The sequence below is a fragment of the Labeo rohita genome, chromosome 11 (genome assembly GCF_022985175.1).
Source record: "Labeo rohita strain BAU-BD-2019 chromosome 11, IGBB_LRoh.1.0, whole genome shotgun sequence".
In the NCBI taxonomy this organism is placed as follows: Eukaryota; Metazoa; Chordata; class Actinopteri; order Cypriniformes; family Cyprinidae; genus Labeo; species Labeo rohita.
In genome coordinates, this window is record NC_066879.1 from 15282959 (window position 1) to 15427137 (window position 144179).

General features: G+C 34.8%; 2 protein-coding genes across 5 annotated transcripts in view; both read right to left on the reverse strand.

Moving 5' to 3' along the window:
* Window positions 1-6681, reverse strand: part of park7 (parkinson protein 7) — a 7049-nt gene extending 368 nt beyond the window's left edge. Inside the window, exons 1-6 of the mRNA XM_051123171.1 lie at window positions 6515-6681; window positions 4107-4208; window positions 3752-3811; window positions 3425-3494; window positions 1078-1164; window positions 1-75 (exon numbers count right to left, since the gene is read on the reverse strand). The exon at window positions 1-75 is cut by the window's left edge and continues 368 nt beyond it. Of these exons, the coding sequence (XP_050979128.1) occupies window positions 1-75; window positions 1078-1164; window positions 3425-3494; window positions 3752-3811; window positions 4107-4208; window positions 6515-6604 (484 nt within the window). The 5' untranslated portion in view covers window positions 6605-6681. The remainder of the gene's footprint in view (window positions 76-1077; window positions 1165-3424; window positions 3495-3751; window positions 3812-4106; window positions 4209-6514) is intronic.
* A 46608-nt stretch (window positions 6682-53289) lies between these two features.
* Window positions 53290-118691, reverse strand: pax7a (paired box 7a). 4 transcript variants are annotated; one of them, XM_051123224.1, is made up of 9 exons: window positions 118240-118691; window positions 116940-117175; window positions 116592-116721; window positions 116253-116381; window positions 94284-94483; window positions 84638-84803; window positions 84090-84286; window positions 58517-58766; window positions 53290-55428 (listed from the first exon to the last, which is right to left on the reverse strand). In XM_051123224.1, the coding sequence occupies exons 1-9, from the start codon at window positions 118322-118324 to the stop codon at window positions 55313-55315; spliced, it is 1509 nt and encodes a 502-aa protein (XP_050979181.1). In that variant the 5' UTR covers window positions 118325-118691; the 3' UTR covers window positions 53290-55312. The 4 variants fall into 4 exon arrangements, with proteins under 4 accessions (XP_050979181.1, XP_050979180.1, XP_050979179.1 ...); XM_051123223.1 differs by having other exon boundaries at window positions 84090-84301; XM_051123222.1 differs by having other exon boundaries at window positions 116577-116721.
* Between the last annotated feature and the right edge of the window lie 25488 nt (window positions 118692-144179).

Consider the following 144179-nt stretch of genomic DNA (forward strand, 5'->3'; position numbering starts at 1 on the left):
AGCTGGTTCCCGGCCCTCTGCTGGTGATCACGTTACCATCCTTCTGAACTCGAGCCTCTGAATATTTATAGTGATCTGGGGGAAAAATACAAAATAATTCATACGTCTAAAGATATCACTGCAGTCGAGAAGTGCAATCTTTATTTTTTGCATCCCTGCAGCGAAATGCAATGAAAACACAAGAGTTTTGTAGCTTAAGAAATACAATATACTGTAGCTTTTAGTTTGCAGAAAACATATGTAATTATGTAAATAATTAAGAAATCCCAAATGACCTATGTAATTTTTTAGAGATATGCACTACATATATATCCATTGTTTAATGAAATGAAACGCTAGAGGTCCTTTCAAACACTGCCAATACTTGACCTTAGCTGTGTTTACATGGACCCTAATAATCCAGTAGTTAAGAAGTCACACACAATTGCATCCATCCAAATTAACTGTCCATATCTGATCGAACTATATTAAAATCTGTTTGATAGGACATGTAAACACTTGATCGGATTGAAAGCTCTGCACACATGCACTGATGTAGAAATGATGTAATGACATGACGCACGGAATGAGCTGTTGTTCTTAAATCATAAGTTTCATAAACGACTGTCATTCCAAAGTGCTTCGTCTGTGAAAGTACAAATGCACCACCGGTTCTTGCTTTGGACTCTCATTCACAGATGGCTGGTTTTGGGCAGGGGAAGCTAGATTTTTACTGCTTGATAAATATAAACAGTGCAGCACAAAGCTTCATGTGCCAATCACCTAATTAGGACTGGAAATTGATAAGTATTAAGTCTGCTCTTTAAAACAAAGAACATATAAATGCGCACACCAACCCGATCATTTTATTTAGCATTCATGTAAACACTATGTTCAAATTCATCAATCGGACTGATTTAATTCCGACTGAAACAAAAGGTGTCCATGTTAACATAGCTGTTGGGCTGCTACCTACAGCACCCTCTGTTGGATGTTTATTGTGTGTTGTTTTCTATGAAATGCCTGTGAATTATGCAAGTTTCCATCAGTGACACTGACGGTTGTGAGAAAAAGTTTAGGTATATTTAGAGACATTACCACCAGCCATCATCTTGTCCTTGGCACCTGGATGGGTGGTAACTGTGCTGCCATATGCGATACCGTGAGCCAAGAGTGCCGTCGGGCCTGCAACAAGTCAGAAAAATCACTTAAAGCTAGACAATTTCACCTTATTTCTTTTAAAAGCAGAACAATTACCCCGTGATTCTTGAACTTGTTTGGTGTGCAAATTCAAACTCCAATTACATTTTCTTCAGCAAAATGTGCAAATCTAGTTATCACTAATATAAAACTCCTGCTGAAGTCAAACAGTGCATGACTCAGAAGGGGCAAAGTGACTTTTATATGGTATAAACTGTATCCCTATCAGCTGAGGATCAATATATTGTTATCTAAAATAAACTAGGTATACAATTTCCGTCTAATTCTGCAATCTGCATTGGAAGAAGGAACGGAAGAAAGTAAAAATAGAGGTCTAAAAATAACAGAGCATTTGCTGCATTATCATTGGCAGTGCCCTGGCTGTGCACTGAGCTCATCTGAACATTAATGAAAAGAGAGCTCTTAACTATTGATTGTGCACCCTGGCAGACGCCCAGTGCGGTCTAGTGATTACACTTTCTCTGGCAGGACGTTTGCGGACCGATCTAATCCTTGCATCTACTGTTACGGGTCTTGCTCGTGAACTGCTCAGTCCACAAAAGGAAATAAAAGGCAAGTATAATGAACCTTTATGCCACAATCACAGTCTTTTGTTGCAGAACATTTAACTATAACTTAGAATCTAAGTAAATTTGCCTTTGATGTTGGCATTGAATAACAATTCTCATTCCTGTTCATGTATTTTCTATTGAAACATGAAGTAAAAACATACAGTTTAAATAAACTATAAATAATGAATATTACTAAAAATAAAATCTAATAATAATAATTTATTATTATTAAATGTCTAATTGAAATAGGGCTGTTAAACCATTAATTGTGATTAATCGCATACAAAATAAAAGATTGAGCTTGCCTAATTTGTGTAGTTATTACGTATATATAAATACAAACACATTCATGTATATATTTAAGAAATATTTACAAGTATATGTATTTATTATCATTTTTATATAATAATATTATATAAAAATAAAAATATTTTGTACATACGTAACATATTTCTCTTAAATATATACATTAATATGTGAGTATTTATATATACATATTACACACTCAAACCTTTATTTTTTATGCAATTAATCACAATTAATCGTTTGACAGCACTAATTTTAAATTATATTTTTTAAATGTTTTCTGTTTTTATTTTAATTTTAGTTCGTTTTTTTTTATTATTTTTTAAGTATGTGTGTATAGTTAGTTTTCACTTTTATTTCAGTTTTAGTTAATTTAGTACATTAAGTTAAACTAAATTAAATGAGAAAAGATGCCTTTGCAACTAGCTAAAATGAAATAAGTTTATGTTTTTTATTATTATTTTAATATTAAAAATATTAAAAATATTATATTAATATTAATTTATTTTATTTTATTTCAGTTGCAGGTTTTTTTTTCATGCAACAATTTCAACTAAAACAACCCTGAATGTCATGTTTTTTATTGATTTTAAAAGGCTGCTACAAGTTTAGTTTGTCAACTTTTAGTAGTACACAAGCATACAGCTTATAAAAAGCAAATAGACATTGATCTAGATTTCAAGTTTGGCAGTGTAATTACCCGAGAAATTGCGGATCCTAATTTATTTTTGACAATCTGATCATGCTTTCCGTATCTACAGACACAGACTCGGTTTTCAAGGTATTCCACGGCACTAAAAGAAGCCATTTCCTGTTCATTAGAGATCCCTATGGGGACATCTGCCGTTTTCTGGGACGCCTTCCGCTCTCCTCTGCTCTCTACGGCCACATGGGCTCTCTGTCCTCATTCAGCACGTCCTTCACGAGCCCTTGAACGGCAAAGCTGATAGCACACATCTCTGTGTTCAATACGCCCGCAAATGAAGACGGACGTGCTTAATACCGGCAATTATTATAACTCATTATCCTCATAATTTGTATTTCCGATTTGTAGTTTTACAGATCTGCAGTCATAATTATAATCCACTGAGCCATGAGCGTCATATTGACATAGATATGCCACACATCAGAAAGAAATCTTCCAGAAATTATCCAAACGGTTCAGGTGCACAAACGGGGGCAAAGGCCCGCTGGGGGAAAAAAATTACCAAAGGCCCTCTGGGAAATTCATACTGGAGGAAAAAGGTAATATGTGACTTCTCTTGCTGACATTTTGCCTAATGGCGCAGCACTGAAAGAGTTGAAATAAATGATGTTTATCCAGGGAAAGGTTAATGTGTGCGCAGAGGTCACGATATGAAGATTACCTGCACAGATTGCAGCGATCAGACCCTTCCTGCCCTCCTGGTCCTTCAACACCTCTTTCACAGCGGGAGACTACAACACACACACATATATAATATGCCATTACTGAAATCACAGTCACACTGGCACAACACCTCTTCAATTTACATAATTATGCAATGTTTGCATTTCAACACGAGTGCATTTCTAACCTCGGCAGATGACGCAAAGATGTTTTCTATTTATTTGAGGGACACTCGCATAATGTTATGCAAGATGCGCATGGCGTGAGAGCTCTCCTATGGAATCCGTTCAACTGTAAAATGCGCATAATTAAAGCAAATTCCTACCTCAGAAAGGTTCTGAGCCCCGAGCAAACCTCCAGGCAGAAGTACAACATCATATGGACCCTGTCAGGAAACATCATGACATCTGCATTAAGCTGAAAACCAGGGATGACGATGTGCGTCATATGTATGCATCAAGGTTTTGGATGTGCTAAATTGAAAATATATTTATAGAAGTCTAGTTTAAATCGAGTTGTTTTATTTAAAAGAATTTCAAATGAATTTGAATGTTTTTTGGCAATGCTTTATTTGGCCAGTGGATGGAGACAGCACTCCATTCACCTTCAGCTTTGACTTCATTCTGTTCTAGGCAATTTTAGTAAACTTCGAACTTTTAAGGAGCCAGTTAAAGCCAAACCTGTTTGCGGGCATCGTCCAGGCTGGAGTCAGGGCAGATCATGACATCACGGCTGCACTGCACTGGCTCTTTACCTGCCAGACCGGCCACTGTAACAGCAATCTATGAGACAGAGGGAAAAAGATCAATGACAGGTGCATGCCTGCTTAGCAATTGGCATTAATTGCTTAACCGGCCAGACTTTTTTCTGGGTATTATATATATATTTTATGATGTTCTCCCCTTTTTCAATCAGTATATGTTTACATTTTGACATGGAACTGATGTGTTTTTTATATATGAGGTAATGATGCTGAAAATTCAGTTTTGCATAATAGGAATAAATTACATTTTTAGAAAAGTTATTTTTCCTCTCAAAATATTACTGTCCTTACTGTAATATTGATCAAATAAATGCAGCCTTGTGTGTGCATTTTTTTTTTCAAAATATATACACTACCAGTCAAAAGTTTTTGAAGAGATTTTTAATGTTTAAAGATGTTTCTTCTGCTCACCAAGCCTGCATTTATTTGCTCTACCAAAGTAGAGCAAAAACAGTAATTTTTTTTTTTTTTTTACTATTTAAACATTTTTTTTTTAAATGCAATTTATTCCTGTGATAAAATCTAAATGTTGAGCATCATTACTCCACTCTTCAGTGTCACGTTTTTTTTTCTTGGTAGAGAAATTATAGAAATTCATACTTTTATTTAGCAAAGATGCATTAAATTGATCAAAAGTGATGATAAAGACATTCATAATGTTACAAAGATTTCTATTTCAGATAAATGCTGTTCTTCTGAACCTTCTATTCATCAAAGAATAATAATAAATGTTTTTGAGCAGCAAATCAGAATATTAGAATGATTTCTGAAGGATCATGTGACTGGAGTAATGATGCTAAAATTTCAGCTTTGAAATCACAGGAAAAATATATATTTCAAAATATATTAAAATAGAAAACAGCTATTTTAAACAGTACAAATAATTTTAAAGCTTTACTGTTTTTGCTGTACTTTGGATCAAATAAATGCAGGCTTTGTGAGCAGAAGAGACTTCTTTAAAAAAACAATAAAATTCAAAAACTTTTGACTGGTAGTGTAAATAGGCCTATATACCAGGGTTGGGGTCAATTCAGGAATGAACTCAACAATTCCAATTCAAAGAAGGAAATGGAATTGGAATTGAACAACAATTACAGGAAACAGAGTTGGAATTGAATTGGAATTACAGGAAGTGGAATTCAATTCAGGGAAATTCCACTGAATTCCGTTTATTGCTGTTTCTGAGAATTTATTTGTGATTGCATTTAGAGACATACATTTGAACTTTATTTATGATGCTTTACAAATACCAAGTAATGTATGAAATAGAGTTGATCAAATGCAAGTAAATAAAAATGAGAACTGTACATTATGAATTAATTCATGTATTTCATTCACTTTTTATTGCATCGAATTATCATCATTTCCTGAAATTTGGCACTGCTAAGACTGCATCTCTCAGGCCTAAATATCTCAAGCGGAATTTAGTGGAATTTATTTGATTTCAATTCTGTTTCCTGACATTCCAATTCAATTCCATTTCCTGTCAGCTGCATGCAATTCCAATTCCATTCCAGGAAGTGAACTGGAATTTACCATTTATTCTCAATTCAATTCTTGAATGGCCCCAACCCTGCTATATACTGTATATTATTTACAAAAATGGGTTGGTTGCTTACCAAGGTTGCATTTATTTGATTAAAAATACAGTAAAAACACCAATATTGTAAAATATTATTACAATTTAAAATAACTGTTCTATTTAAATATATTTTAAAATGTATTTTATTTTGGTGATGCAAAGCTGAATTTTCAGCATCATTACTCCAGTCTTCAGTGTCACATGATCCTTTAGAAATCATTCTAATATGCTGATTTGAAACATTTCTGAAAACAGATGTGCCGCTTCATATTTTTGTGGATACAGTTTGTAGGAGTTTTTGATGAATACAAAGAACATTCAAAAGAACAGGACTTACTTTAAATAGAAATCTTTTACAACATTACTAATTTATTTGCTGTCACTTTTGAGCAATTTAATGCATCTTTGCTGAACAAAAAGCTTAAATTCACTCAGAAAAAAAAAAATACGTATCAAATGTTTGATTATGTAACGTCAGAGTCCAGTTGAAACTTTGGCATTTACACACGGGCAGCTCAGAGTCTGGCAGCAGTATGTGACCATATGCCGATGCACATGAGCAGTATCTATTTAACAGACACTGACCGCTGCATTCACTGTACAAAGACTGCAAAAAATCAGATAATGCATAATACGCTTGCCATACTGGTACACACAGCTAGTTGCCTACAGATATGCACACAACAGAGCTGTATTTCCATGAGGCACCACAGATGAATCTAAAAGTGCTGTAAGTTACACACCCCCGCTCTGCGCATGACATCCACCGGGATCACCGTCTCCATCTCCTCCGCGCCCTTCGCTAGAATCACCAGAGCTCTTTTACCAGCCATAACTGTGAGTCTGAGGGCCTGTGACTGTCTGCAACGCAATACAACCTGACTCACATATGACACTTTTATTATACAAGGCGTTTCCGGGTCTGGTTACTTGTGGGGAACCACCAGGCAAAATAAAAGTCCTCGTTTTGCTCCTCGTATTTAATGGAGGCGTATTGATTTATTATATTCCTATGTGTAATCCTGTACTTTGAGTCATTGTTAAAATAGAATCATGCGTATTAAATCACAAATAGAACAAAACTTTGTTTATTTTTAATTTACAACAAAAAATAATATTACAGAAAATACATCTGAGGTGTAAAAATCAATTTTATTGTAAATAGTCATCATAGAGATGAATGAAAATGTAGACCCTTTAACCCCTAAATGCATAATGTACACTACAGATTTATTTTGTTGTTATGGAAATGAAACTAGAGCAAATGCATTAATAATAACACAATCAAAGCGTCCCTTATATTATGCTTTGTAATTATATATTCTACACCTTTTTCTGTTTTTATCTGTTTGGATCTCCTAGAAAAAATTATCCATATATTACACGGTTACATGGTTACATTATTTAGTAATGGTACTACTAATTTGCAATCACAGGAAAAATATATTAAAATTGAAAACGGCTATTTTAAATAGAAAAAAATAATTTTAAAACTTTACTGTTTTTGCTATACTTTGGATCAAATAAATGCACGCTTTGTGAGCAGAAGAGACTTCTTTAAAAAAAAAAGAAAAATTCTAAAACTTTTGACTGGTAGTGTAAATAGGCCTATATACTGTATATTATTTACAAAAATTGGTTGGTTGCTCACCAAGTTTGCATTTATTTGATTAAAAATACAGTAAAAACACCAAAATTGTAAAATATTGTAACAATTTAAAATAACTGTTGTCTATTTAAATATATTTTAAAATGTAATTTATTTTGGTGATGCAAAGCTGAATTTTCAGCATCATTACTCCAGTCTTCAGTGTCACATGATTCTTCAGAAACCATTCTAATATGCTGATTTGCTGCTTAAGAAACATTTCCTATTATTATCAATGTCGTCTTGTAAGGTTTTAGGGCAGGTATTTTTGAGGAAATGCAGCTCTTCGGCCACTAGAGGACGCTACAGACCATTGAATTGCAGCTTCAAGCATAGTATTTGTAACTGTTAATGGGCCTAAAACAGCATTCAGTGTCATCATCTTTGAGGAACAGAAATGTTGACACTAGAGGCAATTTCCAGTAATTTCAAAGGAAATTTGATCATGAATGTTCTTATGAACATTAACAAATAAACTAGAGAAATCAACAAAGTACAAGTCTCAAGATGTTAGAGAAAAAGCATCTGGAGTTTCCATTCTTTGACACTTCTCTCAGGTTTGCATTGGATTCTCACAGGTAATGCATTGCAGCAGCAGACAACACACAAACAGCACAGATCCTGGCAGCGGCCTGTTTGTTGCGTGTCTGTGTGCAAATCCAGCAAGCAGCTGTGATTACCAACATATGCAGCTGGGATCAACTGAGCTCACCCTACATATATTATTTTCCTTTTATTTAATTATTTACCCCAGAAGCTTATAGTATGCCTGTGTTGTAGATGCAAAATGGCAATTAAAGTTGTTTGTAAAACAGGTAACCCTGGTAAGACTGAGGGATTAGGCTTGGAAACACTGGCGATGTGGAGTCGTCCGCTCAACCATCTGTGCACAATCCTCAACATACTCGCTGCTGGCAGCCACTCGCGCTGGTTAAGATGCACTGACACATTCTCAAGACAAAAGAGAACATCCTTGAGTTTGGACTCATCACCATTTTTCCTGTTCCTGTTGTAAATCGGACCTACCAGACTTGGTTTGTTTGTTTTCCACGTAAACAGTCAAGATTTCTTTCAGGAAAAACTCATAATTTAGTGTTCTTTACAGTTAAGACTTTGATTGGCTCCTCACAGGTTTATCATACATCAAGATGATTTTTTTTTAAGTAATTAATATTTCTATTTAGCAAGGATGCATTAAATTGATCAAAAGTGACAGTAAAGATGTTAATCATATTACAAAAGATTTTTATTTAATAAATGTTGTTTTTTTTTTTGTAATGATCAAATGTATCAAATCAGCAAATTAGAATGATTTCTAAAAAATCTGAAGACTGAAGTAATGATGCTGAAAATTCAGCTTTGATCACAGGAATAAATTACATTTTAAAATACATTCAAATAGAAAACAGTTATTTTACATTCTAAAAATATTTTACAATTTTACAGTATTTTTGATCAAATAAATGCAGTCTTGGTGTGTTTCTTTAGATTACAATTAAATAATATAATCTAGAGGGCCCACCCAATATCAAAATTATCTCTGAGTTTCCCAGTTGTGACTTGAGAAACCTTTTAGAAATTAAGAAATCTGTATTTATGATAATTCAGTTAGCACATGAAGGCAGGATAAGTCCAAGAACATGTAAGTATAGAAAAAGAACAGAGATTTCATGTTGACTTTTAGTTTAATGCCAGTAATCTGTTTAAACAACTCTGCTTTTCTCTTCTCTGATTTACAACTCAACAAGCATGACATCAGGCTGCAAAGACTCAACAGTTCAATAGACGTCTGTCATGGAGCGAAAAGGAAATGTGAGCAGATTGAAACTTCCCCATACAGTCTGTTTCCAGTTAACCACGTGTGGACTTAAGGAAGAAGCTCCACTTTCAAAATGGTGCATCGCTGGCACTCTTGGAGGCCTCGTGTCCCACAAACACAGAGCTTAAGAGCAGTAACGCAAAGCAGATTTACGGCAGAAAATCTGCACAGAACAACTGTATAACAAGGGACGAGAACAAGTGCACAGAGCCTTTCATCCGGTTTTGGCAGCAAACGCTGCTCTTCTTTCTCTTAACTTCTTCCTGACTCTGTCACTCTTTATTTCCTTCTGATTTAGTGATCTGATATGTTCGTGCTCATCTGACTGACGGATGCAGGAGCCTAAGTGCAATTTAACTACGTGCATTATTATCTGCCGCCCTCCACCGCATGCAGCCGCGCCGCTGCCAGACCCTCTGCAGACTGCAGCTTTATCTAACGCTGCACAGAGGTTCCCTCTCAAACCTGAGGGGCTTCTGGAATGTTACCACTGGGGATTCTTTAATACTGAGGATTTTTTCTTCCTTTAAAGAAGGCAACCAACAGATGCAGGAAGTCAGGGAATTCCACAAATTCTTGTTTGTCACTGAGTAATCCTGTTACCAGCCCTGTGAATATGAAACGGTGTAAACATGAAAATAAACACTTCCTTTTTTTGCTTTTTATTTATTATTTTTTTCTGGAGGGATGAGCATGTATAAGAAGGCCTCGCTTCTTTAGGTTGCAGACCTGTTGTGACATCCACATCAGATAGCATGATGTTTGCTTTACAAGGACAGATTCAAATGTTGTACTGCATAAATTGCTTGCCACCATAATAATTCATAATACATTCTAAATTGTTGCTAGGATGCTTACATAGTGGCCCAGGTCAAATTAGCCAAATCTTAAATTTAAGGAATCAGGTTCACCAAGGGCATAGAATTTGGTAGGGACCCTAGCAATAATTTTATAAGTTAATGCCAGTAGCCAAAGTGTTTAAAAAATACTTGCACAGTTCAGTTGAATGCTAATGTTTACTCTCTAAAATACTTGAATGGTATGAGATGACTGGATGCTTTCAACTGATGCTTTCTGAACTGTCACCAACTGAATTTAAGTGGTCAAATATATTTCAAATATATTGAATTCAGCTACAAACTCGATCATAATCCACAATGTTTCCATCTAACATGTATCTTGAGGTGCAGCTTGTCATATCAATGGGGTGTTTTTACTAGTTAAACTGGTTACCTCACCTGAATATGTTCATTCAATTGAGTGAGTCATTTACGCTGAAACTGCACTGATTGTTTCAGACTCAAATTTGTGACTCCAATCATTCAGTTCTAGCAAAAACCAGATCAAAAGAGCCATTCATGTTCAAATTTCAAGTCGCAAAATGATTCACTGTTTCAAAGCGCTCTAAATCGGATTGTGTATCGCAAATCGTTTGATTTAAATTGGGACTTTGAGGCAGGTTAGCAAATTTTTTTTATTTATGATCGGAACTTCAGAGCGGGTTTGTGAAATGAACGATTCACAGTCCAAGCTCTGAAGTCCCGTCTGAAATGATGATTCACAAATCATTATTCAGATTGGGACTATATGGAGCGCAGATCACAAATCATTTGATTTAGATCTGACCTTTGGAGCAGGTTCGTGAAATATTTGATTCAGATCAGAACTTTGGAGCCTGGGTCAGGAATCATTTGAACTTAAGTGCGGGTTTGTGAATCTTCTGATTCACATTGGGACTTCACATATTGCGAATCATTTGATTCAGAGTGGGACTTCAGAGCGTGCATCTCAAATTATTTGATTTAAGTCGGAGCTTCGGATCGGGATCATGAGTCTTTTGATTCAGATCGGAACTTTGGAGCCAGTTCTTGAATCAGAGTGGAACTTCGAATTGCATAATGCAAATCATTTGATTCAGAGCAGACTTCGGAGTCTGATCGCAAATCATTTGACTGAGATCAGGACTTCACCTATCGTGAATCACAAATCATTTGATTCAGACCAGGACTTCGGTGCACGAATTGCAAATCATTTGATTCAGATCGGGACTTCAGTGTGCAGGTCGTGAATCTTTTGATTCAGAACGGGACTTCAGAGCGGATTCGTGAATCTTCTGAACTTCTGAGCACGCATTGCGAATCATTTCGGGACTTCGGTGTGTGGATCATGAATCTTTTGATTCAACTTGGAACTTTGGAGCTGGTTTACAATCTAAAATGATGGTTCACAATTCATTTTTTCAAATCGGAACTACAAAACGTGGATCACAAATCATTATTCAGATTGGGACTACTGCGGATTGCAAATCATTTGATTTAGATTGGAACACTGGAACGGGTTCATAAATCATTTGATTCAGATAGGACTTCGGTGTGGGTTCGTGAATCATTTGATTCAGATCGGGACTTCGGAGTGGTTTGTGAATCTTCTGATTCTGTTTGGGACTTCACGTACCACAAATCATTTGATTCAGAGTGGGACTTCGGAGTGGGTTCATGAATCTTTTGATTCAGATTGGAACTTCGGAGCAGGTTTTTGAATCAGAGCAGAACTTCGGAGTGCATATGGGGAATCATTTGATTCAGATCGGGACTTCTGTGCATGAAACACAAATCATTTGACTCAGAGTGTGTACTGCGAATCATTTGATTCAGATTGGGACTTCGGAGTGGGTTTGTGGATCTTTTTTTGTTAATCAGTAGAAAACATCAAACCATTAAGACAGTAAACATATAAAAACAAAACAAAGGAAAAAGAAATTTAAAGAAAGAACACACAAATGTACCATATTATAATGAAAGTGTAGTAAGCAGGGTTCTTTTTTCACCTTAAGAGTATACATATATGAATACGGAGACACAGTTTTCACGGTTTAAGTATAAATACAACTTCAGATAGTTTCCATGTATGCTATGACACGTCCCTACAAATATCTAGCACCATTAAACTGTCCCAAGCAATAATTTTGATCAAACAATTAAATATCTTTTGTCTACCATCATGTCTCCACCAATGCCAGACCTACGCCCTTGCCTTATCAGACCAAGCCAGCTCAAAAAAAAGTGCATTGCATTAAGGTGGTATCACACTTGCACGTCCATCCCGTGCATATGTTAATATGCCTTTCTCACACACACATATAACATGATTTCAAATGCATTTGCCGCTTCCAGGCCATTCGGGTGCACGCAGATACGTGCGCGGCCTGTAGACTGTAATACTCCTGGTGGGATTTAAAGGTTCCACTCTCCTTTTGCTTTCATTAGATCATAATAACACACAGGGCCTATCTTCAAACACAGCGTGCTGATGACATGCAGACCTGAAGCAGGGCCCGATGGGGGCCGCCGCTCCGAGGTGGGTGTAACAAATACGGCGGGATTATTAGAGTGTCGCGCGGCTGACGGTGGTGCCCACCAGCTGGGCCGATCCTCTCGGCTTATCTTCAAAACCGTGGCCCCTCAGGTTCAGCCAGCTTGAGGTGTAGAATATGCCAGGGCTTTCACTCGAGCACCTATTTAACTGTTTAATGATTTTCTATTGATTTTTAGGGGCAATGGAGAGCGGGATAATCCACAGCTAAAGGGAGAACATGCTACTAATTGCACAAGAGTACATATCTATAAGTCGCTAGGAATATTTATCACAGTAGAAATAAAATCCTTATTAAAGCTATATGGGAAAAATCCACAGAGGAGGAAAATGCAAATGTGTTTAGTATCCCAATCACTTCTCCTCAGCAAAATTAATTAAATGAGTATAACGGAGAGCAACGGATCCTCTGCAGTGAATGGGTGCCGTCAGAGAAATGATGAGCGTCCAAATAGCTGATAAAAACACAATTATCTACAAGTAATCCACACTACTCCAATCTGTCGTTTAACATCTTGTAAAGCAAAAAACTGTTTGCAAAAAACAAACACACAATTAAAGGAGAAGTCCACTTCCAAAACAAAGATTCACATATAATGTACTCACCCCCTTGTCATCCAAGATGTCTTTCTTTCTTAATTTGTAAAGAAATTATGTTGTTTGAGGAAAACATTTCAGGATTTTTCTCTAGTGAAACATTACATACAAAATACAATTTAAATACTTTTTAATCTCAAACGCTCATCTTGTCTTTCTCTCCCTGAGCTCTGTGTATTCTGGCTCAAGACAGTTAGGGTATGTTAAAAAACTCCAATCGTATTTTCTCCCTCAACTTCAAAAGTCATTTCAAAGTCATCCTACGTCACTGCAGAAGTACCGACCCAGTCTTTGCAAAGTAAACATTCAAAGAAGATCAAACACCCTTAACAAAAAAAGTAAAACGACGATAAAGGGCGATTTTAAAGTTGAGGGAGAACATGAGATGGGAGTTTTTCGACATACCCTAACTGTCATAAACCAGGAAAAAAACAGTCGAGGCAGAGTTAGACAAGGTGAGCGTTTGACATCAAAAAGTATATAAATTGTATTATTTTTATGAAAATAACCGATCATTTTGCTAGATAAGACCCTTCTTTCTCGGCTGGGATAAAGTTTAAAACCGCATTTGGGATTATTTGAAGCCGTATTGAAAAAAGTTCAAAATCGGGGCACCATATCAGTCCACTATATGGAGAAAAATCCTGAAATGTTTTCCTCAAAAACCATAATTTCTTTACGATTAAAGAAAGAAAGACAAGAACATCTTGGATGACAAGGTCATGTGAATCTTTGTTTTGGAAGTGGACTTCTCCTTTAAGATGTTTTAAACTTCAAACCACTGCTTCCAGCTAAAATATGAGTCGTGTATCCTTTAAGTTTTAATTAAATTAAACTTCCAATTTATACAGCAACCTGCACCGTATGTGTTCCAACATGCTGTGCTGTGGTGCTCATGCAGGTTTGAGTCTGGCGTGTGTTGGTGTCAACCCGCTCTCTGAACAATAAAAGTGGCGTAAGGCCAGAAAGAAAGAGCGGCAGGTTTTGATGTGTTTTTGGATGGCGGTTGGAGACAGCTGTGTACGGGATGTGGCAGGTGAGGCGAGCAGCTGCCGCCCCCATTGTCCTAAAACGAAGTGCGTGACAGATCGTGACATCAGCCTCCCACGCACAGACGCCCATCACACGGTAGCTGTCCTGATCCATGTAACGTGCTGGCTCCTCTTGCTTCATGTTGTGCTAAGACTAATATCATTTACTGTAAAACTCCAACCTAAACACATATGGTGTGCATCAGCAGCCACTGGGTCAACATAGTGCTTCTTTTTGACTTCAAACTGTTGGTGTTTTCAGTCACACTAGTGCTGGTTTGATGGGGCGAGAGATGAGAAGACGGACAGAAATCATTCTGTTAATACTTGGCTACTTTTACATGTTCATTTATAGCTAATTGTATGGTACAGAGACTATTGTTTCATCCACTTAATTATATTAAAGAGATAGTTCATCTAAAGATTAAAATTCTGTCACTCACTCTCAAGTTGTTCCAAACCTTTTTCTTTCTTCTGATGAGCTCAAAAGATATTTTGAAGAATGTAGGTAACCAAACAGTTGATGATAGCCATTGAATTCCATAGAATTTATTTAAATATCCAAACTACAGTCAGTGTGGAAATTCATACAGGTTTGCAAGTAGGTGATGACAAAATTTTGGGGTAAACTATCCCTTTAATATTACTGTTGCTATGGTTTAAGTGTGTACAGAAAGAACAAATAAATTGCATATGTAAAAACACTAAATCCGACCTATATTTCAGCTATATTCTCAGCCTTTTGACTCAAAAGCCTTTTGTTGTTCAACAAAATATTCAAAGTCAATGTCCATATGCACAGATATTTCCAGTGTTTCTGCTGTAATTATGACAAAGTTGATTATTTTGAAACTTGAAATTGATATCATAACTTTTGATATTGATATAGTAAATTTAACATAGTTAAATAATGTAATGCATTAAATCAACCATGATTCATTTTGTGATTCTTTGGGTTATGTTCTGTATTCCAGAAATGTGATTTTAGACTACATCAAAAGTTTTTTTTTTTTTGGAATTTTTTTATTAAACCATTTTTTGTATTTTTGAATTTTTAAAAAAGCATTTTAATGTTTATTTTTAGTAATTTAATAATCAAGGTAAAGAATTTTTTTCATAACAAATGTTTAACATATATTGAATACAATGTAATATATAATGTAATTAAATAATAATTAAATGTATTTGTTACACTGGTATTAATTATATTAATTATCCCAGAATTCTATATTTATACTAATAAATATTATATTATTATAGCATAGAATTTAAGATAAATAATTTAATATATTAAATTAACCACAATTCATTCTGTGATTCCTTAAGTTGTTTTGTATTCCAGGACTGCATGTTCTTCAATAAAGACAGTAGTTATTAAAAGAAAATAAAAATAAATGTGATTTTAGATTACAACTAGATTTTTTTTTTTTCATTTTTTTTTAATCAAATCATTTTTTGTTTTTTGCATTTTAATGTTTACTTTAAATAATTTTGTAATTTAGTTAATGAATTTTTCATAATTAATTCAAATGTAACAAATAAATGTCTGATATAAATATATAAATAAATTTATTTGTTACATTGGTATTAATGATAATATTAATTATCTCAGAATTCTATATATTATACTAATTAATAAAAATGTATTAATTTAAATATTAATATTAATTTAAAAGTCATCCTGAGGTCCCCTGTTTGAAAAACCTGGTCAAAATATTTAAATTACACTAACAAAGATGTATCATAATATCATGTTTTGTCTTTCTGTTTTTTGTGTTTTTTTTTTAAGTTTTAATTTTTTTTGTGGTAAACACATATGGTAAAACAACGTTTAATATGTGACCCTGGACCACAAAACCAGTCATAAGGGTCAGTTTTTTTTTTTTTTTTTTTTTTTTTTTAAATTGAGTTTATACATCATCTGAAAGCTGAATAAATAAGCTTTTGTTAGGATATGACAATATTTGGCCGAGATACAACTATTTGAAAATCTGGAATTGGAGGGTGCAAAAAAATCTAAATATTGAGAAAATCAACTTGAAAGTTGTCCAAATTAAGTTCTTAGCAATGCATATTACTAAGCAAAAATTTGATATATCAAAAGTTTTGATATATTTACAGTAGGAGATTTATTTAATATCCTAATGATAAAAGAAAATAATGATCATTTTGACCCATACATTGTATTTTTGGCTATTGCTATAAATATACCCGTGCTACTTAAGACTGGTTTTGTGGTCCAGGGTCACATATGTTAAATTCAATGCACTATGTTGCATTCTATTTACAAAACTGCACATATGCACAAAGATGTTCATATTGCACCATATTGTCACCACAATGAACGTTTAATGAAACAGTATGCTATAAAATCCTCAACTTCTAATTCCCCTTATCCTCTACTTCTAATCTGAATGCTTTTAACTCCCTTGTAATGTATGTAGGTCTATAATTAATGCTTCAGGGCTAAAACTTATCATCCACAGGACAAACTTTAGGCCTGGGGTATTAAATATTCCCTCGATCGCATAAATATGCACACACGATCTTAATTATGTCTTCAAAAGTAGAAAAGAAGAAAGCAAAACTACTCTATATTTGGATTTCCACTTTAAAGACGTGGACGATACAAGCGGCCGATTGGAAATTTTCAATGCGGTGACAGAAGCTGCTCCACTGTCTTGAGCAGATAAGAGACCAAGCATCAGAAGGAAAAAATAAACTCAGATGATCAGTGTCCTCCTCGAGCACGCAGTGGGAGTGGATCAGAAACAAATGGAAGTCTTTGAATCGCGCCTGCTTTAATATCTCCCGCACTGTAACATCAGTAAGGTGACATTTCAGCGGCGCCATCAAGATCCAACACCGGCCACGGCGCTTCGCCAATCAATTCTCCATGCGTAATAGCCTGCTAGTGTGTACGACATGAATCAGCCGCGACCGGCCCTCCTCTACACCCTCCTTTTTAAGAGGAGGACATCATTTATTCTGGAAAAAAGAAAAGGTCTGATAAGGCAGAACGCAGGGAACTTAAGGTAAAGAGGGGACAGACATCAAAACTCCTTCATTTACATACAAAAATACTACAGATCACTAACAAACAATAACATTCAAAAGTTTCTGGGTTAAGAAAGCTAATACTTTTATTTTGGAAAGATGCATTCGACTGATCAAAAGTGAAAGTAAAGACATTTACAATGTTACAAAAATGTAATGTATATTTCTAATAAATACTTCATATTCCTCAAATACTCATGAAAAAGAAAACGTATCACAGTTTTCACAAAAATGTTAAGTTGCACAACTGTTTTAAATAATGAAAATGATAAGAAAATTTCTTGAGAACATTAAAGATCCAGTGAATTAATAGTTAACACATTTTTGTTACTTGAAATAAAATAAACTGAAATAAAGATACTTAAAACCGTTTGAACCATTATTTAAATAAAATAAAAAAAAAATAAATAAATAAATAAAATGTATTAATGTATTACATTAATGTATCAAAACTAGTGCTGCCAAGCGATTTATTGCAATTAATTACATCCAAAATAAAAGTTTTTGTTTACATAACACGTATACACTGTAAAAATAAAAAAACACAATTTGTTGAGTCAGCTTAAAATAATTTGTTACCCTGCTGCCTTAAAATTTTAAGTTCAATCAACTAAAATAAGTTTAGTCAACTTGAAATGTTAAGTTGTACTAAGTAACAACTTAGATATTTGTGTTTGCTAAACTTAACAGATGGGTAAGTAACCCAGCTGCCTCGAAATTTTAAGTTGATTCAAATCAAATATCTAAGTTGTCACTTAGTATAATTTAACATTTCAAGTTGAATACACTTTTTTGAGTTGACTGAACTTAAAATTAAGGCAGCTAGGTTACAAATTATTTTAAGTTGACTCAACAAATTGTTTTTTACAGTGTACACTGTGTATATTTATTATGTATATTTTTAAGAAAAACATGTTAATACATGTAAATATTTTCAAAATATATACTGTATGTGTGTGTGTATTATATATACATAATAAATATACACACACTGTTAAAAGGTTTTACCAGTTTCAACTTAAAAACTTCAACTTAAGTTTAGCAGCTGCCTTAAAATTTTAAGTTAAATCAACTTAAAAGTACAAGTCATTTAAACTTATTTTATTGCAGTGAGTTAAAATGACTTGTACTTTTAAGTTGATTTAACTTAAAATTTTAAGGCAGCTGCTGAACTTAAGTTTTTTTAAGTTGAAACTGGTGAAAATTTTTACAGTGCAGTAAACATATATTAGGTAAACAAAAACGTTTATTTTGGATGCGATTACAAAATTATCTACACTTTTACTAAAATGAAAGTGAAAACAGAAAATAAAAACTATAATCATATTTCAATTAAATATCATTCACTCTCAGAAAAAAGGTTCAAAAGCTGTCACTGTGGGGGTATCTATTTCAAAAGGTACATTTTTGTACCTTTTAAAAACTATTATGTATACTTTAGGCATTAATATGTACCTTTAAGGTACCAATATGTACTTTTTTAGGTACAAAAGTCTACCTTCTGAAGAGGTACTGCAGTAGTGACAGCTTTTGTACCTTTTTTTTTTCTGAGAGTGCTGGAAGGATCATGTGACACTGAAGACTGATGCTGAAAATTCAGCTTTGCATTTGTGTTTTTTTATTTTAAAAATGCAGCCCTGATGAGCATGAAAGACTTTTTCAAAAACATTTTTAAATAAAAATGTTTGAATAATAGGGTTGAAAATTAAAATAAATATCAAAAATCTCGATTTATGTTTGACCTGAAATCAGATCCTGAATCTGTGTACTTTAAACTGTCTAAACGCTTCCTTCTATGTTTGTATTTCTCCTACTCTTGACCTCCCGGTCAGGTGAATTATGTCAAGGAGCGGCGAATGCCAAGCATCTATCAGCGGCATGTTTAACAAACAGAGGCACTCTTTCTCCTTATTTCCATCTGTATACTATCACAGGGCTGTCAGCACACGGATTGGCCTGCGGTTCAGCGGATGAAAGGAGAAAGATCCTGTTGAGTGAATAATCTCGGCAGTTTACAGAGAGAGGAGCTGGTGTCAGCTTGACAGAGTCGGGTTGCACACAGGTTTGAGGATTCACACACAATCCCATCGCCTCTTTAAGTTTGGACGGGTGAATGTGAAATCAATGGTACATCCATGTCAGAGATTGTTTGTGTGGGACTCACTGGCTCAGAAATGGAATAAAACTCACATTTCTCGCCTTAAAGAAAACAGAATGCGATAAAGTGCGCCTCTACTTGCTGTTTTTAGTACAAACTTACAGCATGGATCGCTGTATTGATTTGACATTTCTCAAGTTGAACAGATGTCAAACAGCTATAGGAATACAGCAAAGAATGCAAAACAATGATTATTAATAGCACTTTAAGTGAACTTTCAACATTTTTCAGAAAAAAAAATATTATAATTATAATAGACACATAATTACACAAACTAATTAGAGTGAAATACATGGATTGACCTGTAGGTGGCACAGTAATCTTATCACAGTAATCTTTGGTAAAAGAGAATTACATGGATAAAATTTTAACATTACATTTTGTACTAACAAAAATCACTTTAAGAGAACAATTCCAGTACAATCTGATGTTAATAAAAATACAAAAATAAAATAATATAAATACAAATTAATTATATGAACTAAAATTAAAATACAAATTAATTATATGAATAAATTAAAATGAAAACCAATGCAAAATAATAACTATAAAATAATACTATACTGCTACTACTACTACAACTATATATATATAGTTAACAGTATAATATAGTATAACACTGGAAGAATCATGTGACAGATAATAAATAATAACCGTAAAATATAAAATACAGTAAAATAATTATAAAAAATAATAATTCTATAATAATAATAGTGAATATATAAATATATATAAATATAAATATAAATAATGTACATTGTTTTATTTATATAAATGTATATATAAAATTTTATATATTTTTGGTAATATATATATACATACATATATACATATATATATATATATATATATATATATAAATAATTGTATATTTTTTATTTTTATATATATATATATATATATATATAATTTTTATATAAATAAAAAAAAAATAATATAAATACAAATTAATTATACAAACAAATTTAAATAAAAACAGAAAATCTTAAATGAAAACCAATGCAAAATAATAAATAACTCAAAAACTACTATAACTAAAAAAAAACTACTACTATCTACTATGAATAATAACATATAATAAAATTAATAGTGTGTGTGTATATATATATATATATATATATATATATATATATATACACACACTGGAAGAATGAAGCTACTGAAAATTCAGCTTTGCATCACAAAAAATAAATTAAATTTACTATATACTGTCAAATAATAAAACATAAATAAAAAAGCAATAAAATAAAAATTAATTATTTAAAGATTATTTGCAAAATCTATAGCATTACCTCAAAAGTGTCCTTCATTTAGAATGAAACTCCTCAGTTAGATACGCTTGTCACAAATAATTAAATGGGTAAATTTAATAAAATAATTACATTTTAAGATTACATTTGAACATTTGATTTAAATGACAAAAATTTCAAAATACATTAATTTTAATTAAACTGAACTTTTTTATTTTTTAATTAATACCATGACTAGAATAAATGCATTAAATAAAATGAAATGCATAAAAAATAACAATAATAAAAAAAGTAAAAATAAAGTATAATATTAAAATAAAATTCTAATCAATTATATTAAATCAGTTATTGAAAGAATTCTTGGCCAAAAGCTGCAGGAGTACCTCAAACGTCCTCTATTTCTAATGAAACTTCTCAGTTAGGCACGCTTGTCACACGTATTGCACAATGGTCTCTATCTCGGCAGTGTTTCGGTGTGTGTTGTAAGTCTATTGCCACCCCAGCGTGTGAAGGCAAAGTTGCAGAAGAGCTCAGAGCATCTCTGTCTCAGTAGGGTAGCAGTTTAAGCTTGGCTTCTCTCTAGCCTGCCTCCACTTCATATGCAAAGGAGAGAGAAAAGCGCTCCGGTCTTTGGCTAAAGCACTTTCCTCTTCAAATAACCTAAAGTGACAACAGCGGCAGGATCACGGCCAAGTGCGTGGTGCCACTCGGTAATGTATAATGCATTTAGCCTCTTCTGTGGCCTTGATTGTGCGCATTACGGGGGGAAACGAACAGGCGGCAAAACAAATGTTACTTTTCATTCTGTTTTACATACAAGAAAACACACAAGTCTTTCAAGTTGCCTCTCTCTCTTTCCTTCTGTATGTCTGTCTATCTCTCTTTCCCCGTTCACAGAGAGGAGATTAAACCTGCTAAACACAAAACAAACTGAATATAGTGGCCCTAAAATGCCTTCAGACACTTTAGCCTGGGTTAGTATTGTTGGCTAAAACTATTCAAAACAGTTTTGTTAACTGAAATAAAGAGGAATAAAAAGCGATTTATAAGATCAAAACGCAGACGTGTGTGCGCATGTGTGTATTGAAATTACTAACATCAAATAAATTAAAACTTAAACTGAACTATCTAAAAATAATGAGAAGAATAGTAGAAACCTAAATAGTAATATAAAAAAAAAGTCAAAATCACAGTCCTATCACACAAAATTACTAAATGTAACTGAAAACATAAAAAAATAAAAGATAAATAATACTATAAATAATACTAAAATAACACTGTCTTAAAATCTTAAAAACATTAATAAAACCTATAGAATATTGTATAAAGAATACAAAAATATCAATGATGTAAGCAAAAAAAAAGTTAAAAACTAGAAATATTAAAAGCACAATTTATTATTATTATTATTATTTTTTACTAAAAATGTAACTTAAAAAAATAAATAAATAAAAGCTAATTCAAAATATTAATAAAACCTATAATAGCATATAAATAATACTAAAATAACACTATCTCAGGCAAAAAATAAATAAAAATAAAATAATAAAAAGCACAAAAATAAATTACAAACTCAATTACTAAACTAAAGAGACAAAAAAGGCTAGTTTAAAACATAAATAAAACATAACAGTATATAAATAATACTATAATAACACTTGTCTTATAGGCAAAATAAATAAATAAATAAATAAAAGCTTAAAAAGCTTTACAAAAAAAAAAATCGAAAGCACAAAAAATAAATTACAATTAAACTAAATTAAACTAAAGACACAAACAGGGTAAGCAAAAAAAAAAAAAAAAAAAAAAAAAAAAAAAAAAAAGAGGAAAACTTAGAAGTATTAAAAACACAATAAAAAAAAATGAAACTAAATTAAACTGAAGACAAAAAAATAAAGGCTACTTTAAAACAATAAAACCTAAAACCTATAATAGTATATATAAAAATACTAGAATAACACCATCTTAGGCAAAAGAAATAAATAAAAAAAAGCTTAAAAAACTTCAAAAGCACAAAAATTAAACTGAAGACACAACAAATAAAGGCTAGTTTAAAACATTGATAAAACCTATATAAATAATCCTAAAATGTCACTTACTTAACACTGACTTTATAAATTAATAAAACTGATAATAGTTTAGAAATAATAGTAAAATAACACCTAAGCTGTACTGAAAAATCATGTACATCATGGGATTAGATAAAAAAATATTAAACAAATGGTTATATTTTTGTCTTTTTTTTTTTTTTACCACTTCAAACTTTTTTTTTCACTTATGTTTGTGCATAAACATCCATCTTTACAATAAATGATATTTGCTTTGACTTTTTGTTATCTAATGCAATGAAATCAGACACTTTAAAGTGTGATTTAAATGTCAAAATAGCTTTTGGGCCACCATGTACATATATATCTTTGAACTAATGAGATGAATCATTTCTTACGTCATTCCCTCACTAGTGCACCAGAAGTGTCCCTCAGGCTTCGCCCTCGGCAGCGTCTCTTATTAAATAAGCACGGCTGAAGGGCCGCAGGTAGCTCCGAGGCCCATGTGAAATTATGGCCTGTTTGGTTTGAGTCCTTTTTATTAGAGTGGATCGAGACTTAAGCTCCATAACGGTGCCGTAGCGATTCTCCCAGACAGAGGCCCCCGTCCCCCCACAGGACCGCCTGTATCAAAACACGGGCCCCTTTGAAACCTACAGCAAAGCTTTCTCGCCCTCTCTCTTTCTCTGGCCTCATCCCACTATAGAAACCTAATATCTTGGAATACAGTCTTTTTTTTATTTAGTTCTTGCTGAACCAACTAGATTATTATTATGTTTATAAAATGTGGATATATTTTAGGGCGTTCTGGGACTGGGTCTCTATCTTATTGCCTTTTTCAAGTCTATGGGATTATATTATATTTAGGGAAAAACAGAGTTATCATTTAGAAATGTTTTAGGGGGTAATTTTCATTTATTTATTCATATATTTTTCATTCATTAAACTTTTTTTTTGAAAGAAGTCTCTTCTGCTCACCAAGGATGCATTATTTTTTTGTAAAATTGTGAAATATTATTACAATTTTAAATGACCATTTTCTATGTGAATACATCGTAAAACATAATTTATTTCTGTGATGCAAAGCTGAATTTTAAGCATCATTACTCCAGTCTTCAGTGTCACATGATCCTTCAGAAATCGTTCTAATATGCTGATTTGCTGCTCAAGAAACATTTCTGATTATCATCATATATTTTAATAGTATTTTTGTGCAAGCTGTGATAATTTTTTCAGCATTATTTGATGAATAGAAAGTTAGAAAGAACAACTTTTATTTGAAATATATATATATATTTTTATTATATTATTCATGCTTTACTATGGAAGCCAGTTTCCACCATGGGATTCAAAAAAAAAAAAAAAAAAAAAAAGAAATGAAAATTTTTTATTTTTTATTTTTTTTTTTTTACATTTTTTATATTATTGGGATTTATACGAATATAAAATGTGTCATATATTTACCATTCAAAAGTTTGGGGTTGGTTAGTTTTTTTTTTTTTTTAAGAAATCTCTCACCACGGTTGCATTTATTTGATCAATAAAAGTGAAATATTATTACAATTTAAAACAATTGTTTTCTATTTGAATATATATTAAAATGTAATTTATTCCTGTGATCAAAGCTGAATTTTCAGCATCATTACTCCAGTCTTTAGTGTCACATGATCCTTCAGAAATCATTCTAATATAATGATTTGTTGATAAGAAACATTTCTGATTATCATCATATCTTTTTACAGCATTTTTGTGCAAGTTGTGATCATTTTTTTCTGGATTCTTTGATGAATAGAAAGTTAAAAAGAACAGCTTTTATTTGAAATATATGTTTTTTATTATATTATTGGAATAAAAAAAAGGAAAGAAAAGAAAAGAAAAATGCAAAGAAAAAAAGTCAGATTTCTAAGTTTATATCTCGCAATTTTGACTTTTTTTCTCTTAATTGTGAGAAAAAAGTCCCAATTGTGCAATAAAAGATAATTACAGAATGATCTTCCATACTTTATTGTCACTTTTGATCAATTTAATGTGTCCTTGTTGTATGAAAAGATTTCATTAATTTCCAAAAATGGTACTATATCAAACGAATAGCAAATTATGAGTAATAATAACAGTAATGCTCAAATTTGCACTAATAATCATTACAGCGAAAACATTTTAGCACGGACTCTGTCTCTCTCAACACACACACACACACACAGTGTGTTGACCACACTTACTTAAGGAGGAATGTGCAATAACATGCCTATGATTCGGGCCACGGGAGCTCATTGGGAACGGGCGGTGTTCCAGAAAGATCCGTGTGGCCGCCCACTTCTTACATCACTGAACCATTCTCATCACACTCACTAATGCTCTCAGCTGCCCCTCTATGACATCATTTCTTGCCCCAGCTGGGTCTGTGTGTGACATCAACCTACAGCAGAACTCTCTGATAGCTTTGGATCAGACTTTTATGGCAGAAATGGCAGGTTGTGGGAAAACACAACATGCTGGCATTGGATGCGCAGATGCAGATCCAGCTGTTAGATTTAAAGCATCATGGGAAAATGCTAGTCCTCTCTTGATTTTCATGTCACTGTAATTTTACAGATTCCAAATATAAAGTCCACAATAAATTTCAGATTCATATAATCTGTTACGTCATTGTTAGTGTAGTTGTGATTAAACAGTCTGATCAGTCAGCATCTGCTGGCAGATGCTGGAACTACAACATCTGGATCCAAAAAGCCAGTTATTAGTCAGTGTTTATTCTGACTAATCAAATGTACAATATGCAAAAAAAAACAAACAAACAAAAAAAAAACTATCACTAAAAATACTATCATTAGCAGTGACACCAAAAATAAAATTTCTTTGAAACAAATTGGAAACTGCTAAAATATATATTTATTTTTTTTTATTTACACTTTTATATTATTGGGATTTATACAAATGTAAAATGTGTTATATAAACTACCACTTAAAAGTACCGAGATCAGTAAGACTTCTGTTTTTTTAAAAAGTCTTTTATGCTCATCAAGGCTGCATTTATTTGATCAAAAATACATTAAAAACAGTAAAAAAGTGAAATATTATTACAATTTGAAACATCTATTTTCTATTTGCATATATATAAAAATGTAATTTATTCCTGTGATCAAAGCTGAATTTTCATCAGTCTTAAGTGTCACATGATCCTTCAGAAATAATTCTAATATGCTGACTGATTATCAATGTTGGAAACAGTTGTGCTGTTTAATATTTCTTGGAACCTGTGATACTTTTTTCAGGATTTATTGATCAATAAAAGGTTAAAAAGAACTGCAACGGTTTTTTAACAATATACACTACTGTTCAAAAGTCTGAGGTCAGTAATTTTTTATTCTTTCTTTTTTGAAAGAAATTAATACTTTTATTCACCAAGGATGTGTTAAATTAATAAAAAGTGATAGCATAGATTTACATTGTTATATTTTAAATAAATACCATTATTTTTAACTTTGTTATTCATCAAAGAATTCTGAAAAAAAAAAAAAAAAAAAAAGAATCACAGGTTCCAAAAAATATTTGGCAGCACAACTGTTTGCAACATTGATAATTCTAATAAATCAGCATTAGAATGATTTCTGAACGATCATAATGAAAATTCAGCTTTGCATCACATGAATAAATTATATTTTAAAGTATATTAAAATAAAAAAAAAAAACTTATTTTATATTGTAATAAAATTTTCTGTATTTTTGATCAAATAAATGCAGTCTTGATGAGCATAAGAGACTACTTTAAAAAACATTACAAGTCATTGGTTATTTTTTTTTCTGTATGTTTTTAAAAGAAATTTCTCACCAAGTCTGCATTTATTTGATCAAAAATACATTAAAAACTGTAAAAATGTGAACTATTATTACAATTTAAAACAACTATTTGAATATATATTAAAATGTAATTTATTCCTGTGATCAAAGCTGAATTTTGAGTATCACTGCTCCAGTCTTCAGTGTCACATGATCCTTCAGAAATCATTCTAATATGCTGATTCGCTGCTCAAGAAACATTTCTGATTAATATCAATGTTGAAAACAGTGCTGCTTCATATTTTTGTGAAAACTGTGATACATTTGTTTTCAAGATACTTTGATGAATATAAAGTTCAAAAGAATTACTGACTGCTCTTTCCAGTCAGTATTATATGAGAAAGAGAATATGAGAAATTTTGAATGAAGGAATCAGAGTCTGAAGTCTCCTCTTTCCTTTCCAAACAAATATTTATCTTTCATATTTGGAGTCGCTTTACTTTGAGACGGCATCTATAACACATTCTCATCTCAAGCGTGTTATGCAGCTCAGATAAACTAGTTGCCTCTTGATAGAACACAATTACCATCCAAGGCAGACAAGTCGGCCACTTCTCCCGAAGTTAGTAAACTTCACAATTTCCTTATTGTTCCACGGCATGAAAATAACTCGCTAACAGCCATACGTTTTCATTCTCCTGGCTCTGCGGAGGACTCAAAAATGAGACTTTATGTTTCATACACGCCGCATCTCAGTGGCTTCAATAATCCTGCAAATGAAATCGATTCTCTCTCTCCCTCTCACCAATTCAGATCCCAGCTGGGTTTCCCATATGTGGCCGTAATGAGGAACGGCAAAGTCAATCCCTTATATCGGCATACCTGCTAAAGCTCGCCTCAGCAGAACATCCAATCCTTCTGTAATTACCCATAATGCAAACAGACGCACTGTGTCAGCCCCGTATTTTTTTTCCCCGAATAACGTTGTCTGTATTTCCATAAATATTGACGCATGGATTTAATGCAGTTCATTATATGCTTCTCAGAGGTGTGCTGCGTTATTCAGAAAAGAAAAGAAGTCGTGAATCCAAACAGTGCAGAAAGTAAACACGTTTGTTGCTCGTGTGCGTAAATTATTTGTTTCATCTCAAACTCCTAGGTGTAAATCTCAAGATACAGCCAATAATGATTCTCCCAGAATACCAACAACATTTTAAATTGTTAATGCTCCTCCGTTGCTTTCTGAATTGGAAAAGAAACTGATTTTCCTCACAATTATCTGCGAGGTCTGCTGCGCTTTTCCCAGAAATGGCTCGTTTCATGTGTATTCCGCCAATTGTGAACGTCTGTGTCATTTTTTGGCCGCTCCGGACACACAAATTAGATTATGCCGGACAACCCACACTACAGCATCTCTACAGGTTTAAACTTTGCATGAAAACCACTTCCTACTGATTCATGTTCTCATTTCCTGTGTTTTATGCAAGCGCACACGGTCAAATGCTCTGAAACAAAGCTGTTTTTTGTTATATACTGTTGAAGTTTACATACACCTTGTAGAATCTGCAAAATGTTCATTATTTTACCACAAAGAGGGATCATACAAAATGCATGTTAGTTTTTATTTAGCACTGACCTGATCAGATACTTCACATAAAAGACGTTTACATAAGAGAAAATAATAGTTGAAATTATAAAAATGACCCCGTTTAAAAGTTTACATATGCTTGATTCTTAATACTGTGTCGTTACCTGAATGATCCACAGCCTTTTTTGTTTTTCTTTGTTTAAACTACCTGCTGTTCTTCAGAAAAATCCTCCAGGTCTCACAAATTTTTTGTTTTTTCAGCACTTTTGTGTATTTGAACTCTTTCCAACAATGACTGTATGATTTTGAGATCCATCTTTTCACTGAAAAGGACAACTGAAGGACTCATATACAACTATTACAGAAGGTTTAAACGCTCACTGATGCTTCAGAAGGAAAAAAACATGCATTAAGAGCCGAGGTGTGAAAACTTTTGAACAGTATGTAAACTTTTGACTTCAACTGTATATATATTGAAATTACTTTTCTGTTTTGCTAATGGTTAAAATATTACTTCAGTTTATAGTATAGTCCAATTAATGTTAGTTAATGAATTAACTAATATTAACAATAAACAATACATTCATGTAATCACGTGACAACTTATGCAAACAAGATTTGGGGCGGGAGTGGTACATTTGATTTAATTCATTATTTACTTATTTGTTGTTTTACAAAATAACAATTTAAACTGTATTAAAATAACTATATCATATGCATGTTTACATATTTTTACACCTTAGCAACTGCAATGCATTATTGTGCCAATTTTGCATGATCAAACATTTTGGAACATATTTTCTTTGGAAAAAAGGTAAAACACTTCAGGCAAAACTATTGTTTTTTCATGCACTCAAATGTTGCAATTTTTGGATTATTTTGCTTCCATAACATGACTTTTTCAGGCTAGTGTAAAAGAATACATCCAAAACACACTTTAAAGTGTTTATTTTATTACGCTATACCAATTTATGTCTCCAGATTTGAATTACAATTCATAAAGGTAATTTTCTCAAAATAAGTTTTTTCTCCTGCACTTCAGCAGCACTTGCGCCAGACTTTACAATTTTTTTTCCTGTCTAGATTCTTTAGTTATTTGTTTGTTCATATCAAATGCCTGATGTAAAGGACATTTCATTCTTTAAAATATGGTGAAAATGTATTTAATTTATTGTCTGTTGACAGTATTTTGTGATATATAGAGTGATAAAAAGTCATATCCAAAGTCCCCTCTGTAAAAACCATTTTGTGCCAGAAATGAATGCACTCGAGTGCATATTTAATTAGATAATACATCCTTTGCATATTGAAACAGGACAGTTTAGAAAACAATGTTAAAACTTAATGCACTGCAGTTAATCAACTGGGAAAGTATGGCGACGTGTACATAAAAATTATGTTTATCAATTGCTTGCATCAGCTAAACTCTTTCTATTGAAAATGGCATGATGTGAAAGGTGAATAAGGTGAGATGTGTGTGTTTATTGGCATTCAGTCACCTCAGAGGTCTCAGGTGTTTGTTATCTCTGCGATCGTCCTCACCAGTCATCCCGTGCCGTTCTACCCTTGCAAAATGGCTAAGCGGCCCTGCGCTGGATTCTGCACTGAGATGAAAAATCAATTATTCGACCCCCTGTACATTTCACAGCTCATTTTAAACACGACGGGGTGAATTAAAGACCACTCTATATGCATTTCCCACGATGACCGGCATCGTGCTGCAACACTAACTACCGCTTTTTCCCTTTTCAGCACTAAAGACGCTAATGTGCTTCTCGGTGACAGGGTGAACATTCCCTGTCCACTGCAGCCGGCGTCCTGACAGCGAGGATGTGACAGCCCTAATGGAAGCTGATTACCGGGAGGCATCTATTAATTTACCCCTAATCACAACAAAGAGAGAGGCAGCACTTAACAGCTGTGAAATGGCAGGCGCTGTTCGGAAATGAAGCCTGGGGAAAAGGCCGAGGACGCCGGTGCTGTTATTACCTGCCGCTATTGTGCTGATCGTCAGCCCGGCTTAGCCGCCGGTAACTCTATAGGCTACATTTGCCATCCACTTTACGTGGGAGCTCTCAGCAAGCGGTGGGAAAAAAAGAACATAAAGGCGATTGGTTTGCGCGTAGAGTGCCAGAGAGATTGTGATCCAGGTGAGAAGCTGACAGTAACAGGTTTAAGCTCTCCGGCTTTATTTGTGGAGGAGAGGGGATTGTCGCTCTGACCCGATTGCGAGTGGTTGACTTCCTATCTGCTTTGTTTGAGAACAAAGTGTCCAGATGACCTTTGCCTAGCGAGGCTCAAGAGAAGAAAATACTGTTAACAAGCACATGCCAAGCCTCCTCTGCTCATGCTCTTTATATGAGTTTCACAGTGAGGACAGCACCAGATTGGACCTATTTAAAGGGATAGTTCAACTACAAATAGAAATGTGGTCATCATTTACTCACCCGCACTCATCCACACCACATTTCTTCTGTGAAACACAAAAGAGAAGTTTTTGTTGCTATTTTCCACGCCACAGATGCATACAATGATGCAAGCTTCTATAAGAACAACAAAGCACAAGTATTACCATAACAGCCAGTGCTGGGGACATAGTAAAAAACGCTAGGATAAAAACAGCCGAGCATTGGGTGAAATAGGGACAAATCCAGCGAATAGGGTTTAAAAAAAGATTTTTTTTTTTTTTTTTAATTTCTATATTTCTAGCTTAAATGGAACCCAAAATAGGTTAGAAATAAACATTTACGAATATGTTCAATAAATGAACATTCATTAATAGGTTGAATAAACAATAATTAAACAATTTACATTTTTTTAATTGCATATTAATAAACGTTCACCTTTTGATTACTGCTGATGCCTCTAGTAAATATGTGTCTTATTTTTCATTTCCAACCTATTTTGGGTTCGTTTTAAGCCAGCCTTGTGGTAATTTTTAAGCAATAGCTGGGTTAAATAAAACTACCCAGAAGGTTGGGTTAAACATTTAACTCGCTGAGTTTGTTCATATTTAACCCAGCATTTTTTAGAGTGTAGCAACATATTTACATAATAACATTTTAAAGTACTCATAATCAGATTACAGTTACTTTTTTATAGATTACATGATTACAAATTATTTACATAATGGCAGTGAATTGTTCATAATGCACTGATTTTCCCTAATTCTTTTTTTTCTCTTAAAATTCCCTTCCCTAAAAATCCTACTGCTTATATACATTTGGAAAGACACACCAGCCATGATTTTATTCATTTTTAGCTTTTCAACACCTCATGAGCTCTCTGCAGTTCTTCGAGGAACCCCAGTTAGGGAAACAAACTGGCGTGTTGAAATGTTTAATGCACTTCATGATGTTCATAAAGAATGAAAAATATTTTAGTTAGGTCAAAAGAAATCTAAAAGTAATACATTACCTAATATGTGTAATCCAACAGATTACATTACTAACTACAATTTCTGTTATGTAATTTGCAATAAGTACTGGACTACAATTTTAAATAATTCCATCACTGATAACATTATTGCATATGATTTCTACACTATATTTCTATTTATATAGTAGCTTTGTGTGATGAAATTATATAATAGTTAAGATGCAATGCACAATGTTTTATATTAACATTTCACATTTGCAACTTGCATTGCATTTAATGCATATCCCTTGGAATCCAACCTATATTCTTGGCATTGCTATCGCCTTACTCTAAATTTATTGATAATTTGGCCAGATATGGACATTATTATTACTAAATATGTAACCCTGGACCACAAAACCAGTCATAAGCAGCACATTTGTAGCAATAGCCAAAAATACATTGTTTGGGTCAAAGGACAACTTTAAAGAAATTTTCTCAATATTTTGATTTTTTTGCATCCTCAGATTCCAGATTTTCAAATATCTCAGCTAAATATTGTCCTATCCTAACAAACCTATACATCGATGGAAAGCTTATTTATTCAGCTTTTCAGATGATGTATAAATTTCACTTTCAAAAAATTGATTCTTATGACTGGTTTTGTGTTCCAGGGTCACACACTTGTAATCCGGTATATTACATTACAAACTATAATTTCCATTGTGCAATTTTTATTTAATAACAAATGACAATTTCTAAGTAAAAGTCAACCCAGCACTAGTTATTCAACCTATATTTATGCTGAAGAAAATAAATATCACAAAACCAAGCCATCTAATTTCTTTTTTTTTTTTTTATTTCATGCAAATTTTCTGGAGTGGGAAAAATGTGTGGTTGTGTATATGCTTTTCAACTACCAAATGATTAAAACATACTAAACAACCTCTACTGAACCTTGAGGACGTGCAAGGAAGTGTTGAGGAACATCAAGCCAAGTTTGAGGTTATTAGCATGGCGTGATGTTTGTGGTGCCAATGTCGCCTGTACTCCAGCCCTCCCCTAAAGGACTCTTAGACAATTCCGGATCACAGGACATCTCTGCCGCTGTGTTTGTCGCTGTTAGAGTGGCTAATAGGTTTTACTGGGCCTTTGGGAGCCCCCTTGTGCCAGCTATTGTGGAAGTCATGAGTTATGTGATTTTACAATTATACATATACACAAGGCGGATTTCCCTTTCTCCTAATTATCTTCCTATTGTGTGCCGCTTGGCCAAGGAGGGGCACTGATGCTGTAAGCTGGAGGAAGAGACAGAGGCAGAGAGAGAGAGAGACATCCATAGCCAGATTTGGCTAGTTGGCAGCGGCTTCCAGCCAGAGCACAGTTACCTTTTATTACAGTCATAATTAGAAACTCACGCTGCCAGCATCATGAAAAGAGGCTTTTGAAGTCATGCGCTCACAGGGTGTCGGGTGGAACCAACCGGAGGCCCAGAAAGTGTTCAATTAACGGAGGGAGGCAGAGCTCTGGGCCGCCGTAATATGACAAACAAGCCAGAACATTCCGTTTGGCGTCATATGAATTAATCAGTCAAACAGCGGTGGACATGTTGGGCTTACAGACGTTTGATTCATTCCTGGGGACTGATGAGGCCCGTGATTAAATTAGGGAGCTCTTAAGCAGCACGTCTGAGGGGGGCAACAGAGAGGTTTTTGAAAGAGTTGAATGCAGGCTGACAGGCAGATCGTTTGGAGGGGCTCAGACCCCACTCATAAGCGCACTAATTACCTAATTACTGACACACACACAACAGCTGCAACTGCTTGACCACACACACTCCCAGGAAGGTAAACGCAGAGGTGTTGGCAATATTTGAATCTCGTTTGGTCATGCATTTAAAGGGGCAGTTCTCCCAAAAATGACAATTCTGTCATCAATTACTCCCTCAAGTTGTTCCTAATCTGTAAGAGTTTCTTTCTTTTGTTGAACATAAAAGAAGATATTTTGAAGAATGTGAGTAATCAAACAGTTGCTGGTCCCCTAACCCATAGGGGTCCCCTCCCCACTTTAGTTTGGGGAGCAATTCTCACTATTAACTAACTATTAACTATGAATTTTGCCTCAATAAAATCCTGATTTGCTGCAGTAGTTTAGGTAGGGCCATGTCAAATATGGTCATGCAGAATAAGGCACTGTGCTTTATAAGTACTAATAAACAGCCACCATGCTAGTAATATGCATGCTAATAAGTTATTCATACGTGAATTATTCCTTGATCCGATTCTTTTCAATGAATCGGTTTGAAACGAATAGCAAGTAAAATAAATACGAGATAGCAATGTCTAATTTATAAGTGAATCATTTGTTGATCTGATTCTTTTTAATGAATCGGTTAAAACAATTTGCAAGTAAAATAAAGACGCCATAACGATGTCTGATTCATAAGCGAATCATTCGTTGATCCGATTCTTTTCAATGATTTGGTTGAAACGATTTGCAAGTAAAATAAAAACGAGATAGCGATGTCTAATTCATAAGTGAATCATTCGTTGATCCGATACTTTTTAATGAAATGGCTGAAACGATTTGCAAGAAAAGACGAGAAAACAAAGTCCGATTCATTTGCAAATCATTCGATGATCCGATTCTTTTAAATGAATCTGTTAAAACGACTCACAATCACAATAAAGACGAGATAAAGATGCTTGATTCATTACCGAATCATTCGTTGATCCGAATCTTTTTAATGATTCGGTTGAAACGATTTGCATGTAAAATAAGAAAGACACTATATAGCGATGTCTGATTCATACGTGACTCATTCGTTGATCCGATTCTTTTCAATGAATCGGTTGAAACAATTCGTTTTAAAATGATTCGCAACTCGCGTCAAATGATTCATTTGTGAATTTGACTAATCCGACTGTAGCAAGAGCAAATGACTCTGATTCATTCATCTAGTCAGAGCGAGTCTCAAGTTACAGATCATTGCTTACAGTCAGATTTAAACTAAGCTCCTTTTTGGAAATTTGCGCAAAACATGAACATGAATGATTCCTCAAATCATGTGGAAAAGGTATGCTGTTACTTTACTATTTGATCATACTGTTAATTAAATTCAAGAAAATTTGATTACTTATCAATAACTGAAGTAACCTGCACCAGAAATAATGAATATTTTTATTATTATTATTATTATTTATTTATTTAGCACAGGAAACCAATTTGAACTTTTCCATCTTGACTAACCAGGGTTATTATTATGACCTATATTAAACACATTTTTTTTAAAATACATGTTTAATAAATTAAATGAACCTGAAACAAAATTAAATACAAATAATACCTGAAAACCAAAAGAAAATTAAGTACTAAAATGACTGTAAACAAATAACTAAAAAAAAAAAAAAAAAAAAAAAAAAAAAAAAAAAAAAACTGGAATAAAACAAATTAAACATAAGAAGCAATATTTAAAAAGAACAAATGGCAAAGCCCATAAAATTACTAAAAATGTACATAAAATGAAAACTGAAAATAAAAAAGATTAATAAATCTACAATAGTAGTAGTCACTGAAATAACACTGACTAACAGTGTAATTCTGACAAAAAATCCTGAATTATATATATAGAGATCCCTTGAGAAACTTTCCCCCTACAAATCACTGATCCTGATGTAAACACAAGTAATATGTTTCGTTACCCAACATAAATCAATAAATGAGAAAAAGTGATCTTGGTTTAAATATTGGCTGCTCTCGGTCCAAAGGGCAAGTTCATTATTCAGCTCATTTACATTAATTATGCCCGTTTCATTCAGCATTGGGCTCAATTATGATTCTAAACATCACTGGTGTCATTTTGGAATAATTTTACCCGACCGTATCTAATTTTGTAACATCAGGGATCAATATTAAGCAAAAATTACAACCCTTAACAATATGGAATGTGTCAGTAGATTCACTGTATATTTCTAATGTTTGTCCCAATGGATGACATGATCCAATAAAACTACACCCATAAAATGAAAATACAGTCTTCATATATTAATCAAAATATCAAACACTAATACCTTAAATACATGAAAGTTTTTTTAAGGCATTATTAAAGACTGTAATTTCAGCTCTTAAGATGAGAATATATTCACAATATAAATACATATTTAAATATGACATAATGGTGCATAATAGTCTTAAACATTTAGTGTGATAAATCTTGTGTACACACTATTTATTTACAATGCCATTCTTGCAGATCTGCATACAAACACACTTTTGCCATCTCTAATTGAACTCTGGCGAATTTAAATAATAATTAATGCAATGATTTTTGCAGTTGGAGGGCCTTTTGCAGCCGTCACACACACTTGGGCGCTCACAAACACACACATAGTGATTTACCTTCGCGTGACGCTTCAAGCTCACTTGAGCGACCAATAAGCCACTTAAGCCTGGTTTCCATAGCAACCGCACACAGGCTTTTAACAGGCTGTTGCTTCGCCATCCGTGTCTACTGTATTAATGAGATAATTACACGAGCATACATCCCGACTGCTGTTTAGAAACACTGGATAACGATGCCTATTTACATAAGTTAATTACGACAAACTGAGAAGTCAATGCCTCAGTTTGTTTGTGCCTTTGTAAAGCGCTCAACCTGAGTGAAGCCGAGAATCCTGAATATTGAATAGCTGCTGCATTTAATGCACCTCTGATGAAGAAGTGTTAAGCATCTAAATGGGAAATTTGCCCTTTAAAATTGTCATTTAAATACTGCTTTTTTTTAGAATTATAAAATGGGGAGTTTCAGTTCTAAACTTTGATTGAATACAGCATGTCGGTCATTATGACACTATTAATAAAATGATAAAACATTCCATAGACTAGATAAAAGTCTGGAATGATTAAGATTTGTTTTTGTTTTTGAAATAAGTCTCCTTTGCTCACCAAGGCTGCATTTTTTGCATCAAAACTTACAGTAATGTTGCAAAATATTATTACGGTTTAAAATAGCTGTTTTTTTTATATAAATTTACTTTAGAATGTAATTTTTTCCTGTGATGAAAAGCTGAATTTTTAGCGTCATTACATTACAAATTACAATTTTCAGTGTTATATGATCCTTCAGAAATCATTCTGAATATGCTGATTTGCTTGTAGAAATTTTGTGGAAATCATGATACACTAGAAGTCTTGAGAAATGAACATTTTTTATGTAGCCAGGATGCATTAAATCAAACAAAAGTGACAGTGAAGACATTTATAATGTTATTAATTTTTTTTTTAAATAAATGCTGCTCTTTGGAACTTTCTATTCATCAAAAAATTCTGAAAAAAGTATCAGCTCTGCCATGACAAAAATAAATCACATTTTAAAATATATACAGAAAACCTTTACTGTACAATATAAAATAAAACTGTAATTGAATATATATACTGTATATATATGGGTCAAAGATGAAAAAGGGTTTAAGCATAAAAACAATAAGTGTAATACAGCTTTAAATTGTTGTTTTTCCCAAAAAATATTCAAAAGTTTTCTGTTTAATTTAATTGCATTTTTGTGTTTGTTTTTCAGAGCAAAAAATAAATATCATACATTTTTTCCCTAATTTACAGAAGACACCCACTAAAATGTAATTTAGTGTAACAATCTTGTGAGGAATATTCACAACATAAATCAATTTATCACATCTTAAAAGATGAATTACTTTCACCCCAAATACGAATTAGTTGTAATTCTACATTTTTAAAATTTGCCACCATCCTAGGCTTTGCCCATTTGTCAGTAAGAATTTTGTACTCATTTAAAACACAATAAAATTTCATAGGCTCCCTTATTCTTTTATATATTGTAATCTCCAAACACTTATTTGAAACCATAAAAGTAGACACTTTACTTATATTTTCTATGGACATAAAATCACTATTTGTAAATGTCTTTTGACATGGACATCTTAACGTCTTTGACGACATAAATTCACAAATGTATTAAACACTGGTGTTTATGATATGACAGCAATAAGCCACTATGTTGCATGTCATCATGTGTCTTATTTGTTTTTCAAATGCATAATTGTATATTCTTTACTAGAAGTTTTTTCCCAGGTATAGAGCAGATCAATTCCCTCTATGTCAGATAAACAAAAACCGACACCTCTACAGAGCAAGGAGTTGGCCAGGGGGTCGAGGAACCTTCCCATGATGCCCCCATGCTGTGCACCCAAGCATTGCATCCACGGCGGTGAGAGACGCTCCCCTGCTAAGTTTGAAAAGACCAATTTTCAGCTAATATGGAGGTCGTGACAGCGGCATAAAGGGCCTGGTAGGACATTATAGCGGCGGAATTGTAAATATTGGTTAGAGACAGACACAAATGGAGGGGCAGGCTGTGGGAAATTTCCATACAGCGTGCTGCGGCACCACTGGTGGCCCACCGCGGCGGAATAGATTTTCCATTCTACTGTGTCACATTAGATTTTCGGAGGTGCTGGGTGGCAGGTACATATCATTAGTAACACTTTAGCGTGGTAATGAACCTTTTTATTTATCCTCCACTCTCCTCATGAATGCATAAGGAGTCTCTCTGCGGCTTCCCCCCCAGAGAGAGAGTGACAGAGAGAGACAGACAGCACTCATGGCCTTTTGAATGACTGGTTATGGTGACCTGAATGCAGGGGACGCTAAAAAACTGTAAGAAAGCAACTGAAGAGTTGCTAAAACATACAAATAAAGAAAACACACATCTCGGCTTTCATGGATATAACACTAAGGATTAAAGGTTAAGGATTTGTCAAAAATCAAATCAATAACAGATTTGGAGAAAAGTAGCATTACATCAGTTGCTCACCTCTGCAGTGAATGGGTGCCGTCAGAATGAGAGTCCAAACAGCTGATAAAAACATCACAATAATCCACAAGTATTCCACACCAGAAGCTGCGTGTTTGTAAAAGAAAACTGTAAATGTTGTTTGATCTGTGCAGGTTTCTCTCCTGATTCAGGTGGGACAACTTTTGAAGCGTTGTGGTGTGTGCCAGTGATGCCGGGAAGCCTGAATATTGAATAGCTGCTACATTTAATGCTGCTTTGATGAAGAAGAGTTAAGCATTTAAATGGGAAATTCGTATAAAATGCGAAGTTTCAGTTCTAAACTCTGATTGAATAAGACATGCCAGTCATTTAGCATTATTACTAAAAACGAAAAAACATCCTATAGACTAGACATAGTATATGATGTTTTTGGAAGAAGTCTCTTTTGCTCACCAAGGCTGCATTTATTGGATCAAAAATTACAGTATAAACTGTGAAATTTTATTATGATTTAAAATAGCTGTTTCGTGTTTGAATATTTTTTAATACATAATTTATTCCTGTGATGCAAAGCTGGAGCATCATTACTCCAGTCTTCAGTGTCACATGATCCTTCAGAAATCATTGTAATATGCTGATTTGCTGCTCAAGAAACGTTTCTTTTGTTTTTCTTCTTAATATTTTTAAAGGTAAATAAATGAGTATTAATTAAGAAATGTATTTTTACAAAGCAAGAATGCATTGAATTGAACAAAAATGACAGTGAATACATTTATAATGTTATTAAAATGTAAAAAATTCAAATAAATGCTGCTTTTTGGAACTTTATATTTATTAGAAAATCCTAAAAAAAAAAAAAAAAAAAAAAAACAGTATCAGCTTTGCCACCACAAAAATAAATATATTAAAATAGATAACACTAATTGTAAAAATGTTATATTTTAACTATATATATATATATATATATATATAAAATTACAGTAAATACATTTATAATGTTTTAAAAAAAAATAAAAAATAATAAATAAATAAAAAAAAATTAAAATTGATGCTGCTTTTTGGAACTTTATATTCATTAGAAAATCCTGAAAAAAAAGTATCAGCTTTGCCACCATAAAAATTAATATATTAAAATAGAAAACACTAATTGTAATATTTATAAGTTGTAAAAATTGTACATTTCAATATATCTAAAGCAAACTGAATTATTTGCGCAAGTAAAGTACATACAAAATCAATGTAAAGATGCATATATATGCACATTTGCTCCGGGTGACACAAATGATGTGAATTGGACGACGCATTTGTCACGAGTGTGGCAAAATTGCTGCACGAGCCAATGAGCAAAGAGCTTATTGACACTTACAATTTGACACATCGCGCTGTATCAGAACATGTTTTTTTTTAATTGTCTTTATTCGCCCGAGTGATGCGAAAAACATCCCGCAAGTAACCTAGAGCGAGTAACACGATGCAAATATTTGCTTCGCCTTTGCCAAATGAAGATTATGGACTTGTGTTTTAGCTGGAAACTATAGTTTGAAATTAAAAAGTCTTAATGATGGATTTGTTTCTTAAATGGACTGGAGTGGTGTGGATTACTTGTGGATTCATTGTGATGTTTTTATCAGCTGTTTGGACTCTCATTCTGACGGCACCCATTCACTGCTAAGGATATATTAAAGGTTCTACATGAAATCATTAATGCCAGTAAAGAGTGTAGGTCATTTTTGATCTCTGATTTTTGTTTTGATGTGGACTTAAGAGTTGCTTGGTAAGCTATAATTTTAAAGTAGCTCCCCAACACTGTTAACAACTACTGCAGCAATTTCACAAGCTTTAAATCTAGTAAAAATACCCCAAAACAACCCAGCCACAAGCAATCAACTGACCTCATTGTTGTGGGCAGATCACGAGCTAAATGCCCCCTGACAGCGCTCAGGAGGGCTGATGACCCCCTCCGTGTGGCTTTAAACGTGTGAATAGATCCCCTGCCTCAGCATCTCTGGAGAATCAGGCATATCACAGGCGTTACATGAGAGTCTGCTAACAACTCCACCTGACCATTTACACACACAACACACACTATTTAAAGACAGTTTTTATAAGTGACAATAAAACAAATGTATATAAAAATAACATATATAACATGAAAGGATATGTCTATACTTGAATGATGTCTTTTTAATGTGTTTGTTTAAATCAGAACAAGGATCATATTATTTGCACTAGGCTTTTTATGATGAGGTTAAAGGTCTAAACTGATAATTAAAAGGTTAATGGTTCCAGTTCTCACAAAAAGTGAACCACAAATTATCACTAATGTTTCCATGAGTATTTAGACAATGCATGGCAAGAAAATGTGTGAGACTGACAGCTTATAATCAACTTTATGTTAATTTGGATATATCGGCCTATTTTATTACTATCTTTTGCAATTGTGATGTCATCAAAGCAATTCTGTACATATGTATCAAGCAGGATGGAATGTTTAAGTGATACAAACTAACACCACAAAACAACACAGAATACATCATTTCAATTGCTGATACTTACTGTCTTGTTTGTGTGGTTGTTTTCCCTCCAAAGTGGTGTCACTTCCTGGATGAAGATGTCAATAAGGAACTGACTTTTGTTAAAGGAATACTACCGATGTTTTCTCTCTCTCCTTTTTTTTCAGAATATGTAACTTAATATGTTAACATTGCATTTTTAAAATAATCTGTACTTCTCAGATATTAACAAACAATTTGCTTGTAACTTTCAACTGAAGAAAACGACCAGAGATTTAAAGGACTGAAAGTGAACTAATGGAAAGAAAACTAATCAAATTATGTTGTTATTTTTATACAAAACAAATACATCAATTAGCAATTTTTAAATAAAAGGTTTTGTTTAAAACATATGGAACCATATGCCACAAAATGTATATATATATATATATTTTTTAGCTAAAAAAAAGACTTATTGTCTGAATTCTGAGTTTACTCACAAAAAAAGGTCAAAACTTTTTCTTTCTTTTTTTTTTTTTGCAATTGCAAGTTTATATCTCACAGTTCTGACATTACTTCTAGGATTGCAAGGAAAAAAGTCAGGATTGAAAGATAAAAAGTTGCAACTATCCTTTATATTTGTATTTTTTTATTCTGTGGTGGAAAACCTGGCATATGTCATGATTTTATATGAATTGATTAACAATTTTTAAATAAAAGGTCTTGTTTGAAACATGCGGAAACATATGCCTCAAAATATACTTATTTTAAGCTCAGTTCTGACTTTTCCCTCTGAATTCTGAGTTTACTCACAATTTTCTTTTTTTTTTTTTTGTTTGTTTGTTTGTTTCAACCAATAAAAAAGGTAATTGCTACTAAGGTTTTTTTCTTTTTTGCAATTGCAATTGCAAGTTTATATCTCACAGTTCTGATGTTACTTCTAAGAATTGCAAGGAAAAAAGTCAGCATTGAAAGATAAAAAGTTCCAACTATCCTTTATATTTTTTTTTTCATTCTATGGTGGAAAACCTGGCATTCTAGTATCATTTTGGATTAGTAAAAGTATAGGAGTATGGAAATATGAAAACACGCCTGAAGTATTTCTTAATAAATTGTGTGCTTTTCATTTTTGAAGAACAGCACCTAATGACACGACAAAAATGACAACATCCATTCACCTCTGCGATATTGTGAGTGACTTACATTGCATTTAAATGACACATTACACACTGGGAATCAAGCCCATGACCTGGCCATTGCTAACACTGTGCACTACTGTTTGAGCTACAGGAAAGCTGTATGACATGTGATACGGACTTGAAAATGTAATACATTGTAGTAGAACCTTTAGTTAGTTATTTCTCAGCACCATTTAAGTTCAGTTCAGCAGTAAAGCTGTTTCTCACCGTACTGAGGTTTGCTCCCCTGCTGTGGCTCTCAAAAGCCCATCAGTTGCTCTCTTCTGTCCTGATGTTAGCATCATGGAGGTCAGAACCCCTTCGCCCCTCCATCCTCAGTTCTGAGTGCACTGGAGCGGCTCGGACTGCACTTCTCCGCCTGGTCAGGGCCTCTCGGTCACCCCGGCGTCCTGCCTGTTCATTTCCCTTTCATCTTCAGTGTGAAATTGTTGCCGGTGCGGCGCTGACCCCGGGCATTAAGAGGTCAGCTATTGAAATCTGATGTGCACCCTCTGAACGACAGAATCTCCTTCACGAGGAGAAGAGAAAAGAGGAGGGAGGGAGCAGATCGGAATTTAATGGGCCCACTGTCCACATCACTGTCAGAGCTTTAGTCGATTTTGTCCAAGCATGTGATAAGGAAGAGGAGGAGAAGAGATAGAAACAGCTCCTGGAGATTCTGCAATGAATGAAGAAGAAATCTACTTCAGCATGTTTATTTTTTAAATATAACAAATTAAAATAAAGACTCAATAAATGCACAAGCTTTAAAGATGAATCGCCTATGCTCTTGTTGCAGAGGAACACAAAATGAAATACTAGCCTGAATGTTTTATGCCACAGCTATGAAATTTCATTTCATTTCAGCATTGTGTTAACCTAGTGTGATGTGATGTGATTAGTTACAAGACCTGAAAATTAAAGGGTCATGCTTTGGCTGGTTAGTATGACCTAGTTAGCCCCTGCTGGTAGATTCTTGTAACTACATCATCTGACTGCAAAAAGCACATTTTTCCATTGATACCTATTTAAAAATATCTGTCCATGTAAAAAGAAATTTACAAAAGTGTCCACTTTTAAGGTTTCAGATAAGTTTTTGGAGAATAAAATGTCAAAATAATATTATATTGTCATTCAGTGTAACACAATATTTATGTGAAAATTCAAACAACATGTTTATTCTGACTTGTACATATTAAATTATATAAGGGAGCATATTAAATTTGACTGTGTTGTAAATTAGTAAAAAATTCTTACTGGCAAATGGGCAAAACCTAGGATAGTGGCAATTTTTAAAATTGTAGAATTACAGCTAATTAGTATTTGGGGTGAAAGTAATTCATCTTTTAATATGTCATATATTGATTTTTGTTGTAAATATACCTGACAAGACTGTTACACTAAATGAGGTTTTAGAGATCTTCTGTAAATTAGGGAAAAATGTATACTATTTATTTTTTGCTCAGAAAAACAAAACCAAAAATGCCATTAAATTAAACAGAAAACTTTTAAATATTTTTTTGGAAAAACAACAATTTAAATCAGTATTACACTTATTGTTTTTATGCTTAAACCCTTTCCCCCCCCTGTGTATTCTGAGTAAAACTCTTTTTTTTTTTGTAAGTAATATTTAAATTACCATTATATTTTATTTACGTTCTTATTTTTGTGGTTTATTTTCATTTAATTCCATGTCTGCTGCAAGGAGATGAAATATTGTTAGAATTCATGTCTGTTTTTAACAAAGCGCTATTGCATGGCTTTAAATACCTTGTAATATGTTATATATTCAGTTTATGGAAAAGAGCAGCGTGAACATTTTACCTAATATCTACTTTTGTTTTCCACAAAAGAAACAAAGACATATGGGTTTGAAATGACTGGGGCGAGTACATGATGACAGAACGGTTTGGAGTTATTTCTATAAAATCCACCCCATTTTCTGTGAATGTGCAAGACTAAATAACTAGACGAGCAACAAAGTGCAGTAAGCCGTAAATCTATTTGTGACCCTGGACAACAAAACCAGTCATAAGGGTCAGTTTTTTCGATTTGAGATTTATGCATCATCTGAAAGCTAATAAATAAGCTTTCCATTGATGAATGGTTTGTTAGGATAGGACAACATTTGGCCGAGATACAACTATTTGAAAATCTGGAATCTAAGGGTGCAAAAAAATCAAAATATTGAGAAGATCACCTTTAAAGTTGTCCAAACGAAGATTTTAGCAATGCATTTTACTAATCAAAAATTAAGTTTTGATGTATTTACGGTAGGAAATTTACAAAATATCTTCATGGAACATGATCTTTACTTAATATCCTTATTTTTTTAGGCATAAAAACAAAAAAACAAAAACAAAACCTGTTTGCAATATCAAGCAGCATAACATACTGTTTTCTGTACAAGAAAAATAACCGCACACATTCAAGTTACAAATAATGGCCGTAACAAATAAAACAAATATTATTTATAACATATTTCGTTCATAGTTTTTTAAAAACATTAACTTAAGATAAAAAACAAACATGAAGCATACACTAACAAATAAAAGAAAACGAGGCAGAAAGAAAGACTATTGTGATTTTGGCCCCGTTACTCTATAGATCTGCCTCGAGCACACAGAAACTTATCAGCCGTCATCTGAAAGAACCTCTAAAGTTCAAAATCCAGAGAAAAGTCTGGCTCTCCTCCACAATTATTTATTTTCCAAAGGCTGTCCCTAATCACAAATAAATAAGTGCTCAGACAGAAACGTTGAGAGAGAATGAGATATCGGGAGGAGAGGGTGTCTATCATAGCGCCAGATAACTGCTAGATATGATTGCCTTGATAAGAAACCATAATTTGGCTTTTAGAGATAGCCACAGGGGTTGCAGAGACCGATTCAGTGTGTGTGTGTGTGTGTTTGCCTTCCTCCACTTCTACACATTTTATCTTCCCCGTTGAAGAGCGTTTTATCTCTGATGATTTTCTCTTCTTTTTTATGTGTTTTTTTCTCCGCCAGAAGGTAAGATCACATAGCCACAGAAGCCAAGAGTGGCATGTTTTAAAGCGATGGACAAAATACAAATATTTGAAAATGTATTTCATGGCAATTATGTCAAGTTTCATGGCCCTGGCGCTGCACTGAGCCACAGCCTGGATGCCTTAATTTGTATAGAAATTGTAATCATTTGTTCATTTCAAGGTGAAAATTGCATTTTTTAATTTAAATTGTATCCTGCGTGATAGGCTATTATCTAGAAAAATTGTCTCTGTGTATTGCGCTCTATGCCCAGGCGTTACGGCTGTTAGCAGGCCTCTTACGTTCAGAAGAGGCTTATGTGTGAATCCCGAACAAAACCCCGGTTTGTTCTACCGTACGGGCCTCCTCTGTCTGAGCTCATTTGCATTTTAGTTATTAATATTAATTAGTCTGCGAGCCAAGCGCGCGAGCGCAGATTTTTATATGTAAATCGGAACCTGGCTTCACAGCGGCGTTATCGCGCCGAACCATCTCTCAGATTCCCAACTTCAGTGGCGCTTTATTCTCACGCTAACCGCTTATCTACAGAGGAGAGAGGTGTGCGAGCGCGCGTGCTCGTGTGATGCCATCCGTGTGAAGAACAGAATGGGAAAAATCAACAATTCCGACGTGCGCACGCGATACGTGCCGTGCTGAACTCGAGGTGGAGAACTTCTTCAGGCTCTGCTTTAGAACTTGAAGATGCACTCGACTTCAACGAGGGGACAAAGTAAGGCGGCGGCCGTTCTCCCGAAGACTTATCCCGAGATGACAATGACACATTCAAAACGAATCGACTTGAAATATCTTCATTCGACTTGCTTTTGCAAATTTAAGGCCTTACATAAAAAAGCAATATTGGAAGATGTTCTTTAGGAGATCTCCCGCTGCCAAAGATGAGACTGAAATCCCAGCTTACAGAGGCCTCTGTCTGTGCAAAGCCGGAGTCAAAGTAGGCCGTCAGACGGGCCGCGGCGCAGGTACATTATGTATCGCGGAATAATTACGGGATTTAGAGAATTACGGGTCTCCGTAAGTGCTTTCACTGTGACAGCCATGACAGTCGGAAACAGCGCAGCTCTCTTAAGACACATAAGCCTCAGAGAAGAACACCTCCGGTGTAATCTGCCAGGATCAGGTCCTCTGTGGCTCTTTAAACCCTCATTTTCTTACATATGTATGTAGATATAAAGAGACATGCACGGCCGTGATGGTGTTCAAATAAAATCATGCTGATTTGTTGTTTGGTTTGCAACCTATAGGGAAAAAAACAATCACAAATGAATCTCACTGGTATCATAATTGTAGTCTAAACAGCAATGAGGTTAAATGAAGAGCATATATAAGAAAATATCGCGAGCTGTGCTCAGATTCACCAAGCTGAAGGGTAAAAATACTGTCAAAAAGGCAGCTATTTACATTATGTTGTAATCAACTAATTTGTGACCAGTTGAGTGCAAACACCATTTGTCATTTAAACACTGCAAATACTCCATACTAAATCAATCGAAAAAGCTCCAATAAATGCAAAAGTTCACACAAATGAGTAGGAATAGCAATAGTTGACAATGTTATTTTCAATAAACACATCAAACAACTTATGACAGTCATAGATCACTCTAATAATGCCTATCAGAAAGATATTTTAAAGCAGACTTTTACCTTTCCTTAACCGACTGTAAGCACAAGCTTCACTTTTCATCCTAACAGTAAACCATCTTGCTCAAAAAGCACGTCATTTCATCGTTTACTCTCCCAATCCAGTTCTATTGACAAAATGTTCAATAACTGTTTTGCATTTGGTCATTTAAATGTAGGTGAATCATTTTTGTTGACAACTGAAACTGGACCACAGATTATTTCATTCCCAGCATTGGATTTAGTGAGTAAATGTTGGAATTTAATTTAATGGGTTCTTAGACTTTCTGATATATATACCATAGTAAAAAAGTAGACTTTAAAGTAAACATAACAGATTTAAAATGCATTTATTTTAATACTAAGTATAGTTCAAGTCTATTAACATATTTACTGACATATTGCTTGAGACTGATATAAAATAATAATAAAAAAATGTTGTAATTAAACTTCATTTGGAGTACTAGTGCACAATGTGCATTTCTTAATATTAAACCTTAAATATGTTTTAATGTCACTGTTGAAGATTGTATGATCTTTAAATAATATCAGTCTTTAAATGCTAAATATTTAAGGTGTACCTAAAGTATAATTTCAATAGTTCCACTTTAGCACAGTCAAATATACTTAAGTATATCTTTAGTTGGACTTCAGAACTATTTTTAGACAAGCAAAGTGCATTAAGTACAAAATTAGTTCCAATTTAGCAGACTTTTAATATACCAGTTTAGTATATTAAAAGTACAATTGCAGGGTATTTTTATTAAGTACATAATATGTAAATGTATTTATAATAGACTTAGCAAGAAATAAGTGTATTTTGAAAAGTAATGCATTACAATATTGCGTTACTCCCTAAAAAAATAACTAATTAGTTACTTTTTTAATGGAAAGTAATGCATTACGTTACTTTTTAGCGTTTCTTTTTTCTAAAATCTTTCTAAAATAGGTTTAAAAAACGAAAGGATATTTAAGGATATAAAATGTAATTTTGCAGGTTTGCATCATATTCTAAGTTTGCATTTCACAGTTTTTATTTATTTTGAGGTATACTGAATCTTGAATTTTGTGCAAGTGAGATGAGTAAATGCACGTTCACATTTGTGACCCTGGACCACAAAACCAGTCATAAGTAGCATAAGCATATTTGTAGCAACAGCCAATAATACACTGTATGGGTCAAAATGATCAGTGTTTCTTTTTGGCCAAAAATCATTAGGATATTAAGTAAAGATCATGTTACATGAAGATATTTTGTACATTTCCTACCCTAAATATATCAAAACTGAATTTTTGGTTAGTAATATGCATTGCTAAGTACTTCATTTGGTCCAAATTTAAAGGTGATTTTCTCAATCTTTTGATTTTTTGACACCCTCAGATTCCAGTTTATCAAATAGTTGTATCTCTGCAAAATATTGTTCTATGCTAACAAGCTTATTTATTCAGCTTTCAGGTGATGTATAAACCTCAGTTTGAAAAAATGGACCATTATGGCTGGTTTTGTGGTCCTTTCGTTTGAATAAACTTGTACTCGTCTTGTTGTACAAGTCTAAATGAAATATGGAAAACTGATTTCAAAATGAGCTAAAAAACAAGAATTTTAGGAGAAACATCTGAGACAAAGTTCATACTTAAATGAAACATAACAGAGAACTCCAAGTTTCCTCAAGACATCTGAGCAATGAAATTTAGTAAAGTCTGTAATCAAAAGTCTGTGAAGTAAACTTTTTTCGCAAGTAAACTTTTAAATGTTTTATTGTTGTTGTTATATTTCAGTGGTTCTTTTTCTCTGGGGTGTCTTGGAAGTCTGAAAGTGGGGCAATAATGGCTTCATTAAACTGTCCTTCACTCTGTTTGTTGGCTCTCGCTGGGCCAGGTCCATCAACCTCCTCATTCTCCATGCCTGTCTGGTCCTGCTTCCTCAGCGCTATTTCTCTTAAATGAGATCGGAATCTATCAGCCCTCCTCTCGCGCGGCCAGCTCAGTCTATGCAGATGCCTCTCGCCGTGAGGCCTGCCTCCTGGGAGATAGGAGTCCACCGGCATCCTCCTCTCCGCGGCTCAAGAGTTTCATTTCCATCCCTCTGATCTAAACAAGCCCATTACCGGCAGGACACAAGCCCGGGCCCCTGGAGAAAGCTCGCGGCTAAGCCACCGTGGCTCATAGCTACCTTCAATGGCCATACGTCTGGTGTAGGGACCACATATACGGCCCGCCACTTTATCAGAACCTCTCCAGAGAAGCGAGGGGAATTGGCTCTTGTGGGTCTCGTCGAATCCTCCTCCTGTAGTCAATCAATTACGGGATCAAAAGGCGAGAGAGGAGAGGGTAACAAAGACGAGGACACACGGTTGACTGGGCGGTGCCTCGTGGAGCGAGAGAGCTGAAGAAAGAGCGGTGACGGAGGTGGAGGCCCGAGGATCGGACAGCCAGAACATGTGCTTTAGCTTAATCCAGAAGAGACTTGAAACATCTCACACATGCATCGAAGAGAGGCTGACGACGAAAACACAAAGCGTATAGGATAAAGAGCACATTGTAAAGTATAAATATCTTAACGCAATCATATGAGGCTGTCAAGAGGATAAAATATCAGCTCACCCTATAGATTTATGCTCCGCAAAACCAAATGAATCAAAGAGGATTGACATTCTAGAAGGTACTTCAGAGATATGTTAATATATATGACTGCAGCAGCTACAAATATACTAAGAATATGGGTTTATGCGAAGGATAGAAAAATGTGTTTTGTGCAGTGAATTATTGGTTACTGAGAGGAAACCATCGAAAGTTGCGTCATGCTTCATGTCATGTCATCATTTTTGCAGAGTAAAAAATAATACGCTACCAGTTTTTTATGTTTTTAAAGAGTTCTTGTCTGCTCACCAAGCCTGCAGTTATTCGATCCGAAATACAGCGAAAGCAGTAATATTGTGAACTATTTTTACTATTTAAAATAGTTGCTTTCTATTTGAATATATTTTAAAATGTAATTTATTCCTCTGATCAAAGCTGAATTTTCAGCATCATTAGTGTCAGCAATCTTCAGTGTCACATGATCCTTCAGAAATCATTCTAAGATTCTGATTTGCTGTTCAATAAACATGGTTTACTATTATTATTATTATTATTATTATTATTATTAGCAAAATTTATAAACAGTTGAGTACATTTTTTCAGGACTCTTTAAAGAATAGAAAGATCCAAAAATCAGCAATCTATTTTTTTATTTAAAAAAGAAGAAATTCTACTCAGCTGTTTTTAACATAATTATAATACATGTTTTTAGCAGCAAATCAGAATATTAGAATAATTTCTGAAGGATCATGTGATTGGAGTAATGATGCTAAAACCTAAATTTTAAAATCACAGGAATAAATTACATTTTAAAATATATTCAAACAGAAAACAGTAATTTTAAATTGTAAAAACATTGCAAAATTTTACTGGTTTTGCTGTACTTTGGGTCAAATAAATGCAGGCTTGGTGAACAGAAGAGACTTCTTTTAAAAAATTAAAAATCTTACTGTTCAGAAACTTTTGACTGGTAGTGTATATCTTAAAAATGTTGTATTTTATGCACATTTTGGTTTGATTTTGGTTTGTGCTCTCATGCATGAGTCAGAAAAAAGTATTATATAATCTAGAATCTGTACTTGCCATTTTTGTAAATACAGAAAAACTGGACGTCATACACTTATGGACGAAGGATACTAACAGACTTTTGAAGTCATTCTGAACACAACAAAAACACGAGAAATGACAAATAAAATCAATATATATTCTAATATTTTGAATTTGATTTTTGAAAGTTTGATAAACAATTTTGGTCTGCTCCAACTAGTAGAAATCAAGGTCTGAAGCTCAGAAAATCAGAGTCTGTGCCCATCATACCCAATGCAATTTTCTTTGAAATCTGAAACTCCGACTACCCCAAATTGTTGTTTTTGGCTCTGACTTTCAACATATAGTGTCAGTTCATCAACATTGTAAATTGGGGCAAAAACTTGTGTGAAAGTTAGAGAGGCACTACTGTATCATGTGAAACTCTGCCTGTGTGGTGATGAATAAAAATTCAATGCATAATTTTTCATGATCAGAAAGCAACAATGGTTGCATTGAGTTATCATCAGCATGAGCAATTGAAATCACCTACAGTATGTATTAAATGTCCAGCATGTCGGTGTTGGAACAGCGGCAGCTGGTTCTGGTATCATGTAGTTTGGAATCTCCGGCGATGCCATCAGCATACCAGCAGTTCCTGTGTGACAGCGTCTGCCACATGAGTCTTGGCCAAAGCAGACAGACAGTGAGGAGGAATGTCATAGCTAGACAGTGGCAGAATGAATGACCTCCCACAGCTGTACATACTGTGCTATGTGTTACACTAACTCACGTTCCAGAGTCTTTTCACGTTTTAAAGATACCTTCTTTTCACCAATTCTACACACTTAAATATAAAGGCTCTTTATTGGCATCAGTGGTTCCACAAGGAACATTTAACTTCCATGTAATCTTTCCATTGCACAGAAAGTTCTTTATAGTAAAAAAAAAGGCTCTTGAAATTATTAATCTGCTCTTTACACAAGGGTTCACATGCTGAAAGTTTTTTCGGGAAACCAAACTACTTCTTTTATGGCATCACTACAAAAAAAATGTTTGATATAGACCAACTTTTGACATATTTTGATATCGAACCTTTGATCAAACAATTAAATATGTGTATGTAACCACTGTTGTGGCAATCTAAAATAGATCATTACCTGAGAAATTAACGTAAATATGCTAGAAAACTGCATGCTTTTAAGGACTTATATTATTGGCGGAGTAAGAACATAAAGGTAGCTGATGTGTTTATAATATATGTGCACAGTTTAGGTGAATTATTTATGTTGTTATACTGTTTTATATTTATCTGTTTCTTCCATTTGCTCTTTTTACATTGACTATAATTCTATATAGTCTAATACAATCAGATACAACAATATCTCAAATATTTATTATAATACTGATAAATTGAACATTCAGTGGATGCTTTCTGCTGATTTCCTATTGAACTGTAAACAACTTAACATCACTGCTCAGACTATTTAAAATATATTGAATTAAGCTACAAACTCGATCATAATGCACAATGTTTCCATCTAACATGTATTTTGAGGTGCAGCTCGTCGTATTAATGGAGTGTTTCATAAATTAGCACTAAACCGGTTAGCTCACCTGAATATGTTCGTAGACTTGTGTTGAACTTTATCTTGGAACAAAAAAAGATATTTCATTTGTAAACACTATACTGTTTTCTCTTATTTCAGTTAAAGTTATAAAACTAGCCAGCTAAGCCAGTAATAGTACTAGTACAGAGCCATTCATTTTTGAATTTCAAAATCACTTGTAATGATTTTAAAAAACATGTACAGTGATGGCTAAAACTGAGCTTCCGAAACTCTGAATCAGTTAAACAATTTCGAAGCGCTCTAATCGGTTTGCGTATTGCGAATCATTTGATTCAGATCGGGACTTCGGAGCGGGTTCGTGAATCTTTTGATTCAGTTTGAAATCGGAGTGCAAATCTTTTGCTTAACTAACCATAGTTTAACCATGGTATTTATAGTAAAACTGTGGTTACACACACACACACATAAAAACTTTTAATATTATAAAACCATAGTTATTTTTTTCTTAAGGGGTTTGTACTGTCTTAATGGTTTGGTGTTTTGTAGGCTACAGTTTAATAGAGCCAGATTTTTGTTAATGTATGTGAAATTTAGCTAGCAGGAAACAAATTAATGAAGTTATATTTCTCTTATATTATATTATTCTCTTTTGAGCAATCAAACAATATAAAGAAAACATCTTTAAAACTTAAATGTCAAACCTTTCATCATTTTATCAAACAAAAAGTACTTTGAAATGAAAGACAAACTCTGGAAACTGGACGTTTGATCCTTATGTCAGTTTTAGATCTTTAATTGATAACATTTACGCCAGTGTTACAGTAAAGACACCAACAGGCTGAAGGTAGTAAATACCAAATACAAGGTTCCCACTAAAGCTACTACTTCATACAGCAGAATAAATTATACCATGGTAACGTACACACATGCTGAAAGGAAATGGGAGGAAAGCATAAACACAAATGCTAACGAAAGCAGGTGCCCAGTCTGACGTCCCGGAGGGGCATGATGGGTAATATTTTTAATATCCAAATGTTGATTAACAAAGGTGTTAGCCGTGGATGTTCTATGCTAGAAGTCTTTTTCATTGCTTGTTTGATGAAGATATCGACAGTTGAACGGGAAGAGGGCGGGGTTTGGGTCAGGTGGTTTCTTTAAAAGTTCTTTTCGCCTTAAATGCACCCAGGAAAACGTTCGCTCAAAGAAGAATTCATTGAGTCAGAAGCAGTCATTTAGCACCAAACACTGCTGTGTTTCCCACAGTCTGTTAAATGAGCCATCGGTCACTTCGATCGCAGCTTCCAAATACAAATGTCAATATTTCATCTTCATTACGGATCCACAAATGTGTTCTTAAGCAGAGCAAAGCAAAATGATTCACCTTCCATTCAGTTTTAAGTGCGACTGTCTTTTATCGAGAGCTTCTCACATTGAATCCTAAGAAAAATGATGCATAACTATCAAAAGCAAAGAAACAAAAGCAGTAAATATAAACACAAAATTACAATATAAGACTTACACATATCCCCTGCTTCATCTACCACACAACACCTTTGCTGTTTTAGTATAAAACATATTCTTTATAAACAAACAATAAACGATCTGCTTCATCTACTGTACAGTTCCATTTATGTGTCAAAATGTCACCTGCGAGTGCTACACAAATGTCGAAATTTCACAACTTTTTTTGTACAAACTTGTGAATGCATGAGATCTTAATTACAGGAGCCCTGGTGTGTGTTTTTGTATCGGCTTGTAATATAAAAAAGAGAAAATGAAAACCAGAGAGAAAGTAAGAAAGAGGTCGAAACAGATTATTTGACTGGTCATGGGCACACTGTAAAAAGTTTTCACCAGTTTCAACTTAAAGTTCAGCAGCTGCCTTAAATATTTAAGTTAAATCAACTTAAAACTAGTCATTTTAACTCATTACAATAAAATTAGTTAAAATGACTTTTAAGTTGTTTTAACTTGTGAGTTAAAATGACTTGTGCTTTTTAGTTGATTTAACTTAAAAATTTAAGGCAGCTGCTAAAGTTTTTAAGTTAAAACTGGTAAAATCTTTTTACAGTGAAATTGATGGAATGTTATTGAAATTATCAAAACTTGTCAAAAGTATGGGGTCAGTTTAATTTTTTCAATACAAGTCGATCATTTTATTCAGATGCAATAAACTGATTAAAAATTGACAGTAAAGACATGATGTTATGAAAGATTTCTAATGCTGTTTTATACAGATTTTTCTGTTCATCAAAGAATCTTGAATGAAATGTATCACTGTTTCTACTAAAATATAAAGCAGCAAAAGTGTTTTCAACACTGATAAAATTTAAAAATGTTTCTTGAGCAGCGAATCAGCATATTAGAATGATTTTTGAAGGATCATGTGACACTGAAGACTGGAGTAATGATGCTGAAAATTCAGCTTTGCATCACAGAAATAAATTATATTTTAAAACATATTCAGATGGAAAACACTTATTTTAAATTGTAATAATATTTACTATTTTTACTCCATTTTTTATCAAAAATATTTGAAAAATCATTCTGACCCCAGACTTTTAAACACTTTGTATTTGGTCTAAAATCCACGTGTGCGTTTTAACCATTTTACTTAGATGATAAAAGCAAACTGTATTATTCATATGGATGGTAAAAATGTTTGCATTGCTTAAATCAAAATCATAATATGAATGTTTGAAACTATTAGTTTTAGTCTTTTAGTTTGAGGGCAAATTGTTGTTTCTTTCAAGAAAATTAAAGAATAAAATTCACAGCTTTCTATATTCTGTATCCAAACAATGACGTTTTCTTTTCCCCAGATCATCTCTGAGGACAAAACGAGCATTTGAGCGAGGGAAAAGTCGCTGGCCCTTTAAAAGCGCTGCTAATTCCCAGCAGAAAGCCAGACTTCCCACAGAGTGGCCAAGTTTGCATGGAATGTCAAGTGAAATATGAAGGCAGAGAAGGTCAAATCGCTCAGGAACGTTACAGCTCGAAAGTGAAAAACCAGCAGTCACACATTCAACACACACACATACACTCGATCCCCCATTTGTTTTAGCCCACTGCTAGCATTCCACGTAAAAAACTTGGGGTTTGAATTAGTAAAAAATGCTACGTGTGGATCCTGAAACAACGAAACGAAACAATAGTTACGATAATCATAATTACAACAACTGTAAGGGCAATCGTAATAACAATATCGATAGAAAACAAGCGAGATTATCCGTTGTAATGACACTGAGATTCATACACGACTATGCACAGCGAGGTGAAAGTACGTTTTGGAAATGGCTCGGAATGCGTTCTTGCTGTACGCGGCGTCCGTCGACGTGCCTGCAGCCATTGCATGGTCCCCTTGTCAGAGCCCAGAATCACAAGAAGGTCACGTCAGATGGAATGGCAAGAGTTTCTTGTCTTGAAAATCAGAGAAAACCCTCTCACGCTCGTGCCGGCTGATGCAGGAGCTCCATCTGGTCGAAGGAGGTGTTTGTGCATCTGAGAGCGTGTGAAGGTGTGCCTGCAGTGGTTGGACTCAGTAAGCCTGTCCCGTCTCCACCTGCAGAAGTCCCAGCACCGCCGAATGATCGCCCAGCTTCATCCTTCTCTGAGTCGACAGACTCACGTTCTTGGCCAGATAGTCCACAGCGGCTGAAGGAAATGACACACAAACACATTCTCATGAGTAGGACGTTCCACATAAAAGCAATCTCACACCAATTTATGCATTAATAAAACACTGCTAGCATACGGAAGGCCTTCATTTTGGTTCGTTCAGATGGTTTGTTTCAATGAACCGGTTCAAAACAGATTCAAATGCACATGCATTGCACTTTTTGTTGTTTATTTACTGGTGTTTTATAAAATGGAACTACTGGTCCAAAAAACTGTGCGGTCAATATGGCTTTTAGGTGTATTATTAGTTATACTGGTTGTATTTATGGTTAAAAACTGATCTAATTGCGATTTTAAAGAGCAGTTCCATAAAAAATAGCATTAAAAATCAATGTTATTTATGGATTCAACATGGTTTACTCCTTAACACAGTTTTCCATAGACTACCAATCAAACATTTTTGAACAGTAAGATTTATAATGCTTTATATATATATATATATATATATATTAAAATAGAAAGCAGTTATTTTAAATAGTACAATTATTTATTTATAATTTTTTAAAAAACATTAAAAATCTTAATGTTCCAAAACCTTTTACTCTGTGTGTGTGTGTGTGTATATATATATATATATATATATCATTTATTATATATTTATACATTTAAAATATTTATATATTTAGTTTTAGTAATTTTAATGCTTAAACTTTAATTTAATATTTATAATTTTACTAAACGTATACTAATATGTTTATATATATATAAATCTTTATATTTTATTTCAGCTTAAATCTTCAATAGCCAAAAACATTTTTTTTTAGCTTTAACCAAAATTTTAGTTTTGGATAATAGTGACAACACTGATTTAGTTGAATCATTAAACTGAACTGGACACTGAACTGACTCACAGATCCGACTCAATGAATGATTAATTTGTGGTTCGAACATTACTACATACTACTGACACAATCCACCACACATGTAGCACAGTATTACACTATTAATACAGTCACCAGTCACTTCTTTAAACTTCTGACCGAAGTATTCAACTAATTACACAAATTCAGATTAATAGCAGATAATATATAGGCTAAAATGGGCATTTAGTTATTCAAGGGCCAGAGAGATGAGAACGCCTGGTGTCATTCATTCAGCTCTGTGAGTATGTGTGCGTGTGTGTGTGTGTACGTGCCAGTCTTTATTACTCTGAGCGTTTGAGATTTCATGCTTCATACTTGCCTCAATTTCAGCAGCTCTCTCGTCTGACTCATTAAACAGATCAGTCCTCTCAATCTCACTCATAATTAACCTGACATTCGCTCGTCAGATCTCTTCAATCAACCCTCCTGCACCTTCTGATGGACCTGACACTACTTCACACTCCCACACACACACGTTTACCTACAGTACCCATCTCACTGGAGACAAACCATAGACCTCTTGTTTTTATACTGTTTTCATATAAAGCCTATAACAATGACCCAAACCTCAAACCTATATGTTAAAAGAAAACATTTTTGTAAAAAAAAAAAATACATTTTGAATCATTTTTACCTTTGAAGACATCCTCAAAGAGAGTTTTTTGTTAGATTTAGATAACCTCCAGGAAACAATTTTATCCCCAGGCTACTATTTAAAAGTTTACACACAATATCTCAAGGATTGTAAGATGTATACATCACAAAACGCACATGTAGATAGAAGTCAGTGACTTCTGTGACAACATCAGCCTCTGATTATGTTAATTCAATCAATCAATTCTTTCCTGCCCTGAAGCTTGTGTGTGTGCATGTGTGTGTGTGTGTGAGGTGACTAAAAGGACATTAGGACCCTTAGGGTGTTAAAGTGGGCTTTGAAGTGCCCGTTTCCCAGTTGAGGGAAGAGTACTGTGACTAACAGAGGAGCCTGGGGCCGGTGCTAAGGTCTTTATCAGGAGCATATGTCTGCCCTGCTCTAATGGGCAGAGGGGTCAGAGCATCCTGCGATGGTCAGCGACGGGCACGGCTCACCCTCAGAGAGGAAATGAACTATAACTGCCAATATGCACAGGGCATCAGTGTGACTAAACTATAATGGCTAATAGCTTCCCTACTGAAAAGATCAGCATGTGTTGTGCTGGCTCACCAAGGCTGCATTTATTTGATGAAAAATGTAAAAATTGTTAAATAGTATTACAATTTAAAATAACTGTTTTTTATTTCAGTAGATTTTAAAATATAATTTATTTCTGTGATGCAAGGCTGAATTTTCAGTATCATTATTCCAGACGTGTCACACATGATCCTTTAGAAATCATTCTAATATGCTGATTTGCTGCTGAATTATTATCAGTTTTTACTGGTGCTCACTTAATAATAACTGTTCTCATTAAATTAAAAAATCATTAAATTAAAAAATCCTGCTTTTCAGGATTTTTTTAAAAAATAAAAAGTTCAGAAAAACAGCATTTATTTGAAATAGAAATCTTTTGTAACATTTACGGTCACTTTTGATCAATTTAATGCATCTTTGCTGAATAAAAGTATTAATTTCTTTAAAAATAAAAAATCACTGACCACAAACAGTTTATGGAATACAATTTAATTGACTAATTTGAGCTGAATGGCTTTTGCACCAAATGCAAGCTATAAACAAAAACTTACCATATCGCAAAAATATTGGACCACAAAAACGCCTTGACATGTTTAAAAGTTTGGGTTCAGTAAGATTTTTATTTATTTTTTAATATTAACACTTTTATTCGGCAAAGGTTGTATTAAATTGATTAAAAAGTTGAATAATCAGTAATGATAAACATTTATAATATCAAATAGTCCAATATATTAATATGTTTGCCATTTTTATTAGGCAGCACAACTGTTTTCATCATTTATAATAATCAGAAATCTATCTTGAGCAACAAATCAGCCTATTAAAATGATTTCTGAAGGATCATGTGACACTGAAGACTGGATTAATGATGCTGAAAATTCAGCTTTGCATCATAGAAATAAATTACATCTTAAAATATATTCAAAAAGAAAACAGTAATGTGAAATTGTATATTATTTACTGTTTTTACTGCACCCTTAGGGAGACATGTAGACATATACAGAGTGTATAATGGAAGGATGGTACATACTCTGGCCATACTGGCTGTACTGGTATCCAGCAGTGACGGGGTCCACGCTGTAGCTGGTCGCGCTGTATGTCGGGGGACAGTAGGACTGAGAGGAGGCCAGACTGTCCACGCTCTTGATGGGGTCTGAACGCTGGCTGCAGCTCGCTGAGATGGGGTTAGACGCCTCCAGACTGCCGTGGAGAGGAGAGATGGAGAAATCGTGCTGAGGCTGGGACGGGACGGCACTGGGGTTACTCAAAATACTCATCACCTAGAGACAGACAAAAATAGCAGGTGTTTAGTAAGCTGTTTAGTATAATCCTGACCAAGAATAACCAACTCGCACGTAAAATGACCAATAAAGCACAGTTTGCCTTTTACACAAACAAATCTTGTAAATACACTGTCCTGCGTCATATTAGATGAATGACATCCAACACTTGTTTCTTACTATTTTTAGATTCCGACTTCATTTTATGCCTAATTCTGATTTAGTAGTATTTAGTACTGACCTGAATAAGATATTTCACATAAAAGATGTTTACATATAGTCCACAAGATAAAATAATAGTTGAATTTATAAAAACGACTCAAAAAGTTTACATACACTTGATTCTTAATACTGTTTTGTTACCTGAATGATTCACAGCTGTGTTTTTTTGTTTAGTGATAGCTGTTCATGAGTCCCTTGTTCGTCCTGAACAATTAAACTGTCTGCTGTTCTTCAGAAAAATCCTTCAGGTCCCACAAATTCTTTGGTTTCCCAGCATTTTTGTGTATTTGAACCCTTTCCAACAGTGACTGTATGATTTTGAGATCCATCTTTTCACACTGAGGACAATTGAGGGACTCATATGCAACTATTCCAGAAGGTTCAAACACTCACTGATGCTCCAGAAGGAAAAAACATGCATTAAGAGTGGGGGGTGAAAACTTTTGGAATTTTAAGATCAGGGTAAATTTAACTTATTTTGTCTTCTGGGAAACATGTAACCATCTTCTGTAGCCTCTGAAGGGCATAACTAAATAAAAAATAAAAAACTGGATATTTAGACAAAGTAAGAAAAATGTACACATCTCCTTTTTGTGCAAAAGTTTTCACCCCCTGCTCTTAATGCATTGTTTTCCCTTCTAGAACATCAGTCAGCATTTGAACCCACTGTAATAGTTGCAAACGGCTGTGATTTTTTTTTTTAAGAGTAGCATAGTATGAATTAATGTATACAAAAATGTAACTTTTAACTCTTACGCAGATTTAATGCTTTGGGTTATCAATCAGTACAATAGCAAGAGTTCTTCTCACACAGCAGGTCATTCTCAGTCCAAAGCGGAGGGAAGGGACAGAGAGTGAATTTGTGCCAGGCACAGAGCGCAGCCAGCGTCCCAGAGTGATTAGCAGCGGCCAGAGAGAGTGATACAGCAAAAGAAAGAGACAGGGGAGCGAGGCCAGACCCATCAGACCCCAGCGGCAGTGCCAAACAGACCCCTGTCCCGAGGCCTCCAGCACAACAAGCACTGAGGGAGAAGATAATCCCGCCCCCAGGCCCCAGAAACACCCCCACGCTCATGAATAATAATGAGCAGCGCCCCGAACAGAGCCAAGTACGTGATCTCCCATCCTTAACACACAGGCCCGGCTCTTAAACTAACATTAATGTGAGCACAAGCTGCTTGTTTATCTGTTTGTGCATTGAGAAGCAAAAGATGGTTGAGTTCTGCATTATTTGTGGCAACTCAATTAATGACTGTTCGAATGCTTGCATACTACTCATCCTACTTTTGCAGCATAAATACATATACTGTGCCCTCAATGACCTACTAAATTCAGAGTACACTGCACAATGTTGTATCCCACAATGCAGTGCACTTGATTTGACCCTCCATTCCTAGTTTGAGGAAAGAAACTTACAGACTTACAAAAGGCAAATAGACCAAGTAAGGTCATGTGACAATAATGTAGCATACTACTATTTGAAACATTTACTGTATGCTATTTCACACATTGGACAGCATGCATTAGACACAAGCTGCATTTTGTGTTAACGGTCCATAAAATCATTCCTTATATAAATTGCTGCAGCAATTTGAACATGACAACTTACACAGGAATGGTTTTATGACAAGATTTCACATAAGAACCCTATAAACAAATAGAAATACATTAAAAATGAATCCAATTTTTAATGTTTTCAAGAGAAATTATCATATAAATAAATAAATAAATATTTAAATATTTAATTTAAAACAATTGTTTTAGGATTTTATGACCAATTATCACATAATAACCTTAGAAGTAAATTAAAAATTACATTTAATTTTGAATACTTGCATGACAAATTATCACATAAATAAATAAATATTTTGTCTTATGTTTCTATGATCAATTATTTTAAATGAAAAATATTACATATTAACTGTGAAAATAAATATATAATATATAATAAATAAAAAATTGAAATATTCAATTAAAACATTTTAAAAATATTAAATAAATGCAAATATTTATAGTATTTACAAAAAATATATTATGATCTACAATATAAACATTTATAATTAAAATAACTAAAAGTGTAAAAAAGTATGCTGCATAAATATTAAAATATTTAAAAAATAATCTGCTTTAGCATTTTATGACCAATTATCACATAATCACCCCTTAAAAACAAACAAACAAACAAACAAACAAATAAATAAATGTTTTGTTTTAGGTTTCTATGACCAATTATTTTAAATGAAAAATATTATAAATAAATAAATAAATAAATAAGCCTTGTTTTTTATTAAACAAGGACCAGAAATTGTATATATTCCAATATTTTGGGCCTTGTTTAATATATATATATATATATATGTATATATATATATTAAGTGTGTGTAAATGTATATATTTCATGGATAATTTATAATCTAAACATTTATAATTAAAATATTTAAAAATGTAAAAATAGTATGTTGCCTACACTATACACTAGTAATGCAAACAGATCAATTTCAATTACATTCAAGCTTAAAAAATAAACAACAGGATTTTACACTCTTTAAACAACATGGAGCAGGAGGTCTGGCAAAAAGGTCAAACCACAGGAAAACAGATTAAGAAACGAAAAAGAGCGAAAGAAGAAATAGTGTTTGGGGCTGGAGAAGAGTTTTCCAGGAAGCCCTACACATGGTCTTCCCTCTCGGTCGACAGAAAGCATCCTTCCCAGCATCAGGTTCACGTTGCGTCTCGACACGCTACGCTGCCCTTTGACTCCCTTTGGCTGCTAAACCAATTAGACCATCCAGAGCTGCTTAAACACACACAGACGTGACACACAAACTCATATCCGTGTGAGTTTAAACACAGTTCACATGGCGACGTCGGCACAAACCGCCAAAACAACGAGAGGCGCGCACAAGCGGACGGGGAAAATTAATCATATTATGATTAATATTCCCTAAATGTCTCGCAGGAAATATGGAACACTTGAGGCGCATCAGACACATAACGCTGGTTTGCGGTTTCCTCATGCTAATTCTATCAGTATGGAAGGCCGTTCTGCGCACATGTGACACGCATCCGCATAAGTGGGAGATTCATTGCCGTGTCTTTATAAGAGACACATGTGATGTGACCATATGGCTGAAAGATTCATACGTTTCCTGATTATAGCAGATTAGCGAACGGAAAGCACAAGTAGCCCTTGTTGGTGGCCACACGAGGGGGCCGTGGGGTGGGATGGGGGCGGACGGCAGCTGCAGGGGTGGGAGAGATTTAGTCATCGGTTAATTGAAGCTTGATTACACTGCTTCCTTCTTTATATGCACATTAAATTAAAGCGGCAGACAATCAGGACTGACTCTTCTATCAGCGCTTCTAATTATAAAGCGCCAAATTCCAGCAGCGCTTTCCTCAACAGAGCTGCGTTGACCTCCTTTGGAGAGCGAACGAGGGGAAATCTCTGGACCTTTTCTAATGTTACACTCCTGCTTTCCTTAAGATGAAAGTCACACTGTAGAAACCATTCACATCTCAACTAACTGGCTCATAATACAAATGGGCGCACATTTCACATCAACAATAATGTACAGAAACGACATGCTTTCTCAATAAAAGTATTGGTTTCTAGTTAAATTGGTTTTACAGTAAAACTACACTTTTAAGCACTAGACTTCAAATAATGCATCTATGTATCAGTATTTTACAAAAAACGGTAGGCTACTTGTAGATAACATACTATTATGAAATAAAAGGCTATTAAAATGTACTTCAAGTTATGACTATGTTTCTTACCACACTTAAATGCACACTTAAGTGTACACTGGGCATGACATCTTAAGCATATGCGACTTTGGACCACAAAACCAGTCTTAAATAGCACGGGTATATTTGTAGAAATAGCCAAAAATGCATTGTATGGGTCAAAATGATCGATTTTTCTTTTATGCCAAAAATCATTAGGATATTAAGTAAAGATCATGTTCCATAAAGATATTTTGTAATTTTCCTACCATTTATCTATCAAAACTTAATTTTTGATTAATAATATACATTGCTAAGAACTTTAAAGTATTTTGATTTACTTTATTTTATTTTTTGCACCCTCAGATTGTCAAATAGTTGAATCCCGGCCAAATATTGTCCTATTCTAATTAACCATGCATCAATGGAAAGCATATTTATTCATTTTTCAGATGATGTATAAATCTCAATTTCAAAAACTGACCCTTATGACTGGTTTTGTGGTCCAGGGTCATATATTTCAAAGACAGTAGAAGAAATTGTGAAAATTTATATAAAAATCTCTTTTTAAATTTGTCAAAAAGCACTCTTAAGCTCAACTAACTGCATTAATATATTTTTAAACATATACATTTAATATCGTACATGCAATTAAGTGTCTAAAAAAAAAATAATACAATTTGCAATTACATATATTCTTTTAAATGTGACCCTGGACTGAAGTAGCACGGGTATATAGCCAATAATACATTGTATGGGTCAAAATCATTAGGATATTAAGTAAAGATCATGTTCAATGAAGATATTTTGTCAATTTCCTACCTTAAATATATCAAAAAATCATTTTTGATTAGTAATATGCATTTCTAAGAACTTCATTTGGTCCACTTTAAAGGCAATTTTCTCAATATTTTGATTTTTTGGTACCCTCAGATTCCACATTTTCAAATAGTTGTATCTCAGCAAGCTCAGCTTTCAAAAAATGACCCTTATGACTGGTTTTGTGGCCCAGGGTCACAAATCATATTATTTTTGCAATCCTTTTAAAAGTATGTGTACTGCTTTTACACAAGGGTTCAACGACAGGCTTTGTCTGCCAACACATGATTTCTTGATCCAGTTAACCTTAAATTTGATATATTTGAAATATTGCGAACCATACATAGTTGACAGCCAAACAATATACTCCCTGACAACAGTTTATTATAGATAAAATATTGAAAAAAGGTTCTTTTATATTCAAAATGTCCACCACAAAAGAAAATAACATCATATGATGCTGGTGGTGTTATGATGGATATGAACATTTGCAGACAAAAATAAGATGTTTTCTGTATTTAAAGAAATCTTAATAAATAAATAAATATTTTTGATTTTAGAAAAAAAAAAAATAACAAATGACTTTTTAATTTAATTATATTTTATTATTATATTATTTTAAACTCAAGACTCACTTGAAAAACAGACACTGCTAAAACTGTACTTTAAATAACATCAAGCAAACTGAAACAGGTTGCACAAACTATTTATTGTAAGATAATAGGCTTCTCTTAATGGATAAAACCAACCATTAATGGACATAAAATGTGTCCTAAATTCTAGAAAGAATCAATAACAAGTAAACACAGAACAGTAAACTCCACTACTTGATTCCAAAGGAGTTTAACATTAGCATGTTGCTAAGCTACATTAACACAGCACACCCTAAACAAAACATTTCTAATAACTTTAAACCTCATTTCTAATTAATATCTTTTGGAATATTAACCTTTTGAACTTTTTCCTCAACTGTAATGACTGAAGATGCTGTCTAGGTAGGATTTGCAACAGAGCTAATGACTCGTTTTGTGTGCAATATCTGTGACAACATGTGAGAACATTTATGATATGTTACACTAAAAACAACTGCGAGAAGTAATTTTTTTAGCATTGTTTTTACAACTAAGCTATGCATTTCATAAATGGAGAGGGTTGTGCGTTATTATATTTTAAAAATGTTACTGACAAATCTTTAAAGAGTCTTCTTTAGTCAAAAACATTTGAACAGACATCAATAAAAGGGATAGTTTACCCAAAAATGGAAAGAATTTACTCTCAGGAAATTGGGAACCAAACAGTTGGTGGAAGCCATTGACTTCCATAGAATAGAAAAAAATACAATGGAAAAAAAATACAATGGAAGTGAATCTCATTTTTGGGTGAACTGTCTCTTTAAGAAAGGTATACTTATGGCCAAGTTTTGAACTCTAGGATTCACTTTACAAACATCCTGAAGTGTAAACTGACTGATTTTATAATGGATGTGTTATTAAACTGATAAGTGACAGTTTGTGTTGTTCTGTGTTCAACAGCTTGTTAAACTCTTATAGTTACGCATCATTCAGGAGAATCGTGACCTTGACGCACCTTGACCAAAAGTGGCGTAACCGCTGAACTTCGCCGCAGGGGAAAGATTAAGCTCGGCTGAGATTGTATTACAAATCTAGCCACCCAGAACATTAACGCAGCTAAATAAACAAAAATCAATATCATTCAGACTATTAATCTGATAGGGGAGTGTGTGACATATCTGCGCAAAACAAGCACCTCCGGCGAACGCCGGCTGATAATGCACTTCACAAACCTTCATTTCACATACTTGAATTCTCTTCCCCCCCAAGTAGGCTATACATTTCTTTCCTTTGTTTCGACTATATCTTCCGCAGTGCTTTTCTCGTTTGTTGTGCGTCGTGTGTGCGGCAGATAATGGAAGTCAGGGCTCCAGTGTTTAAAGGACACAGCCCACAGGCGATGCCTTCCTCTCTCCAAATAGATTACTCCATAAATAATAATAAAAAACTAATTAATTCTCCAACTTCTGAGACCCTCCAGCCTGAGGCGGCACAAACCCAGAATTGTAAATTGATACAATGTGCATCCTTTCAGATAAACAAATAGTGCATGTGCAACACACTAAAAGGGATTCTTTCATACCGCTCTAATTTCCTTAACAGTCAAATTATATATTTTTTTTGTCTGCTCAAATGTACGACGAGTCCTTTCGTATTTAGTCAAGCTCTGGAGAAACAGCTCGACAACTGCGGAGCTAAAAGGAATCTGTCGGGTGCAGATGACAACATTTCAAGAGGCAATTTTCCCAAAAGCCAAACATTAAGCTCATGCTACAACTGCACATGCACTCAATTTTACATGTTCACTAGGAGAAAAAAATTAAATAGTATTGGAAATGAATTTGTGTTGGAAAATGGAACAGCAAGCAACTCTTACGTCCTCTATATTAAGCATTAAAAATAATGTTATAGCTATTCCGTGCAAATTATAAATGGTTTAACCACTGATTGTTGCAATAAATCACTGCTACTTTTTACTTGGTGTTTGACCAATGCATTTTCAAAACTACAACTAAAATCATAAAAAAAAGCTTTTTTTTTTATATTTCAAAACTACTAAAACTACTAAAATGGCAAGAAACACAACTTCAGCTAAAATTGGGAAATGGAAAATATAAAATTCAATTCAGATTCAAATTTAAATTCAAAATATTAAAACTAAAACCATTAAAAACAAATCTGCCATTTGAAATAAAATACAAGTTACATGAATAAAATATAATAAACTTTTTTTTTAATTTTAGCTACCAAGTCAAAAGTTCTCCTAATTTAGTTTAACTTGAATAAAATAAAAAACTAAAAACTAAAATGAGACTATATTAAGATAAACAAAAACTACAAAAGTGGCAAAAACACAACAAAATTACTGAAACTTTAACTAAAATTGAGAAAATACAAGTTAAATGAATAAAACACAATAAACGTATTACTTTTTTTTTATTTTAGCTGCCAAGTCAAAAGTTCTCATTCTAATTTAGTTAAACTTGAATAAAATGAAACTAAATAACTAAAACTACATCTAAAATGAGACTATATATAGATAAACAGAAACTACTAAAATGGCAAAAAAAAAAAAAAAAAAAAAAAAAAAAAAAACACAAGAAAATTACTCAAAATTCAACTCAAATTGGGAAATGGAAAATACAAAATCCAATTCAGATTCAAATTCAGAATCAAAATATTGAAACTAAAACCATTAAATTTTTTTTGCTATTTGAAATAAAATACAAGTTAAATAAATAAAATATAATAAACTTTTTAAAATGTTAGCTGCCAAGTCAAAAGTTCTCATTCTAATTTAGTTTAACTTACAAAAAATAAATAAAACTAAAATGATACTATATATACATTAACAGAAACTAGTAAAATGACAAGAAACACAACAAAATTACTCAAAATTCAACTAAAAATGGGAAATGGAAAATACAAAATCCAATTCAGATTCAAAAATATAATAATAAACTTAATAATAATATGTAACAAACTTAAAAAAAATTTAGCTGCCAAGTCAAAAGGTCTCATTTTTATTTAGTTTAACTTGAATAAACTAAAACTAAAATGAGACTATATATAGATGAAAACTACTAAAATGGCAAAAACACAAGAAAATGACTCAAAATTCAACTCAAATTGGGAAATATCCAAAACGTCCAATTTAGATTCAAATTCAGATTCAAAATCTTAAAACATGTTTTGCTATTTAAAATAAAATAAAAGTTAAATGATAATAATATAATATATATAATATATATATATATATATATATATATATATATATATTTTTTAGCAGCAAAGTCAAAAGCTCTCATTCTAAGTTGGTTTAACCTGAATAAAAAATGAGACTATATAAACAAAAACTACAAAATGGCAAAAACACAGCAAAATTACTTTAACTCAAACTTTAACTAAAATTGGGAAATGAAAAAATATAATATTCAATTTAGATTTAAATTCAGATTCAAAATATTAAAACTAAAACCATTAAAAACATTTTTGCTATTTGAATTAAAATACAAGTTAAATAAATATATATATTTTAGCTGCCAAGTCAAAAGTTCTCATTTTAATTTAGTTTAACTTGAATAAAATAAAACGGAAATGAGACTATAACTAGATAAAACTACAAAAATGGCAAAAACACAACAAAATTGCTCAAACTTTAACTAAAAGTAGAAAATGGATAATATCAGTAAATCAGGAAAATAAAAGTTCAGATTTAAAATATGAATAAAAATGAGTTCTTCTATTAAATTCAATATTTTTTTTTGACTTAAAGATTGACACTTGAGAATCCTCCATTTATTTATTTAAATTTTTTTTTTTTTGGATCGGACCAGATCAGATTTTTTTACAGTATTTAAAAATACATAAATATCAACTTTCAGTCTCTTTCTGACCCCTATTGTCATGCTCATATTGTCATGCAAGTTTATTATTATAAATAATATGCTTTTTCAAGAGCTTGTTAAACATAGCATCTATTTCGACCTAAGTCTATTTACGTCTAAACACAGAGCTAATAAAACATATGAACAACATTTCAAACTGAAACAAACGACATATACTAAAGATAAATGAAGAACGCAGCAGATTCAAAGAGTGCAATGCAGGGATGGCAGACAGATCGAGAGGATTTGAGGAGGGGTTTCGGGTGCGGAGAGAGCGAGACGGGGGGCTCTTAAGAGTACAAAGACTCCAGCAGGACTGAGTTTGCCTTCGGGCCAGCCTGCCAACAGAGCAGATAGCACAGGCCTCTGCACCCTCGCCAGGCTCTCGGCCAACACGCACACTACTCTTAATCTAGCCCAGAGTGGATTAGACAGTTCCTCTCACCACTAACTCCCCCCTACCCTAATGCCCTCCAGTGCTACCTTCAAGTTTAGTGCAGGTCAGAAGGGCAGACGGAGGGGAATCAGCCCACTCGGTGTGTGCGAGTTATCTGAGAGCCACAGAATATCATCTCTTCCCTTCGCTGATCTGCGCGGTTGATAGTCGCCTCTACTGGAAATTGTGAGCGCTTTTTCACACTCCTGCTGTCGATTGTTTGTCTGCGTTTCAAAGGACAGTCCTGGGGCCAAGATTACGGCAAATAACGCTTGCTGTAATTCATCAACCCCTTCGATTGACGCCCAGTCAGGATTACTGCAGAGTAGAGAACCTTGAAAATACTGCAGCAATCAATAGAGTAGAATAATGAAAAATATTTTGGATATATATAGGCATTTCGTTTTAATACTGCAATTGTTCTAGACTGATATATTGTCAATATGACTATCTATCTATCTATATATACATATATAATATGTCTAATAATCCACACAGATTGGCTGGTAATCAGATGCTTTTTAAACAGGACTATGGATTAACGGCTCTCCTCCACTTCCCATAGTGGTGCTCATCTGAGACAAAATGACTATTTAAAAATAACAGTGGTTGCATAAATTCAATTAGAGGCTTTTGGTCACGGTGGAAGGGGAGCGCGGGCCAATTAACCAGCCTGGGAGCTTCAGCCAGCCTGACTGCTGACACAGAACAGATGACGGGGGCCGCTCGCTGTGTCACAGCCGTAATTGGCCAAAGCACATTAATCAAAACTGAAAAGAGGCTTCCGAATAGAAAAGAGAAGGAGAGAGAGACGAGGAAGAGAAAAGGCCGACACAAATGGGGGAGTGGGGGTGAAAGTGAAATGAGTAAATGGACACAGACACAGAAAGACAGACAGAGAGAGGTGAGAAAATGAAGGAGAAGAATACAGATGGAGCTCTTGGGAGGACATTGAGGAGCGATGCAATGCAGTGCAACTAGAACTACAGTAGCTCTGTTCTGTTATAATGCAACATAATCACAATGACACAACACAAGTGACTGATTTCGAACCCTCTTCATAGACAATTACGAATAATTTCAATGTGTTTCACATAAGCATTTTTCTAAGCTAATGATAGATAGTTCACATTTGTAAAATACTGGAGTATTTTTACAAGAAAATACTATTTCAGCCTTCCCAGTTTAAAAACAAACAAACAAACAATGTGTTACTTGCTGTTTCTTTATAATGGTGAAATTTTACTAGCAATTTCTGAGTGAAAATTGTATATGGCAATTTTTTTTTGTGTACTTTAAAAAAGCTTATTTCCACCACAGGAATTAAATAAATAAATAAGTAAATACAAAAGGTAATTAAATATTTTTTTTTTCTTGCAATTGCAAGTTTATATCTAATAATTCTGGAATCGAATCTAATAAGTCGCAGTTTTTTTGAAGCTTTAAATAAAACAAAAATTATAATTTTACAATAAAATATTATTATTAAGTATAATAATTATAAGTATGGAAGTTTATTTCTGCTATGCAAAATATTAAAAAAGTAATTGCAACTTTTTATTTCACAATTAAGACTTGTTCTCTTGCAATTGTGAGTTTAAATATAACAATTCAAACATTTCCTCTCAGAATTGCACATTTCGATCAAATTGTAACACACTGTTTCAACTTAAAAACTTACGTTTAGCAGCTGCCTTAAAATTTTAAGTTAAATCACCTTATTTCAACTCATAAGTTAAATCAACTTAAAAGTCATTTTAATGTAGTGAGTTGAAATAACTTGTACTTTTAAGTTGATTTAACTTAAAATTTTAAGGCAGCTGCTGAAGTTTTTAAGTGCATAATTTAATAATTTAAGTGCAAAAATTAAAAGATTTTTTTTTTTTTTTTTTTTTTTTTTTACAGTGCATAAAAAAATAAATAAATTCAGAATTGCAAGAAAAAAGTAAGAATTGTGAGACAAAAAATTGCAAAAAGTATGGAAGCTTATTTCTGCCATGGAATAAAAGATGAAAAATAAATTAAAAAGGTAATTGCAACTTTTCATCTCACAATTTAGACTTTTATTTCTCGCAGAGAAATAACTCACAATTTGGATTTCTTAGAATTGCGAGTTTATATCTCACATTTGTGAATTATAAACTTTCAAATGGACTGTCAACATCTTGCATCTTACATTCTGACTTTTTCCACAGAACTGGAAGTTAATTTTTCGCTATTCTGAGTTTACATCTAGCAATACTAAATAAAGGCAGAGTTGTAATACAAAAAGTACCAATTACCAGTGGTGGAAATAAGCTTCCATAAATAAGCATAGAAACCCTAGTAAAAAAGTAATATATTTAAAATGCATTTTATACTAAGTATAGTTCAAGTCTATTAACATATTTACTGACATATCACTTGAGACTTATTGATATAAAAACTATTTTTAAAAAGTTGTGTGGAGTACTACTTGTGCACAATGCACATTTCTTAATATTAAGCCTAAAATATGTTTTAATGCCACTATTGATGAGGATTGTGTAATCTTTAAGTAATATCAGTCTTTAAATGCAAATTATTTGAAGTGTACCTACAGTATACTTGCAATAGTTCCACTTTAGCACAATCAAATATACTATAGTATATCTTTAGGTGAACTTCAACACTACATCCTCACAATTAAAGTGCATTAAGTATAAAATTAGTTGTTCCAATTTAGCAGACTTTAATTATATCAGTTCAGCATACTAAAAGTACAAATGCAGAGCATTTTTATTAAGTACATAATATGTAAATGTATTTGTAGTATACTTGAAATAAATGTATTTTAAATACATTTTAGTATATTTATTTTTCACTAGGGAACAGCACACACAAAATAGCCTGTTTTAAATCGGAGTGGCCTGTTTTATTCATAACACCTTGATGCATTTTCCACAGTGCATTCTGGGATTGTCACCTTTGAATTTGCCTATGCCGCCTACAATGCTGTCTAGGTAGGGAGTTCGCTAGGTTGGAACAGAGCTAGTTTTTCAGCGGGGCAGTAGTAGGTGCTCTGGAGGAGAAGGGAGCGTGTGATAATCGTGCTCAATTACATTCTGATTGACACTGACAGAATCTGGGCACTGACATACAGGACACAGATGAAAGCCATTATCAGCTGCTAAAACAAGCTGTCACTCCTCAGAGGATGTTTACTGTACTAAATAGTGTGCATATGCTCTCTACCTCTCTCCTCTGGTCAGTCACACCTCATGTCAGCAAGCACACTGACAGCTGCGGACAAATGCTGCTCAAAAAGGCATCTAATGTAGGCAGGGACAGTAACCACCAGGATTACTGTTTTAAATTCATTATGGATGCAAAATAAAGACTTTTCAGTTCAGTCAGTACACTGTTTTATATCTAAACATATAAGCATGGACATTTTTTCATAATAATGTGCATTATTATATTTTGATGCCTGCAGGCAAATTCTAGATTGGATCTTCAGTGTGAATACTCAGACTAAACAATATAAGTTTGTACAGTACTACGGCCATGATTTTTATTGGTTATCATAGCATAACAGTAATCAGTATTTCTCCAAATGTCTATATTTCTGTATTGGTGCATCTTTGATCTGTCGGATTATAATAACAATGTAATAATTATAATACAATAACCAATCATTTAATAACTGAATGTCATACTGGCAGACTTTTACACTTATAATAGTGGTTAAAATAAAATAAAATAAAATAATCTTCTGTTTTTCATGTATTTCTACAGTGGTGCATCTTTTAACATCTATTAACATTGGCCAAACTAAACTAAACTAAAATAATACAATAAAATAAAATAAAAGAATCTTCTTTTTCTCATTTTCATATTTCTGTATTTCTACAGTGGTGCCTTAAGTGTTTTTTCTCATATATAGTACATTTAATGACTGACTAAGAATGTCAGAACCAGAAACTTTTATATTTATAATATTACCTAAAATAATAATAATAATAACAATAATGCATATTGTATCACTTAAAATTTTACTTTGAGTGCATTTGTAATAAAATCAGTGTAGTGTTTTTTTTTTTTTAATATTAAGCATAAACAGGTGGTTTTGTATTGTAGAACTGGCTGGTGAAATTCACATTCATTTATATTAGTGATTGCATTATCCTTCTTAAATATTCCCACAGATCTTGGCCACAGTCTGTCAGCTAAACGAAGGTTAATATGCCTTCTGTTTGGTTGCATTTGAAGAACGTGTGGAGGCACAATCGTCTATTCTCCTCCACTGATATGCTTGAGTGAGTATGGGATGGATTCAGCCACCAGAAACAAGCAAAACTCAAACCACACACACACACACACACACACACACAGGAACACACAGCAAAGCTCCTCTCACTTTGCATTGGTGCCTCAACTGAGAGAGAGCGAGAGAGAGAGAGAGAGAGAGTGAGAGAGAGGGGTGGAGGGCGGAGGTTTGTTTGCTAAAATCAGCAGGGGATCAGCACAGTGAAAAATGTCAGGTCAAATTGTTCTTGACAGTGTTAATATCTGCACCTCACAGCAATAATTACATGTAAATAAATAGCGAAATAGTGCTCAGCTGGAGCCTAAGAGGAAGAAACTGCTTGTGTGAGATAGCCAGCTGAGACTCCAACCGCTTACACAGGCTCATTTTACAGAAAGTGAATGAACGAGACAGAAAAACAGAGAAACTCAGCTCATTTTGTGGTTTGCTAAGACAAGGATCACTATTATTATTGCTTATATTCAGAGTTAGTGATCTGAACAAACCCCAAAATACCCCAATATTTGTGACCCTGGACCACAAAACCAGTCATAAGGATTTTTTTAAATTGAGATATATACATTGTCTGAAAGCTGAATGAATAAGCTTTCAATTAATTTATGGATTTATTAGGATAGGGCAATATTTGGTCAAGATACAGCTATTTGAAAATCTGGAATCTGAGGGTGCAGCAAAAAAAAAAAAAAAAAAAAAAAATCTCAATATTGACAAAATCGCCTTTAAAGCTGAATGAAGTTCTTAGCAATGCATATCACTAATCAAAAATTAACTTTTGATATATTTACGCTAAGAAATTTACAAAATATCTTCATGGAACATGATCTTTACTTAATATCCTAATGATTTTTGGCATAATAGAAAAATCTATAATTTTCACCCCCTCAGTCAACAATGTATTGCATTTCATTTTAAAACTACAGATCTTTGATCACAAAACTAAGCATTTAAATATCTTACTAACATGTATTATTGCAAGACATAGAGACAACTGATATTTATATCATTTTATGTAAGTAGTCTGTCATACTGTTAGAAAGATCTCATTGATTTACATTACAAGATATCAGAACTTCAGCATTTGCACCTATTTGCATATTTTGCAATTTGATCCATATTCTCGCTCTATATGCATCAAATATGACACTCAGCATAAAACACATATGCATTTTTTAAAATATTTTGTCTAAAAGTTCAATAAATTGTTCAGTTTGAAAAAAAAATTTTTGGCCCTGGATCACAAAATCAGTCATAAGGGTCAATTTTTTGAAACTGAGATTTATACATCATCTGAAAGCTGACTAAATAAGCTTCCACTGATGTATGGTTTGTTAGGACAATATTTGGCTGAGATACATTTGAAAATCTGGAATCTGAGGGTTCAAAAAAATCTAAATATTGAGAAAATCGACTTTCAAGTTGTCCAGATGAGGTTGTTAGCAATGCATATTACTAATCAGAAATTACGGTGGGAAATTTGATCTTTACTTAATATCCTAATGATACCCATACAGTGTATTTTTGGCTATTGCTACAAAAATACCCTTGCTACTTACAACTGGTTTTGTGGTCCAGAGTCACATTTTCCAGACTATTATTTCATGTATCAGGCTGTTTGTGCTACATGCATGAATTATACTTCTTCCCAGATCACTTTTCTCAACCACACTGGCAACTTTTATCTGGCGGATGATAAAACGTGTGAAAAATAACTAACATTGAGTGAGTGAAACCAGAAGATGAGACAGAGAAGACAGCTGTCCCATGATGCTGCATTTACACTGGCTCAGCCAGAGTGGGTTGGTCTGAAGACAACCCGAGACATCAGACAGCAGGTTGCTGGTGTTCGGCTGTAGATGTGTGTTATTGGGGGCTTGAGTTGGGTAAAGTTAGAGCAGCGCTGCTCATTGGAGTATTAATCACAACGGTGCACCTGTCAGAGTGGCATGTGGAACTAACAGGACACACATTTCACAAAGACGACATCCAAAAAGCCAACGGCAACCAAAGAGGCTTATCGATGACTGTTTGACCCCACAGTGACCTTGCAAACCCTTAACCTGTGAACTCATGATTATGAGGGACTAGGTTACCTGGAAAAATGCCTTCACCTGCTAATAGGTGTTAAAAATCTACTTTTACGACAGCGACAATAAATTGTAGCGGCAACAGTCAAAAAGAAACTGAAAATGCCTCTGAACCCAATACGCCTAAGCATGAGTTTTCCTAAATAATGTTTTAACGTGAAGCTACAAAAATATTCAAAACATCATCCAACAAAGACACTTGATTTGACACTTTATCTAATGCAATGACATTTAAAAGCCTAAGCATGATTTATTTTACTTTTAAAATGTCGAAATATCATTGCATTAAATACCAGTTTCTTTGTTATTGTCATTTTTCTTCATCATTTTTGCACAATGTCTTTGAATCAGCTGTTTTGGTGATTTTTAGTGGATGTGAAGTTGATATTTGCTCTAATGTAACCAAACTTTTTATAAATAATATTTTGTTTGCAGCTACATTTGGACACTTAAGACACACTAAAATGTCTCGCATTAATATTGAAGTATGTTGCAGGATCTTTTCTCATTATTGTTGCTTTTCTTAATCATTTTTGCACAATGTCTTTAAAAAGCTGTGATTTTACTGGATGTAATTCATGTTTTTTCAATGCATTGCATTCTTTGCATTAGATAAAAGGCTAAGCATGATTTTGCATTTAATACACCAAAGCATGATTTTTCATAAATATATTCTTTTAAATTTGACCCTGGACTTAAGTAGCATGGGTATATTTGTAGCAATAGCCAAAAATACATTGTTTGGGTTAAAATTATCGCTTTTTCTTTTATGCCAAAAATCATTAGGATATTAGATCATGTTCCACAAAGATATTTTGTAAATTTTCTACCATAAACATATCAAAACTTAATTTTTAATTAGCAGTATGCATTGGTAAGAACTTAATTTGGACAACTTTAAAGGTGATTTTCTCAATATTTTGATTTTTTTGCACCCTCAGATTCCAGAATTTCAAATAATCTCAAACAAAAACGGTCCTATCCTTGGATTATTAATCCTAAAATTATTTATTCAGATTTCAGATGATGTATAAATCTCATTTTCAAAAAATTGACCTTTATGACTGGTTTTGTGGTCCAGGGTCACAAATAATGTTTTACTTATTTTCGGTGGATGAAATCAGGTGTAGTTCATCATTAACTATCAAACAAGCAAAAATAAAAGACACTTAGTTTGATATTTTATCTAATGTAATTACATTCTGATATTCAAGTGAGACTTTAGTGTTCAAATACCTCTTTGAATCACTATATGAAAAAAAAAATGCAACTAATAAATCTGTTTTAATAGAAAAGTTCAATTACACTACATAAAATCTATCAGATTTGGCCTGCGGTAAAACAATAAATAAGTCGTCCAGCATGTTGTGGCCTCTAAGTAACTGACATACAAGATACAATCAATGTGTGTGCGCGTATATGTGGCTATACGCTCACCATTCTCCATATTATAGGCATTTCCAGTTGCGTGGGACACACGGCATATGAATTGGTCTCAGTCGTTCCCTCCTTTAAATCCCTATCTCCTAGGATTTGCTGAAATTTATATTGGCTGCCTGTGCAAGATAAATGTAAATCGCATTCCCTTATATTTGCTATTTATCAGGATGCGGCAGCTCACTTTCGGCAGGGGAAAATATCTCTCACCCGCATACAAACAGCCTTGCATTTAAATAGCATTTTTATTGTCCGCCGTAGCCTTTCATCTGAACGGCGGGAAAAGCATCTTCCTCTCCAGGGGAAGGAAAGGAGAGGGAGGGAGCAAAAGAGAGACCAGCACACAGTCGGTTGAGGAGGAAAAAAGTGCAGCGAAATAAATAAATAAACCTCTTTTTCTTTGAGATGAGAGAGGACGTCGCTATTGGACTCGACGGGTGACTGCTGGGAAGCCAAAGATGGAGGTTAAAGAACACAGACAGGCGTGGAGCATCCATGACCTGATCTCATGAGACTGACCACCTCTGAAAACACCTGACGCTCTCTGGTGTGTGTTGCATCATACAAAGTCTTCTTTTCTGAACTAGAATCTTGAATTAGATCCCAGTGCTGGACCTTTATAATCTGAAAGTTCTTTGTACTTGCAAAGGAAATGTTTGTCTGTGCAAAACCCACCGTCACAATGCTAGAGTTTTGTGAGAGGCTGCCAGGGCATTGCTATGATGTTCTGAATGGTTTCTTTCTGTTTCAACTCAAGAGTCCAACCTGAAGTCTCTAAGATATTCAAGAAGATCTAATATATTTTTTATTGTCCACCATGCAAAAAATTAATGATTAGAAACTGATTAGAAAAGTAGCGGCACACCTCTCCTCAACCAGACAATGATTTCAGCATCTTTTATGTTTACAATTTTGGGATTTCTTTTAAGTCTCTTATGCTCACAAAAGCTGCATTTATTTGATCAAAAATACAGTAGAAACTGTAAATATTATTACAATATAAAATAGCTGTTTTTCATTTGAATATATTTTTTAAATATAATTTATTCCTGTGATACAAAGCTGAATTTTCAGCATCATTACTCCAGTCTTCAGTGTCACATGATCCTTCAGAAATAATTCTAATATGTAACCCTGGACCACAAAACCAGTCATAAGTGTCCATTTTTTGAAACTGAGATTTATCAGAACATCTGAAAGCTGAATAAATAAGCTTTCCACTGATGCATGGTTTGTTTGTATATGACAATATTTGGCTGAGTTACTATTTGATAATCTGGAATCTGAGGGTGCAAAAATATTAAAATATTGAGAAAATCACCTTTAAAGTTGTTCAAATGAAGTTCTTAGCAATGCAAATACTGAAAATGGTTATGTTGCTTAACATTTTTGTGCTGCTTTTTCTTTTCAGGATTCTTTGATTAATATAAAGTTTAAAACAAGAGCATTTATTTGAAATATAAATCTTTTGTATACAAAATTTTGTATAATATGAAAGTATTTACTGTCACTTTTAATCCGTTTTATGCATCACTGCTGAATAAAAGTATTTAATAAAATCCTGACCCCAAACTTTTGAACAGTAGTGCTTGTGCCAAAGTTTAATACTTAATAAATTAATGATATGAACAAACCCCTAATGCTAAGGATGAGAATCAGTAATACTGACCCTAATCTTAATATAAGCAGTTCTAGTTCCAGCTATTTATATAATTGGAACAGAGTTATCTCATTGGAGAGCTTTTTTATATTCCTCAAAATCTTAATTGTCTAGTTCTTTAAAGAAAAACACAGTTATAGAAAACAACATACTGACCTGAATAAGCTATAGACTAATAAAACATTAACAATTTACTACATTCTTAAACATTAAGATTCCAAAAGAACATTTTAAAAAACTAAAGATTCTTTTTTCCATCATAAAGAACATTTTGCACCATGGAAAAGTTCTGTGGATGTCAAAGGTACTTTATAGAACCATCAATGTCAATAAAGAGCCTTTAATTTTTAACTGTATAAAAAAAAAGTAGTGTCCAAAAAAAAGGTTTCAGAAGATATTAGCCTTCAGTCAGGTAGGTTTGACATTGGCACAATCACTTTCCATTGTCATCAGGCCTAAGACTAATGTTATACACTCAAACCGTAAGGCTTATACCAAAACTCCAGTTTATTTTTTTTTGCCCGTGGCGATGATTTTGGCTGTCTGATGTTCTTGGCAGCTGCCAAGCAGGTCTTGTTTTTTGGAAAGCCTCTTATAGGTCTTTTCCATTACTGCCAAATATAAACAGTATCTGTTTTAATATGGCTTCTAATTATTAAGTATCAATTCCCCCTCTCGCGGCGCGAGCGCACGGGGTACGGATGAATGCGGCGCGCTCATCCGCTTTGATTCGTTCGTCGGGAGAGCGTGCCAGCTGACACGGTGCCCAGTCTGCGGCTTAATGCACAAGTTTTTAATAATGTGTGGGACTACATGAGTCTCCGCGGCTCATTGATATTCACGTGCCTAATGTCTTGTCAAAACTGCGAGGCGAGGGAGACGGCAAGAGAAGCGAGCACTTGAAATTTCGGAGGTAGGTTTCTTTCCTTTTTAGTCGACGCCAGCACAGGGTTCTTAAACGTAATTCATCCCCTTTTTTCCGAGAAGGACTAATGGAAGAGGGAGAGGGTTGAAGCTTCTCCGCGCTTATCTCTGTCTGACAGTCGCGAGCAGCGGTTGGCGAGGGCTGGTGTTAGCGCGCTATGCTGTGCGGTACGGTGCAGGCGAGCAGGCCCGGGGACAGGGATCAAAGGGAGGCTCGGGTGAGCGCCGTTTTTCTCTCTGATCCCTCCGGTGGCGAGACCCAACCCCGCTCGTGCGCTGCCTTACGCACTCATCCATCAGTCCGTCAGTGAGGAAAGCCTCATTCCACAGCACAAACACACTCCCACGGCTCACTTTCACACACACATTAACCACTTCTGCATCCTGCTCTAGATTCACAAGTGTTATATTTATCATTTAATCGCGTTCAGATTTCTCTTTGCAACTGGTAAAAGTAATACTACTTTGATGTAAACACCATGGTATAGCCTGTTCTACAATCCTGGTAATTATATGTCAAAGTATCATGATATTTCAATTCTATACTGTACCATAGTATCCCATAGTAAAAAGTAATATATTTAAAATACATTTGTTTCATAGTAAGTACTGACATATTGCTTGAGACTGATGTAAATTATAATTAAATTTCATTTGAAGCACTATTTGTGCACAATGCACATTCTTAACATTAAGCCTAAAGTGTGTTTTAAAGTCACTGTTGATGAGGATTGTATAATCTCTGTGTAATGTGAGTCTATAAATGCAAGATATTTAAAGTGTAAATAAACAGTTCCACGTTAGCACAGTGAAGTATACTTCTGCACAATTAAAGTGCATTAAGTACAAAGTTAGTTGTTATAATTTAGCACACTTTAAGTATACCAGTTTAATGTACCAGTAAAAACAATTGTATTTTTATTAAGTACAGTAATATATTACATTATTTATTCTAAATGTCCTCAGTGTACTTTCAACCAAAATGTTTTTTAATCTATTATATACATATTTACCAAAAAAGTACAGTAATATATTACATTATTTATTAAGTGTAGTTTTAATCTATTAACATATTTACCAACATATTGCTCAAAACTTAATAATATAAAAAATATAATTCAACTTTATTTGAAAGACTATTTGTACACAATGTACATTTTTAAAATATTAAGCCTAAAATGTGTTTAATGTCGCTCTTTAAATGCAAAATATTTAAAGTGTATTTAAAGTATACTTGCAATAGTTTAACTTTAGCACAATTAAATATACTTTAGTATATTTTTAGTTGGCCTTCAGCACTACTTCTGCACAATTAAAGTGCATTAAGTGCAAAATTAGTTGTTCCAATTTAGCAGACTTTAAGTATACCGGTTTAGTATAGCAAAAGTACAATTGCAGGGTATTTTTAGTAAGTGCACAAATATGTAAATGTATTTGTACTTAGCATAAAATAAACGTATTTCAAGTTAATTTTAGTGTATTTATGTTTCACTAGGGTATACATGATAAAATTACCATGGCATTCCTTTTACAGTAGGCCAGTGGATGGAATTAAATGAACAAACTAACTGAAAAAATAAAATTATATTCATTAGGAAAGCTGTCTGTGGTTCTTGCAGAGCCATGTTGTTTTCCTTTCTCTCCCAGCAGGTGTCCCTGTCAGGCAGAGCAGTGGAATCCACCTCAAACGCCTCTGCCAAGAACAAATTTCCCAGGACCACTCTTAAAACCCCATTTAGACAGTCATAATAGCCAGCATGAGCACCTTTAGTGTAGTCGAGCTGCTCTTGCTCCATCTCTGGCGCTGATATTCTCTCTATATTCCCATCTGCACAGAAACAGGAAACTTCTGCCTTCTTTTCTCTAGATAACATCAATTAGAGATTTTCTGCTTGGTTATGGGACATTGAGGGATATTAGCTATCTCAGTATGGATATTTGACGGGTCATCGGGAGAAAATATATAATTATGTAACTTATTCACAAAATAAACACAGCTTGTGTCTTCAAAAATGTCTTCTATCTAAGGGAAGGAAAGAAAAAAAGAGCGTTTTCCCCGACAGCTCCTAGAGTACACGTCCTTATCCATCACCTGCTGTGCGACAAAATGAAATAGGGCGATACGGCTCACCTCAACCCAAAAACATACCTGCAGACCAGCTGAGCAATGCCTAATAGACCCCATCTGACACCACATCACTCCTCAGCCTAAACTTATAATCAAGGACTACGACAACAACAACCGCTGGTGGATGGCTTTTCTACTGGCCTGTAATGGGAAAATGCGCTCTGTCTGGATGGGTTACACCAACACCTGTGCTGAGATCAGCAGGAGTCCATTACCGCCCGCCACTCGGCCACCACAACCCATTTACAGACACATTTTGGTCAATCTTTACCAGCGACCAGTAGCCCATCAAAAGCAGACGTTTGGAGAAATAGGTCTTTCGTCCGAACACATGCGCCTATCTCCTCTAGACAGGTGTTGTCTGCGAATTTCCAATATAAAGGAGTTATCTTTGATCTAAAAAATAAGAAACGCAGTTTTTGCCCGTGTCACAGGAGGCAGGGTGACATCTGATGTTTTGGAAAGATGTTTCTTTGCACTGAACAGCCTTCTTTTACTAAACAACTACTGGCATACAACTTCAAGTGCCTGCTTTTAAAAAACTGGCAAAATGGTAATAGATGGCAATAAAAGTTACATTTAATATTAATATTAAATAAAAAGAATAAATAATTCTATCACATAATATAGTTTATTAGACGAGGTGTAAGCTGGGAATGAATCGGAGTTGGGGTCGGGTTAACTGATGTCTGATACGACCTCAGCAGATGCTCTTGCACCTTGTGAAACAGAGATGAGGATTTTCCGTGTGAAACCTGCTGTGGTTGAGCAGACAGTTTGAGTTGTGACTGAACTCTGTCTCTCCTGTCAGAAAATGCATTTATCTCCTCACAATGACTCTCCCATATGGACAAAAGAAACATGGAAAGATAGAGGTACTATTTTGAAAAATTATGAAAATAAAAATGCAGTTCTCTTCTGTCAAAGGCCTTGATAAGCATGTACAAATGTTGAAAAATATTATAATATATACTACCAGTCAAATTTTTTAATTTTTGACACATTCTTAATTATAATCTGATATTCTGTCGGTTATTGTGATCAACACTATTCCCAATATTAAAAATCCCAAATATAAAAAAATAAAAACATAGATTTTTTTGTGTGGGTAATAATAATAATAATAATAGTAAATATGGTTATTGATTAATAATATACATTATTATTTTAATAATTATTTATTATTATTATTATTATTTATTTATTTTATAATACTCATAATCTGACATTCTAGCAGCTATTGTGATCAAAACAACTATTACCAATATTAAAAATCCCAAATCTAAAAAAAATAAAAGCACAGATTTTTTTGTGTGTGGGTAATAATAATAATAATAAATATGGTTATTGATTAATTTATTAATTTATTGATTAAATTGTTTATTTATTTATTTTATTTTAATTTTACATTTTACACTATTCCTAATATATATATATATATATAAACAAACACATTTTGTGTGGCTAGTAATAATAATAATAATAATAATAATAATAATAATAATAATAATAATAATGATGAATATTGTTATTGATTAATTATATAAATTTTAGATATTTGATAAGATATTTATCATTATTATTATTTTATTGTTTTTATTAAAATTATTGATTAATTATATAATACAATTATTGTTAATTATATAATAAAACTATTATAACATAAAAATATAATAATAATAATAATAATAATAATATAAAATACTACATTATGGTATATTATTATAGCTCTTGTAGCTAAAAGATAACACAAACAGGTGCAATCTGGCATGCTTTTTAAACAGTATTGAAATGTATTTTGCATTCTTGTCTTTCACTATCAACTCAAACCCAAACATATATATATATATATCTTTTTTTATATATATATTAAATATATAAAAATATTATCACTTTTGTAAAGAAATCCATATGTAGCCCCAATTTATATTAATCTACAAAAGTATCAAACTATTAAAACAAGCATTTATACTAAACTGAGTGGCAATATACAGAAATACAGTGTTTAAAAAATCAAAACGTAGCATTTATCTGCCCAATTTAAAGCCTGCAGACCCGATCCACAGCATTAGACAAAAAAAAAACATTTATTATTTATTAGGAGAAAGTGTTTAAGCAAGAGGCAGCGCCTCCATCTCCACTGTTAAACGCTCCCATTAATAGAAAAAAGACCTCCATGTCTGCTGGTATTTACGGAGGTTTGGAGCGAAGGCATTAGTGCTCAAAGCCCCTGTGCCACGATTAACAATCTCTCTCACTGTAAGACGCCCATGTTATCCTTCCGACGTTGTAGTTACGAGGGGAAAAGCTCTTTTTTGTCACCAAATCCTTAATTCTTTCTTCTCTAGAAAAAAAAGAGGGTAATACCGAGAATGTTTCTCAATCTGCTTTGAGAGAGCAGGGGAGAGAAAAGGAAACCCCCAATAAAACATGTGTGAACGAAAGGGTAATTGTGGACAAATGCAGCATTGAAATTCATTTTCAACTCTTTACACACCATTTCAATCTTATTTTATGCTTGTTAGCCACATCTTGTTGGTGAGGGTCGGCAAGACTGCCCAGTATTGATGGATAATTGTGTATAATTCACTCCTTACATGCGATTTGCATCAATACGCATTATTTTTTAATGCTGGGTATTTAACACAGAACCGTTTCTGGAGAAAGTCACCCTAAATGCTCATTAACGGAGACCGAAGAGGATAACTGGGAATTTTTTTTGCAAAAACACAACCACAGCAACACAAATCCAGAAACAAGAAATCCACATAATAAGAAATGAGTGCAAAACAAAGCAACTCCTACTTACTCACAAAGAAATATTATGCAATGCTTTACTCTAACATCAATGACCAAAGCAACATAAATTTCACTTTTCTCACTGATTATCTGCTTTTATTCTGAAATATGTCACATTAAAGTAAAGTGATGGTTTGGGAATCATTCTAATGTTTTCAGACTAGGAAAAACTAAGCAAACACTTTCATCCCTCCATATTAGTGCAAAAATGATCTGTTTCCACACAAGCAGCGGATGCAAGCTTAACTCGGCGGCGTTCTTGATCTCTGAACCATGCTGCCGTTCATTCAGCATGCCTTTCATCGTTCTGACATTGGAAAAAAGGCCTCTGCACTAACCTGTGGCGAGAGGCCGTTGCTCACGGGATTCATGTGGTTGCTTGAAGCTGATGGGCTCATAAAAGTTTCTGAATAGCTGGAGAAGGTGTGGCGGTTGGATGAGAGGCCGTAGGCGGAGCTACTGTCAGCCGAGAGCCCGCCCTGGTGCATGGAGGAAGGCGGCAGAGGCTGCGGCCGGTGCAACGTACTCGTGCCATCTGAAACACATGAGACTATTTTATTTCTGTGATGTAAAGTTGAATTTTCAGCAGTCTTCACTGTCACATGATCCTTCGAAAATCATTCAAATATCCTAACATTTGTTACTGTATGAACAGTTGTGCTGCATTGCATTTTTGTTGAAAGAATGATACATTTTCTTTTCAGGATTCTTTTATAAACACAATTTTTAAAAGAACAGCATTTATTAGAAGTAGAAATCTTTTAGACCATTATAAATGTCTTTACTGTCATTTTTGATCTATGCATACTTGGAAACAAACAAACAAACAACCTTTTCAATGTTAGTGTGTATCTATAGAAGTTTATGTATTATTATTGTACACTACCTTGAGACAGAGTGGTGCTGGGATACGTCGACTCTGGAAGCTGATAGGTGGGTAAGGTCGGCATGCCTGTTGGTGGAAACCCTCCGGGCAACAAGTGGTTGAATGCTGCCAGCTGATTTGCTCCTGCTTGTTTGCGCCACCTTGCTCTTCGGTTGCTAAACCAGACCTAATAAAAAACAAAAATGCATTTTTTTTTTTAAATACCCATTGCTGCAGTCGATAGCAATCAGTAGTCTTCCAGACAGGTTCATGGGCATGTGTGTGGCGGAGAGTGCGTCCTCATGGGAAACTGCCTCTTAGCACATGCTGAGGTCCCTGTTGTTCTAGTTAAGTGGCTAAAGCTGTGATCTGTATAAACAGGCCGCTCTGAGCTGCCATCAGAGACGAGAGGTCGTAAACAGGTCAGAGGTAGCCCACACATCTCACCACAGACATCTTGAGTATGTTTATCTACCTGTCGGACACTTTAAAGAGAGTCCAGAGGACTTTTACTGCAGTGGTGTTGTCTGAAACACACACACACAGACATCTGTCACATCTTTAACATAATGCTTAATAGCTAGCTATAATACTTGAATAAACTGTTTGGCTTTAGTAAATTAATGCATAGCTGTTGTTTTGAGTTTAAAATGCACTTTATGGACAAAAACTGTGTGCGGGTCACTTTGACCCACATATAAACTACTTCAAATTAAACTATTTGATTGTACTTGAAAATTTGACTTTTTTTCATTTAGGGTCATGAATGTGTATGGGAAGTTCTGACATATATGTGTTTTGGAAAGGCTGTACAAATTTTGAGCACACCACTGGTTTCCATGCAATTCACCAAAAATCAACATGATAAATGATGCAAAAACAGAAAAACTATATTACACTGTATATGCATTATATCCAAATTTATTCACACGCATACTCATTTAAACCTGTATATAATTCTATATGGCAAATCTCAGATGCCTGTTTTTGCAGAAAATAATTATATTACCATCCAGCTCTTTATATAAAGTTTGATTTATAAGCATTTCCAACTTTACCTGCCAACGTACGGTATACTTGCATATAGTTAAATATACTATTTGTGACCATGGACCACAAAATCAGTCATAAGGGTCAATTTTTTAAAAATGGAGATTTATTCATCAAGCTGAATAAATAAGCTTTCATTGATAATATTTGGCTGAGATGCAATTTGAAAATAGGGAATCTGAGGGTGCAAAAAAAATCTAAATATTGGCAAAAAAGTTGTCCAAATGAAGTTCTTAACCATGCATATTACTAATCAAAATTTAAGTTTTGATATATTTACAGAAGGAAATTTACAAAATATCTCAACGGAACATGATCTTTACTTAAAATCCTAATGATTTTTGGCATAAAAGAAAAATCAGTCATTTTGATTTTCAATGTATTGTTGACTATTGCCAGAAAGTACCCATGCTACTTATGGTTTTGTGGTCCAGGGTCACAAATATGAAGTATATATTTTAGAATTTAGGGTCAATATAACATCTTACACAACTGGAGAAACTATTTTATTAAAACAGCAGGATTAAAAGTAAAGCGTGTCGTTTTTCTACCACTAGAGGCATTAAAATGGCAAAAAAGCATTTGTTTCTTAAAGGCAAAATGTGTTAAAATAGTTTTTTTTTTTTGTTTACGTCTGACCAAAATAACGTCCATTCAAACCAGACTGACTTCAGACAGTCGTCTCAAGATGAGGACAATTTGCACATTTTAAAGGGAAGCCTCTCCTCCATCAAAACATGAATATAATTAGCGTCTCTGAAAGCAGCCCGCTCTATTTCACAGGAACAAGACCGGAGCCCTGCGTATGTGAAAGGTTGGAGGACATTGATCTATGCCATGCACTGGCAATTCATCCGCGTTTAATACACTGTCAGGGCAGTTCATCTACCGTTGTGTTTAAAACGGGCCGGACCATTGTGCGTCCAGATGAAAGGTGGAGACAAAGGCCTCTCAATACACCAGGCTGAAAAGTGTCCACAAAGAGTGGGCGTCCCTTTTTAAACGTGCCTTTAAGAGCTCCACTTTCATGGTACGCACACAAGGACACACTCTATTCTGATGCAACGACACCGCAGACACACTCTACAAAACACACACGCACACACACACTCGCTGGCTCTTTCTTACAAAGCGTTGCTTACATTGTCCATGTGCAAAACTGTCAGGCCACTAACAGCTAGCATCTCATTCAGATGACTTCAATGGCTCGCCAATGTTTGATGCGACTAAAGATGACTCTTACCCATCTGTCAAGCGTCGGATTCGAATCTTTCTTTCTTACGCTCTCAGAAAGTGAAACCCCCACCCGACCATCATCCTCTCAAAGGGTTTAGGAGGAGACGCTTCACCCCCTCTGCCTGTCTTGAGCCTAAACCTGGTGTCGCAGATAGATAAAGGATGGTCTCGCGTCCTGAAGAAGCTAGGGAAATGTGCTGGGATTCGAACGGATCCCCTACTGGGAATCAGACAAACAGGTTATGAAGAATGGAAGAAGGTTGTGTCCTTCCCCCACCAACCCAAAAGTGTCCCACTTCACTGTGCCTCCTGACCTTTGACCTCTGAACCCACCCCTTCATCCTTTCATCCTGACGGCCTCCACCTTCTTTCTTCTGCTGCAAAATGCAGATACTTACTTATGAGACATCAGCGAGGAACGTTTTGTAGATTTTTGTAGTTTTTCATGAACTGGTCAATTTTGACGTTTGCTTCCATAATATGTCGTCTTTCAGACTAGTGGAAAGTAAACACCCATTTTTAAGTGTTTAGTATCTATTTCATCTGTAGATTTCGATCACAATACATATCTTTAATGTTTGTTCATATAATAAGTTTTTTTCACAGAGAGAATTTTGAATTTTTACATTTTAAACTGAATTTTTTAATTTATTTTTAATTTGTGCATTTCTGAATTTTGAACTTTCGAATTTTTGAATTTAGAATTTTTATCACTCAATGTTTTTAGGAATGAAAATGCAATACAAATAAAATTACAAATGAACAAACACTTCTGTAAAAACCTTCAGAATTCACACTGGAATAAAACTAAAGTTTGGTCTACATGGAGATTTCTGGACAAAAAGAGTGTGCAGGAGAAAAAAAACTAATTTTGAAAACTAATTTCGTTTGTAATTTTTCTACAGCCACATGTCAAAGCAAACTTTTATCACTTCAAATACCGCTTTTTTTCTTTTTTGGCTTTATGCTTGATCTCTCATCCTCACACGTAAACTAATCTTTGCACATGCATTACCACACAATCTGTAAGATGCATAATGCTATGACAATTCATAAAAAGATTTGGGATACATCAATCTCAGCGAGCCGCCTGTATCCCTGTGGTCAGAGCACCTACGACGCAGCCAGCAGATCTTGTGGCTTTACCATGTGCTCGGCAAAGACTCCCGTCTGCCTTAATCACACCAGCAGCCTGTGCAGCATATCTGTCTAAGTGAATTTGCTGCTTTTGAAAGCAACGTGGCGTCACAGAGGTGCACGAGTTGACTCTATCAAGTTAAACGTTAAGCCCAATATGCCTAAATCAATACAGTTCTGTTTTATAGCACAGAGGGATGCGTCATCATAGCGCCTTGCTCAGATTATGTATATGTGTGTGTGTTTTCTGGGTCGCTCCAGTCGTACCCTCTGAGCTGGATTTGGAACCCAATCACAAAGTCACCTTGAACAGTCCCAGATTCCCCCCCTCGCTGTCTGCAATCCAGCCTAATTCCTCCACTGAGACGGTTTTCATCCGGCCCACACCAAAACCACATGAGGAAGAACTTCAACACCGTCCACTGACAGCAGTTCTTAGGGAGAATGCTGAAACAATGGGGCCGACACAGGATAAACACTTTGAAATAATGAAAAATGCAACTTAAAAGTAAAGAAGTTGGGTTAATTCTAAATGTTGCATTTGAATACAAGAGGCAATTCACCCCAAAAAGAAAATCATGCATTTAGCACCTATACGACTTTCATTCTGTGAACACAAAAAAGATTTTGAAATAATGTCTATTTATATTGATATACTTTTTAACCTCAAACGCTTGTCTTGTCTAGGTCTGCGTGAACTCAGGTTCAAGACAGTTAGGGTATATCGAAAAACTCCCATCTCATTTTCACATGCAACTTCAAAATAATCCATCGCTGTTTTACCTTTTTTTTGTAAAGGGCGTTTGACCTTCTTTTTATGTTCACTTTGTAAATGCTGCGTCGGTATTTCTGCAGTGATTTTGGACAATTTTGACGTTGGAGGAGAAAACAAGATGGGAGTTTTCCGACATACCCTAACTGTCTTGAACCTGAGTTCACGCAGACCTAGACAAGATGAGGATTTGAGGTTAAAAAGTATATAAATTGTACATTTTTTAAGAAAATAAATGATCGTTTTGCTAGATAAGACCCCTATTCCTCCTTTAGAGCCTGTTGAAGCTGCTTTTAACCTGCATTATGGAAGTTCAAACTCAGGGGCACCATAGAAGTCCACTATATGGAGAGTAATCCTGAAATGTTTTCCTCAAAAAACATAATTTCTTAACGACTGAAGAACGAAAGACATGAACATCTTGGATGACAAGGGGGTGAGTACATTATCTGTAAATCTTTGTTCTGGAAATGAACTACTTCTTTAATATAAATTGTCTTTTAAATACCAATGTCAGTGAAAGTCAATGGGGTCCAATCTTGTTCTTTTGGCGTAATGGCGAGTAAATTTTTATTTTTGAGTGCATAACCCCATTTTAATCAATCAAAGTTCAATAATTAGCTTCTGCACAGCTCAGATCGTGAAGTGTGTGAGAAACTGTGTGTTTGGCTGATCGTGCGCGCATTGTTTTAATCATTACGGACTATAAACCCAAAGACAGAGCATCGTCTGGCCTCAGCGCTGTCCCTGTGTCCAATGCAGGAATCTATGGAGATTTGTGTTTACTGCACACACCTGTCACGGATAAACAGGATCAACCTGTGTGCACATGCACAATGTTTCTTATTCCTGTCTTTTACGGCATGTTTCCTGCACCGCAAGTCCCTTGTTTGTGAGACCACTGTGTACACCAAAACACTTTCACACGTGTACACTCAATAACTCACTGCAAACAGTCGCCCGTAAATCCAAGACAGTGTTGGATACAACAACAGTCTCCACTGAAACCCATTTGTTCTTAACGAAAATGTTGTTAAGGGATGCTTTTAAAAGGTTTCAGGCCATTCACCTCGTGTTTCAAAGAAATGAACATTAAACAAGGGCGACATCTGTTTTTATACCAACAAATGCGATTTAACCAACTTCAGTCTAACAAGCAATGTGTTGACTACATCAAACAATCGTTTTTTTCTCTTTCTTCCACAGCCCGCTTGAATTCTCTCGCTCTCTTTCTCTCTGTCTGGCGCTATGCTAATTAACATTACTGGGAACGCGAATTGCAAAAAGGAGACTGGGATTACTTAGATAAGAATCAACCAACACAAAGCGGCTAAAAGAAAGTCATTTAAATTCTAATAATGCGAAACTGTTAGAACATTCTCACTGATGCATTGCAACAATTTTGCTCTCTACAGTCTTCATAAATCCTATTTATTCTTTTATGGTGCACAAGCTAAGACTCTCAGGAACAGAGTTGCCTGTTGGGCTGGATGGGATTTCTCGGGGTGCAAGGAATTGCTGGAATATTATATGGAATATTGGCACAGAAATGCATATAAGTATTATAAACAGTGTAGGGAAATCATAAAGCGACAACAAAGTCTTTAGAAATGGCATTAATAGTCTACACACTTCATATGTTAAATATCTTCAGCTATATCTTGACCTACACAACCTCTCCTTTATAAAACCGCACAACTCCCAGGTAGAGAAAAGCTAACTTCCAGCCAAATTGATTTCTACGCTTCATAAAAGGGAAATATTTACACCTTATTAGATTCTGCTAACTATAATAGCCGCATGCAAAATGCGCAGTGCTTGTGAAAGGGGATCTATGTCAGAAAGGAGGAACACGAGTCAGCAGCGCGGCTCTCTTATGACTGTTAACTGAAGTGGAGCCTGCCGTAACCTCTTAAAAACTTCAGACTGAATAAGAACAGAATGCAATTCACTTCATTGTGGGTGATTTATAACAACCACCAGCCTTTCTGACGCTCTACACTTGGCTGAAATTTCTCCCTTTGTTTCACCTAGCTAACACTTAGAGCGGCCTGCAAACGTTTGCCGTAACAGTAATGGACTGAGTAGTGGCTCGACTTCTTCAGATGTCACATGGCATTTATGTGGTGCTCATTCACCGTGTGGAAGTAAAGCAGCAGGACTGTGAAGCCACTGGGAGAAAGCCTCTGGTAGGGTACATAACCCTGTCACAACTCTTTAACATCCCCGCTACCATCAAACTGAACTGAAACCGGTCTAAGAAGATATGGATTGGGGTGCATGATTTGTCAGATAGAACTGCAGTAGATCTGAGGAAGGATAAACCAACTAGATGCGTTGAATGCATGTCCGTATATTTTTAATATATTGTCATCAATATAAAACCCCAATGCTTAATTTTGTAGTACACAATTATATTTTTCCCAATCACACTACTATATGCTGATTAGGTTATCAAGACATTTAGGTGTGTGCTTCAGAAATAATAAGTGTTTATTGTGATATAACTTGTTTTATTTGTGTCTGAAAAACCATTGTCAACTAAGTTACCCACTGGAAAACCCCTCCTCAAAAAGGAATGGTTTGTCCCATTCTCACATAATTTGCATGGTATGATGATATTTCCTCTAGAAGCACATGGATGAAACACTAAAAGTGATGTTCCCCTCTCTTTCCCCTAACATTGGTTAAACTAGCAATCCTGTGTGGATTTACTGACTGTCAACAGTGTTACACAAGTATTATTCCTGCAGATTTTAATGGGACAATTTAACTAAAACTTATGTTTGTTCATGAAAATATATTTCTAAACATACCATATGCTCAGTAGTTCTAGGCTTCCATGTTGAGTATAGGCTCAAAAATGTCAACTAAGTTACCTGTCAACTGTGTTACCCAGTAAAGGTAACATGGTGGACAGTAGCAAACATAGATGGTATTTTATGCACGTTCCTACAGATCACCTTATAGCACTTTATTCATGAGTGTGGATTTACACTGATTTGGCCACACCCCACAGGACGTCTAATTAGAATTACAGGAAAAGAAATTTATAAAATTTTCGTTGTAAAAAACTGATCACATATAGATCTATCTAATATAAACTCTGAAACACTTAAATACTTCTGATTCTAATTTCAAATTCAGAATCCTGTTTGCTCCCTCAGTTCAAATTCAAATCAAATTCTGCAAATTAAAAAGCATTCTAAGCTCAATTCTGAATGGTGCACCACCCTACTCTCCATTTTACTTGCCATGCATATCGTTGCCCCTAGACTGCAGAAGGAGGGCTGTCTAACACGTTCTGGAGTTGATGTTCCAGGGGTGGAGAGGCCCCTCTTTTGGCCCCTGTCTCACCCCAGTGCCCTCTTCTCTGCTCCCCACTAAACTGACATCTGCCAGATGAGTCTGCACAGCTGTGGCGGAGCAGGTCACCAACCGGGCCAAAGGTCTGATCTCGCTCTGGCCTGGGAGGAATCTCTATACAGAAACCTGCCGACATACCCAAAGCCAAACCAGTGGAAACCTCTAATGGTAACTGCATGAAGAAGACCTGCATTCTTGCCATGAAACAACATGTCATATTTTATTAGAACACTCGAAAAGTCTCTGCCAATGCAGCTGCCATAAATTGGCACGTTTGAGCCGTGGAATGTCTTGTTGGGTCTCGTGCCAAACTCGGACACCTTGTTGAATTAGTGTTTTGGGTGGGTTAAACGCATTATCAAGTACTCTTTAATGTCAGTCCAATGGGAGGTCAAAGTGTGAGCTATGATGAACTGCACTTTTTATGAGCAAATCTATATGAGTACTATACCAGACTGACTCCTTTAGCGGTTAAAAAAAGTCAATGGCAAAACCACACATGAAATACCCATTTGGGGGGGGGGGGGGGGGGCTGCTTTGGGGAGGGGAAGGACTTTCACAATAGACTCTACAGAGAAATGCCACAATCCCCTCCTTAGCACTAGACTGAGCAGCGAACAACAATGAAGACCTCCGGCCAATATTTACTGTGCTTAACCAAAGTCACTTTCTTACGGTGACCTTTTTGGAAGATTCAGTTTGAGTTGACCTTTGGAGATTTTCAAAGTGTTCCAGAATTAGATTATGAGAAAAATTGCATTAACAAATTATATCCATGACTCGAATACCTCAGCTTTTCACATGATATCCCTTTAGCCCTATTATGCGAGAGGGGGGAAAGATGTGTCCTTTTGGTTATCCGGCCTTGTTCAAGGTTTCTCTTCTGGTCCTATCTCTTGTCATTTACATCAGTCACCATAAATACTCCAAGCACCCGCAGGGGATTCTTGCGGGCCAAGAAATGCACAATTGACCTACAAATGTGGCTCTCTGGTTGCCATAACATGCTGGAACAGAAGACGCTTGTGTTTGACAACCATGTTGCTTTTTATTGAACAATTAGAGGTTTGTTTTCACACCCGTGGTCTTATGCTCATTATTATCACAGCTAATATGTACGGTAGAGTTGTAGTAGTTTAACTCGGGGCTTTCCCTTTCTCCCTTTTGAAATTCCCAAGACACCTCTATCTTTTGTAATGCTGTTTAAGTAATAATGAATGCTTTCACATACACCAGAGCTTAGCAGACATAAACCTAAAATCAATGCAAATCAGTCCCCTAAACACATCATGTGTGAAATATTGCGAGAAAACAAGCATAAATCTCTCAAAATTCTCCCAAGAGTGTGGAAGCAACCATTTAGACACATACGTCTTCTTCCTTGAATGCTCCGAGACAGACAAAGACATATGTTAAATCAGTTACCCTGTTGATGTGTACGTTCTGGTGAGGAACCTAATCGTAGGTACCCGGGATCTACGGAGGACGACATGAGGATGAGAGTTTGGAGAAACCTAGATCCCCTTACCCCCGCCTTGTCGAGTCTTTTACAAGCGCTTGATTGATTAATGTTGTTGTCAGGGAACAGAGTCCCCAGAGAGACCCAGAGGGATCCTTTCTGATATGTAGAGGGATTTACAAGTAGCGGCCAGCTTTCAAGTGCTGGGAAGCGATCGCCAGCCAAGGGAAGAGATGAGAAATCCATCAGGAATGCATTTTGTCTGTTCTCCTTTCTTCCCTTCTCTTTTTCCCCCATCCCTCTTTTCGTCTCCCACTAGCTCAGAGTGCAGCTGCTGCTATAATTCTACTGTATTTGCTTTGCGATGTTACATAAAACTACAGGGTTCACAAACTGTCAGGAAGCGTCCCAAAGACTAGGGGTGAAAGTAATAGGGCAGGGCTCCAACTGTCATCTGACTGAGAGTGATATGCTCCCAAAGGGGAGGGGAGGTCAAACAATTAGTCTCCGCTGAATAAATAAATATAACAAACACCAGCAATAAACAGAGGCGTCGGGTTGACGAGAAGAAACAACTCTGAAAGGAGGTCTAAAAGCCAGTCGGACAGATTCAAGGTCAATTGCGATTGCAAGTGAGCGTGTCCCACCTGTACACGAGCCTCGGTCAGTTTGGTCCTCTGTGCGAGCTCCTCTCTAGTGTAGATGTCGGGGTAGTGTGTCCTCTCAAAGGCCTTCTCGAGCTCCTCCAGCTGCTCCGCCGTGAAGGTGGTACGGCTGCGTCTCTGTTTCCTTTTCAGGGGCAGATCTGGCTCCGACTCCACATCAGAACCTTCATCCGTACGGTTACCTGCATACACAGTTTGGAAATAAGTCTTTGAGATGCTTTGAACATCAGCACCAAGGGTTGGATGCTTTAAAAAATGACAAGTTATTTTTGAAAATTTGATGTGTACATCAATTGAAAATCTCAGCTGTCGCCAGTACAGCGGCATACCACAAATTTGTCAACGGAAAACGATCCTGAAAGCCGAGACGGGCTATCACGGCGATATTAATGCTTCCGTTATCTCGACGTGTCAATGGAGCCCTAGATACCGTTTTATTGGGTCTTATTCATATGTGAGAAGTCTTCAGACACATAATCCTGCCACTGAGCCCTGGAGAGGCCTGGGGGACGTAACTGCGAGGGTTAGGGTAATCTACACCAGACACCTTGCTCTAGCACGTCCGCCTTATTCTCTCTGTAGCGGCCCGGGGCTAGCTCCTAAGAGCAAGTGTTTGAAATAAGAATGTATGAGACTTCTGGGCCATTGAATCCCTCTCTTTGTGTTTCAAGCTAGTGTTCGAAATATATTACAACATATTTTACATTACTTTTTTTCAGGCATGCAGTCAAAGACAAGTGCAGATCGCAGTTGGCAGTTTGCATTTTAGCCAGAGGAGTATTTCCCCGGCACAAAGACGAACACTACTACGAGCGAGCCAAGAGAAGCGTTTGTAAGGAGAGATATGGAGTGCGTTAAGATATATTACTGAAATACATTACCATGATAATTGATTCTAAAATTGCATCATACTTTATTTGTGAGCCACCTCTGTATATCTATTCATGGCAGCAGAAAGCTCGTGAAAGGTCCTGTCACAAAAATCACACTTTTACATTTGCTTTCTTAAAACGCATGAGTGCTAACAAGCAGCGTAGCGTGAGTCTTGCTCCAGGCCCTTTGGTCTTGCATCATCCACGGGGGAAAGACAGAAAGAAGGGCTTCGAGCTCCTTCCCCCGCAACGCCACAGCTGCCACGGCGGAGACAAATCTCCTTTGAGCCATCGTGCGCGCTCTCTGCCCACTGCTGATCAGCAGGTTCCTGCACCCTGGACCACTTCACACGAGTTTTCCTGCATCTCCGTTTTCTTTTGCCAGACCGGAGCCTGATCATCTCTCTCAAACCCCCATCTGCCAGGCCTCTTCTATGGCTGATAGGCTGCCAGCAAAAGAGGTTACAAAAAGGCCTGTGGGAGTGTGCAAGTGTGTGTATATTAGTATGTGCGTGGGCGTGCGAGTATGTCCGTGCGTATCGGCCAATGCATTCTTCTTGGTGCATGTGCAAGTATTGGGTGCACTTGAAACTGACAATGGGGGAAAAACAACCCTCAAGCGTAATGCAACCACAAACAACAAAAAGAACCAAACTGCAGGCGGACGTGTTTATGTATCCATATACGCAGTCTTCTTGGTGCATGTCAATTTTGGTGCACAACAGAAGATATATCAATAAAAAGAACCAAACTCTGGGCATGCAAGTACGTTGGGTATCAACAAATGCATTCTTCTTGGTGCATGTGGAACTCCGTGGAAAAGCTAGACAACCTATGGTCTTGAGTATTTACGCATACATTCTTCCGAATGCTTGCACAATAGACGAAAAAACTGTAAATTACCCATAAAAAGAACCAACATGTGGGCATGCAAGTATCTTTGCGTATCCAATAATGCGTTCTTCTTGGTGCATGTCAATTTTGGTGCACCAAATACTTGCACAATAGAAGAAATGAAATGGCAAATTATTAATAAAAAGAACCAAACTCTGGGCATGCAAGTTGGGTATCAACAAATGCATTTTTCTTGGTGCATTTGGAAGTCCATGGAAAAGACAAAACTATGGTCTTACGTATTTACGCATGCATTCTCCCTGGTGCATGTCAATTCTGGTGCACCAAATACTCACAATAGATGAAAAAACAATAAATTACCCACAAAAAGAATCAAACTGCGCACATCCAAGTATGTGCATGTTTGTGTATCCATTCAAGCATTCTTCTTGGTTCATGTCAATTTAGGTGCACTAAATACTTGCACAACAGAAGAAATGAAATTGCAAATTATCAAAAAAAAAAAAAAAAAAAACCCTTACTTTGGGCATGTAAGTTGAGTGTCAACAAATGCATTCTTCTTGGTGCATGTGAAATTCCATAATAAAGACAAAATAAAATATCATCTTATGCATTTATGTATTCTTCCTGGTGCATGTCAATCCTGGTGCACTAAAACTGCACCAAAAAACTGCAAATTAGCAATTAAAAGAACCAAAATCCAGAGGTGCAAGTATACACTTGAATATCAACAATGCATTCTTCTTGGTGTATGTGGAATAACAAGGAAAGTACAAAACAAACTAGGGTCTTATTTATTTACACATGCATTCTTCTTGGCACACGTGCAAGTATTTGGCACAACTACATCAACAATAGAAGAAAAAAACCCTTCTGCAATGCCACCGCTTCAAGACGAACCAAACTGCTGCAGTCTCCAGACCAGCTCTGGAGTTTAATTAAACAAGGAATTAGCGGATTATATGGAGACTATCATTACAGACCACTCGAGCAGTCTTCACAGAATGTCTTTTTGTCTCCCCAAGCTCTGGCTCAATGATTCTCAATGGATTACATGCGACCGCAGGACATGAGTTCGCATTCATTAAATCAATTCCTCCATCTTTCCCCTTTTAATAAAGATTGATTTTTTTCAGAACACTGCCTGGCACTCCAGCACACGAACAAAATCTTGAATATACAAAGTTGAATATGTACATATCCTGGATATCCCTTTGTTGGTTTTCATGAGGATGCGCCAGAGCGATTTGTTGCTAACACACCATGACAACACTTGAGACTGGCGCAGTGGTCTACGGATCACTTTCCAAAGTCACCTCGGCGTCCTGAGGGGGAGGGAAAGACGTGCCGCTGTGATTTTTGTTTCATTGCACAGTTTCGCTACATGATTCATGAGGCAAGATTCTGTCAGCGTATCCTGCCCTCTCGTCTCTTTGCTTTTTTTCCCCCTGTCCACACGTTTGACGCATCAAAGCCTTTTTGTTTTTAATTACAAACGTACTGTAACCATATCAAATCCTGCCGCATGTCTTTTGTATTGAAATATTTCACAAAACACACGTAATCAATGGGCAAAACTCGGAAACAAAACTCAGGTTGTTGTTGCCGTCTCACAAGCTCTAGCTCAGCCGTCTTGCGAGCCCAAGACTGAAGGTCAACAGGCCCCCTGACAACAGCAAAGGATTATGGTAATGAAACAGATGCTGGCAGAGATAGAGCAGTGAGAGGGGCACGATACAAGCCTCGTCTCTGTCCCGAAGAGATCCACTGATTGGGATGCTAGCTTTTATCAAGCGAACAGAAGCCCCTAATGGGTTCAGATAGGTTATGGCAGACACGTAATATGCTACGAGCATACGGTCCCTGCTAGCTGCTAATGTGAGCATGGAGTGACTTAGCCGACTGTTTAAGCGCAAAATGACATGGCTAAAAGTATACGAAATTGCTCTCATTCCTTATTTAAAATGCACTACATTTAACCACAGTAATCAGGGGACCAAAGCAGCAGTTCATTTGCACTTTAAACACAATTAAGCCCAAGAAGATGTGAGGTCAATTCACAAGAACTCTTCCCTGTTTTAAAACAATAAGGTACATCCTGACTAATCCGCCTCACAATAACCGAGCTGTAATTCTATTTGAGGGTTCTGGGGATATTGATAAAGTCCTCTGCTCACTTATCAGCCAATTAAAGCCTAATTACGTTCCATTCATTCTGTGCTACAGCCTGAATGTTTTTTCCTCCAGGGCCCGACGTGATCTTTAACGAAATGTTGACTTTGTGCCGAGTATTTAATTTGCAACAAAATCAGGTGTGTACAGAATGCTCAGATCGTATTTCATTTTAGAAGCAAACCCTTACGGAGCAGAGGGCTAGAAGCAGATAAACCGTCATGAGTAGGTTCTCTGCTGCTTGGATGCATGATTCACTAAAGCCAAATCTTATCCATTTAGAGCCCATTATCTGAGAGAGTTAAGCCAACATACACATTTAGCTCAATTTAGCAATCGTTTACGTTAGCTTACGTTGGCTTAAAGGGATAGTTACCCCAAAATGAAGATTGTGTCATCATTTACTCATCCTCAGGATGTTCCAAACTTGTATGACTTTGTTTCTTCTGCAGCACACAGATATTTTAAAGAACGCTGAGCTCCAAACAACATTGAACCCAATTGACTTCATTGTATGGAAAAATCCACACTGTAAAAAATGACCATGAATTTAACGGTAAAAAAAACTGTAAAAATGCTACAGTAAAAACCTGTTAAATGGTTAACGGTAAAATACTGTGAAAGTTACAGTAAATAACCGTAATTTGACATTCCCAAAATTCATTAAAAAAAATTGATGTTTTTTTGTTTAAATAACTCTTTCTTCTTAGTTTTTTTTTAGCAGTCTTGTACATTAGGGTTGTTTGTTACATCTAATGTTGTTAAGTTACTGTTTAATGCATTATTTCAGTTTCATGTGTGTTACCATGATGGTGTTTAGTGTTTGTGTGAATGACACTGTGCACCTTCTATATTTGTCATGAGCTTTGGTTGATCATGTGATTTCCTCATTGCCACCTGCTTTTGGTGGTTATCAGTGTATTACAAAGGTACAAAACAGATTTTAGTACTTCAATAGGTTGGTACATTAACATAATATCAGTTAATGAAATGATGGTATTTACCTGTAAATTTAAGTGAAAACCGTAAACCGTAAAACACTGCTATTGTATTTTTTACAGTAAAATTCTGGCAACCACAGCTGCTGTTTTTTTACCATGTATATTCAAAATATCCTCTTTTGTGCCTGATTAAAAAAAAACATTTTTGGGTAAACTTTTTATTTAACGAAAGCTTGTCATTGGGTTCCTCAAAGATCTGTTTAGTGAAAAGTTCTTAAAAGAACATTTTCAAAAAAAAACATTTTCACTAAAAAGAACATTTTGTCCAATCAATTTCACTGATGTTAAAGTTCTAGAACTTTTATTTGTAAGACACAGCAATTTAAGACATCTTTTTTCTTCTCCAAGGGCTTTAAACAAAGTATGTTGAGTATGTTAAGTATGTCATATGGCTATGTAAAAAAAAATATAAACACCTTGGGTGTCCTTAAAAAAGAAATGACACTAATAAAATAATTTAGTCTGATGCTATCACTGTGCCATGCTATACACCACAGTAGCTTTTTGTATGTGGAACACATTCAAATAATGGTAAATAACTAACTGCTTAAAATCCCAGCTAAAAACAGTTTCTTTGTCGGCCTGATCTATCTTTATCATTTTAATTATATCACCCAGCAGCATCAAAAGTGATTTGCGTAGCTCGTCTGAAAATAGAGTTCGATATATCATTACCAAACCTAAGAGCCTAAAAGGATGTCAAAGATCCTTAGAAAAAAAAAGACAATTGAAAAGCACGATTGAGCCAGAATTCAAAGTGCAGCTTTTGACATCATCAGAATCCCAGGAATTAGTCAGGGATGGTGGATAATAAAAAGCCTCTATGACACAGTGAGAAGGAGGTAGAGGCGTCTCCAGCCTCATCTGCTAAGATTGCCTTTGAATCAGTATTAGCTCAACATTACGGCAAAATTCAATGCAGCCTTTTTTTTAATACCGTAACCAATGTCCTCAATATCAGCTGTACCTTGCAAACTACCCAAGACAGAGTGACAAAAACAGACAGGGCTTTTTGCAGTGCGGCATTAGCTCATAATGGCTCATTTTGAAAAGCATATTAGTTCCAGCATAATTACAATCAAGTCTTACGCTTGCTATTTTACAGGCATTCAATAGGACCAGCCTCGGAGCTGCAAATGACACCAGTTGAGTGTAACTGACAACACATCTTTCTCTTTTTTTCCCTCCTTCGGCATCTTCCTAAACCCCCCCACATTCCCACAGGACAAAAATAACAGCGTCCCTGCTTAATTTTTGTTTACATGTTTATTTTGTACATGCCTTTGTGAGAGTCACTGGAGCAATTATACTTTTTGTCACTCTTGGAGGAGGAGAGGGGAATCATAATGCCGAACAGCCCGTAATGAGTCGAGTTTGCGCCGTGCGATCTGATTTGATATCTCTGACATCCATCTGCCTCTCTTTGCTATCTCTCTGGCTCGCGGCCTGAATATAAAACTCAGCGTGTTTCCTCAGGTCTGTTTAGGGATTGAACCTTTGATACTGGTGTGGCTACGGTGGGAGAGGGAGGTGGAGAATCGGGGGGGTTTACAGCAGGATCAAATAAATGACAGAAAAATTTGCATTGTTGAAGATGGAGCTTGAACGTACTTTTCCGGTCCTGCCCCCACAGGGTTAAGCCAATCTGACGAAACAGCAACATTTAAAAAAAAAAACTCCATGAAAAGCCTTGGATTAACAATTACATATGCGTATATATACACACAACTATGATGCAATATTGCATGTTGACAATAAAAAAAGCATCTGGAGGAAGGCTGCTCATTTGTTTCATTTAAAGTTTCCCCTAAAAATCAATGCAAGTTACACAGGCAGTGATCGGCCTTAAAAAGTTAATAAAAAATGTTTATGTTGTGATCTCTGACCTTTAATTGCAGACAATGGCATTTTGGAAAATCTGAGCAGCATTGTTAAGATCTCTTTTGAAACGCCAATTACAAGACACTTTTCTTCAGGAGAAGCTTCTGAGAAGCAGAAGATGTTCATAAAAGTCTGCATTTGCTCTCCAGACAACACTGCAGAGAAACAAGTGCGTTTACATGCACTTTCAGTTGGACTAAAGCAATACAGTCTTTGAAAATGTTGTGTAAATGCATCAGACTGCAATCAATGCAAGTCAGACTTACAGACCTGGATAATGTAGGTCAGCCTAATCCAGCATACATACACCTCAATGCTGCGTGCTTGCTTAAGATGTGACCCTGGACCACAAAACCAGTCTTAAGTAGCACGGGTATATTTGTAGCATTAGCAACAATATGGGTTAAAATTATACATTTTTCTTTTTTGCCAAAAATCATTAGGATATGAATGTTCCATGAAGATATTTTGTACATTTTTTGCACCCTCAGATTCCAGATTTTCAAATTGTTGTATCTCAGCCAAATATTGTCCTATCATTCAAATGAAAGCTTATTTTTTCAGCTTTCAGATGATGCATAAATCTCAATTTAAAAAAAATTGACCCTTACGACTGGTCCAGGCTCACAAATATTTGACTACTCAAAAACTTGAAAACACACTATGTTGCTCTGAAAAATAACCAAATGCTAACATACTGTAACTCATTGCTCAGCATGCTTTTTCATGCTGTCAAAAGTAGCAAATAAAGTATATATTTATGCAAAGTAACCAATGGAAGTCAGCGATTCTACTTTGAGCTTTAGTTGAACAGTCTCTTGTGTCTCATTGCCATTGTCAAAAGCAGTCTCGCAGGATCGTTCCTCTTTTGCTTCCCTTTTCACAACATTCGGGATAAAAATCACATCCTTTAGAAATGACGAAAGCGGCAGAGAGAAAGACGAGCCCAAAGAAAACAGACGAAAAGAAAAAAGAGCTAAAGGAGGGGAGGGTCTATAATCTTTGGCTCCCACAACAAACAATTAGACCTTTTTCTTTCAAGAAGAGGTTGAAAAAAGCGGTTTAAGAGAGGGGCAGAAGAAGCAGCTAAGGCGTTGGTCTTTTATAGCTCTTGTCATGTGCGTGAAGGCGCAGGGCGGCCATAGGAACACACGCCTAACGTCCAACAACAGGCTGGGCCCCGGGCCTCTTTGCGCTTTCAGCCTGCATAGACGCTGCACCTCAGGGGGCCATTAGAGCCTGAATAGGGCCCTGACAACCCCGCGTAGCTCAGTGGGGTATCGATAAATGCTGACATATTGACTCCCTATGCCCCAGCGCCAGGGGACAGGCGTGCCGAAATATGAGAGCGTGAAGGACTTGAATAGCGGGATTTTATACATAAACATCGATACAAATATACAGAAAGTGCTCAAAAGTCTGATTGAGACCAAAAATGCAACTCTTTTACATTTATTTTTTCATTGCAGTTCATATTTTAATGAGAAGTGATCAATTTTACTGACTTTTGATTACATTTGATTAGTGACTTTACATTGAATGTTGTTCTTTATTTTAAGTTACAATGTGTTTTTGTTTTAAAAATGTCATATTCTATCCTTCATTTCTAAACTGTGAAAAAAAAAAAGTTTGGAGTGTTTTACAAGAAAACTATTTAATTCATTTGAAGTTCTACAAAATTAACTCAATGTGGATTCTTTCTAATTATTTGCAAAATTTACTAGCAGTTGTTTATAGTGTATGCATGTATTTTTTATATAAACATTGTGTTTAAAAGTCAGATTGAGACCAATAAAAAAATTATTTTACATTTTTTTTATTGCAGTTCATACTATGAAAATTACATGACAATTTTGTTTATTTGTTTTAAAAATGTAAAAATCTTAAAAGTCTAATCAATTATTTTAGAAGTTATAAAAAATTATTGGAGTGTTACAAGGACACTATTTTAGTTGCTTGAAGTTCTACAGAATTTCATGTTTAATTCAATGTGCCTTTTGCTGATTCTTTGTAATTATTCGCAAAATTCACTAGCAATTGTTTACTGTAAAAAAATTGTTGAGTCAACTTAAAATAATTTGTTACCTGGCTGCCTTAAAAATTTAAGTTCAGTCAACTTGAAATGTTACGTTGTACTAAGTGACAACTTAGATATTTGAGTTGATTCAACTTAAAATTTTAAGGCAGCGGTGTAACTTACCCAGCTATTAAGTTTAATAAACCAAAGTTGTCACTTTGGTTTATTAGTTGTATTTTAGTACAACTTAACATTTCAAGTTGACTAAACTTATTTGAGTTGACTGCAGTTTAACAAATTATTTTAAGTTGACTCAACAAATTGTTTTTTTTATTCTTTACAGTGTAAGTTCAAACAATAAGTGTAAGGCTTTTTGATTCCCTTCAATAAATTCTTGCAAATATAGCATTAACGTCCACCTTACTTTAGCAGTTGACGTTAAAATTGCATTTTGATTTTGATCAATCCTTTGGGGGAAAAATTTTAAGAACGGAAGCCAATTATCATTCTATACACATGCAGCTTCCAAGCAGGAGCATTTAGAACAGAATCCTTTTGAATTCCTCTCACCATAGGGAGCAAGAAAAATGAGAAATGGAGGATGCCTCCCTGAGCCGTTTTCTTGAGGGTCACCCTACCTACCTCTGTTCCAAGGGAGCGGGGCTTAGTTTTATACAACCTTCCTTTTTTTGCCAAAATGGGATTTCGTTTCCTGAGGTTGGGTCCCTGCTAATTAAGGTCACAGCTAAAGTAATGAAATTAAGAAAGACCACAAAGCAGAAAGGGAACCCAAGGGGTCCACGCCAATAGTGCAGAAGCCCCTTCAGAAGGCTTGAAAGGAAAAAGCAATGCAGGAAATCAAATACTAACTCTGAGCTCTGGGAAGCGCCTGTTTATTTTATCCAGAATGTAAAAGGATGGAGTTTAGGTATATAGGAGACGGAATGCTCTCAAGGATTGAGATATGTGCCTGAAGGACGGCTCCGGAGTCAAGGCATATAATTCTTTCATCATAAAGTGGTTATATAGTACAGACAAAACTCAGTGTGAGGTTATTCTGGAGGTGGGATATTGCCATACTTTTTTGGCCAGAATTCTGGATGCTAATTTCGGAACCAACCGCTGGTTTATCCTGATCAAATGATGCTATTTGTGGCTTATCAGAGTACCAGAAGGTATACAAAACTTGTATGGATGACCCATAGCTTGCTCTTTCAAAGCTCAGGAGATGTACTGGAGATCTACCGGAGATGCGTTTCATCTACATTCTTAAAAAAGTTTCTAAATTCCATTCTGAACAGTTCTTAAAAGAACATTTGAAAATTCTAAAGTGCCGTTTTCGACTATAAAGAAGCTTTTGTGCATTGAATAAGTTTCATGGATGTTAAAGGTTCTTTGTGGATCTATCAATGCCAATGAAAAACATTTATGAGAGTGTATGTGCCCTAAAATTCTTCCTATCCCTCCTGAAATTCTACAAAAATCAGATTGAAATTAGACAGAATGAATTATAAAGAATTGAATGAGAAATGTTTTTATTGAGATCTGTGACCCTGGACCACAAAATCAGTCATAAGGGTTAATTTTTCAGAATTCATCATCTAAAAGCTGAATAAATAAGCTTTCCATTGATGTATATTTGTTAGGATAGAATAATACTTGGCTGAGATACAACTATTTGAAAATCTGGAACCTGAGGGTGCAAAAAAATCTAAATACTGAGAAAATCGCCTATAAAGTTGTCCAAATGAAGTTTTTAGCAATTGATATTACTAATCAAAAATTAAGTTTTGACACATTTACGGAAGGTAATTTACAAAATATCTTCATGGAACATGATCTTTATTTAATACCCTAATATTTTTTGGCATAGAAGAAAAATCGATAATTTTGACCCATACAGTGTATTGTTGGCTATTGCTACAAATATACCTGTGTGACTTAAGACTGATTTTGTGGTCCAGGGTCACATCTGATTGCAGAATTTGCAGTCTTTTTCATAGCAGAACCATTTAAAAGGCAGCAAAATCTAATTTTTGTCTCTTTTCTGTCTAGGTTATATTATTAAGATATTGAAGAGGTCTCATTTGCCAGAAACATAGATTGAAAACTAGTTGAAAAGACATCAGACCCATAGTTATACCGTCATACTTTGCTGCTCTTGATTCAGTGGACACCACATGAAATTAAAAGGAGGTCTTTAATATCTCCTGTTTTCTGAGTTTACATCAGCTTGTGCTCACAGCAGCTGATGGTAAAGTCAGAGATCAGCACTCTATATTGTGTCTTTGGACCGTAAGGGCATTTCAAAATGAGAGTGTACATCCCCTTAGGGAGGGTCCGACAGGGGACGCCTTAAATAAACCCATTAGTTAAAAATGGAAGGCTTGGCTTTTTCCTTTGAAGTTGCAGAGATTGCTCGCTTTCCAGCAGTCGCAGTCTCTCTAAGCTCACCGGTCAACGCCTGCGTAGTTTTTAACTTGGTGGAAAGACGAAACACATTTCTGATTTGTAACACTCTGTGAACGGGTTTATTGTCTTCCGGTACAGCCTTAAAAATGAGCGGCGACACGTTACATACACGAAAATAATGAAGAATCCATTTGCAAAGCAGGTCAAAAGCATAAAATGGGCGATGTTATGGCCGTAAGTAGCATGGGCTAATGGTGATTTTAAAGCAGTCGAGCATGGTGTGAATGGCTCTAATTCATCAGCTCTCCGACTGGGCACACGGCTCTAAACTTAATTAGTGTTGCACATTATGTGGGGCATTTTCTCCATTGTAATAAAATTAGTGAGAATGCTTGCTGTACTTTCTAACACGCCTTGGTGTAACGGGGGATGACAATAATCCGCCGGTGTCCGTGCCAACTGTCAAAAACTTTGACATCTATGGCAGGCGGTAAGAAACGTAAGGGGGGGGGACATTTAGACATTTTTTAGACATTTAGCTCTATTATGATGCTGAATCCCTTCTGATTTATCATTCAAGGAATCACGCTGAATGTTTTCCTAAGCAGTGGTTAAATATAAATATACCACAAATATAATAGACCACACAGATCTTAGGAGACACCAGATCCAATCAAAACAAAGCCAAACAAGCTGATCTTTAAATATGCTGCTTTGTTTATAATGGTAAAAATGATATGATGTTGACAGATGGAAGATGGGTGAAAAGATGTTTAGATGTTCTAGCTTTATCTTAGTTGCTACAAAAAATGGCAAATTACATAAATGCTGTTTACTATTTAGACAAGGATTTTTCAGTGATTGTAGGAAGTTAATTCATAAAATGCTGGACTGTGATACATCTATGGCACATTTTACCAATTTTGCTCTTTGTACAGACTGAGTAAAATGGACCAAGCTTTCACTGATGTTTCTGTTTTAACAATGCAGCACATTTAAAGACTTTGCACTGAAATTATGCAATGAGTGAAATTATAAGATCCACAATGTACATGAAGTCATGTTTTTACTAAATGATAAACAGACTACAGAAGCCTATTACAAAGCAAAGACTAAATAGAAAAATGTCTATTTTTCTCATCCAGAGAAAACAAAGACTAAATGTGAATGGGTTCATCTATTGAAATGAATATTTAAAGCTTCGCTTTCAGTAACATCATATGCAGCAAGAAACATTTTTTCTTTTTTAAAGCCAGACAATTCAATCAAAATCCTCACTTTGGACGATGTGCTTCACATAAAACCCTGGAGAAAACAAGAGACACTTTTCCTTTCTATTTGTTTTCGGAGAGCTATCCTGAGTGTGTGACAAGAAAGGAGTCTAAAACAACCAATTAAAGCAAAATTGCCTTCGCTCTAGGAAAAACACTGAGTCAAAGCCCCATGGGAACTACTATGGAGCGCTGAGCACTCTTGTCCTTTCCAATGGCACGGTCAAGATCTACCAGACGAGCACAGATAGAAAGATAGATAAATGACTTTTGGAAACCTTGTTTTTCTTGTCAACACAAGCACTTACATGAGAATGCAACCCTGATGTCAACCCATTCCTTTACCAATATCTCCTCCTGCTTTGGAGTAAAAACTTTGTCAAATGAAAGGAAAGACCTGCCGACACTGTCTTGACACCGACCGTGACCGATTACCGCCTGTGATTACAGAATCTGTCCAATCTTAAAGTTTTCAAAAAGTCATGAGCTGCAGAAAAAGGCGTTGCAGTAGGGTGAATATATAACAGAAAAGAAAAATATGAGATCTCTTTAAAATCTCAGTTGTTAAGCCTAGGCATCTCTGAAAGATTTTAAACAATTTATTCACCCCTACATGTGTCATGAATGCACATTCAACACGCAGAGCGTGTTCAAATAATCAGCTGAAAAAAACGCCTCTTATGATTTGTGCCCAAATTGGATTGCCAATACCTATAATATCAAGAAACACATCTCTAAGAAGAATGAAAAAAATAATAATAATACAAAAGAAAAAATGGGTACTTGAGATCCATCATGACTTAGCCTAGAAAACTAACACATTATTGATCTTTTCTTGGGTTTCTTTCTCTCTGCTGTTTGTTTAGAAAAGCCTCATCCCTGCTAATAGCTGTCTCAAAGCATAATCTCCCTCCTCCCCTCCACAACCTCTTCATGGTCCTCTTTTCATGGCATCTCACACAGTTAAAGTTAGCCGTCTCGCTGCGGTGAGGCTCCAAGAGCCAATTGTGTTGCTAATGTTGACACCTGCCAGAGCGGAGCCAAGCGAGGGTTGTTTGTGCCCGCTGCACCCTGATGCAGATCGCCTCGAAAAACTGGGATCTCTTCAGGATGATTACAAGTACTTAATGGGCACCAACCTGACACTTTAATTTAATATTTGATAGAAAAAGAAAAAATTAGAAAGAAAAAAAGAGTTGGGCGGCTGTATTGTATCCATCTTTCATATTGCAGGCTTGCAAACCTGACAAAGTTATTTGACATCAGTGAACAGCAAAAAATCTGAGACCATGTTTAAATGCTGGTTTCACTTAAACCTAGATATGCATAGGATGTAAAATGAAGAACATTTAAGTTTCTGCACTGTTTATAAGTCTTTAATCTAATAAGCAAATGAGTGACATGTGACTTTGTATACATGCTCCGCTTTTCTTTTATTAAAACAAGTTGCTCTTTGGAACATCTCAAATCAGGCTGGAGAACATAACTATCAGGTTTTGTCATGATGTGCATACTGTTATAGCGAATACTAAGCCATTCTGCAACATAAACCTTAGAAAACGTGTAAAAATATATGCATATTAAATTGTGGATGCATTTTCACTTTGCAGTGTCATGTTTATGTTCAACTATAAAAGCTTACAAAGTTTTAGAATCACTTAATATATTATGATTGAGGGATTTGTACTTATTTGCTCTTTTGATCATCTGGTTTTGTCATATAGCAAACACTAAGAAATTCTGCATTATAAACATAAAGAATGTATAATTAAAATAGAAAATACTGCGAAATGGATGCATTTTCACTAGTAGCCTCAGACTTTTTGACCTCACCTCATGTATAACTTTCACATGTTTATGCAACCATAAAAGATTACAATCTCTTAAAATCTCTGAATATATTATTGATGAGGAATTTGTATTTATTTGTTCTGTTTTTCATGATCATCAAAATGCATAAATAAAATGCAAAATAGATGCACTTCCACTAGTAGTCTCAGATCCCACCTCATGTATAACGTTCTGTTTAGTGTCATCAACATTCATTCACATGCATTTTCGCAAAAAGCATCTATGACTCTTAAGACGGCTGATTTGACTCTCCTAAGTAAACCTAAAGGTAGCACAGCAATTCCCAAAGGGACGGAGGCAAAAGCAGCTCTCGCTGGCTTTGAATGTGGCGTTTCCATCTCAGTGTGTTGAAGTGGGGATTCACCCCCAGTCCCTACAGATGTACATTAATGCAGACAACACACTGAGCCCGTCTCTTCCTCAAGCCCTCTTCACTAAACAGGCTGCTGTCCAGCCCCATCGTGTCAGTTTGAAGCCCCCATTCAAAAGTATTCATGCATCTGCCTTCGAGGCACAATGGCCGCTAGTTTATAAACTGTCTGCCCGCGAGCCCAAAGGCTTTAGTCCACATTGTTTTCATACCCTTAATAAACTTTTTGAAGGAGTTCATCAACTGGCCTGAATAGCCTGTGCACTGAATCTCAAGACAGAAAATAACAGAGTTCTTTTTTCTTCTGCTCTTTTCTTTCTTTTTTTTCCTTTTTAGGAGCAGTTTCTCTTGACAATGGGGAGAGAAGGCTGTTAGACTTCAGAGGAGTCTTAGGCCCAACACAAGAAAAAAAGGCAGCATTCAATTAAAAGAACAAAATGCTTTCAATAAAGGGGAAGGAGACAATTGATTTCTCCTCCATTCAAAAGTGAGAGGATGATCCGAGCATCACTTCATATCTTATTCCAAAAGAGAAAAACACACATTCAAACGCACACAAAGTGTGAGGATGCAGACAGAGAGTAAATATGTTCACAATGCACAAAGAGCATCACTGCAAATCAACCTATAGGATATTTGGATAGAGATCATTTCAAATTTCATTAGCCTACAAAAATATAAAAAGCATCCATAAACCATCACCTGCTGCATTCATTTATGGCTGCGTGCGCTTTAAATATATTACGCTTGAGGAATCTGTATTTATTTGTTCATTTTTCTAAGTGCTTCCTGTGACACCCGTTAGACAGGCAGGACAAATTTCAAAGAGGCAATAAATTTCAGTATTGGCTATAAGCCATTAATCCATTCTCATACCTTTAAAATGTGTGGAAAACTTAAAGGTCTTAAATGGATGTCTTCTCTAATGAATTTCATCCCCAATTAGAACGGATCGCCACAGTCCAAGCTGCGTCTCGCCTTTTCGCCTGTGGGGTCCGGAACGACTCCAAAAAATTCACAAACTTGCTAAATTAACAGGGCGCACACCCATGAAATACAAGGCGCAAAACGGCTCTCTGCTCCGCCTTTCGTCCTCCGATTGTAAAATACAGAATAATATTTATTAATAATAATATCTAATATTAAAAATATTATTAAATGCATTTAATAAAATTTAAATGTACGTCTAAAGATCCATATATAAATATAAATAAAATATCAGATTTAACTATCTATATTTATTAACAAAAACTATTACTACTACTAATAATAAAACAGGAGAGAAACACTCAGATACATAACAGTTTGTGTCTGTGTGCGAAGGAAGCGTTTAATTAGATTTGACAAGTTCAACGCGTTCGTTTCGGTCTCTGAAAGCCTGGTCAAGTTTTGAGTTCCGAGTCAAACACAATGTACCGCACTCAGTTTATTAAAAAATAATATAATAATAATACATAAAACATACTACAATATAATTTATAATTAACGGGAAAAGGTTACATAATAGAGTTAACTGCAATAATTATTATAATTATTATTTTTTCTTTGTTTTGTTTTCGTTCGATTAATATTTCATAATATTGCATTTAAGCGTAGCCTATAGCAATTATTCAATAGCAGTAATTTCAGCAAATGTTCATCAGTCAGGGCGATTTGAGTTTCGGATATAGAATTCTATAAATTCGGCGTATCACTTGTTGCTGAGATGACTTTCTCAGCTCTATAAGATGTGCTTAGTGAAGCGCGATGACCTGCCCGAGTGTGAGAGAGGTTACCGGTCACTGCCATTTACCGCATCCCGGGATTCTCTATTGTTCCTTAAAAGCCACTTGAACGGATCTCTAAAACACCGACCAACGGGACTGAAACGCTCCATTAGTTAAATCCACACGCCAGGGCTGAAAAAGAGTGCGTGAGGATTGAAAACAAATGCGTAAAGTATAACGGAACAGATAGCTAATTCTGCAATATGAACAATCCAGCCTTAAAATAATGAAGGAACAATTACTGCGCCTTTTTATATTTTCGATGGCATAAATATAAATTACAGTTTGGATTATAATCCTAAATCTAAGCATACGGTTCTTACATTATAATCTCAATACAACAGGCATGTCTTCTGACACACTATTTGGCGTAAACACCTCGGTTTCTATCACATAAATTAGAATTTTTACACTGCACTTAAGAATGTTGCGCACTGATTTTGGAACGCAGAACTATTGTGTGTTTTGAAGCACAATCCGTCTGTCATATCGTCATATCTATGTGTTACTGGCAACAATTCAGCTGTAACAAAATAAAATATTTTAGCAAATAAAAGCACAGATTTTAATGTTTCATCTGTTCAAAAAACAGCACATTTGTGCACTATGCATTGGATGCATTTTCAGACCCCCTCCCCAAACACACACACACACACAGTTTAATGAGGCCTGTATCACAGCTTGTGTGTGTCAAGTGTGACCCGCCCTCACAAATCAAATGGCTAAAACGGAAATGACAATTTACATGTCAGAATCAATTGTGTATTTAAGCCCCCATTACAAACATTAACCAGATACGAACGCACCAAATACAATATCCATTGCTTGTACGGAGAGGGAATTACGCACAAAGAACCCAGCACACATCTACGCAGATATATTATGCGTGATTCATGTATTACATTTGGTTTCCAAAGCCCTTGAAAAGTTGAAAAATGAAATCCTCTCTGGTTATTAGCGGGAGCAGATAATAAAACAGCGTTTATGTGCGTAAAAGTCTGCTGCGCACTCGGTTAACAGCTGGGGAGTGAAAACCGCACTATTACAAGAATTCTCTCAGATATAAGAGAACGATATTCTCCATAACATCTGCGCAGAGATTTACACTGTCCCAGATGGCAAACCGCATTTAATGAACAGTCAAGCAGTAATATGAAGTCGCTTTGTACTGCAGTCGTCTCAAGTGTTTTTGATAAGAAAAAGACATCCACGGATCAAAGACCATAAGCTTCCCAATTTCTCTTAACTGTCTGAGCCCTCATTCACATCATCCTTACCCGTTTTGGTTATTTTTAAACGCAACAAAGTTCGCATCTTGACAAATTCTGGCCCTGTCTCGGTTCACAGGTCGTCTGCGGTCTAAAAACGGCATTGTAAACTAGTCTCTAATCCCCGTATGGAGACCAATTAAGCATTACAGCGGAGTCAATGAAAGCTATTAAAGTACCAGGCCATGTTTTAATATTTCCATTCAACAGCAGCTAATATAAGCTGGATCATAAATATTGTTCATTTCCTCACCTGTCGTTAAATTTACAGTCGTGCTATGGGAGCTTGTAACAGTTACCTTAATTCCCAAATACTATCCTATCAAGCTACCAAAGACAATGATTTTACACAAGCAGAGACACCAGATAAAAAAAAAATAAGCTATAGTTTTACAGAATAGAAATTAATAGTAAATAAATAAATAAATGCACTGGAAAAAATACAATTATTAAGTTGTTCTGGCTTTGAAAAAAATGTCACCATCACCAATGCTTGAATGCAAATCATGGTCAATTGCATCTGGTTCGGTAAATTTGATTGGTTCCAGGAATTAGAACTGCCTTTATCTGGATTTTAAGTAACTAGCACTGCAATGGCGAAATGGACGCAAGCGTCCATAATCAGAAGCTGCAGTGTAATATTATTATGAGCTTATATCCGTTCAACTTATTATCCCTGTCAACAAAAATGGTTAATACCAGAGCATAAAAAGAAAAATTAGAAATAATAATAATAATAATAAAAAAAAAAAAAATATATATGTAACATTTATACAATATACAATATATATATATAGTGCATATTGTTGTTACTGTAGTATTCATTTATGGATAAAACCCTGGACTCTATACACTAAAGAAAATCCCTCGCCAGTCAAATTCTCCAGTTGTGTAGAGACAGGGTGACGGCAGAGAAGAGGTTAATCCGTGTTTAATGCAGTGATGGTCCACACTCTGATGGTTATGTTATCTCTACCCAACATTTGGGTCTCCCACAATTTCAGCCCAGCCAAAATAGCTGCAAGAAAGTGCAGATGGAGTCACTCTCGACGCCTGAGGAGAAAAAATATTAATAGCTAAATAACTTCCCCTTACTTTCACTTAATCTTCTTCTCTCTCTCTCTCTGTGTGTCCCTGTAACATATTCTATTCCAGATGGATTTGTTTAAAATGTCTCCCTATGCTTCTCTTTCAGTGCGGCTTTAGGCTCGAAAGTATATCTGCTTTATTTTCATATAAATGTGAAGGAAGAGAGAAATGCCCTGCTGGTGCGCGTCTAGGGCGACAAAACTATACGTAACTGCTCTATTCTAGAATATCCTCTTCGTGGTCTTTCATAGGGAGAAATGTTACATTATAGAAGTATACTTTCGTTTTCTCCTAAAATATCATTACGCTCCTGTGTACAGTAAAACCGAGTCTGCGCATCGCTCACATCCGTCTCGCCTGGAGGTTTTTTATCACTATTATCCCATAACAACACTCTTAAACCCCTGTTTGATTAGTCTGAAAAGCTCAGGTAATCCACAGATTTGCTGAAGTGTCCAGTGCCACTCTCACAAATGGACGCGTGGTCGCGTTTAACTGATGCTCCTCCAGACAAAAAAGAGCACCAGGTGAGCTGTCAGACGCGGGGCTGGAACCCATTAAAGACTAATTAAGTTTGGCAGGTTTGTGCTAACTCTGCTGTCGCTCATCATATTTTTTATTTCCGTAACGAGGATGGCAGGTGCACAAGATTATTATTATTGTAATGGCCACTAAACCAAACGTGGAAGTCATTGTTAAGGCTATTAAGGTTAGGCACTTGGAGATCTGCTCAGGGCGCAGGAAACACAGACAACGTTGATGTCGTTTGTTTTTAAAACGTTTAACATTATGTCAGTCAGTAATAAATAAATAAATAAATTCTGAGTAATCAGTCGACCCAATAAACCAATTCTACTAAATAAATAAATAAATAAATAAATAATGCAGAAAGCTTACAAATTATTCATATGTTAAATACAAAATAAAATATAAAAATATAAAAATAGTATATTAGTTTAAAAATTATATGGATTTTTAAAAAATATGAAGTCTATCATATATTTTAAGACCTAAACAAAAAGCCAAAGCAGGTCAACCAAATTTGTGGTCTGACTTTTATTTTTGATTAACTAGATAGTTTACTGTGTAATCAAATTAACACCTTATAAACACGCAATCAATCAACCAATAAATAAATCTGTAAGTCAATAAAAATCTGAGGTCTGTCTTTTTTGATTAATTGGATAGTAATCATATTAACACCTTATAAACACATGCAATAACAAATGAATAAATGACGCATTTCGTACACCCCATAAATCTAAATAAATAAATAAATAAATAAATAAATAAATAAATAAAGATCATATAAAATAAACTCCAAATCTCATGAATTTACGCCCTGGGCTAGTCACTGTGAGCCGTTTAGAGATGAAAGTGAAAAGAAATAAAGGGGCTCAGTTTAATCAGGGCTTAAAAGCTCTTCTACATTACGTTTGTGCGCGAAACCCCGGCGTTAGAGCTGCTGGAGGATCAGTGTGTTTCTTACCGGTGCCTCCGAGCTATTACACTCCTCAGCAACACAGACGCCCATTCAACACACAGCAGCTCTAATAAGTCTTAACATTATTAAATGTTATCCGGATGGTAAACTTAAAGAATCCCTTCAAAGAATTTAACAGTGAATTCAGTGTTGTGCAGAAGATGAGACACTATCAGTGACAGATTTATGGAATAATTAACCCAGAGATGACGCACTCACAACATTCCCAACAAATTAACAACCACAACCAGTGGACAGCAACAAAAAGATTGTTTTTCATGCATCTGTTTAATAACGAATATCAGTTTTGGCCTGTGTATAAATATGCATGTAAAATTAATTATGAGGGAGGTAATCTGATGCGTAATTTAGGTCAGACAATTTGGAGAAAACAGAAATAGCGTTATAAGTATTTTTATTTAACATACTGATTGATTCATCTCTAAATATCATTATCATTTTAGACCAATTCTATTAAATAAACTCAGTCTAAATGTAAAAGCTTTACTTTGTCTTAAACCAACCGCGCAGTTACGCACAACTAAACCCGCACAAAGACGCCGTTTTGCACCATGAAATGTTGAGCTTAAAATTGTAAACGCTCCTTCATATTACAAAACTATCTAGCAGCAGGGAGCACTGAATAATTTATCTGCCTTTCTTTTTTTTACTACCCTTTGTACAAAGTTTTCCCCTCTTTTCTGGGATCTTTGAATGGGGTCACCGGTCCACTTACTCTTTTTGCTGCCCGGCTCCAGAGCCTTTTCTCTTTTGTATTTCAGTCTAAAGGTTACAAAGGCTTAAAACGAGATTGTTCATAACCACGTTTGGAAAAAGGCAAAAACGCATGGTGACCCGCTATAAATCTAAAATACAAAATATATAACGCATTATTGAAAGAATACAAATAAGATCGTTCCGAATTATAATAGTTCGCTATAATGTTTAATTACAGGCTTTTATATATAATATAAATATATTAAATATATGACCTAAAATAACTTAGAAATAATTATATAAAGCCTATAATATATTTTCTGATTGCTATTGTATTACAGTTAATATTTTCTAATGATAATTTAGTTCACAATATTATAAAGAACATAATAATAATAATAATAATAATAATAATAATTCGCATAAATGTTGCCAAAGCAAGTCACCTCCACGGGGTCCACATGTCTGGTATAATGTAGTTGCTTAAACTGACATGGATTCTCAAATGGGTCAAACTGTCAGCTGTCGTTTAGGGGGTCGTTAAAACGCGAGGGAAATGGAATGTGCCACACAAATTAATTTACCCGGCTAAATACCTGACGTCAGGGCTCACATAAATAATTGAGTAAGTACCGAACAGCTAGCAGCATGAATAATGAGAGCTATTTGTGCCATTTTTGCCAAGGGGGCGCACAGATTCCCCCTGGCGAGAATGAAGGACTGCAGCATCTGTCCCTTTCAAATAACTACCTAATGAAATATCAATTGCAACAACAGCAGCAATTATAGCACCAGTCCATCACGATCTGTCAGTACAACCGATCCACACCTCAAAAAAACGTCTTCCATGAGAGTTGCACAACTTTTACGCACAACGTTTCCTCGCATCTATTCTCACACAATGACAAAATGTAACGGCCTCTGACCTTTATCCCCGAGAATCCCATCGATGCTGTGCTTGGTTTTCTTTTCTCCGTCTTCATCTTTTTTATCACACTCGTCATCGTCATCTTTCTTGCCAAAACGAGCTCTCAAAACCCGACTAATGGAGCTAACTATAAAGAGAAATAATAATCACTGTAACGCCCAATATAACAATGAAAACAATATACATTTCTAACGTGATTGTGAAATTAATATTTTATAGATATATAAAGATTCATTTACATTTGATTTTTTTCCATTTTTAATCAGAAGCTGTGAAGCGCGTAAAGTCTTCTCTATGTCAATAAGAAAGAAATGGTGCTTACCGGAAGAGGCCTCACCTGAAGGAACCGTGCCTCTGTCACACACCCCGTCCTTCAGCAACTTATCCCGGATTTCCCAGCTGAACATCCCTGGATTCTCGCGTTTGTATTCCTCGATTCTCTTTTCAACATCGGGTGTTGCAACTTGCTTTAGTGTAGAACAAAAATGTGTAGGGGAAAAAAAGCACAAGACATGCGCAATCTGTTTAGCTACTATACATTTCAGATCGATTTGATAATTGCTTTTTTATACTAAAAATATATTTAATAATTCATAATATTTATTCACAAACTCCCCGTTATGATTTATATATATATAAACATGCTTTTTATTTCGATAGCGCACAGCTGAAATGGTTCACTCACCCTCGGTTTGCTTCCACCTATCGCTCCCGGACGAATGGAACCGGTCTCCTGGTACCGACAGAGGATTTTGGACACACAGCCGTGTGAGACCCGCAGTTGTCTGGAGATCACACAAGGCCGAATACCGTGATGGGCCATTTCCACTATTTTGTGTCGAATATGATTTGGCAGTGGTCTTCCGTTGATGAAAACTCCACCGAGCTGATTCACTCGACCTTGACCCAGAGGCGTCGAAACTGTGTAAAAATATTCAGGCCAAAAAAGAAAGTTTGAACAAAGGAAACAATATCATGCCAGATAAAGACTGTGCCACTTTACAACACCACAGTGTAGGCACTTCGTGATATTAATTTTGTTAAACACCCTGTTTTTACGCATGTAAAATGATACATAATATAAACTGCATTTTACTTGCGTTTAATTGAGTTTGAGAGGTAAATTCTGTAAGTGAGTCCTCCGGGCTTTGCACAGGATTTATCACAAAAATCTGCATGCTGTCATTCTGATTAATCATATCAGATCATATCATTTATCACGTGATATGTAGAGAAGATTTTAAAACTATTCACGCTGAAGGTTTTGTGTTTATCGGAAGATACGAATAATGATTAATCAAAGCCTGGAAGGAAAATTAATCCAAAAATCTCATCCTCACACATTTTCTTTCCTGAAAGAATCCTTCTATACTATCGGTCTATCTGAGAGGATGTAACACTTGAGGACACTAATTGCCATTCAAGAGGCACTAAAGACGTGCCACTTTAAACCTCGATTATTCCCAGTCATGCAACACAAATATTAGTGTGATGCTTTGAGCCAGCTCTCAGCTGTGTGTTTTATTTCCCTTCACTGCTTCGAGATACTTCAGCAAATCCCACAGATTGCAAGATTCGTGGTTTGGTAGGGTTTCGTCAAACTGCTCTTAAGCACGAATTCACTCGATCTAGGAAAGAGTTTCCCATTTAATGCGCGAACGGCGCATGCATATAACATTTTACCCAGGACGCTGCAGGATTATAAAAGAATGTTTATTATCATTTGTTACAGCAACTGATTCCATAACTATAATCTCTGCTATTTTTAAAAGTTTTTGTTCGGTCATATAAACTACTTATTAAATTGCATTTAAGCCGAAAATTCTTTTTTTAACTATCGCCATTGCGCGAAAGTGTGTTTGACATACCATATCCAAAAGGATTTTTTTTTTTTTTTTTTTTAATTACAATTAGAAATACGTGATAAAAAATATTCTTACGAATAAGAATATTAATAATAATAAGAAAAGCATACGTTTTCGTACCTTCTAATGGGAATCCGGTTCGTGGGTAGTTCTGGCCTGGTGCTGGCCGCATCATTCGAGGAACAGTTCCTGGTAAAGTAGCCATTCCAGCTACTCCCAAACAATTTAAACTCTCGCTAATAAATGAAAGAAATCAATCACACAGAAATCTCCAGTGGTTTTTTTTTTTGCGCCGTGGAAACAGTAGCAGGTCCCAAAAAAATTTAAAACGAAATCCAAACACACATACACACGCACCAGTGGACAATGCCCAGTGTGCAGAAGAAAAAAGTTCTTAGAGTGGATACCAAAAACCAACAGCACGGTGAGCAGAGTAAAGCATGAAATGTGCTCTGAAGCAACTGTGAGTAAATATTAGTGAGAGGTTCTGCTAGTTTTGATTACAGCTCCTGTTTGCTGCCTGAGAGGAGTTTAAGTGGCCAACTTTGGCGCACATAGTGGGAGGAGGAAGCGTGCGTAACGATAGGCTCTCCAGCACTCTTTTATTCATCATGGAGAGAAAGGGTAATGCCCAAGACCTGCCGTCCAATCCGGAGGAACTTTGCAGAAAACACACACACAGAGACAGATACACCACCCTCCCACTCTCTCTCTAAGTCAACACAGGAAATGTTACAAAGAGTTTTCATTCATCTCTTATTTGAACTGAAACGTCAGTTTAATGCTTTGGACTCTCTGGACTGGGGAGACACAACATTATAATTTCTCTCTGACACATAATATAATAATAATAATGTAATATAATATAATAGACAAAAAGCTCTAGGAATTAAAAAAAAATGTTTTTATACGCCATTGCAGTGGGAAATTTGTGTGACCCTAAAATGTTCTCTAGAAATATTTTTGTAGTCATTTCGTTTTTTTTTTTTTTTTTTGTTTAGTGGTGTGGCGTTGCTTATCACCATTAAATAACTGAAAGGGATTTCTGTGTGCATAAATAGAGAAACTTGACAATATCAATCAATTTACAGTGTTGATGCATAAAGAACATTAATGACCTTGATTATGCTATTTTTGTGTGAAGAAAGAACAGAAGAAACAAGAGTGTATCCAAAACTGCACACCTATCTGAGACTGAGGTCAAAGAGGGTCATGATGATGCACAAAACCTGAGGAAGATATAGAGCTTTTGGCTGAAACTTTTGACATATTCAATGTGGAAATCAATCATCAACACAACGTCATAGGGTTTAATTAAAGAAAATTTCATATTAGCATTAATAATAACACGCAGGTTTTTGAATGGTTCTTTTTAGAAACTTAGATTTAACAAAGTACCCTCTTCCTAGCAGGAATGTATAGAGTTTTTGAGCTGAATATATGGTTCCATAGAGATTCAGAAAGATGATGTTTAAGAAGCTATTCAGATTAGTATTTTAGTTTCTAGGTACTTTGAAAACACCAGAACATTATGGTGATGTTCTTTATGGTCGGAAAACCCTTGTGATTGTAATTAAAACTACATTTTAGGAGTGTAAGTGACTTCACCTGTTTTTCTGTGAGATCTGTGAGTCGCATAACAGCACATATGATCAAAATCCTCCAGATTCTTTAGGCTGAATGGCTGTGCGTGTGTTCAGCTCTGTGGGACCGCCGTGCGCTGAGATTGTGTGGAAATTGCCGTGGCGAACACTCCTGGTGGAAAGCAATTTCACAAATAATTTTTACAACAATTAGGGAGTGTGGCGGGGTGAAATGGCGATTTCACATGCAGATGCGCCGGTAGGGAAGGACCTGGTGCCTGGCAGCGGAGCTCTGACCCTCAATGTCCGGGTCTGGTGAGCTGCGCACGGGTCAGAGACCCACTGCTGATTAGGTGCAGCATACTGATAACTATCAGTTAAAAATAAAACAAACCTAACTAAACTTTAGGATTTAGTCAGATAAAAATAAACAATTTTTAACAAATTACACAACTACTTAACTGGCATTTCTCTCCTCTTGCATGCTTTTGTCAGAGGCTATTTGTCTCTCCAAAGCGCACAAGTCATCTCTTGAGACCATATAACGAAATATAGTCTTAAAATAAAGATTCTTGAGATTGTTAGAAAGCACCTCGGTTTTTAGCTGCAATGTTTTGCTATCTATGCAGATCTAATGTTAGTTCGTTTTAGAATCCAAAAAGTAACAGCAATGACATGCCGGTAAAAATGCTCAGATTTCTTTCGAGATTTCTTTCAAGTGATGTCATGGATAATGTTATGAAAACATGAAACTTTAAAGTTAATATCCGGTTGAGTTGAGCGTGGATAATTTATAGGTAACCCTTGAGTCGCTTATTTAGAGAATATATTTTAGCTTTATGTCTGTTATTTATTTAAACATATCTAACTAGCATTCCGGAATATTGTCTAAAATGATTCGTTTAAAGTTTACAAAACAGCACAAAGATTTTTGTAATAATCTGAACATTTTAAGAACAAGGAGCGGATAAACTGGTTCTAAAAGATTACTATCACGTAAAATGAAAAGATAATTAAAATAGGCCCAAAGAATCTAAAATATTCTTAATAACCTTAATAACCATAATATAACAATATATATATATATATATAAATATATTTATAGTATGCAACTCATGACAATCGAATAGCCACCTAAACCAACGAAATAAAGCTTTTAAACAATTGTGGATTATTTATGCGTTTTGATTTTTCCAAATGCAAAAATAAAGAAAAAACACACGCGCGATCTTCTTTGACCATGTTACTGGATTGAAGAGAAATTCACCTCATGATGTGTAAATGAATATGTCCACTAGCAGGCGATATAGGCTAACTATGTCAGAAAATATGCTGCAAATCGATTTTACATCCTGCTTGGGACTTTTTCTAAGAACAGCACTTAAAGAATCATATTTTTTCACCTGGTTACTTGCACTAGATGTTCCTTGACTTGATTAAGAAGCACCTTTCTTAAAAGCAATGGGGTAAAGCGAAAGAAATGCATCTGATATTTAGATTCTTCCACTTGCTTCTTTTAGTCCTGAAATAAAACCGGAACAGGCGATTATGTATCTGTGTTTTCTCAACTCCAGGAACCTTCAGTCTTTCTTCAAGTCGTCGAGTGACCTGTGCTGGATCTGTGGCGAGTGTGTATATAGACACTGGACGAGCTCCAGACTTTGCTGCCAGGTTTGAGAAGTGTTGGGGAACCCGGTACACAACCGCAGCCTGTTAGGCCTCTTCCTCTTTCCTTCACGCTGTCCACGCTCCCCACAGACTCTTGTTAACTTGCTAAGGCATGCTCACATCTGCTGAGAATTATCACAATGTGTTATTGCTTCCCAAGCAGAATTATTTTATCAGACGAAGAGAGCGAAAGTGTGTTAAGAGTTGTGTGTGTGGACAGGGTCGCTGCTTGTTTAACTTCACAGTTTCTCTCTCTGTGAGGAACGAGACACATGAAATGCACAGATCACACACACGAGGAAATATCTAAGTCTTAAAGATGCAAGATAGCTATAACTCAAACTTAACTTTTCATGGCCTCCCAGTCCAGTGTTTTAAATAAAGCTATTTCTACATGCTTTGAATTTAATACTGTAGATTTACTGTTAATTCCAATGTTGACCAGGGTTATTAGTTAATTAAAACTATTAAAAGACACATTTTCATTAGTTGAAATAAAATAAACGTTGACTGAAAAAAAAAAAATCATATTTTGACAAGGCAATGTTTCTCATTTTGATTTAGTTTAATTTGGTAACTAAAACTGAAATAAAAATGAATAAAATCTTTATAGACATATCAAAAAATAGAAAAGCTAAAAAAAGCTAAAAAAAAAAAAACCCAAACAATTTATTTAAATAAATTAAAATGGAAAATATATATAAAAAACTGATTAAAAGAAAAACTAACACTTGTTGACAAACACAATACATTTCTGCAATATAACTTTTTTTTTTTTTTTTGCATTTTGCATTTTGTCACTTTTACTATATAGCAAAGCAAAAAAGCAAAATAGAATATGAAGGGACAAAAAAGTATGTTAAACTACAGTATAAACCCTAAAATTGGTTTAGCTGATACTGGATAATCTAAAAATCTAATTCAAGTGTGTTTTACATTTTATGTAAAGATGAGTGGTCTATGCAAAACCTTTTCCCAAAATGGTCATTTATGGCTCATTAATTTGACATTTTCATGCATTTGGCAGATGCTTTTATCTGAAGTGCCTTAGATTACATTCAAGGTACTAATTTTTATTAATAACTTTTCATGGCTTTGGTAACTAAAACTCTCTAGATTTTTTTTTTCTAAAAAAAAATCTATATAGACGTATCAAAAATAGAAAAACCGCTAAAAAATAAACACAAAATGTAAATAAATTCAAATGGAAAAAATATTTAAAAACTGATTATAATAAAAACAATAACTAATATCATTTTAATGATTCAATAACATTTTTGTTGACATTTTGCATTTTGTCATTTTTACTATAAAGCAAAGCAAATAAGCAAAATAGAATAAAAAGAGACAAAAAAGTATGTTGAACTACAGTATAAAGCCTAAAAAAATTGCTTTAGCTGATACTGGATAATCTAAAAATCTAATGCAAGTGTGTTTTACATTTTCTGTAAAAATGAATGGTGTTTGTCTATGCAAAACTTTTTCCCAAAATGGTAATTTTTTAATTTATTAATTTGACATTTTCATGCATTTGGCAGATGCTTTTATCTGAGGTGCCTTAGATTACATTCAAGGTACTAATTTTTATTACAGATTTCAGTTCAGTTCAGTTCAGTTAAAGAAGCAAGATGAGTCGATAGCTATATCAAAACGTAAATCAAAAACTCAAACCGAACTTTTCATAGCCACCAGTGTTTCAAATAAAGCTATTTACTAGCTCTTCTTTACATTTCATAGTGTAAATTTATGGATAGTACCAATGTTGACCAGGGTTATTACAATTAAATTAAACCATGAAAAAAATTAGCTTACACCATGGAAACAAAATAAACATTGCGTGAAATAAAATAATAAAATAAAATAAAATAAAATAAAATACACCATTAAATATAAATATTAAATATAATTAAAAAAACCCTTCATATTTTGCCAAGGCAGCATTTTTTATTGTCATTTAGTTTAATTTGGTAACTAAAACTGATATAAAAATTTACAAAATCTACAAAGACATTTTTGCATTTTGTCAATTTTACTATATAGGAAAGCAAAATAGAACAAGGAGGGACAGAAAAAGTATGTTAAACTGCAGAATAAAAAAAACAAAAACATACTGGATAATCTAAGAATCAAATTTAAGTGCATTTTACATTTTCTGTAAAAATGAGTCGTGTTTGTCTATGCAAAACCTTTTGCCAAAATGCTCATTTATGGCTTATAAATTTTACATTTTCATGCATTTGGCAAATGCTTTTATCCAAAGTGACTTAGATTGCATTAAAGGTACTAAGGTGCTAGCACCATGCTCTAATGTTTGAACTATAGAATGTCTAATTCAGTACAAGTCTCTCAGATTTTTTTAAACCATGTTTCTTAATCCAGCATGAACTTGGACCAATCTCCAAGTGCGATCACTCAGAAAAGTATTGCAAACTTCTCGGTGAAAGTGAAGCCACTGCCATGTTGCAACATGCATAATATCTCATGCTCACATTGTTTTGAAGTTTAACTTCTCCCATGTGCAGTTTTAAAAAGAAGATGTTGCAATTCCTAAGCAAACAGAGTTTATATTTGAAGGCACAAGTATATACTCACATGCCTAGAAGCGCATGCAGCTGGAGACTCCCCCTCTGACAGGCTTTAGAGGAGGCGCAGTAGGAGGCCTGCTGGATTGCAGAGATGGATTGAAGTAGTTGAGAAGAACCCCTTGTGTTTGAGGGGACTCCTTAAGGAGAGCAGGAATGTGGGGGCCGATCAAGGCGAGCTGCAGACGTCTTAGACACTTATTGGTAAACAGCAGTTGAAAAGATAGTCCTCCGCAGTGCCAAAATGCCTTATCACCTAAAAGCAGACTTGTCACCTGTCTTTGTCATTTAAATACAAAGATATTTCAAATGAATCTTGCTTTAATATGTATAAATCTATATGGAATGTCAGGGTGCTTCTTTAGACCGTGATTAGAGTGAGCAATTGAAAAGTACCACCCATTTCCTATAAGTGATTGTAGAGAATCTAATACATCTTAAAAAGTCAGAAATGCAATGCCCTGCACTAATAATGTGCAAAGACATGAAGCGCAGACATTGACCTATTGGCCCATAGCAACATTAAACTCCATCAAAAGCAACTTCCATTACCAGAAGTGTCTAATAGCAGAACAATCCAGCTTTGTCTGGTAGCTTCATTTTAACCTTTTTTAGTTATAGAATTTTTAAATAATATTAAAATTAACCCAAACGCATGTTTTCATTGCAACATGCTCATGAATATTTTAATTGCATTTTATCTTGCAAATTAAGTGGCAATTGTGAATTCTGTCCAACACATATTCTAGTGCCGGAAAGAACCTAACAATATGCAAAAAAAAAATTGTTTTATCTGTTTAGGGGGCGTTGTTGGCCTCAGTGTAATAACAAAAAAAGTAAAAATCACAAATAATATTAAGATTGTGTTTCTGATTAAATAGAGCACCAACTGATGTCATACAATCACAAGTATGTTTTATGTGTAAATGTATGCTATAGCAATTAAAATTAAATATTTTTATTTAAGATTTATTTATTAATGCAATATATATATATATATATATATATACAGACACACACACACACACACACATTTTTTGTTCAAACCGATTATGAAAACACAAAAACAAATACAAGCTCTAAACTTTATTGCTTTAAACCATCTACAAATGTTAATTAATCTTTAAATAAAATGTTAAGGTTACCACTGCATCTGTCTGAAAAATAGATGGATAGATAGATAGATAGATAGATAGACAGACAGATAAAGCAGTGATTGATTTATAGTCATTTTGAAAACTTTATGTACTCCCATTATAAAAGACCTTCATTATTGTTTATTTAAATCTATAACAAGCATTTTTTGCTTAAACCTAACCAAAATGAATATATATATATATATATATATATATTAATCATTGCACAGTAGAGACTTGGTGTTGTTTCTAAACAAAAAGGAAATATATTGGTATCAGCATCGGCTATCATCCAAAATGAGTTGAACAATATCAGCATATTGCAGACATATATAAAGTTGCAAATAGTTTTTAAATACAGCAAGACCTATAAATCTTTCTGAAGTTGCTTTTTAAGGTAGCAAAAATGTATTAGCAGGCAAAGCCTTAGTAAAGGAGTCATTGCTCTGCACAGAACACCATGGAAATTAAACTGATATCAAGATTTATTGACCCAAATTAAGATCCTGCTGGGTTCCTGATTACCCCTTTTGACATCCTTGTGGTGGGATAAAATTGCAATTTTCTTAAAAATGAACCCATTCTATTCAGTTCTTTTCTTTTTAAAAAAAAAAAAAAAAAAAAATCTAATAAGAATACTATCTTGTCATATTCAAATCTGAGATTCAAAATTTGAACATGGAAATAAACAGTTTTATTTTGAAATAAGAAATGATGAGTGACATTTAATTAGGTTACTATTAAAAAAAGCTTGATAAAGTAGCAAAATATGAGCATTTTTACTAAGCAGACTCCTACTTTTCAACACACACATAGACGCTCTTTTCAGCTTTTTCTCATGGTAGATTATTTGTCGTTTAAATTTAAAGAACGCCTCAAACGTACTGCACTCCATTCACTAGATTTATGTGTGTTTTTGAAGAATACGACCTTGGTTTTCTACAAAACTGTCTTTGTGATCTCATGGAAACTTCAGACGAACAGACAGGCTCGGGCCGGATCCTTTTGCGTCCTGCAAACAGGAGTCTGACCTCTTGAACTTGCCCGTTCAAACAGGGTCTGGACACTCCAGAGTGTGATCAGGTCACGACCCAGCAGGGAGGTCACAGTGAGTTAAGTATCCTTCTTAAACGTAGGGGTGAGAGCTCTTATCTTTAATGAAGTGTGACTATCCTATGCTGCCACTGTCTGGCCTGACCGCCCCTCTCAGCTAAAGGCACATTATGAAGAGGAGCGGAGAGCTCATCTAATCTGCCCAACTCAAAAAAAGCCTTTTACATTCATAAAGCCCTTTAAAGTCAAAGAGAATGATTTGTTTCCACCATCCTCCAGGACAAATCTATGTATATAAGGCCATTTACACTGATCTGATCGTGGTGTCTCTGGAATCTTTCCCTTCTTTTTATAATTGTAACACTTATGGATGTCACATTTGCATGCAAATTGCTTGATATAGGGTATTTACTAAATGTATATCAAGATTAACGTACGGTTACATCAAGAAAAACAGTGGTAAGTAAGTGAAAGTCGCAGTGTTACAAATCTAAAGATTTTCAAGTATGTTTTAGTAGTCTTAGTAGGCTTTTTTAAATTAATCATTAATTAAATAATTCAATTAATAAATTAATATTTAATGTTTATAATTTATGCACATAATATACATGTTACTCACAACGGACCACACCAGATATAAAATTTTGAAACATTTTTACTATTTAAAACAACTGTTTTCTATTTGAATATATTTTAAAATGTAATTTATTTCTGCGAACAAAGCTAAATTTCCAACATCATTACTCCAGTCTTCAGTGTCACATGGTCCTTCAAAAATCATGCTAATATGCTATGATTTTTTTATTATAATTATTAGCAATATTTAAAACTGTTGAGCACTTTTTTTCAGGATTCTTTGATCAAGACTTTTATTTAGCAAGGATGCTTTAAGACATTTATAATGTTACAAAAGATTTATATTTCGGATAAATGCTGTTCTTCTGAACTTTCTATTCATCAAAGAAATCTGAATAAATAAATAAATAAATAAGTAAATGTTTTCTGAGTAGCAAATCAGAATATTATTCTGAAATAAGAATGATTTCTGAAGGATCATGTTACTGGAGTACTGATGCTAAAAAATCAGATTGAAATCACAGGAATAAATTACATTTTAAAATATATTCAAATAGAAAACAGTTAATTTAAATAGTAAAAAGGCAATAAAATGTGTCTAAAGGTTTAATCAATCAAAATTCATTTAAGACATTTTTGCCATGTGGGTCAAATAAAAAGAGTTTTTTAAATAATCACAAATATTTAACAATTTATTTGATTGTCAGCAGTGGTTCTTGAGGCAAAGTTTTTCAGATAACATAAGATATGTATATTTTGTGTATGTATGATACCTTGCATGATGTTTAGAGTCTAAAACGTGATAGCGCCACCCAGTGGCCGTTTTCTTTCAAACTTCGCACAGACCTCTAAGGCCACGAATCGAACAAGTTTACCGAGTTTCGTTCATTAACCTGGTCTAATAGGTGCTCAACTTTCATTGGCTGATGACGGCCATATTTTTCAAGATATACGAATGTCCTTATAAATCATCAAGGCAACTTGGACAAAGACACGCCATGCCAAATTTCAAGTCAATCAGACTAGCGGTTGCATAGTTATAGCTGTTTTTATCGTATTATAGCGCCATCAAATGGTAAATCGCTGCAGTTTTTTTTTGTGTGTGACCACTGAATGACCTCGTACATGAGTACAACAGGTTTGGTGGAAATATTTCATTGCGTTCAAGAGTTCATTTTAGTGAAAGTGGCCTCGCCTACTTTGAACATTTTGGCATCCTGTCACAAGCATGAATCACTGATCAAAATTATTTTGATAAGTTTTTGCCTTTAAAGTCTCGATGCATGTTAAGATTTGAGTAAATCGGACAAAAATGAGCCTTTGAGGAGTTCAAAAAATTAGTTTTTTTTTTTTTTTTTTTTTTTTTTTTTTTTTTTTTTTTGAAAATCCAAGATAGCAAAAAACTTACAACAAACAATTTTGGAGTTATGAGCGATTTGGCATTTTCGTTCACTGTAGCGCCCTCTATTGGCCGATTGGGGCAAGTCTTTGGGTCTGATAAGCGAAGTGAGCAGTAGTACTACCATCTGACCAAGATATATGTCTCATTTAAGATTTAAAACTTACGGTTTGATCTTTACAATCAGTTTTATGGCAGAAGAATAGCTTTTTCAAGGATGTTGCCATTACTACGAATAATACAGCAACAGTCTGATTAGCTACTTTTTTTTCTCTAGATTAATTTAAGAATTTACTTAATAGTTACAATAAGTCTATATGGTTTGACACTGGTTTGATAAAGTAAAAGAGAATGATTTATTTCCATCATTCTCCAGGACAAATCTATGTATATAAGGCCACTTGCGCTGATCTAAAAGCGGCGTTGCATGATTTTTAAAAAAAAAAAAAAAAAAATTATTATGTGTTACGTAAGTGTTCATGTGTAATGCACAAAATGCCGTATTAAAGTAGTTTTCTGTTCACATCCTCTGATATAGAAGTGTAGACCCCATCTGTGATGTCTGTAAAAACAAAAAATGTTACAATCATTGAAGTCTAAGCTTATATTTTGCTCTCACATAAAACAGTCATGAGACTCTTACAAACCTTAATGACATGTGATAAACATACCGACACGTTTAATCAGTTAAGACAACCCTCTTTTCACCAGAATGAAGGAAACTCTCTGTTTACCCATGATGAAAGTGGCAGGATTCATTTTGCATGCAGTCTGAATTAGTTTCAGTGAATCCGTCCACAACCCCATGACAGATAAAACGGATCATTTGATCCATGACGTGAAGTTACAACTCTGTCTTCACCCTACATGAGATAAATCACACATGCAAACGCACGCACGCACACTTGAAAGAGACAAATCTGCGAACAGACAGATAATGCAGGTATATAACAGTTATTATCAGTTATGGTCACAGTTATAATCAAAAGTTTACATAACTCTTTGTGTAAGCCATAAAAGCAAACAGGCGTCACAACAGGTTCTTACTGTGCCTTCAAGGCCTCTTGGTCAGTTTCGCATTTAGTTGGAAAGCCACTTTGATATAGGCTACCAAATGTAGTGTTTCTAAAAAAAAAAAAAAAAGAAAATCAGCAAGATTTTTTTTTAAATTCTATACTTCAACAAAATGAACCCTTTTCACACTTTAAAGCTCTTCAGAATCCTAAATTCTGAAAAGTTTTGTATATTTTCATTTTTCAAAAATATTTATAACATTTATAACGCTATAGGCTACTTTGTATTATATTTGCATCAAATTACAAAAAAAACCTAGTTGCCTCTGCTCTGAGGGTGTTCATAAGGCAGTTGTGGGATTGTTTTCTTTTCTGACTGTTATAAATCAGTCTCTCTCTATTTTTTCTCTCTTTTTTTTTTTAAATACATGGAAACACTTACATGGAGTTTTTCTTCTGCAATGTGAAGAAATACAAACACGAAAAACTATGAAAAAGCTGTTAACCAACTTCCAACTATGATGAGTAGGCAATCTGGAAATTGGAAAGGTAAAGTGTTTCTCTTTATTTTATAGTTTCCCCATATTTTAAATCAACTGTATGTATATTTTTGATGGTTTTTTTTTTTTTTTTTTTTTTTTTTTCCCTGAAATATCAGTTTTAAAATCATTGTTACACTTACTTGTAAAAAAGTTCAGATTGCTTGAAGGCAGCAACAAATGCACCGCTATCTACTCTAAATATGACAGTGATGTATTTACAACAGTGAATTCCTGAATACTGTAGGGGGCTCCAAAGTCAAAGTTCAGCACTACTTCCACACAAAATGCATTAAGTGCGAAGTGAGTTTGTTGCAGGGTATGTTTATAAAGTACATAATATGCAAATGTATTTGTAGTATACTTAGCATAAAATAAATGTATTTAAAATGCATTTTAGTATATTTATTTTTTACTAGGGTACAAGCAGATTTCGCATGTATGCTTGTTTTATGTATAAGTTTCCATCTCTGCTCGGGTATCATTAGTAAATAACGTTTAGCATGATCATATATATATTTTTTATCCTTAATTACATTAATTACATAGCATCTAAATAATCTGACACTGGTTCAGGACAGTCACAGATGATTATGGCTGTAAAAGCTTGTCTTATGGTCCACAGGAGCATGAGATCTTCACAAAAGCATCAGCCAACAACTGAAAAGAATGGGAGTTTTCAGCTCAACTTTCTCTGCTGATTCACCATACAAGATGCATTTGGTTTGCCCCTAATCAAAGCACCATGATGTGTCTGTTCATCCTACTGTTTATTCATTTATTTACTTATTTAAACTTTCCTGGGCACGTTTAAAGATTATAACCTTTAATCCTTACAAAACAGTGATGTTGCAGTAATATATTAGAGTAAAATGGTAATATCATCATAAAACGTTGGTGTAGAGAGGCATGAGTTTCCATACTCACCTTGGCTGGTTTGATGCTAATAAAGCTGTTGGACCAACAGATAGGAAAGTGTGAAAATGATATACATAGGAATAAAAACTAACAAACCAACAAAACCGCCACCTAGTGGCTGTTTTAATGAAGAAGTACGTTGTTTTCTCCGAATGTCCGAGACTTCCGCTTCATCAGTGTAGAGAAATAACGAGAAGAATAACAAAGTGACGTAAACGGTAAAACTGTTTGTGCTACAACCCATTTTAAGACAACATTAATATAATAATATGGTAAGACTAAACACCAGTTTGCAATATCAAGCAGAAAACGAGCTGCTTTGTACAGCTTAAAATTGCTGGATCGGATGACACCGAAAGCTAGAGGCATTACATTTACAAATGGTAAATTTAAGGTGGAAACAAAAATATGGTGGATTACACATACTGTTGTCGCGTAGCAACACGAATGTTAATTTATAAATAACGTTAAAGCTGCTAGAACGTATAGTAACATGTACTTAATATTCATGAACCAACCCTTCACCATAGTAGGATCGATACACACTCTTCCGGTGCAGCAGGAAACGATGTCTGCGACCTTGCGAATGTCACGTTGTGGTCTGCCTGTAGATAGTTCTGTGTGTTTAAGCGCTATTACAAAAAAGTTAAACTTACACTACCGTTCAAAAGTTTGGGGTCAGTACATTTTTATTGTTTCTTTCTTTTTTCTTTTCTTTTTTTTTTTTTTTTCTTAAGAAATTAATACTTTTATTCACCAAGGATGTATTAAGTTAATAATTAAACGTTTATTAAAAGTTAATGATAAATAATTTACATTATTATAAAATATTTATATTTTGAATAAACACTGTACTTTTTAAACTTGTTATTCATGAAAGAATCCTGAAAAAAAAAATCACAGGTTCCAAAAAATATTTGGCAGCACAACTGTTGATATTATCGAACATTGATCATTCTAATAATAAATCCACATATTAGAATGATTTCTGAAGGATCATGTGACACTTAAGACTGGAGTAACAGCTGATAAAAATTCAGCTTTTCATCACAGGAATAAATTCTATTTTAAAGTATGTTAAAATAAAAAAAACATTATTTTATATTGTAAAAACATTTTGCAATATTACTGTTTTTTTTTTCTATATTTTTAATCAAATAAATGCAGCCTTGATGAGCATAAGAGACCTCTTTAAAGACTATTACAAGTCTTACTGACCCCAAACTTTTGAACGGTAGTGTATATTAATTTTACAAGTGTATCTACATTAAATTACCAGATTTATAAGGCATGTTTTTTTTGTTTTTACACGAAATGTGGTTAATATTACCTTAAATGCCCAACTTTTGTAAATTGTCTTTCATTTGATAAAGATTTGTCTTAGGATATTGAACATTTATTTTTCTATTGCCTTTTTCTTTCTTTCTGGGTTGACTTCAAAATAGACATTAAAAAATAAATAAATAAATAAAGACTTCAATTTAGAACCTCATGGCATTTTACTTTGTTTTCATAATATAATATATAACAATATAATCTGTTAATTATCCTTATATCCCTAAGTCAAAAATAATTCAAAAGAAACCAAACATTACCTACCTTTTATAAAACTGATCTTAAAATATATCTTGAAACCCTTTCTAATATGAGATCACAAAATAAGGAGCTGATAAAAACAATAAAAATTCTGAACCTTTTCAAATTTATGTAACTGCCCTAATGTTATATGGTACTTTTTATCCTGATATTTGTTATTTATTTGATTTATTTTTTATGTTAATGTTAATTTTTGTTGTTGTTATTGTTTTACATGCTTTACACTGTACGACATTGCCTTATATTTATGCAAAATAAAGTGTTCATGATTTATCTGCATCTCAGTAGTGATAATGTGGCATTGCACTTTTTAAAAAATACACATATATTAAGTGCTTTGGCAATAAGTTTCAGCATGGGTTGAAACTGACATTGCTTGGTTACCATTTCCTTATTACTCAATACAATAGAGCACAGTTTGAAAGATGAATGAGGGCATATAGACCCTGGAAGTGAATTCTGTAATCATTAAATCTGTTGTAAACACATTTTATCTGGATCTATTGGTCACTGAGAACCAATGATCGGCTAACAAAAGAATTAATAAATGATCTGGCCTGAGGAACCTACACTGAGACTTGAAGTAAAAAGTCTTCCTTGTTTCCTTTCAGGTCAACTGATCAGAAGCTATAAATGTTGACACAAAATTGTATAACGCCTTTACAGCAAGCAATGCACTGATGTATCCTACTGGTATATCTCCATGTATTGTAATATTTGTCGAATATTTGTCAGAGGGCTTGAATTCATTCTGAGGTCAGCTTATGAAATACACAAGTAATAAATATGAGCTATATGAGCCGTGTGAATGCTTTAAACAATTCATCTGAAGTAGACTGCTTATTCATTGATCATTTTGCTATATTTTTAAATTACTTCAAAAATGTAAATGGCTTAGAACATGCTGTTCAGATTATCACATTTATATGTAAATGTAGTGAATCTGCTACACAAGTATTTTTACATTTTATGAGAGGTGGAAAGATTTTTACTAGCCTAATTAAATTTACTAGTGGTGTGTCTGAATGTTTTATGGATGGACTGTTTATTCTGATTTGCTTCATGAGTAGAGGACCTAAAATAGAATTGTGTTGTACATTGTCCAGTTACACAAATAAATCACTTTTTAGCAATTCACAACAAAACCTTCACTTAAATTTATATGTTGTGGCCTTTGGGGAGCAAGACTTGGAGGTTCATATATGAAATTATTCAGGAAAAAAATTTCTTAATCATCAGTATGCACTGACAGAAAAATGGTGTAAAACCAATTTTCAATTTTCATTTTGAAACTTTTACCAATAATTACAAAGAAATGGCAAGTAACACACTGAATTAAACATTAAATTTTGAAGTAAACTAGTATTTTTCTTGTCTTATGTGCAATTAACAAAAACTTAAGTATTTATTAAATAAAGCAAAGAATTTATGTTTAAAAAATATTAGCAAAATTTTAAAAAAATTAAAGCTAAATATAAATAAATAAAATTGCAAATGCACATAGCAAAATTACTAAAACTTAAACTGATACATATAAAGCTAAATCAAAATAATATTTAAAACTGGTGTTTGACCATGCATGCAAAACCAATAGAAAATACTCTTTGAGATTTGGTCCTCAACAAAAAACATGAAACATTAATTTAACATCAAACCACACCTTAAAAAGAGCGCTTACATGTCCACATGGAATGAGGAAACATGAATCACATTCACCTATGTCAACTCGGTTTCTTTTTATTTAAATTATTGATATCAGTTTGGCTTACTCAATGTTTATATGTAAGTTTGTCACTAATTGCTGCAGTCTTAAATATATTTTGTAAATATGAAATTTTAAAATCATAACATTTCTCAATTGATGAAATGAAATAAATCAATGCTTCAAAAATGCTTCAAAAATAAGCTTTTGTCCTGGAATTATTAGAATACTTAAAAATAATAAATATTACTGTATCAAACCATTTGTATACATAATTATAAACTGGAGGTAGAGTTTAGACATGAGAAAAATGTCAGAATTTTATTTTTAAATGTGTTACTGATGTGACCACAAAGGACAAATTGTAGGGAATGGAGAAACTGATAACTACATTTTATTATCCACTTCATACTTTATACTTGATTTTTAAACTTTATAATCCATTGTTACATAAGACATACCTAGTGATCTGGAGATAAGGACACAAAGGGAACCTAAGAGATAGGCACTGGGAGGAGATAAGTGATGGGCCATGGGTATTCATAAATGCTCTGTCAGTTCTAGGCATTGTCCTATGCAATGAAAGATCCTTCACAGGCTTCATAATTCTAAAACAAAGCTAAATAGAATAGAATAATTTTTCTGATGTCTCCCCACTGTGTGATAAGTGCATAGTTATGTTCTCCACCCCAAGTTAATTCCATTTCCATCTCAGGAAAACTTACTTTATTTAATAAAAGTCAACAGCAGTTGTTGTCCCATGGGCTTACTGTTGCAAAAAAAAAAATTGTATTAAGGTTTTGGAAAAGAGCAAAACCCTGTCTGTTAACCCCAACCACCCAATGTGGCTGGAAAAAATAAAAGTCATTATATTTAGAAATAATTTATTTAAAGCGGTCCTATTATGTTCTTTAACAGAGTCTTGATTTTGCTTTGGGGGTGTACTAGAACATGCTTTCATGCTTGGTGGTTCGAAAAACGCATTATTTTTAACATAATTTACATTATTTCTGTCACGGATGTGTGTATGAAGAAGCGCACGAAGACGAGAATTACACGACAGGTCTTTTAATAAATCCAAATAGGTAAATCCAAGAAAGGCAGGTGAACACACATCAAAGCAACCTTAAGATCGGACACAGACACAGAACTGAATACAACTTATAAAGGGTGGCTAATGAGACAAAAACAGGTGAAGTGAGTTAACTAATTAGGACACAACGAGGGCAGGAAGAACCAAATATGGGCACAGCAGGGAAAAACCAACATAAACAGTCCAATGGGGGTGTGACAATGGGCAAAAACAACACAAACAGTCCAAGAGGTGTTACAATTACAATACATTTCTCCCAGCCTGGCACAAATGACTCGATTAGTTCTGGGTTCAGCCTTCCGAAAAATGAAATTTGTTGTGATTGGTTAGCTGTCCCACTGCGTTGCGATTGGCGAACAGCTTAGACAGTGTTTAAGTACTGCCATGCCCCTTGTCAAAGAAGCAAGTTCCATGTACAACTGTTAACGCGAGCTAGATTAAACTAATTCTTGTTTTAAATATGGATATTTTTCTTACAAAAACGCATCAATTCACTACAGGAGGCCTTTATTAACCCCCTGGAGCCGTGTGAGGCAAATTTGAATATAACTCTGATTGCATTCGTCTGAAAGAAGGAAGTCATACACCTAGGATGCATGGAGGGTGAGTAAATAATACACTACAGTAGTGTTGGGTCCTATCGCCAATACATTATCGATATTATCATGCAAATGTATTTAATTATTTACATACTTAGTTTCATTGTCTGAAACCAGCTCCAGCATAAGGCTAAAAGCAGCCTAACATTATCAAACATTATTTTAAAAAAACACTCACGTTATAAGTGAAGCTAATGCTCTCTACACTGTATGATGAATAAATCTCTAAGCACACACTCCACCTCTGTTTAGTTTATTCTTGTTCTGCCTTGTTTTCTTAGTCTTGTTTCCTAGCCAAGTTAAATTGTTTAGTCTGTCTCGCTGCCTGCCTTTTGGAACTCTAGCCTGTGTCAATGGAATACCCCTTTTTCCTTGCCCCTTGGATTACGTTCACTGTGGTTCGACCCTAGCCTGCTCCATGGACTACTCTTGTGTCTTGGCCCTCATATACTTGTTTGCCACTGTTTCGACCCTGCCTGTTTTTGACCATGTCTTTGTCTGATGCTAATAAAGCTTTGCATTTGGATCCGCCCACTTCACGTCTCCCTCGCTCCGTTACACGTTCGTTGTAGTTCTTGAAAAGGGATTTTTTAAAAACGAAATATCTTCCTTTGGATTGGACTTTGAGATTTGTAACTTTGTAGATTTTTTTTATGCCCAAACATACACACCACACACTGACTAAAGTTCAAAAAGTGAAAAAGCATAATAGGACCCCTTTAAAGAATTCAGTTCATTTTGTTAAACAAACTTGATTGCTTCGATAAGACTTGGTTACGCCTTCTCCATTATCTGAATTCTGGATCTATGTTGATCTTTCTTTCTTATTTCCTCTTTTTGTCTGTAATGTGAACTCATAAGACGCATGTTACAATGTTTGTTGGAATTCCCAATAAAACGTTTTTTGGTTTGGGTAAACCATCCCTATAATAAGGAAAACATTGTGAGACAAGATGATGATTATTGGAATCATCATAAATATATACAATTCTTTAAAACTAGCAGACTTAAAACATAATATCCATTGAAGCTAATCAAAATAAAGCTCAAACTGTGAAAAGTCCTGGATTAGGACTACAAAAAAAGTAAAGTGTAATGTGTGTGTTACTGGTTCTGTAAAAAGTGAGATGATTCACACATTTAGGATTGTGTTGTGCATTCAAGACCTACAGATAATTTCCTACAGAACATTTTTATCGTGCTTCATAAAAGTATGTCACAAACAATGATGTGATAAACACAAGTTTATAGTGCAAGTTTATAGTAGTATACCTTAGTGTCATATAAAAGCATTAGTCAGTCTCACTGTTACAATGGTAACATTCACTATGCATATTACTGACATATTGGCTCTTTATTAGTACTTATAAATTACATATTAATTTCCTAATCTACATGAACATTAACCTTACACAATCACCAACAACTAAACTTGCTTACTATCAATAAGCAGCAAATTAAATTAATAGTGAATGTGTCCGCTAATCTAAATTGTTACCAGAACATCTTACTCCAGCTAAGACCAGCAAACCAGCTCAGACATCATGTGTTTCTAGAAAATGCTTAATGATAAAACCAACGTATGAAATGAAAATGCTTTTTTGAGCACACCTTTAGCTTGAAGGATGAATCACATAATTTCCTTTTTAAAATCAATTACAGCACTGCAATTCAGTGCAGTTCAAAGTTTCTTTTTCCTATGATATGCTTCACATTTTCATGGAAGTGTCCTTTGGTTTTATGTATTACACGTGACTAAGGGTATTCTCTGTTATAGGTGTGCCGTTATATTACCAAACCAACTGATTTATGATGTTTCTCTTGGCAGATGATAAAACAGAGAGAAAAATCTTATAGACCTACACTTAAGGAGTGACCCAAAGTCAAGTCAACTTTATTTATATACCACCTTTAACAATACAGAATTGTGACAAGGCGGCTGTACAGTATTAAATAGGAAACAGTACATCAACAATGCCAAAGGCAACAGTAAACACTCACATTTTAGGTAAAGGTAGTTAATCAAAAACAGTAAAATAAAATGCAATACTGTGTTAAGAGAAAGTGTCCCCAACTAAGCAAGCCAGAGGCGACAGCGGCAAGGAACCAAAACTCCATCGGTGACAAATGGAGAAAAAAAAACCTTGGGAGAAACCAGGCTCAGTCGGGGGGGCCAGTTCTCCTCTGGCCAAAGTTCCCGTGGTCTTGTGCCAACAGCCGACTAGGTGATGTGGTCTTCACTGTGGATCCGTCTCTGGGGCTCATCTAGTTGATGTGGACTCCGCTGACATTCAGGGCTGTAGAGGTCGTCTCTAGGTGCTGATCCACCATCTGGGCTGGGTTCGGACTGGATCCGGGGGACCGCAGTGACCATCTGATCTGGATACGGACTGGATCTGGTGGTTAATGTGACCTCGGAATAAGAGAGAAACAGACTAATATTAGCGTAGATGCCATTCTTCTGACGATGCACTGAGTACATCGGGTGTTATGGGAAGTGTTCCCGGTTCTGGTTGACCTAATTAGTGCAGCCTAACAATCCTTTAACGGATTTGAATTATAGGAATATGTTGATTTGTTATGTGTAAGCAAGGTTAAAGAGATGGGTCTTTGATCTAGATTTAAACTGACAGAGTGTGTCACTTATCACTTATCTAAACTTATCTATGCACAGCCTAGCAACTTCAGAGCAACGTTTTTATTAATTTTCTGTATTATCAACAGTGCAAACTAGCTTCTGGACTTAGTTTAACTGTTAAACTGATGAGTTTCTAAAGAACGTAACATGCATTTTCCACTCCGTCCCCATTATAAATAAGGAATCAACTCAAAATTCACTTAATTTCCTGCGTATTTAGTTTTGGGAAGCAACTGAGTTGGACCTAAGAACTTTCAGGTAATCTTTGGATTTGTTTAGAGTAACAAACTAGCGATTATTAGGTATTATTCGCTATCTTAAGGGATTTATCATGGCCAACAAAATGTTAGATATCAGTGCAACACATGGCGAAACTTGTTTTAAAATAAACTGCAATAGTTACAAAATTTGAACCTGATGTTTTGTTGTATGAACACATAATATTATCTGTTTTAGCAGTTCCTCTTGTCTTTCAATATCTATAAAGGGAAAAAAGTACAAATGAGAAAACATACAGGTAACACTTTATTTTAAGGGTCCAGAATGATGACACGTTAGTAATTAATGATTAACTTAACATATTAATAAAGGGTATATTAGCCACTGAAGGATCTACATTCATGTGACGAAGAAGCAAAATCAAGCTAGTAATTACGATTAACTGAAGGCGCAGAAAATATCTTTTAGCTATTATTTGCAACTTAGCAAACGATGTATTATTTTTGTCATCTATTAACATTGTGACGCTAGTAATTATGCTTAAATAGTAGCACTTAATTATTAGTTTATTCTAGTCAAGTGGTTTTCAAACCTATCCTGGAAGACCCCCAGCCAGATGAGGGAGCGACTATACTAAACGTGGAGGGCTGGGATCCTACAGGACAGGTTTGAAAACCCCTGTTCTAGTCATTAATCTTGAATATCACTCAGTAAATCCCATAATTAATGTGGATATAACTTTCACTTTAAAACAGGGAGTCAAATTGCCTTTATTACACTATTTTAGAAACTTACAACTGTAAAGTCAGGATTAATTAAACATAACTACTAGCTTTAGGTTATTCAGTTAACTAAACAGATGGTCAATAACTGAAATATACCCAAAGTAATATATGGTTTTCTAAGCAGCAAATAATGGCAAAAGGTGTTCACTGTACATTCAGTTAATCATTAATTACTAGTGTATTCATTCCAATAATAACAAATGCATTAGTTGGACTCTTAAAATAAAGTGTTGCCCAAATACAAATTTTTAGAAGATACACAAATGAAAAGAGAAACCTTCTTTTTTATCTTGGATTAATTGTCATACTGAGAATTTCTTGGAAAGGGTGTAACAGGTAAAGGTCATATAACTGTTCGGGCATTACAAAATCACATGTGCTCCGAGTCCGGTTTACTCAAGGCGTGAACCTACGTAGAAGTATGAAGCATGCATCATCTTTATCAGTTTGATGTTGAAATGTAACAGAGGAGAAACACTGATGGCAGGTTTATTTAGCTGTTTTCATACAATTTGTGACTATTTTTGTTTATTTATTTGACTATTTTCATACAAATTGTGCTAGAGACAACAAACATTGAAAGACATATTTTATAAATATTTAAGAATTTTTAAATAAGCTACTATCTCGCGGAAACAATCTCAACATGTATTTATGCACAAAGACTTTTTTTATTGCTTCAATCCTGCTGGTATTTTTTGAACTCATGACACTTGGAGCAAATACAGGTAAGTTTCAAAAACCTTTTGTTACTTACGTTTACACTAAATTATATATGTGTTGCCATTTTTTTAAAAATAGGATGTGAATAGCTGGTGAAAAAGATTGAAAGTCACTGTTAAATAACTGCAAAATATCTGACTGCACCTGCGGATCCAATTAAAATCTTAAGATTAAGATCCAATTCTTGTTATTACCAGTCCATTAACTATGTCGTTTTCCTCAATAAACTACTAATTTGCTGCTGCTTAGTAGTTAGTAAGGTAGCTATTAAGTTTAGATATTAGGTAGGATTAGGGATGTAGAATATGGACATGCAGAATATGTGCTTTATAAGTACTAATAAATAGTCAATATGTTATGAATAGGCATGCTAATAAGCAACTAGTGTTTACTGTTCCCTACTAAAGTGTTACTGGGATTTCTATATTTAATCTATTCAATAGCCTACGAAAGCGTTCAGAGTTCCACACATAAATATAGTAAAATGTAGCAGCATATTTGTATGTCTAATGCTTGGCCATAATATTTAGACTGCAGCCAATGGAAATGCTTCTCTGTTGATGCATGTTCAGAAAAAGATCATTAAAGCAGACTACATGAGGTCATTTATTTAGGATTAACCGTGATTTTTTGAGAATATCTGAACTAGATACAGTCACGATAACAGACGATAACAAATTTCGTATGGATAAAGCTGTATTAACTTACCTGAAATGATCCCGGTTTAGATGTAAACGTTGATGTAAATCTATATGACACACATACAGAGAGAGAAAACTGTATCATAATCTACAACACTTGTACAAGCAGAAATACATGTGAGATATGCACAAAATACATACACACTAAAGGCAAAACATTGTGGTAAGAGCCGTAATTGTGCTGAATGCATTGCGACTGAAAATTACTGTGTGCGACTAAAAAACAAAAATGTGAAAACACCAGTGCAATCAGTTGAAACTAATTTTGCAAACATGCCAGAGCGTATCTGTGTTTGCAAGTCTGGAGAGCATCAAAGGTTTCTATTTACATTGTGTTTTTGCAGCATTGAGCAATGATGTATCTTCATTCAATGGCCTACATTAGCGCATAACCTACATTCTGCACATAAATGTATACAACAGTTCAATAAATGACGTTAATATAAAGTGACTAACATTTTAGGAACACTGCTGTCTGATTTTGCTCAATTTAGTATAAATTAGTTACAAACACAGGCATTGCTAAGCCGCTGTGCATCTCCGTGCGGGCTGGTGTCAAAAGCACATGCTGCCACCTACTGTTCAGTTCAATGCATTAAAATCTACTCCTGTATCCCAAGTCTAAGTCACCAGATTATGATTAAATTCTATCAATCAGTCCTGTATTATATTAATACTGAATTAACACTCTATATCACTCGATATCCCTATTAACTTCTATTCCTAATAGATATTAGTAATGGGAACTGTTCTTTGATAGGACAGTAGAGATGAGACAGGAAGTGAGTGGCAGAAATAGAGGGGGACTGGGATCGGGAAAGGTCCACAAGGCGGGATTCAATCTCGGGACACCCGAGGCGCAATTGCACCATATGTCAGCGCACTGCCCACAAAGCTATTGGTGCCAACCAGATTTATTTTCTTTATAATAGAGTTGATATCACCCTTTACAAAAAAGAACCCTAACATCTAGTTCATACAGCTTCAAAGGCTTTTTGGCCAACTTATCAGCAGTTTCATTTTCATGGATCCGTTTATGTGTTGGTATCCAACAGAACCCACCTGACCCTCCATTCCTTCCTATAAATATCATATAAGAGCATTAATAAAGTAAAGTAGCTAAAAACTGATGCTAAGTCAAAACACACTAGTCAAAACTAGGTCTTATTTCTTCCACCCAAATTAAACCTATTTTTAAGGCAGCTATTTCTGTAGAATATAAAGAGAAATGTTCTGTTAATCTTTTTGACTCTCCATGCAAACAAAGCAGTGTTTTGTTTTCATTCATAATGAATGAATGTGCGTTTTTGAACTAATCAAGCGAGTCAATGATCCAGTGACCCATTCATACAGAGTCACTTGCTTTGTTCCTGAATCATCCAGCTGTTTGAACAAACTTATTGAATGAATACTACAGTGACAAAGACAGTGACTTGTCTTCATTTTAAAGGATAATTTAAGTTATTTTAAAAAAATCTATAATCAAAATGTATATTTTAAACATTAATCTCATTGATATTATGAATTCAAATGCATTCATGCCACATCTGAGCCTCCTTAAACAGTCTGTAAATATAGATTTTTGATTGAAAAATTGATTGGATTTTATTTGATTGGTAACTTATTTGTCCTGATTCAATTTTAATTTATCATTCAATTAATTTTTTCATTAACAACATTTATATAAATGTATGAATTTGACATAAAACATGTCACATTTAATACGATTAGAAAAAAATGCATTACAAAGGATCCTCCACAAATCACTTTAAGGAGTCAAATATATATGCTAAATAATGTAAAGGTTAATTTTTGTCATTGATCAGAAGGGGCACCTAAATTTTTGACTGTGCCCCAATTCTTTTTTTAAATAAGCTCATGTTCCCTTTTAAATTAAACAAATTACCGACATACCTTCAAAGCCAGAGACCCCCAAATATTAATGTTAGTACAAAAAAAAAAAAAAATACAATACAAAGACGTGATGGAAAACGTAAAAACATTATGAGGGACAAAAATGATGATAAGGACAAAAAATACTCAAGTCAAATTTAAATAGAAAAGATATATTTAAACTAATGCAGATATAACAACGTTGAAAACTAATTCTCACTTTAACTATTATATCAAAGTCTAAAAATCCAATATTAACAAGAACCCCGACTCTTAAAACATCTTTAGGCAAAAAAGAGCATGCCAAACTTTATTTCATTACTAACAAAATACCTTCAAATAATCTGAAACAAACAAACAAACAAACAAAAACATATTAAAAAACCTTAAATAACTTTTTCGTTTTAGCCACCATTTCACTGTCTACTACGGAAAAAAGAAAAAGTATATCAGAATCCATTTCACCCACAACAGAAATACCTACGTCCAGTGCAAAGGAAACAACAAGCCAGCATACACAAACAACAAAGCTTGGCTCTACAACAGAATCAGAACCTACAACAATAACTTCTACTGCAGAAACTACAGTGCTGACAACAGGCAGACCCTCTCTCATCTACTACAACAGAAGGACAAAGCACAACAGAAGTGATTTCATCATCAACAGAAATACCTACTTCAACTGCAGAAACTACAGTGCTGGTTACCTCAGGCACCTCTCCATCTACTACGACAGAAGGACAAAGCACAACAGAAGTGATTTCATCCACAACAGAAATACCTACTTCTACTGCAGAAACTACAGTGCTGACAACAGGCACCTCTCCATCTACTACGACAGAAGGACAAAGCACAACAGAAGTGATTTCATCAACAACAGAACTACCTACTTCTACTGCAGAAACTACAGTGCTGACAACAGGCACCTCTCCATCTACTACGACAGAAGGACAAAGCACAACAGAAGTGATTTCATCAACAACAGAAATACCTACTTCTACTGCAGAAACTACAGTGCTGACAACAGGCACCTCTCCATCTACTACGACAGAAGGACAAAGCACAACAGAAGTGATTTCATCAACAACAGAAATACCTACTTCTACTGCAGAAACTACAGTGCTGACAACAGGTACCTCTCCATCTACTACGACAGAAGGACAAAGCACAACAGAAGTGATTTCATCAACAACAGAAATACCTACTTCTACTGCAGAAACTACAGTGCTGACAACAGACACCTCTCCATCTACTACGACAGAAGGACAAAGCACAACAGAAGTGATTTCATCAACAACAGAAATACCTACTTCTACTGCAGAAACTACAGTGCTGACAACAGGTACCTCTCCATCTACTACGACAGAAGGACAAAGCACAACAGAAGTGATTTCATCAACAACAGAAATACCTACTTCTACTGCAGAAACTACAGTGCTGACAACAGGTACCTCTCCATCTACTACGACAGAAGGACAAAGCACAACAGAAGTGATTTCATCAACAACACTTCTAAGAAACTACAGTGCTGACTTCTATCTGCAGAAACTACAGTGCTGACAACAGGTACCTACTTCTCTGCAGAAACTACATCTACTATCTACAGACAGAAGGACAAAGCACAACAGAAGTGATTTCATCAAC

What these genes read in the sequence shown, in the direction of transcription:
- pax7a (XM_051123221.1), bottom strand. Translation starts at nt 118,324, where the DNA reads ATGGCTACTTTACCAGGAACTGTTCCTCGAATGATGCGGCCAGCACCA. An exon ending in TTCAGGTGAGGCCTCTTCCG is followed by an intron (nt 116,382 to 116,576) that starts GTAAGCACCATT and finishes TTCTCTTTATAG; the next exon opens with TTAGCTCCATTAGTCGGGTT. An exon ending in TGACCGAGGCTCGTGTACAG is followed by an intron (nt 84,804 to 94,283) that starts GTGGGACACGCT and finishes GTTTTTTATTAG; the next exon opens with GTCTGGTTTAGCAACCGAAG.